This window comes from Giraffa tippelskirchi, chromosome 2 (genome assembly GCF_054371585.1).
Source record: "Giraffa tippelskirchi isolate mGirTip1 chromosome 2, T2T-mGirTip1v1.2.pri, whole genome shotgun sequence".
Classification (NCBI taxonomy): Eukaryota; Metazoa; Chordata; class Mammalia; order Artiodactyla; family Giraffidae; genus Giraffa; species Giraffa tippelskirchi.
This window is the reverse complement of record NC_137276.1, coordinates 111,769,801-111,906,559: the sequence shown is the minus strand read 5'-3', so window position 1 is coordinate 111,906,559 and position 136,759 is coordinate 111,769,801.

Sequence of the window (136,759 nt, the reverse complement as noted above, 5' to 3'; positions counted from 1 at the left end):
GGCCCTGACTCCTGAAAACTGACTTCCCTGGGAGCACTTCCAAGCGCAATGTGAATTTCCTCCTGAAGTCAGCCGTGCAGGATCTCTTCCTTGGAGGGAGGAAAGGCAGCCCTAGAGATGGGGTTTTCAGGCCTCCCTCGCACAGCAAGTGTGGGGCTCTGTAGACGCAAGTACAAGAGGCCTGCAAGCAGGGCCTCACTTCCCGAGTCAAGAAAGGCCTAGTCTCGCGAGCTCTCTCCTGCAGAGCAAACGTGACGGAAGAGTTGTGAGGAGGGAGCCTTGAAGTTTCCGGGTAATGTGGGAGCCCTAGGCGTACACATGCAGTCAGCGGCCATGGCCCCTGAAAACTGACTTCCCAGCTAGCACTTCCCAGCCCGATGTGACTTCAGCCGGAAGGCGGCCGGGCAGGCACTCTACCTTGCAAGGAGGAAAGGCAGCCCCAGAGAGTGGGTTTTCAGGCCTCCCTCGCACAGCAAGTGTGGGGCTCTGTAGACGCAAGTACCAGAGGCCTGCAAGCAGGGCCGCACTTCCCGAGTCAGGAAAGGCTTAGTTTCACGACCTCTCTCCTACAGAGCAAACGTGACAGAAGGGCTGTGTGGAGGGATCCTTGAAGTTCCCGGGCAGTGTGGGAGCCCTAGGCATACAGGTGCACCCAGTGGCAATTGCTCCTGAAATCTGCCTTCCCAACTAGCACTTCCCAGCACGATGTGACTTTTCAGCCAGAAGGCGTCCGTGGAGGCTCTCTTCCTTGGAAGAGGAAAGGCAGCCCTAGAGAGTAGGTTTTCAGGCCTCCTGCACACAGCAAGTATGGTGCTCTGCAGAAGCAAGGACAAGAGGCCTGCAAGCAGGGCCTCACTTCCCGAGTCAAGAAAGGCCTAGTTTCGCGAGCTCTCTGCTGAAAAGCAAACGTGACGGAAGGGCTGTGTGGAGGGAGCCTTGATGTTCCTGGGCAGTGTGGGAGCCCTAGGCATACACGTGAACCCAGCGGCCATTGCCCCTGAAATCTGTCTTCCCAACTAGCACTTCCCAGTAGGATGTGACTTTCAGCCAGAAGGCGTCCGTGCAGACTCTCTTCCTTGGAGGGAGGAAAGGCAGCCCTAGAGATTGGGTTTTCAGGCCTGCCGCCCACAGCAAGTATGCTGCTCTGGAGAGGCAAGTTCAAGAGGCCTGCAAGCACGGCCTCACTTCGCGAGTCAACAAAGGGCCTAGTATCGCGAGCTCTCTCCCGCAGAGCAAACGTGACGAAAGAGCTGTTTTGAGGGAGCCTTCATGTTCCCGCTCATTGTGAGAGCCCTAGCCGTAAACTTGCAGCCAGCGGCCAGGCCACTGAAAATTGTCTTCCCAACTAGCACTCCCCAGCCCAATGTGACTTTCAACCCGAAGGCGGCCGGGAAGGCTGTCTTCCTTGGAGGGAGGAAAGGCAGCCCCAGAGAGTGGGTTTTCAGGCCTCCCTCGCACAACAAGTGTGGGACTCTGTAGTCGCAAGTTTCAAGAGGCCTGAAAGCAGGGCCTCACTTCGCGAGTGAAGAAAGGCCTAGTATGACGAACTCTCTCCTGCAGAGCAAACGTGACGAAAGAGCTGTGTGGCGGGAGCTTTGTAGTTCCCGGGTTGTGTGGGAGCCCTAGGCGTACAGCTGCACTCAGCGGCCGTGACTCCTGAAAACTGACTTCCCGGGGAGCACTTCCAAGCGCAGTGTGAATTTCCTCCTGCAGTCAGCCGTGCAGGCTCTCTTCCTTGGAGGGAGGAAAGGCAGCCCTAGAGATGGGGTTTTCAGGCCTCCCTCGCACAGCAAGTGTGGGGCTCTGTAGACGCAAGTACAAGAGGCCTGCAAGCAGGGCCTCACTTCCCGAGTCGGGAAAGGCTTAGTTTCACGACCTCTCTCCTACAGAGCAAACGTGACAGAAGGGCTGTGTGGAGGGAGCCTTGAAGTTCCCGGGCAGTGTGGGAGCCCTAGGCATACAGGTGCACCCAGCGGCAAGTGCCCCTGAAATCTGCCTTCCCAACTAGCACTTCCCAGCACGATGTGACTTTCAGCCAGAAGGCGTCCGTGGAGGCTCTCTTCCTTGGAAGAGGAAAGGCAGCCCCAGAGAGTGGGTTTTCAGGACTCCCTCGCACAGCAAGTGTGGGGCTCTATAGACGCAAGGACAAGAGGCCTGCAAGCAGGGCCTCACTTCCCGAGTCAAGAAAGGCCTAGTTTCGCGAGCTCTCTGCTGAAAAGCAAACGTGACGGAAGGGCTGTGTGGAGGGAGCCTTGATGTTCCTGGGCAGTGTGGGAGCCCTAGGCATACACGTGAACCCAGCGGCCATTGCCCCTGAAATCTGTCTTCCCAACTAGCACTTCCCAGTAGGATGTGACTTTCAGCCAGAAGGCGTCCCTGCAGACTCTCTTCCTTGGAGGGAGGAAAGGCAGTCCTAGAGATTGGGTTTTCAGGCCTCCCGCCCACAGCAAGTATGCTGCTCTGGAGAGGCAAGTTCAAGAGGCCTGCAAGCACGGCCTCACTTCGCGAGTCAAGAAAGGGCCTAGTATCGCGAGCTCTCTCCCGCAGAGCAAACGTGACGAAAGAGCTGTTTTGAGGGAGCCTTCATGTTCCCGCTCATTGTGAGAGCCCTAGCCGTAAACTTGCAGCCAGCGGCCAGGCCACTGAAAATTGTCTTCCTAACTAGCACTCCCCAGCCCAATGTGACTTTCAACCCGAAGGCGGCCGGGAAGGCTGTCTTCCTTGGAGGGAGGAAAGGCAGCCCCAGAGAGTGGGTTTTCAGGCCTCCCTCGCACAACAAGTGTGGGACTCTGTAGTCGCAAGTTTCAAGAGGCCTGAAAGCAGGGCCTCACTTCGCGAGTGAAGAAAGGCCTAGTATGACGAACTCTCTCCTGCAGAGCAAACGTGACGAAAGAGCTGTGTGGCGGGAGCCTTGTAGTTCCCGGGTAGTGTGGGAGCCCTAGGCGTACAGCTGCACTCAGCGGCCGTGACTCCTGAAAACTGACTTCCCGGGGAGCACTTCCAAGCGCAGTGTGAATTTCCTCCTGAAGTCAGCCGTGCAGGCTCTCTTCCTTGGAGGGAGGAAAGGCAGCCCTAGAGATGGGGTTTTCAGGCCTCCCTCGCACAGCAAGTGTGGGGCTCTGTAGACGCAAGTACAAGAGGCCTGCAAGCAGGGCCTCACTTCCCGAGTCAGGAAAGGCTTAGTTTCACGACCTCTCTCCTACAGAGCAAACGTGACAGAAGGGCTGTGTGGAGGGATCCTTGAAGTTCCCGGGCAGTGTGGGAGCCCTAGGCATACAGGTGCACCCAGCGGCAATTGCCCCTGAAATCTGCCTTCCCAACTAGCACTTCCCAGCACGATGTGACTTTCAGCCAGAAGGCGTCCGTGGAGGCTCTCTTCCTTGGAAGAGGAAAGGCAGCCCCAGAGAGTGGGTTTTCAGGACTCCCTCGCACAGCAAGTGTGGGGCTCTATAGACGCAAGGACAAGAGGCCTGCAAGCAGGGCCTCACTTCCCGAGTCAAGAAAGGCCTAGTTTCGCGAGCTCTCTGCTGAAAAGCAAACGTGACGGAAGGGCTGTGTGGAGGGAGCCTTGATGTTCCTGGGCAGTGTGGGAGCCCTAGGCATACACGTGAACCCAGCGGCCATTGCCCCTGAAATCTGTCTTCCCAACTAGCACTTCCCAGTAGGATGTGACTTTCAGCCAGAAGGCGTCCCTGCAGACTCTCTTCCTTGGAGGGAGGAAAGGCAGTCCTAGAGATTGGGTTTTCAGGCCTCCCGCCCACAGCAAGTATGCTGCTCTGGAGAGGCAAGTTCAAGAGGCCTGCAAGCACGGCCTCACTTCGCGAGTCAAGAAAGGGCCTAGTATCGCGAGCTCTCTCCCGCAGAGCAAACGTGACGAAAGAGCTGTTTTGAGGGAGCCTTCATGTTCCCGCTCATTGTGAGAGCCCTAGCCGTAAACTTGCAGCCAGCGGCCAGGCCACTGAAAACTGTCTTCCCAACTAGCAATCCCCAGCCCAATGTGACTTTCAACCCGAAGGCGACCGGCAAGGCTGTCTTCCTTGGAAGGAGGAAAGGCAGCCCCAGAGAGTGGGTTTTCAGGCCTCCCTCGCACAACAAGTGTGGGACTCTGTAGTCGCAAGTTTCAAGAGGCCTGAAAGCAGGGCCTCACTTCGCGAGTGAAGAAAGGCCTAGTATGACGAACCCTCTCCTGCAGAGCAAACGTGACGAAAGAGCTGTGTGGCGGGAGCCTTGTAGTTCCCGGGTGGTGTGGGAGCCCTAGGCGTACAGCTGCACTCAGGGGCCATGACTCCTGAAAACTGACTTCCCGGGGAGCACTTCCAAGCGCAATGTGAATTTCCTCCTGAAGTCAGCCGTGCAGGCTCTCTTCCTTGGAGGGAGGAAAGGCAGCCCCAGAGAGTGGGTTTTCAGGCCTCCCTCGCACAACAAGTGTGGGACTCTGTAGTCGCAAGTTTCAAGAGGCCTGAAAGCAGGGCCTCACTTCGCGAGTGAAGAAAGGCCTAGTATGACGAACTCTCTCCTGCAGAGCAAACGTGACGAAAGAGCTGTGTGGCGGGAGCCTTGTAGTTCCCGGGTAGTGTGGGAGCCCTAGGCGTACAGCTGCACTCATCGGCCCTGACTCCTGAAAACTGACTTCCCTGGGAGCACTTCCAAGCGCAATGTGAATTTCCTCCTGAAGTCAGCCGTGCAGGATCTCTTCCTTGGAGGGAGGAAAGGCAGCCCTAGAGATGGGGTTTTCAGGCCTCCCTCGCACAGCAAGTGTGGGGCTCTGTAGACGCAAGTACAAGAGGCCTGCAAGCAGGGCCTCACTTCCCGAGTCAAGAAAGGCCTAGTCTCGCGAGCTCTCTCCTGCAGAGCAAACGTGACGGAAGAGTTGTGCGGAGGGAGCCTTGAAGTTTCCGGGTAATGTGGGAGCCCTAGGCGTACACATGCAGTCAGCGGCCATGGCCCCTGAAAACTGACTTCCCAGCTGGCACTTCCCAGCCCGATGTGACTTCAGCCGGAAGGCGGCCGGGCAGGCACTCTACCTTGCAAGGAGGAAAGGCAGCCCCAGAGAGTGGGTTTTCAGGCCTCCCTCGCACAGCAAGTGTGGGGCTCTGTAGACGCAAGTACCAGAGGCCTGCAAGCAGGGCCGCACTTCCCGAGTCAGGAAAGGCTTAGTTTCACGACCTCTCTCCTACAGAGCAAACGTGACAGAAGGGCTGTGTGGAGGGATCCTTGAAGTTCCCGGGCAGTGTGGGAGCCCTAGGCATACAGGTGCACCCAGTGGCAATTGCTCCTGAAATCTGCCTTCCCAACTAGCACTTCCCAGCACGATGTGACTTTCAGCCAGAAGGCGTCCGTGGAGGCTCTCTTCCTTGGAAGAGGAAAGGCAGCCCTAGAGAGTAGGTTTTCAGGCCTCCTGCACACAGCAAGTATGGTGCTCTGCAGAAGCAAGGACAAGAGGCCTGCAAGCAGGGCCTCACTTCCCGAGTCAAGAAAGGCCTAGTTTCGCGAGCTCTCTGCTGAAAAGCAAACGTGACGGAAGGGCTGTGTGGAGGGAGCCTTGATGTTCCTGGGCAGTGTGGGAGCCCTAGGCATACACGTGAACCCAGCGGCCATTGCCCCTGAAATCTGTCTTCCCAACTAGCACTTCCCAGTAGGATGTGACTTTCAGCCAGAAGGCGTCCGTGCAGACTCTCTTCCTTGGAGGGAGGAAAGGCAGCCCTAGAGATTGGGTTTTCAGGCCTGCCGCCCACAGCAAGTATGCTGCTCTGGAGAGGCAAGTTCAAGAGGCCTGCAAGCACGGCCTCACTTCGCGAGTCAAGAAAGGGCCTAGTATCGCGAGCTCTCTCCCGCAGAGCAAACGTGACGAAAGAGCTGTTTTGAGGGAGCCTTCATGTTCCCGCTCATTGTGAGAGCCCTAGCCGTAAACTTGCAGCCAGCGGCCAGGCCACTGAAAACTGTCTTCCCAACTAGCAATCCCCAGCCCAATGTGACTTTCAACCCGAAGGCGACCGGCAAGGCTGTCTTCCTTGGAAAGAGGAAAGGCAGCCCCAGAGAGTGGGTTTTCAGGCCTCCCTCGCACAACAAGTGTGGGACTCTGTAGTCGCAAGTTTCAAGAGGCCTGAAAGCAGGGCCTCACTTCGCGAGTGAAGAAAGGCCTAGTATGACGAACCCTCTCCTGCAGAGCAAACGTGACGAAAGAGCTGTGTGGCGGGAGCCTTGTAGTTCCCGGGTGGTGTGGGAGCCCTAGGCGTACAGCTGCACTCAGGGGCCATGACTCCTGAAAACTGACTTCCCGGGGAGCACTTCCAAGCGCAATGTGAATTTCCTCCTGAAGTCAGCCGTGCAGGCTCTCTTCCTTGGAGGGAGGAAAGGCAGCCCCAGAGAGTGGGTTTTCAGGCCTCCCTCGCACAACAAGTGTGGGACTCTGTAGTCGCAAGTTTCAAGAGGCCTGAAAGCAGGGCCTCACTTCGCGAGTGAAGAAAGGCCTAGTATGACGAACTCTCTCCTGCAGAGCAAACGTGACGAAAGAGCTGTGTGGCGGGAGCCTTGTAGTTCCCGGGTAGTGTGGGAGCCCTAGGCGTACAGCTGCACTCATCGGCCCTGACTCCTGAAAACTGACTTCCCTGGGAGCACTTCCAAGCGCAATGTGAATTTCCTCCTGAAGTCAGCCGTGCAGGATCTCTTCCTTGGAGGGAGGAAAGGCAGCCCTAGAGATGGGGTTTTCAGGCCTCCCTCGCACAGCAAGTGTGGGGCTCTGTAGACGCAAGTACAAGAGGCCTGCAAGCAGGGCCTCACTTCCCGAGTCAAGAAAGGCCTAGTCTCGCGAGCTCTCTCCTGCAGAGCAAACGTGACGGAAGAGTTGTGCGGAGGGAGCCTTGAAGTTTCCGGGTAATGTGGGAGCCCTAGGCGTTCACATGCAGTCAGCGGCCATGGCCCCTGAAAACTGACTTCCCAGCTGGCACTTCCCAGCCCGATGTGACTTCAGCCGGAAGGCGGCCGGGCAGGCACTCTACCTTGCAAGGAGGAAAGGCAGCCCCAGAGAGTGGGTTTTCAGGCCTCCCTCGCACAGCAAGTGTGGGGCTCTGTAGACGCAAGTACCAGAGGCCTGCAAGCAGGGCCGCACTTCCCGAGTCAGGAAAGGCTTAGTTTCACGACCTCTCTCCTACAGAGCAAACGTGACAGAAGGGCTGTGTGGAGGGATCCTTGAAGTTCCCGGGCAGTGTGGGAGCCCTAGGCATACAGGTGCACCCAGTGGCAATTGCTCCTGAAATCTGCCTTCCCAACTAGCACTTCCCAGCACGATGTGACTTTCAGCCAGAAGGCGTCCGTGGAGGCTCTCTTCCTTGGAAGAGGAAAGGCAGCCCTAGAGAGTAGGTTTTCAGGCCTCCTGCACACAGCAAGTATGGTGCTCTGCAGAAGCAAGGACAAGAGGCCTGCAAGCAGGGCCTCACTTCCCGAGTCAAGAAAGGCCTAGTTTCGCGAGCTCTCTGCTGAAAAGCAAACGTGACGGAAGGGCTGTGTGGAGGGAGCCTTGATGTTCCTGGGCAGTGTGGGAGCCCTAGGCATACACGTGAACCCAGCGGCCATTGCCCCTGAAATCTGTCTTCCCAACTAGCACTTCCCAGTAGGATGTGACTTTCAGCCAGAAGGCGTCCGTGCAGACTCTCTTCCTTGGAGGGAGGAAAGGCAGCCCTAGAGATTGGGTTTTCAGGCCTGCCGCCCACAGCAAGTATGCTGCTCTGGAGAGGCAAGTTCAAGAGGCCTGCAAGCACGGCCTCACTTCGCGAGTCAAGAAAGGGCCTAGTATCGCAAGCTCTCTCCCGCAGAGCAAACGTGACGAAAGAGCTGTTTTGAGGGAGCCTTCATGTTCCCGCTCATTGTGAGAGCCCTAGCCGTAAACTTGCAGCCAGCGGCCAGGCCACTGAAAATTGTCTTCCCAACTAGCACTCCCCAGCCCAATGTGACTTTCAACCCGAAGGCGGCCGGGAAGGCTGTCTTCCTTGGAGGGAGGAAAGGCAGCCCCAGAGAGTGGGTTTTCAGGCCTCCCTCGCACAACAAGTGTGGGACTCTGTAGTCGCAAGTTTCAAGAGGCCTGAAAGCAGGGCCTCACTTCGCGAGTGAAGAAAGGCCTAGTATGACGAACTCTCTCCTGCAGAGCAAACGTGACGAAAGAGCTGTGTGGCGGGAGCCTTGTAGTTCCCGGGTAGTGTGGGAGCCCTAGGCGTACAGCTGCACTCAGCGGCCGTGACTCCTGAAAACTGACTTCCCGGGGAGCACTTCCAAGCGCAGTGTGAATTTCCTCCTGAAGTCAGCCGTGCAGGCTCTCTTCCTTGGAGGGAGGAAAGGCAGCCCCAGAGAGTGGGTTTTCAGGCCTCCCTCGCACAACAAGTGTGGGACTCTGCAGTCGCAAGTTTCAAGAGGCCTGAAAGCAGGGCCTCACTTCGCGAGTGAAGAAAGGCCTAGTATGACGAACTCTCTCCTGCAGAGCAAACGTGACGAAAGAGCTGTGTGGCGGGAGCCTTGTAGTTCCCAGGTAGTGTGGGAGCCCTAGGCGTACAGCTGCACTCAGCAGCCGTGACTCCTGAAAACTGACTTCCCGGGGAGCACTGCAAGCAGGGCCTCACTTCCCGAGTCAAGAAAGGCCTAGTTTCGCGAGCTCTCTGCTGAAAAGCAAACGTGACGGAAGGGCTGTGTGGAGGGAGCCTTGATGTTCCTGGGCAGTGTGGGAGCCCTAGGCATACACGTGAACCCAGCGGCCATTGCCCCTGAAATCTGTCTTCCCAACTAGCACTTCCCAGTAGGATGTGACTTTCAGCCAGAAGGCGTCCCTGCAGACTCTCTTCCTTGGAGGGAGGAAAGGCAGTCCTAGAGATTGGGTTTTCAGGCCTCCCGCCCACAGCAAGTATGCTGCTCTGGAGAGGCAAGTTCAAGAGGCCTGCAAGCACGGCCTCACTTCGCGAGTCAAGAAAGGGCCTAGTATCGCGAGCTCTCTCCCGCAGAGCAAACGTGACGAAAGAGCTGTTTTGAGGGAGCCTTCATGTTCCCGCTCATTGTGAGAGCCCTAGCCGTAAACTTGCAGCCAGCGGCCAGGCCACTGAAAACTGTCTTCCCAACTAGCAATCCCCAGCCCAATGTGACTTTCAACCCGAAGGCGACCGGCAAGGCTGTCTTCCTTGGAAGGAGGAAAGGCAGCCCCAGAGAGTGGGTTTTCAGGCCTCCCTCGCACAACAAGTGTGGGACTCTGTAGTCGCAAGTTTCAAGAGGCCTGAAAGCAGGGCCTCACTTCGCGAGTGAAGAAAGGCCTAGTATGACGAACCCTCTCCTGCAGAGCAAACGTGACGAAAGAGCTGTGTGGCGGGAGCCTTGTAGTTCCCGGGTGGTGTGGGAGCCCTAGGCGTACAGCTGCACTCAGGGGCCATGACTCCTGAAAACTGACTTCCCGGGGAGCACTTCCAAGCGCAATGTGAATTTCCTCCTGAAGTCAGCCGTGCAGGCTCTCTTCCTTGGAGGGAGGAAAGGCAGCCCCAGAGAGTGGGTTTTCAGGCCTCCCTCGCACAACAAGTGTGGGACTCTGTAGTCGCAAGTTTCAAGAGGCCTGAAAGCAGGGCCTCACTTCGCGAGTGAAGAAAGGCCTAGTATGACGAACTCTCTCCTGCAGAGCAAACGTGACGAAAGAGCTGTGTGGCGGGAGCCTTGTAGTTCCCGGGTTATGTGGGAGCCCTAGGCGTACAGCTGCACTCATCGGCCCTGACTCCTGAAAACTGACTTCCCTGGGAGCACTTCCAAACGCAATGTGAATTTCCTCCTGAAGTCAGCCGTGCAGGATCTCTTCCTTGGAGGGAGGAAAGGCAGCCCTAGAGATGGGGTTTTCAGGCCTCCCTCGCACAGCAAGTGTGGGGCTCTGTAGACGCAAGTACAAGAGGCCTGCAAGCAGGGCCTCACTTCCCGAGTCAAGAAAGGCCTAGTCTCGCGAGCTCTCTCCTGCAGAGCAAACGTGACGGAAGAGTTGTGCGGAGGGAGCCTTGAAGTTTCCGGGTAATGTGGGAGCCCTAGGCGTACACATGCAGTCAGCGGCCATGGCCCCTGAAAACTGACTTCCCAGCTGGCACTTCCCAGCCCGATGTGACTTCAGCCGGAAGGCGGCCGGGCAGGCACTCTACCTTGCAAGGAGGAAAGGCAGCCCCAGAGAGTGGGTTTTCAGGCCTCCCTCGCACAGCAAGTGTGGGGCTCTGTAGACGCAAGTACCAGAGGCCTGCAAGCAGGGCCTCACTTCCCGAGTCAGGAAAGGCTTAGTTTCACGACCTCTCTCCTACAGAGCAAACGTGACAGAAGGGCTGTGTGGAGGGATCCTTGAAGTTCCCGGGCAGTGTGGGAGCCCTAGGCATACAGGTGCACCCAGTGGCAATTGCTCCTGAAATCTGCCTTCCCAACTAGCACTTCCCAGCACGATGTGACTTTCAGCCAGAAGGCGTCCGTGGAGGCTCTCTTCCTTGGAAGAGGAAAGGCAGCCCTAGAGAGTAGGTTTTCAGGCCTCCTGCACACAGCAAGTATGGTGCTCTGCAGAAGCAAGGACAAGAGGCCTGCAAGCAGGGCCTCACTTCCCGAGTCAAGAAAGGCCTAGTTTCGCGAGCTCTCTGCTGAAAAGCAAACGTGACGGAAGGGCTGTGTGGAGGGAGCCTTGATGTTCCTGGGCAGTGTGGGAGCCCTAGGCATACACGTGAACCCAGCGGCCATTGCCCCTGAAATCTGTCTTCCCAACTAGCACTTCCCAGTAGGATGTGACTTTCAGCCAGAAGGCGTCCGTGCAGACTCTCTTCCTTGGAGGGAGGAAAGGCAGCCCTAGAGATTGGGTTTTCAGGCCTGCCGCCCACAGCAAGTATGCTGCTCTGGAGAGGCAAGTTCAAGAGGCCTGCAAGCACGGCCTCACTTCGCGAGTCAAGAAAGGGCCTAGTATCGCGAGCTCTCTCCCGCAGAGCAAACGTGACGAAAGAGCTGTTTTGAGGGAGCCTTCATGTTCCCGCTCATTGTGAGAGCCCTAGCCGTAAACTTGCAGCCAGCGGCCAGGCCACTGAAAATTGTCTTCCCAACTAGCACTCCCCAGCCCAATGTGACTTTCAACCCGAAGGCGGCCGGGAAGGCTGTCTTCCTTGGAGGGAGGAAAGGCAGCCCCAGAGAGTGGGTTTTCAGGCCTCCCTCGCACAACAAGTGTGGGACTCTGTAGTCGCAAGTTTCAAGAGGCCTGAAAGCAGGGCCTCACTTCGCGAGTGAAGAAAGGCCTAGTATGACGAACTCTCTCCTGCAGAGCAAACGTGACGAAAGAGCTGTGTGGCGGGAGCCTTGTAGTTCCCGGGTAGTGTGGGAGCCCTAGGCGTACAGCTGCACTCAGCGGCCGTGACTCCTGAAAACTGACTTCCCGGGGAGCACTTCCAAGCGCAGTGTGAATTTCCTCCTGAAGTCAGCCGTGCAGGCTCTCTTCCTTGGAGGGAGGAAAGGCAGCCCTAGAGATGGGGTTTTCAGGCCTCCCTCGCACAGCAAGTGTGGGGCTCTGTAGACGCAAGAACAAGAGGCCTGCAAGCAGGGCCTCACTTCCCGAGTCAGGAAAGGCTTAGTTTCACGACCTCTCTCCTACAGAGCAAACGTGACAGAAGGGCTGTGTGGAGGGAGCCTTGAAGTTCCCGGGCAGTGTGGGAGCCCTAGGCATACAGGTGCACCCAGCGGCAAGTGCCCCTGAAATCTGCCTTCCCAACTAGCACTTCCCAGCACGATGTGACTTTCAGCCAGAAGGCGTCCGTGGAGTCTCTCTTCCTTGGAAGAGGAAAGGCAGCCCAGAGAGTGGGTTTTCAGGACTCCCTCGCACAGCAAGTGTGGGGCTCTATAGACGCAAGGACAAGGGGCCTGCAAGCAGGGCCTCACTTCCCGAGTCAAGAAAGGCCTAGTTTCGCGAGCTCTCTGCTGAAAAGCAAACGTGACGGAAGGGCTGTGTGGAGGGAGCCTTGATGTTCCTGGGCAGTGTGGGAGCCCTAGGCATACACGTGAACCCAGCGGCCATTGCCCCTGAAATCTGTCTTCCCAACTAGCACTTCCCAGTAGGATGTGACTTTCAGCCAGAAGGCGTCCCTGCAGACTCTCTTCCTTGGAGGGAGGAAAGGCAGTCCTAGAGATTGGGTTTTCAGGCCTCCCGCCCACAGCAAGTATGCTGCTCTGGAGAGGCAAGTTCAAGAGGCCTGCAAGCACGGCCTCACTTCGCGAGTCAAGAAAGGGCCTAGTATCGCGAGCTCTCTCCCGCAGAGCAAACGTGACGAAAGAGCTGTTTTGAGGGAGCCTTCATGTTCCCGCTCATTGTGAGAGCCCTAGCCGTAAACTTGCAGCCAGCGGCCAGGCCACTGAAAACTGTCTTCCCAACTAGCAATCCCCAGCCCAATGTGACTTTCAACCCGAAGGCGGCCGGCAAGGCTGTCTTCCTTGGAGGGAGGAAAGGCAGCCCCAGAGAGTGGGTTTTCAGGCCTCCCTCGCACAACAAGTGTGGGACTCTGTAGTCGCAAGTTTCAAGAGGCCTGAAAGCAGGGCCTCACTTCGCGAGTGAAGAAAGGCCTAGTATGACGAACCCTCTCCTGCAGAACAAACGTGACGAAAGAGCTGTGTGGCGGGAGCCTTGTAGTTCCCGGGTGGTGTGGGAGCCCTAGGCGTACAGCTGCACTCAGGGGCCATGACTCCTGAAAACTGACTTCCCGGGGAGCACTTCCAAGCGCAATGTGAATTTCCTCCTGAAGTCAGCCGTGCAGGCTCTCTTCCTTGGAGGGAGGAAAGGCAGCCCCAGACAGTGGGTTTTCAGGCCTCTCTCGCACAACAAGTGTGGGACTCTGTAGTCGCAAGTTTCAAGAGGCCTGCAAGCAGGGCCTCACTTCCCGAGTCAAGAAAGGCCTAGTCTCGCGAGCTCTCTCCTGCAGAGCAAACGTGACGGAAGAGTTGTGCGGAGGGAGCCTTGAAGTTTCCGGGTAATGTGGGAGCCCTAGGCGTACACATGCAGTCAGCGGCCATGGCCCCTGAAAACTGACTTCCCAGCTAGCACTTCCCAGCCCAATGTGACTTTCAGCCCGAAGGCGGCCGTGAAGGCTGTCTTCCTTGGAGGGAGGAAAGGCAGCCCCAGAGAGTGGGTTTTCAGGCCTCCCTCGCACAACAAGTGTGGGTCTCTGTAGACGCAAGTACTAGAGGCCTGCAAGCAGGGCCTCACTTCCCGAGTCAGGAAAGGCTTAGTTTCACGACCTCTCTCCTACAGAGCAAACGTGACAGAAGGGCTGTGTGGAGGGATCCTTGAAGTTCCCGGGCAGTGTGGGAGCCCTAGGCATACAGGTGCACCCAGTGGCAATTGCCCCTGAAATCTGCCTTCCCAACTAGCACTTCCCAGCACGATGTGACTTTCAGCCAGAAGGCGTCCGTGGAGGCTCTCTTCCTTGGAAGAGGAAAGGCAGCCCTAGAGAGTGGGTTTTCAGGCCTCCTGCACACAGCAAGTATGGTGCTCTGCAGAAGCAAGGACAAGAGGCCTGCAAGCAGGGCCTCACTTCCCGAGTCAAGAAAGGCCTAGTTTCGCGAGCTCTCTGCTGAAAAGCAAACGTGACGGAAGAGCTGTGTGGAGGGAGCCTTGATGTTCCCGGGCAGTGTGGGAGCCCTAGGCATACACGTGAACCCAGCGGCCATTGCCCCTGAAATCTGTCTTCCCAACTAGCACTTCCCAGTAGGATGTGACTTTCAGCCAGAAGGCGTCCGTGCAGACTCTCTTCCTTGGAGGGAAGAAAGGCAGCCCTAGAGATTGGGTTTTCAGGCCTGCCGCCCACAGCAAGTATGCTGCTCTGGAGAGGCAAGTTCAAGAGGCCTGCAAGCACGGCCTCACTTCGCGAGTCAAGAAAGGGCCTTGTATCGCGAGCTCTCTCCCGCAGAGCAAACGTGATGAAAGAGCTGTTTTGAGGGAGCCTTCATGTTCCCGCTCATTGTGAGAGCCCTAACCGTAAACTTGCAGCCAGCGGCCAGGCCACTGAAAACTGTCTTCCCAACTAGCACTCCCCAGCCCAATGTGACTTTCAACCCGAAGGCGGCCGGGAAGGCTGTCTTCCTTGGAGGGAGGAAAGGCAGCCCCAGAGAGTGGGTTTTCAGGCCTCCCTCGCACAACAAGTGCGGGACTCTGTAGTCGCAAGTTTCAAGAGGCCTGAAAGCAGGGCCTCACTTTGCGAGTGAAGAAAGGCCTAGTATGACGAACTCTCTCCTGCAGAGCAAACGTGACGAAAGAGCTGTGTGGCGGGAGCCTTGTAGTTCCCGGGTAGTGTGGGAGCCCTAGGCGTACAGCTGCACTCAGCGGCCGTGACTCCTGAAAACTGACTTCCCGGGGAGCACTTCCAAGCGCAGTGTGAATTTCCTCCTGAAGTCAGCCGTGCAGGCTCTCTTCCTTGGAGGGAGGAAAGGCAGCCCTAGAGATGGGGTTTTCAGGCCTCCCTCGCACAGCAAGTGTGGGGCTCTGTAGACGCAAGAACAAGAGGCCTGCAAGCAGGGCCTCACTTCCCGAGTCAGGAAAGGCTTAGTTTCACGACCTCTCTCCTACAGAGCAAACGTGACAGAAGGGCTGTGTGGAGGGAGCCTTGAAGTTCCCGGGCAGTGTGGGAGCCCTAGGCATACAGGTGCACCCAGCGGCAAGTGCCCCTGAAATCTGCCTTCCCAACTAGCACTTCCCAGCACGATGTGACTTTCAGCCAGAAGGCGTCCGTGGAGGCTCTCTTCCTTGGAAGAGGAAAGGCAGCCCAGAGAGTGGGTTTTCAGGACTCCCTCGCACAGCAAGTGTGGGGCTCTATAGACGCAAGGACAAGAGGCCTGCAAGCAGGGCCTCACTTCCCGAGTCAAGAAAGGCCTAGTTTCGCGAGCTCTCTGCTGAAAAGCAAACGTGACGGAAGGGCTGTGTGGAGGGAGCCTTGATGTTCCTGGGCAGTGTGGGAGCCCTAGGCATACACGTGAACCCAGCGGCCATTGCCCCTGAAATCTGTCTTCCCAACTAGCACTTCCCAGTAGGATGTGACTTTCAGCCAGAAGGCGTCCCTGCAGACTCTCTTCCTTGGAGGGAGGAAAGGCAGTCCTAGAGATTGGGTTTTCAGGCCTCCCGCCCACAGCAAGTATGCTGCTCTGGAGAGGCAAGTTCAAGAGGCCTGCAAGCACGGCCTCACTTCGCGAGTCAAGAAAGGGCCTAGTATCGCGAGCTCTCTCCCGCAGAGCAAACGTGACGAAAGAGCTGTTTTGAGGGAGCCTTCATGTTCCCGCTCATTGTGAGAGCCCTAGCCGTAAACTTGCAGCCAGCGGCCAGGCCACTGAAAACTGTCTTCCCAACTAGCAATCCCCAGCCCAATGTGACTTTCAACCCGAAGGCGGCCGGCAAGGCTGTCTTCCTTGGAGGGAGGAAAGGCAGCCCCAGAGAGTGGGTTTTCAGGCCTCCCTCGCACAACAAGTGTGGGACTCTGTAGTCGCAAGTTTCAAGAGGCCTGAAAGCAGGGCCTCACTTCGCGAGTGAAGAAAGGCCTAGTATGACGAACCCTCTCCTGCAGAACAAACGTGACGAAAGAGCTGTGTGGCGGGAGCCTTGTAGTTCCCGGGTGGTGTGGGAGCCCTAGGCGTACAGCTGCACTCAGGGGCCATGACTCCTGAAAACTGACTTCCCGGGGAGCACTTCCAAGCGCAATGTGAATTTCCTCCTGAAGTCAGCCGTGCAGGCTCTCTTCCTTGGAGGGAGGAAAGGCAGCCCCAGACAGTGGGTTTTCAGGCCTCTCTCGCACAACAAGTGTGGGACTCTGTAGTCGCAAGTTTCAAGAGGCCTGAAAGCAGGGCCTCACTTCGCGAGTGAAGAAAGGCCTAGTATGACGAACTCTCTCCTGCAGAGCAAACGTGACGAAAGAGCTGTGAGGCGGGAGCCTTGTAGTTCCCGGGTAGTGTGGGAGCCCTAGGCGTACAGCTGCACTCATCGGCCCTGACTCCTGAAAACTGACTTCCCTGGGAGCACTTCCAAGCGCAATGTGAATTTCGTCCTGAAGTCAGCCGTGCAGGATCTCTTCCTTGGAGGGAGGAAAGGCAGCCCTAGAGATGGGGTTTTCAGGCCTCCCTCGCACAGCAAGTGTGGGGCTCTGTAGACGCAAGTACAAGAGGCCTGCAAGCAGGGCCTCACTTCCCGAGTCAAGAAAGGCCTAGTCTCGCGAGCTCTCTCCTGCAGAGCAAACGTGACGGAAGAATTGTGCGGAGGGAGCCTTGAAGTTTCCGGGTAATGTGGGAGCCCTAGGCGTACACATGCAGTCAGCGGCCATGGCCCCTGAAAACTGACTTCCCAGCTAGCACTTCCCAGCCCAATGTGACTTTCAGCCCGAAGGCGGCCGTGAAGGCTGTCTTCCTTGGAGGGAGGAAAGGCAGCGCCAGAGAGTGGGTTTTCAGGCCTCCCTCGCACAACAAGTGTGGGGCTCTGTAGACGCAAGTACCAGAGGCCTGCAAGCAGGGCCTCACTTCCCGAGTCAGGAAAGGCTTAGTTTCACGACCTCTCTCCTACAGAGCAAACGTGACAGAAGGGCTGTGTGGAGGGATCCTTGAAGTTCCCGGGCAGTGTGGGAGCCCTAGGCATACAGGTGCACCCAGTGGCAATTGCCCCTGAAATCTGCCTTCCCAACTAGCACTTCCCAGCACGATGTGACTTTCAGCCAGAAGGCGTCCGTGGAGGCTCTCTTCCTTGGAAGAGGAAAGGCAGCCCTAGAGAGTGGGTTTTCAGGCCTCCTGCACACAGCAAGTATGGTGCTCTGGAGAAGCAAGGACAAGAGGCCTGCAAGCAGGGCCTCACTTCCCGAGTCAACAAAGGCCTAGTTTCGCGAGCTCTCTGCTGAAAAGCAAACGTGACGGAAGAGCTGTGTGGAGGGAGCCTTGATGTTCCCGGGCAGTGTGGGAGCCCTAGGCATACACGTGAACCCAGCGGCCATTGCCCCTGAAATCTGTCTTCTCAACTAGCACTTCCCAGTAGGATGTGACTTTCAGCCAGAAGGCGTCCGTGCAGACTCTCTTCCTTGGAGGGAAGAAAGGCAGCCCTAGAGATTGGGTTTTCAGGCCTGCCGCCCACAGCAAGTATGCTGCTCTGGAGAGGCAAGTTCAAGAGGCCTGCAAGCACGGCCTCACTTCGCGAGTCAAGAAAGGGCCTTGTATCGCGAGCTCTCTCCCGCAGAGCAAACGTGATGAAAGAGCTGTTTTGAGGGAGCCTTCATGTTCCCGCTCATTGTGAGAGCCCTAACCGTAAACTTGCAGCCAGCGGCCAGGCCACTGAAAACTGTCTTCCCAACTAGCACTCCCCAGCCCAATGTGACTTTCAACCCGAAGGCGGCCGGGAAGGCTGTCTTCCTTGGAGGGAGGAAAGGCAGCCCCAGAGAGTGGGTTTTCAGGCCTCCCTCGCACAACAAGTGCGGGACTCTGTAGTCGCAAGTTTCAAGAGGCCTGAAAGCAGGGCCTCACTTTGCGAGTGAAGAAAGGCCTAGTATGACGAACTCTCTCCTGCAGAGCAAACGTGACGAAAGAGCTGTGTGGCGGGAGCCTTGTAGTTCCCGGGTAGTGTGGGAGCCCTAGGCGTACAGCTGCACTCAGCGGCCGTGACTCCTGAAAACTGACTTCCCGGGGAGCACTTCCAAGCGCAGTGTGAATTTCCTCCTGAAGTCAGCCGTGCAGGCTCTCTTCCTTGGAGGGAGGAAAGGCAGCCCTAGAGATGGGGTTTTCAGGCCTCCCTCGCACAGCAAGTGTGGGGCTCTGTAGACGCAAGTACAAGAGGCCTGCAAGCAGGGCCTCACTTCCCGAGTCAGGAAAGGCTTAGTTTCACGACCTCTCTCCTACAGAGCAAACGTGACAGAAGGGCTGTGTGGAGGGAGCCTTGAAGTTCCCGGGCAGTGTGGGAGCCCTAGGCATACAGGTGCACCCAGCGGCAAGTGCCCCTGAAATCTGCCTTCCCAACTAGCACTTCCCAGCACGATGTGACTTTCAGCCAGAAGGCGTCCGTGGAGGCTCTCTTCCTTGGAAGAGGAAAGGCAGCCCAGAGAGTGGGTTTTCAGGACTCCCTCGCACAGCAAGTGTGGGGCTCTATAGACGCAAGGACAAGAGGCCTGCAAGCAGGGCCTCACTTCCCGAGTCAAGAAAGGCCTAGTTTCGCGAGCTCTCTGCTGAAAAGCAAACGTGAAGGAAGGGCTGTGTGGAGGGAGCCTTGATGTTCCTGGGCAGTGTGGGAGCCCTAGGCATACACGTGAACCCAGCGGCCATTGCCCCTGAAATCTGTCTTCCCAACTAGCACTTCCCAGTAGGATGTGACTTTCAGCCAGAAGGCGTCCCTGCAGACTCTCTTCCTTGGAGGGAGGAAAGGCAGTCCTAGAGATTGGGTTTTCAGGCCTCCCGCCCACAGCAAGTATGCTGCTCTGGAGAGGCAAGTTCAAGAGGCCTGCAAGCACGGCCTCACTTCGCGAGTCAAGAAAGGGCCTAGTATCGCGAGCTCTCTCCCGCAGAGCAAACGTGACGAAAGAGCTGTTTTGAGGGAGCCTTCATGTTCCCGCTCATTGTGAGAGCCCTAGCCGTAAACTTGCAGCCAGCGGCCAGGCCACTGAAAACTGTCTTCCCAACTAGCAATCCCCAGCCCAATGTGACTTTCAACCCGAAGGCGGCCGGGAAGGCTGTCTTCCTTGGAGGGAGGAAAGGCATCCCCAGAGAGTGGGTTTTCAGGCCTCCCTCGCACAACAAGTGTGGGACTCTGTAGTCGCAAGTTTCAAGAGGCCTGAAAGCAGGGCCTCACTTCGCGAGTGAAGAAAGGCCTAGTATGACGAACCCTCTCCTGCAGAGCAAACGTGACGAAAGAGCTGTGTGGCGGGAGCCTTGTAGTTCCCGGGTGGTGTGGGAGCCCTAGGCGTACAGCTGCACTCAGGGGCCATGACTCCTGAAAACTGACTTCCCGGGGAGCACTTCCAAGCGCAATGTGAATTTCCTCCTGAAGTCAGCCGTGCAGGCTCTCTTCCTTGGAGGGAGGAAAGGCAGCCCCAGAGAGTGGGTTTTCAGGCCTCCCTCGCACAACAAGTGTGGGACTCTGTAGTCGCAAGTTTCAAGAGGCCTGAAAGCAGGGCCTCACTTCGCGAGTGAAGAAAGGCCTAGTATGACGAACTCTCTCCTGCAGAGCAAACGTGACGAAAGAGCTGTGTGGCGGGAGCCTTGTAGTTCCCGGGTAGTGTGGGAGCCCTAGGCGTACAGCTGCACTCATCGGCCCTGACTCCTGAAAACTGACTTCCCGGGGAGCACTTCCAAGCGCAGTGTGAATTTCCTCCTGAAGTCAGCCGTGCAGGCTCTCTTCCTTGGAGGGAGGAAAGGCAGCCCTAGAGATGGGGTTTTCAGGCCTCCCTCGCACAGCAAGTGTGGGGCTCTGTAGACGCAAGTACAAGAGGCCTGCAAGCAGGGCCTCACTTCCCGAGTCAGGAAAGGCTTAGTTTCACGACCTCTCTCCTACAGAGCAAACGTGACAGAAGGGCTGTGTGGAGGGAGCCTTGAAGTTCCCGGGCAGTGTGTGAGCCCTAGGCATACAGGTGCACCCAGCGGCAAGTGCCCCTGAAATCTGCCTTCCCAACTAGCACTTCCCAGCCCGATGTGACTTTCAGCCGGAAGGCGTCCGTGGAGGCTCTCTTCCTTGGAAGAGGAAAGGCAGCCCCAGAGAGTGGGTTTTCAGGACTCCCTCGCACAGCACGTGTGGGGCTCTATAGACGCAAGGACAAGAGGCCTGCAAGCAGGGCCTCACTTCCCGAGTCAAGAAAGGCCTAGTTTCGAGAGCTCTCTGCTGAAAAGCAAACGTGACGGAAGGGCTGTGTGGAGGGAGCCTTGATGTTCCTGGGCAGTGTGGGAGCCCTAGGCATACACGTGAACCCAGCGGCCATTGCCCCTGAAATCTGTCTTCCCAACTAGCACTTCCCAGTAGGATGTGACTTTCAGCCAGAAGGCGTCCCTGCAGACTCTCTTCCTTGGAGGGAGGAAAGGCAGTCCTAGAGATTGGGTTTTCAGGCCTCCCGCCCACAGCAAGTATGCTGCTCTGGAGAGGCAAGTTCAAGAGTCCTGCAAGCACGGCCTCACTTCGCGAGTCAAGAAAGGGCCTAGTATCGCGAGCTCTCTCCCGCAGAGCAAACGTGACGAAAGAGCTGTTTTGAGGGAGCCTTCATGTTCCCGCTCATTGTGAGAGCCCTAGCCGTAAACTTGCAGCCAGCGGCCAGCCACTGAAAACTGTCTTCCCAACTAGCAATCCCCAGCCCAATGTGACTTTCAACCCGAAGGCGGCCGGGAAGGCTGTCTTCCTTGGAGGGAGGAAAGGCAGCCCCAGAGAGTGGGTTTTCAGGCCTCCCTCGCACAACAAGTGTGGGACTCTGTAGTCGCAAGTTTCAAGAGGCCTGAAAGTAGGGCCTCACTTCGCGAGTGAAGAAAGGCCTAGTATGACGAACCCTCTCCTGCAGAGCAAACGTGACGAAAGAGCTGTGTGGCGGGAGCCTTGTAGTTCCCGGGTGGTGTGGGAGCCCTAGGCGTACAGCTGCACTCAGGGGCCATGACTCCTGAAAACTGACTTCCCGGGGAGCACTTCCAAGCGCAATGTGAATTTCCTCCTGAAGTCAGCCGTGCAGGATCTCTTCCTTGGAGGGAGGAAAGGCAGCCCCAGAGAGTGGGTTTTCAGGCCTCCCTCGCACAGCAAGTGTGGGGCTCTGTAGACGCAAGTACAAGAGGCCTGCAAGCAGGGCCTCACTTCCCGAGTCAAGAAAGGCCTAGTCTCGCGAGCTCTCTCCTGCAGAGCAAACGTGACGGAAGAGTTGTGCGGAGGGAGCCTTGAAGTTTCCGGGTAATGTGGGAGCCCTAGGCGTACACATGCAGTCAGCGGTCATGGCCCCTGAAAACTGACTTCCCAGCTAGCACTTCCCAGCCCGATGTGACTTCAGTCGGAAGGCGGCCGGGCAGGCACTCTACCTTGCAAGGAGGAAAGGCAGCCCCAGAGAGTGGGTTTTCAGGCCTCCCTCGCACAGCAAGTGTGGGGCTCTGTAGACGCAAGTACCAGAGGCCTGCAAGCAGGGCCTCACTTCCCGAGTCAGGAAAGGCTTAGTTTCACGACCTCTCTCCTACAGAGCAAACGTGACAGAAGGGCTGTGTGGAGGGATCCTTGAAGTTCCCGGGCAGTGTGGGAGCCCTAGGCATACAGGTGCACCCAGTGGCAATTGCTCCTGAAATCTGCCTTCCCAACTAGCACTTCCCAGCACGATGTGACTTTCAGCCAGAAGGCGTCCGTGGAGGCTCTCTTCCTTGGAAGAGGAAAGGCAGCCCTAGAGAGTGGGTTTTCAGGCCTCCTGCACACAGCAAGTATGGTGCTCTGCAGAAGCAAGGACAAGAGGCCTGCAAGCAGGGCCTCACTTCCCGAGTCAAGAAAGGCCCAGTTTCGCGAGCTCTCTGCTGAAAAGCAAACGTGACGGAAGGGCTGTGTGGAGGGAGCCTTGATGTTCCTGGGCAGTGTGGGAGCCCTAGGCATACACGTGAACCCAGCGGCCATTGCCCCTGAAATCTGTCTTCCCAACTAGCACTTCCCAGTAGGATGTGACTTTCAGCCAGAAGGCGTCCGTGCAGACTCTCTTCCTTGGAGGGAGGAAAGGCAGCCCTAGAGATTGGGTTTTCAGGCCTGCCGCCCACAGCAAGTATGCTGCTCTGGAGAGGCAAGTTCAAGAGGCCTGCAAGCACGGCCTCACTTCGCGAGTCAAGAAAGGGCCTAGTATCGCGAGCTCTCTCCCGCAGAGCAAACGTGACGAAAGAGCTGTTTTGAGGGAGCCTTCATGTTCCCGCTCATTGTGAGAGCCCTAGCCGTAAACTTGCAGCCAGCGGCCAGGCCACTGAAAATTGTCTTCCCAACTAGCACTCCCCAGCCCAATGTGACTTTCAACCCGAAGGCGGCCGGGAACGCTGTCTTCCTTGGAGGGAGGAAAGGCAGCCCCAGAGAGTGGGTTTTCAGGCCTCCCTCGCACAACAAGTGTGGGACTCTGTAGTCGCAAGTTTCAAGAGGCCTGAAAGCAGGGCCTCACTTCGCGAGTGAAGAAAGGCCTAGTATGACGAACTCTCTCCTGCAGAGCAAACGTGACGAAAGAGCTGTGTGGCGGGAGCCTTGTAGTTCCCGGGTAGTGTGGGAGCCCTAGGCGTACAGCTGCACTCAGCGGCCGTGACTCCTGAAAACTGACTTCCCGGGGAGCACTTCCAAGCGCAGTGTGAATTTCCTCCTGAAGTCAGCCGTGCAGGCTCTCTTCCTTGGAGGGAGGAAAGGCAGCCCCAGAGAGTGGGTTTTCAGGCCTCCCTCGCACAACAAGTGTGGGACTCTGCAGTCGCAAGTTTCAAGAGGCCTGAAAGCAGGGCCTCACTTCGCGAGTGAAGAAAGGCCTAGTATGACGAACTCTCTCCTGCAGAGCAAACGTGACGAAAGAGCTGTGTGGCGGGAGCCTTGTAGTTCCCGGGTAGTGTGGGAGCCCTAGGCGTACAGCTGCACTCAGCGGCCGTGACTCCTGAAAACTGACTTCCCGGGGAGCACTTCCAAGCGCAGTGTGAATTTCCTCCTGAAGTCAGCCGTGCAGGCTCTCTTCCTTGGAGGGAGGAAAGGCAGCCCTAGAGATGGGGTTTTCAGGCCTCCCTCGCACAGCAAGTGTGGGGCTCTGTAGACGCAAGTACAAGAGGCCTGCAAGCAGGGCCTCACTTCCCGAGTCAGGAAAGGCTTAGTTTCACGACCTCTCTCCTACAGAGCAAACGTGACAGAAGGGCTGTGTGGAGGGAGCCTTGAAGTTCCCGGGCAGTGTGTGAGCCCTAGGCATACAGGTGCACCCAGCGGCAAGTGCCCCTGAAATCTGCCTTCCCAACTAGCACTTCCCAGCACGATGTGACTTTCAGCCAGAAGGCGTCCGTGGAGGCTCTCTTCCTTGGAAGAGGAAAGGCAGCCCCAGAGAGTGGGTTTTCAGGACTCCCTCGCACAGCACGTGTGGGGCTCTATAGACGCAAGGACAAGAGGCCTGCAAGCAGGGCCTCACTTCCCGAGTCAAGAAAGGCCTAGTTTCGCGAGCTCTCTGCTGAAAAGCAAACGTGACGGAAGGGCTGTGTGGAGGGAGCCTTGATGTTCCTGGGCAGTGTGGGAGCCCTAGGCATACACGTGAACCCAGCGGCCATTGCCCCTGAAATCTGTCTTCCCAACTAGCACTTCCCAGTAGGATGTGACTTTCAGCCAGAAGGCGTCCCTGCAGACTCTCTTCCTTGGAGGGAGGAAAGGCAGTCCTAGAGATTGGGTTTTCAGGCCTCCCGCCCACAGCAAGTATGCTGCTCTGGAGAGGCAAGTTCAAGAGTCCTGCAAGCACGGCCTCACTTCGCGAGTCAAGAAAGGGCCTAGTATCGCGAGCTCTCTCCCGCAGAGCAAACGTGACGAAAGAGCTGTTTTGAGGGAGCCTTCATGTTCCCGCTCATTGTGAGAGCCCTAGCCGTAAACTTGCAGCCAGCGGCCAGCCACTGAAAACTGTCTTCCCAACTAGCAATCCCCAGCCCAATGTGACTTTCAACCCGAAGGCGGCCGGGAAGGCTGTCTTCCTTGGAGGGAGGAAAGGCAGCCCCAGAGAGTGGGTTTTCAGGCCTCCCTCGCACAACAAGTGTGGGACTCTGTAGTCGCAAGTTTCAAGAGGCCTGAAAGTAGGGCCTCACTTCGCGAGTGAAGAAAGGCCTAGTATGACGAACCCTCTCCTGCAGAGCAAACGTGACGAAAGAGCTGTGTGGCGGGAGCCTTGTAGTTCCCGGGTGGTGTGGGAGCCCTAGGCGTACAGCTGCACTCAGGGGCCATGACTCCTGAAAACTGACTTCCCGGGGAGCACTTCCAAGCGCAATGTGAATTTCCTCCTGAAGTCAGCCGTGCAGGATCTCTTCCTTGGAGGGAGGAAAGGCAGCCCCAGAGAGTGGGTTTTCAGGCCTCCCTCGCACAGCAAGTGTGGGGCTCTGTAGACGCAAGTACAAGAGGCCTGCAAGCAGGGCCTCACTTCCCGAGTCAAGAAAGGCCTAGTCTCGCGAGCTCTCTCCTGCAGAGCAAACGTGACGGAAGAGTTTTGCGGAGGGAGCCTTGAAGTTTCCGGGTAATGTGGGAGCCCTAGGCGTACACATGCAGTCAGCGGTCATGGCCCCTGAAAACTGACTTCCCAGCTAGCACTTCCCAGCCCGATGTGACTTCAGCCGGAAGGCGGCCGGGCAGGCACTCTACCTTGCAAGGAGGAAAGGCAGCCCCAGAGAGTGGGTTTTCAGGCCTCCCTCGCACAGCAAGTGTGGGGCTCTGTAGACGCAAGTACCAGAGGCCTGCAAGCAGGGCCTCACTTCGCGAGTGAAGAAAGGCCTTGTATGACGAACTCTCTCCTGCAGAGCAAACGTGACGAAAGGGCTGTGTGGCGGGAGCCTTGTAGTTCCCGGGTAGTGTGGGAGCCCTAGGCGTACAGCTGCACTCAGCGGCCGTGACTCCTGAAAACTGACTTCCCGGGGAGCACTTCCAGGGGCAGTGTGAATTTCCTCCTGAGGTCAGCCGTGCAGGCTCTCTTCCTTGGAGGGAGGAAAGGCAGCCCTAGAGATGGGGTTTTCAGGCCTCCCTCGCACAGCAAGTGTGGGGCTCTGTAGACGCAAGTACAAGAGGCCTGCAAGCAGGGCCTCACTTCCCGAGTCAGGAAAGGCTTAGTTTCACGACCTCTCTCCTACAGAGCAAACGTGACAGAAGGGCTGTGTGGAGGGAGCCTTGAAGTTCCCGGGCAGTGTGGGAGCCCTAGGCATACAGGTGCACCCAGCGGCAATTGCCCCTGAAATCTGCCTTCCCAACCAGCACTTCCCAGCACGATGTGACTTTCAGCCAGAAGGCGTCCGTGGAGGCTCTCTTCCTTGGAAGAGGAAAGGCAGCCCCAGAGAGTGGGTTTTCAGGACTCCCTCGCACAGCAAGTGTGGGGCTCTATAGACGCAAGGACAAGAGGCCTGCAAGCCGGGCCTCACTTCCCGAGTCAAGAAAGGCCTAGTTTCGCGAGCTCTCTGCTGAAAAGCAAACGTGACGGAAGGGCTGTGTGGAGGGAGCCTTGATGTTCCTGGGCAGTGTGGGAGCCCTAGGCATACACGTGAACCCAGCGGCCATTGCCCCTGAAATCTGTCTTCCCAACTAGCACTTCCCAGTAGGATGTGACTTTCAGCCAGAAGGCGTCCGTGCAGACTCTCTTCCTTGGAGGGAGGAAAGGCAGCCCTAGAGATTGGGTTTTCAGGCCTGCCGCCCACAGCAAGTATGCTGCTCTGGAGAGGCAAGTTCAAGAGGCCTGCAAGCACGGCCTCACTTCGCGAGTCAAGAAAGGGCCTAGTATCGCGAGCTCTCTCCCGCAGAGCAAACGTGACGAAAGAGCTGTTTTGAGGGAGCCTTCATGTTCCCGCTCATTGTGAGAGCCCTAGCCGTAAACTTGCAGCCAGCGGCCAGGCCACTGAAAATTGTCTTCCCAACTAGCACTCCCCAGCCCAATGTGACTTTCAACCCGAAGGCGGCCGGGAAGGCTGTCTTCCTTGGAGGGAGGAAAGGCAGCCCCAGAGAGTGGGTTTTCAGGCCTCCCTCGCACAACAAGTGTGGGACTCTGTAGTCGCAAGTTTCAAGAGGCCTGAAAGCAGGGCCTCACTTCGCGAGTGAAGAAAGGCCTAGTATGACGAACTCTCTCCTGCAGAGCAAACGTGACGAAAGAGCTGTGTGGCGGGAGCCTTGTAGTTCCCGGGTAGTGTGGGAGCCCTAGGCGTACAGCTGCACTCAGCGGCCGTGACTCCTGAAAACTGACTTCCCGGGGAGCACTTCCAAGCGCAGTGTGAATTTCCTCCTGAAGTCAGCCGTGCAGGCTCTCTTCCTTGGAGGGAGGAAAGGCAGCCCCAGAGAGTGGGTTTTCAGGCCTCCCTCGCACAACAAGTGTGGGACTCTGCAGTCGCAAGTTTCAAGAGGCCTGAAAGCAGGGCCTCACTTCGCGAGTGAAGAAAGGCCTAGTATGACGAACTCTCTCCTGCAGAGCAAACGTGACGAAAGAGCTGTGTGGCGGGAGCCTTGTAGTTCCCGGGTAGTGTGGGAGCCCTAGGCGTACAGCTGCACTCAGCGGCCGTGACTCCTGAAAACTGACTTCCCGGGGAGCACTTCCAAGCGCAGTGTGAATTTCCTCCTGAAGTCAGCCGTGCACTCTCTCTTCCTTGGAGGGAGGAAAGGCAGCCCTAGAGATGGGGTTTTCAGGCCTCCCTCGCACAGCAAGTGTGGGGCTCTGTAGACGCAAATACAAGAGGCCTGCAAGCAGGGCCTCACTTCCCGAGTCAGGAAAGGCTTAGTTTCACGACCTCTCTCCTACAGAGCAAACGTGACAGAAGGGCTGTGTGGAGGGAGCCTTGAAGTTCCCGGGCAGTGTGTGAGCCCTAGGCATACAGGTGCACCCAGCGGCAAGTGCCCCTGAAATCTGCCTTCCCAACTAGCACTTCCCAGCACGATGTGACTTTCAGCCAGAAGGCGTCCGTGGAGGCTCTCTTCCTTGGAAGAGGAAAGGCAGCCCCAGAGAGTGGGTTTTCAGGACTCCCTCGCACAGCACGTGTGGGGCTCTATAGACGCAAGGACAAGAGGCCTGCAAGCAGGGCCTCACTTCCCGAGTCAAGAAAGGCCTAGTTTCGCGAGCTCTCTGCTGAAAAGCAAACGTGACGGAAGGGCTGTGTGGAGGGAGCCTTGATGTTCCTGGGCAGTGTGGGAGCCCTAGGCATACACGTGAACCCAGCGGCCATTGCCCCTGAAATCTGTCTTCCCAACTAGCACTTCCCAGTAGGATGTGACTTTCAGCCAGAAGGCGTCCCTGCAGACTCTCTTCCTTGGAGGGAGGAAAGGCAGTCCTAGAGATTGGGTTTTCAGGCCTCCCGCCCACAGCAAGTATGCTGCTCTGGAGAGGCAAGTTCAAGAGTCCTGCAAGCACGGCCTCACTTCGCGAGTCAAGAAAGGGCCTAGTATCGCGAGCTCTCTCCCGCAGAGCAAACGTGACGAAAGAGCTGTTTTGAGGGAGCCTTCATGTTCCCGCTCATTGTGAGAGCCCTAGCCGTAAACTTGCAGCCAGCGGCCAGCCACTGAAAACTGTCTTCCCAACTAGCAATCCCCAGCCCAATGTGACTTTCAACCCGAAGGCGGCCGGGAAGGCTGTCTTCCTTGGAGGGAGGAAAGGCAGCCCCAGAGAGTGGGTTTTCAGGCCTCCCTCGCACAACAAGTGTGGGACTCTGTAGTCGCAAGTTTCAAGAGGCCTGAAAGTAGGGCCTCACTTCGCGAGTGAAGAAAGGCCTAGTATGACGAACCCTCTCCTGCAGAGCAAACGTGACGAAAGAGCTGTGTGGCGGGAGCCTTGTAGTTCCCGGGTGGTGTGGGAGCCCTAGGCGTACAGCTGCACTCAGGGGCCATGACTCCTGAAAACTGACTTCCCGGGGAGCACTTCCAAGCGCAATGTGAATTTCCTCCTGAAGTCAGCCGTGCAGGATCTCTTCCTTGGAGGGAGGAAAGGCAGCCCCAGAGAGTGGGTTTTCAGGCCTCCCTCGCACAGCAAGTGTGGGGCTCTGTAGACGCAAGTACAAGAGGCCTGCAAGCAGGGCCTCACTTCCCGAGTCAAGAAAGGCCTAGTCTCGCGAGCTCTCTCCTGCAGAGCAAACGTGACGGAAGAGTTGTGCGGAGGGAGCCTTGAAGTTTCCGGGTAATGTGGGAGCCCTAGGCGTACACATGCAGTCAGCGGTCATGGCCCCTGAAAACTGACTTCCCAGCTAGCACTTCCCAGCCCGATGTGACTTCAGCCGGAAGGCGGCCGGGCAGGCACTCTACCTTGCAAGGAGGAAAGGCAGCCCCAGAGAGTGGGTTTTCAGGCCTCCCTCGCACAGCAAGTGTGGGGCTCTGTAGACGCAAGTACCAGAGGCCTGCAAGCAGGGCCTCACTTCCCGAGTCAGGAAAGGCTTAGTTTCACGACCTCTCTCCTACAGAGCAAACGTGACAGAAGGGCTGTGTGGAGGGATCCTTGAAGTTCCCGGGCAGTGTGGGAGCCCTAGGCATACAGGTGCACCCAGTGGCAATTGCTCCTGAAATCTGCCTTCCCAACTAGCACTTCCCAGCACGATGTGACTTTTCAGCCAGAAGGCGTCCGTGGAGGCTCTCTTCCTTGGAAGAGGAAAGGCAGCCCTAGAGAGTGGGTTTTCAGGCCTCCTGCACACAGCAAGTATGGTGCTCTGCAGAAGCAAGGACAAGAGGCCTGCAAGCAGGGCCTCACTTCCCGAGTCAAGAAAGGCCCAGTTTCGCGAGCTCTCTGCTGAAAAGCAAACGTGACGGAAGGGCTGTGTGGAGGGAGCCTTGATGTTCCTGGGCAGTGTGGGAGCCCTAGGCATACACGTGAACCCAGCGGCCATTGCCCCTGAAATCTGTCTTCCCAACTAGCACTTCCCAGTAGGATATGACTTTCAGCCAGAAGGCGTCCGTGCAGACTCTCTTCCTTGGAGGGAGGAAAGGCAGCCCTAGAGATTGGGTTTTCAGGCCTGCCGCCCACAGCAAGTATGCTGCTCTGGAGAGGCAAGTTCAAGAGGCCTGCAAGCACGGCCTCACTTCCCGAGTCAAGAAAGGGCCTAGTATCGCGAGCTCTCTCCCGCAGAGCAAACGTGACGAAAGAGCTGTTTTGAGGGAGCCTTCATGTTCCCGCTCATTGTGAGAGCCCTAGCCGTAAACTTGCAGCCAGCGGAAAGGGCACTGAAAATTGTCTTCCCAACTAGCACTCCCCAGCCCAATGTGACTTTCAACCCGAAGGCGGCCGGGAAGGCTGTCTTCCTTGGAGGGAGGAAAGGCAGCCCCAGAGAGTGGGTTTTCAGGCCTCCCTCGCACAACAAGTGTGGGACTCTGTAGTCGCAAGTTTCAAGAGGCCTGAAAGCAGGGCCTCACTTCGCGAGTGAAGAAAGGCCTAGTATGACGAACTCTCTCCTGCAGAGCAAACGTGACGAAAGAGCTGTGTGGCGGGAGCCTTGTAGTTCCCGGGTAGTGTGGGAGCCCTAGGCGTACAGCTGCACTCAGCGGCCGTGACTCCTGAAAACTGACTTCCCGGGGAGCACTTCCAAGCGCAGTGTGAATTTCCTCCTGAAGTCAGCCATGCAGGCTCTCTTCCTTGGAGGGAGGAAAGGCAGCCCTAGAGATGGGGTTTTCAGGCCTCCCTCGCACAGCAAGTGTGGGGCTCTGTAGACGCAAGTACAAGAGGCCTGCAAGCAGGGCCTCACTTCCCGAGTCAGGAAAGGCTTAGTTTCACGACCTCTCTCCTACAGAGCAAACGTGACAGAAGGGCTGTGTGGAGGGAGCCTTGAAGTTCCCGGGCAGTGTGTGAGCCCTAGGCATACAGGTGCACCCAGCGGCAAGTGCCCCTGAAATCTGCCTTCCCAACTAGCACTTCCCAGCACGATGTGACTTTCAGCCAGAAGGCGTCCGTGGAGGCTCTCTTCCTTGGAAGAGGAAAGGCAGCCCCAGAGAGTGGGTTTTCAGGACTCCCTCGCACAGCACGTGTGGGGCTCTATAGACGCAAGGACAAGAGGCCTGCAAGCAGGGCCTCACTTCCCGAGTCAAGAAAGGCCTAGTTTCGCGAGCTCTCTGCTGAAAAGCAAACGTGACGGAAGGGCTGTGTGGAGGGAGCCTTGATGTTCCTGAGCAGTGTGGGAGCCCTAGGCATACACGTGAACCCAGCGGCCATTGCCCCTGAAATCTGTCTTCCCAACTAGCACTTCCCAGTAGGATGTGACTTTCAGCCAGAAGGCGTCCCTGCAGACTCTCTTCCTTGGAGGGAGGAAAGGCAGTCCTAGAGATTGGGTTTTCAGGCCTCCCGCCCACAGCAAGTATGCTGCTCTGGAGAGGCAAGTTCAAGAGGCCTGCAAGCACGGCCTCACTTCGCGAGTCAAGAAAGGGCCTAGTATCGCGAGCTCTCTCCCGCAGAGCAAACGTGACGAAAGAGCTGTTTTGAGGGAGCCTTCATGTTCCCGCTCATTGTGAGAGCCCTAGCCGTAAACTTGCAGCCAGCGGCCAGCCACTGAAAACTGTCTTCCCAACTAGCAATCCCCAGCCCAATGTGACTTTCAACCCGAAGGCGGCCGGGAAGGCTGTCTTCCTTGGAGGGAGGAAAGGCAGCCCCAGAGAGTGGGTTTTCAGGCCTCCCTCGCACAACAAGTGTGGGACTCTGTAGTCGCAAGTTTCAAGAGGCCTGAAAGCAGGGCCTCACTTCGCGAGTGAAGAAAGGCCTAGTATAACGAACCCTCTCCTGCAGAGCAAACGTGACGAAAGAGCTGTGTGGCGGGAGCCTTGTAGTTCCCGGGTGGTGTGGGAGCCCTAGGCGTACAGCTGCACTCAGGGGCCATGACTCCTGAAAACTGACTTCCCGGGGAGCACTTCCAAGCGCAATGTGAATTTCCTCCTGAAGTCAGCCGTGCAGGATCTCTTCCTTGGAGGGAGGAAAGGCAGCCCCAGAGAGTGGGTTTTCAGGCCTCCCTCGCACAGCAAGTGTGGGGCTCTTTAGACGCAAGTACAAGAGGCCTGCTAGCAGGGCCTCACTTCCCGAGTCAAGAAAGGCCTAGTCTCGCGAGCTCTCTCCTGCAGAGCAAACGTGACGGAAGAGTTGTGCGGAGGGAGCCTTGAAGTTTCCGGGTAATGTGGGAGCCCTAGGCGTACACATGCAGTCAGCGGCCATGGCCCCTGAAAACTGACTTCCCAGCTAGCACTTCCCAGCCCGATGTGACTTCAGCCGGAAGGCGGCCGGGCAGGCACTCTACCTTGCAAGGAGGAAAGGCAGCCCCAGAGAGTGGGTTTTCAGGCCTCCCTCGCACAGCAAGTGTGGGGCTCTGTAGACGCAAGTACCAGAGGCCTGCAAGCAGGGCCTCACTTCCCGAGTCAGGAAAGGCTTAGTTTCACGACCTCTCTCCTACAGAGCAAACGTGACAGAAGGGCTGTGTGGAGGGATCCTTGAAGTTCCCGGGCAGTGTGGGAGCCCTAGGCATACAGGTGCACCCAGTGGCAATTGCTCCTGAAATCTGCCTTCCCAACTAGCACTTCCCAGCACGATGTGACTTTCAGCCAGAAGGCGTCCGTGGAGGCTCTCTTCCTTGGAAGAGGAAAGGCAGCCCTAGAGAGTGGGTTTTCAGGCCTCCTGCACACAGCAAGTATGGTGCTCTGCAGAAGCAAGGACAAGACGCCTGCAAGCAGGGCCTCACTTCCCGAGTCAAGAAAGGCCTAGTTTCGCGAGCTCTCTGCTGAAAAGCAAACGTGACGGAAGGGCTGTGTGGAGGGAGCCTTGATGTTCCTGGGCAGTGTGGGAGCCCTAGGCATACACGTGAACCCAGCGGCCATTGCCCCTGAAATCTGTCTTCCCAACTAGCACTTCCCAGTAGGATGTGACTTTCAGCCAGAAGGCGTCCGTGCAGACTCTCTTCCTTGGAGGGAGGAAAGGCAGCCCTAGAGATTGGGTTTTCAGGCCTGCCGCCCACAGCAAGTATGCTGCTCTGGAGAGGCAAGTTCAAGAGGCCTGCAAGCACGGCCTCACTTCGCGAGTCAAGAAAGGGCCTAGTATCGCGAGCTCTCTCCCGCAGAGCAAACGTGACGAAAGAGCTGTTTTGAGGGAGCCTTCATGTTCCCGCTCATTTTGAGAGCCCTAGCCGTAAACTTGCAGCCAGCGGCCAGGCCACTGAAAATTGTCTTCCCAACTAGCACTCCCCAGCCCAATGTGACTTTCAACCCGAAGGCGGCCGGGAAGGCTGTCTTCCTTGGAGGGAGGAAAGGCAGCCCCAGAGAGTGGGTTTTCAGGCCTCCCTCGCACAACAAGTGTGGGACTCTGTAGTCGCAAGTTTCAAGAGGCCTGAAAGCAGGGCCTCACTTCGCGAGTGAAGAAAGGCCTTGTATGACGAACTCTCTCCTGCAGGGCAAACGTGACGAAAGGGCTGTGTGGCGGGAGCCTTGTAGTTCCCTGGTAGTGTGGGAGCCCTAGGCGTACAGCTGCACTCAGCGGCCGTGACTCCTGAAAACTGACTTCCCGGGGAGCACTTCCAGGGGCAGTGTGAATTTCCTCCTGCGGTCAGCCGTGCAGGCTCTCTTCCTTGGAGGGAGGAAAGGCAGCCCTAGAGATGGGGTTTTCAGGCCTCCCTCGCACAGCAAGTGTGGGGCTCTGTAGACGCAAGTACAAGAGGCCTGCAAGCAGGGCCTCACTTCCCGAGTCAGGAAAGGCTTAGTTTCACGACCTCTCTCCTACAGAGCAAACGTGACAGAAGGGCTGTGTGGAGGGAGCCTTGAAGTTCCCGGGCAGTGTGGGAGCCCTAGGCATACAGGTGCACCCAGCGGCAATTGCCCCTGAAATCTGCCTTCCCAACCAGCACTTCCCAGCACGATGTGACTTTCAGCCAGAAGGCGTCCGTGGAGGCTCTCTTCCTTGGAAGAGGAAAGGCAGCCCCAGAGAGTGGGTTTTCAGGACTCCCTCGCACAGCAAGTGTGGGGCTCTATAGACGCAAGGACAAGAGGCCTGCAAGCAGGGCCTCACTTCCCGAGTCAAGAAAGGCCTAGTTTTGCGAGCTCTCTGCTGAAAAGCAAACGTGACGGAAGGGCTGTGTGGAGGGAGCCTTGATGTTCCTGGGCAGTGTGGGAGCCCTAGGCATACACGTGAACCCAGCGGCCATTGCCCCTGAAATCTGTCTTCCAAACTAGCACTTCCCAGTAGGATGTGACTTTCAGCCAGAAGGCGTCCGTGCAGACTCTCTTCCTTGGAGGGAGGAAAGGCAGCCCTAGAGATTGGGTTTTCAGGCCTCCCGCCCACAGCAAGTATGCTGCTCTGGAGAGGCAAGTTCAAGAGGCCTGCAAGCACGGCCTCACTTCGCGAGTCAACAAAGGGCCTAGTATCGCGAGCTCTCTCCCGCAGAGCAAACGTGACGAAAGAGCTGTTTTGAGGGAGCCTTCATGTTCCCGCTCATTGTGAGAGCCCTAGCCGTAAACTTGCAGCCAGCGGCCAGGCCACTGAAAACTGTCTTCCCAACTAGCAATCCCCAGCCCAATGTGACTTTCAACCCGAAGGCGGCCGGGAAGGCTGTCTTCCTTGGAGGGAGGAAAGGCATCCCCAGAGAGTGGGTTTTCAGGCCTCCCTCGCACAACAAGTGTGGGACTCTGTAGTCGCAAGTTTCAAGAGGCCTGAAAGCAGGGCCTCACTTCGCGAGTGAAGAAAGGCCTAGTATGACGAACCCTCTCCTGCAGAACAAACGTGACGAAAGAGCTGTGTGGCGGGAGCCTTGTAGTTCCCGGGTGGTGTGGGAGCCCTAGGCGTACAGCTGCACTCAGGGGCCATGACTCCTGAAAACTGACTTCCCGGGGAGCACTTCCAAGCGCAATGTGAATTTCCTCCTGAAGTCAGCCGTGCAGGCTCTCTTCCTTGGAGGGAGGAAAGGCAGCCCCAGAGAGTGGGTTTTCAGGCCTCTCTCGCACAACAAGTGTGGGACTCTGTAGTCGCAAGTTTCAAGAGGCCTGAAAGCAGGGCCTCACTTCGCGAGTGAAGAAAGGCCTAGTATGACGAACTCTCTCCTGCAGAGCAAACGTGACAAAGAGCTGTGTGGCGGGAGCCTTGTAGTTCCCGGGTAGTGTGGGAGCCCTAGGCGTACAGCTGCACTCATCGGCCCTGACTCCTGAAAACTGACTTCCCTGGGAGCACTTCCAAGCGCAATGTGAATTTCCTCCTGAATTCAGCCGTGCAGGATCTCTTCCTTGGAGGGAGGAAAGGCAGCCCTAGAGATGGGGTTTTCAGGCCTCCCTCGCACAGCAAGTGTGGGGCTCTGTAGACGCAAGTACAAGAGGCCTGCAAGCAGGGCCTCACTTCCCGAGTCAAGAAAGGCCTAGTCTCGCGAGCTCTCTCCTGCAGAGCAAACGTGACGGAAGAGTTGTGCGGAGGGAGCCTTGAAGTTTCCGGGTAATGTGGGAGCCCTAGGCGTACACATGCAGTCAGCGGCCATGGCCCCTGAAAACTGACTTCCCAGCTAGCACTTCCCAGCCCAATGTGACTTTCAGCCCAAAGGCGGCCGTGAAGGCTGTCTTCCTTGGAGGGAGGAAAGGCAGCCCCAGAGAGTGGGTTTTCAGGCCTCCCTCGCACAACAAGTGTGGGTCTCTGTAGACGCAAGTACCAGAGGCCTGCAAGCAGGGCCTCACTTCCCGAGTCAGGAAAGGCTTAGTTTCACGACCTCTCTCCTACAGAGCAAACGTGACAGAAGGGCTGTGTGGAGGGATCCTTGAAGTTCCCGGGCAGTGTGGGAGCCCTAGGCATACAGGTGCACCCAGTGGCAATTGCCCCTGAAATCTGCCTTCCCAACTAGCACTTCCCAGCACGATGTGACTTTCAGCCAGAAGGCGTCCGTGGAGGCTCTCTTCCTTGGAAGAGGAAAGGCAGCCCTAGAGAGTGGGTTTTCAGGCCTCCTGCACACAGCAAGTATGGTGCTCTGCAGAAGCAAGGACAAGAGGCCTGCAAGCAGGGCCTCACTTCCCGAGTCAAGAAAGGCCTAGTTTCGCGAGCTCTCTGCTGAAAAGCAAACGTGACGGAAGAGCTGTGTGGAGGGAGCCTTGATGTTCCCGGGCAGTGTGGGAGCCCTAGGCGTACAGCTGCACTCAGCGGCCGTGACTCCTGAAAACTGACTTCCCGGGGAGCACTTCCAAGCGCAGTGTGAATTTCCTCCTGAAGTCAGCCGTGCAGGCTCTCTTCCTTGGAGGGAGGAAAGGCAGCCCCAGAGAGTGGGTTTTCAGGCCTCCCTCGCACAACAAGTGTGGGACTCTGCAGTCGCAAGTTTCAAGAGGCCTGAAAGCAGGGCCTCACTTCGCGAGTGAAGAAAGGCCTAGTATGACGAACTCTCTCCTGCAGAGCAAACGTGACGAAAGAGCTGTGTGGCGGGAGCCTTGTAGTTCCCGGGTAGTGTGGGAGCCCTAGGCGTACAGCTGCACTCATCGGCCCTGACTCCTGAAAACTGACTTCCCTGGGAGCACTTCCAAGCGCAATGTGAATTTCCTCCTGAATTCAGCCGTGCAGGATCTCTTCCTTGGAGGGAGGAAAGGCAGCCCTAGAGATGGGGTTTTCAGGCCTCCCTCGCACAGCAAGTGTGGGGCTCTGTAGACGCAAGTACAAGAGGCCTGCAAGCAGGGCCTCACTTCCCGAGTCAAGAAAGGCCTAGTCTCGCGAGCTCTCTCCTGCAGAGCAAACGTGACGGAAGAGTTGTGCGGAGGGAGCCTTGAAGTTTCCGGGTAATGTGGGAGCCCTAGGCGTACACATGCAGTCAGCGGCCATGGCCCCTGAAAACTGACTTCCCAGCTAGCACTTCCCAGCCCAATGTGACTTTCAGCCCAAAGGCGGCCGTGAAGGCTGTCTTCCTTGGAGGGAGGAAAGGCAGCCCCAGAGAGTGGGTTTTCAGGCCTCCCTCGCACAACAAGTGTGGGTCTCTGTAGACGCAAGTACCAGAGGCCTGCAAGCAGGGCCTCACTTCCCGAGTCAGGAAAGGCTTAGTTTCACGACCTCTCTCCTACAGAGCAAACGTGACAGAAGGGCTGTGTGGAGGGATCCTTGAAGTTCCCGGGCAGTGTGGGGGCCCTAGGCATACAGGTGCACCCAGTGGCAATTGCCCCTGAAATCTGCCTTCCCAACTAGCACTTCCCAGCACGATGTGACTTTCAGCCAGAAGGCGTCCGTGGAGGCTCTCTTCCTTGGAAGAGGAAAGGCAGCCCTAGAGAGTGGGTTTTCAGGCCTCCTGCACACAGCAAGTATGGTGCTCTGCAGAAGCAAGGACAAGAGGCCTGCAAGCAGGGCCTCACTTCCCGAGTCAAGAAAGGCCTAGTTTCGCGAGCTCTCTGCTGAAAAGCAAACGTGACGGAAGAGCTGTGTGGAGGGAGCCTTGATGTTCCCGGGCAGTGTGGGAGCCCTAGGCGTACAGCTGCACTCAGCGGCCGTGACTCCTGAAAACTGACTTCCCGGGGAGCACTTCCAAGCGCAGTGTGAATTTCCTCCTGAAGTCAGCCGTGCAGGCTCTCTTCCTTGGAGGGAGGAAAGGCAGCCCCAGAGAGTGGGTTTTCAGGCCTCCCTCGCACAACAAGTGTGGGACTCTGCAGTCGCAAGTTTCAAGAGGCCTGAAAGCAGGGCCTCACTTCGCGAGTGAAGAAAGGCCTAGTATGACGAACTCTCTCCTGCAGAGCAAACGTGACGAAAGAGCTGTGTGGCGGGAGCCTTGTAGTTCCCGGGTAGTGTGGGAGCCCTAGGCGTACAGCTGCACTCAGCGGCCGTGACTCCTGAAAACTGACTTCCCGGGGAGCACTTCCAAGCGCAGTGTGAATTTCCTCCTGAAGTCAGCCGTGCAGGCTCTCTTCCTTGGAGGGAGGAAAGGCAGCCCTAGAGATGGGGTTTTCAGGCCTCCCTCGCACAGCAAGTGTGGGGCTCTGTAGACGCAAGTACAAGAGGCCTGCAAGCAGGGCCTCACTTCCCGAGTCAGGAAAGGCTTAGTTTCACGACCTCTCTCCTACAGAGCAAACGTGACAGAAGGGCTGTGTGGAGGGAGCCTTGAAGTTCCCGGGCAGTGTGGGAGCCCTAGGCATACAGGTGCACCCAGCGGCAAGTGCCCCTGAAATCTGCCTTCCCAACTAGCACTTCCCAGCACGATGTGACTTTCAGCCAGAAGGCGTCCGTGGAGGCTCTCTTCCTTGGAAGAGGAAAGGCAGCCCCAGAGACTGGGTTTTCAGGACTCCCTTGCACAGCACGTGTGGGGCTCTATAGACGCAAGGACAAGAGGCCTGCAAGCAGGGCCTCACTTCCCGAGTCAAGAAAGGCCTAGTTTCGCGAGCTCTCTGCTGAAAAGCAAACGTGACGGAAGGGCTGTGTGGAGGGAGCCTTGATGTTCCTGGGCAGTGTGGGAGCCCTAGGCATACACGTGAACCCAGCGGCCATTGCCCCTGAAATCTGTCTTCCCAACTAGCACTTCCCAGTAGGATGTGACTTTCAGCCAGAAGGCGTCCCTGCAGACTCTCTTCCTTGGAGGGAGGAAAGGCAGTCCTAGAGATTGGGTTTTCAGGCCTCCCGCCCACAGCAAGTATGCTGCTCTGGAGAGGCAAGTTCAAGAGTCCTGCAAGCACGGCCTCACTTCGCGAGTCAAGAAAGGGCCTAGTATCGCGAGCTCTCTCCCGCAGAGCAAACGTGACGAAAGGACTGTTTTGAGGGAGCCTTCATGTTCCCGCTCATTGTGAGAGCCCTAGCCGTAAACTTGCAGCCAGCGGCCAGCCACTGAAAACTGTCTTCCCAACTAGCAATCCCCAGCCCAATGTGACTTTCAACCCGAAGGCGGCCGGCAAGGCTGTCTTCCTTGGAGGGAGGAAAGGCAGCCCCAGAGAGTGGGTTTTCAGGCCTCCCTCGCACAACAAGTGTGGGACTCTGTAGTCGCAAGTTTCAAGAGGCCTGAAAGTAGGGCCTCACTTCGCGAGTGAAGAAAGGCCTAGTATGACGAACCCTCTCCTGCAGAGCAAACGTGACGAAAGAGCTGTGTGGCGGGAGCCTTGTAGTTCCCGGGTGGTGTGGGAGCCCTAGGCGTACAGCTGCACTCAGGGGCCATGACTCCTGAAAACTGACTTCCCGGGGAGCACTTCCAAGCGCAATGTGAATTTCCTCCTGAAGTCAGCCGTGCAGGATCTCTTCCTTGGAGGGAGGAAAGGCAGCCCCAGAGAGTGGGTTTTCAGGCCTCCCTCGCACAGCAAGTTTGGGGCTCTGTAGACGCAAGTACAAGAGGCCTGCAAGCAGGGCCTCACTTCCCGAGTCAAGAAAGGCCTAGTCTCGCGAGCTCTCTCCTGCAGAGCAAACGTGACGGAAGAGTTGTGCGGAGGGAGCCTTGAAGTTTCCGGGTAATGTGGGAGCCCTAGGCGTACACATGCAGTCAGCGGTCATGGCCCCTGAAAACTGACTTCCCAGCTAGCACTTCCCAGCCCGATGTGACTTCAGCCGGAAGGCGGCCGGGCAGGCACTCTACCTTGCAAGGAGGAAAGGCAGCCCCAGAGAGTGGGTTTTCAGGCCTCCCTCGCACAGCAAGTGTGGGGCTCTGTAGACGCAAGTACCAGAGGCCTGCAAGCAGGGCCTCACTTCCCGAGTCAGGAAAGGCTTAGTTTCACGACCTCTCTCCTACAGAGCAAACGTGACAGAAGGGCTGTGTGGAGGGATCCTTGAAGTTCCCGGGCAGTGTGGGAGCCCTAGGCATACAGGTGCACCCAGTGGCAATTGCTCCTGAAATCTGCCTTCCCAACTAGCACTTCCCAGCACGATGTGACTTTCAGCCAGAAGGCGTCCGTGGAGGCTCTCTTCCTTGGAAGAGGAAAGGCAGCCCTAGAGAGTGGGTTTTCAGGCCTCCTGCACACAGCAAGTATGGTGCTCTGCAGAAGCAAGGACAAGACGCCTGCAAGCAGGGCCTCACTTCCCGAGTCAAGAAAGGCCTAGTTTCGCGAGCTCTCTGCTGAAAAGCAAACGTGACGGAAGGGCTGTGTGGAGGGAGCCTTGATGTTCCTGGGCAGTGTGGGAGCCCTAGGCATACACGTGAACCCAGCGGCCATTGCCCCTGAAATCTGTCTTCCCAACTAGCACTTCCCAGTAGGATGTGACTTTCAGCCAGAAGGCGTCCGTGCAGACTCTCTTCCTTGGAGGGAGGAAAGGCAGCCCTAGAGATTGGGTTTTCAGGCCTGCCGCCCACAGCAAGTATGCTGCTCTGGAGAGGCAAGTTCAAGAGGCCTGCAAGCACGGCCTCACTTCGCGAGTCAAGAAAGGGCCTAGTATCGCGAGCTCTCTCCCGCAGAGCAAACGTGACGAAAGAGCTGTTTTGAGGGAGCCTTCATGTTCCCGCTCATTTTGAGAGCCCTAGCCGTAAACTTGCAGCCAGCGGCCAGGCCACTGAAAATTGTCTTCCCAACTAGCACTCCCCAGCCCAATGTGACTTTCAACCCGAAGGCGGCCGGGAAGGCTGTCTTCCTTGGAGGGAGGAAAGGCAGCCCCAGAGAGTGGGTTTTCAGGCCTCCCTCGCACAACAAGTGTGGGACTCTGTAGTCGCAAGTTTCAAGAGGCCTGAAAGCAGGGCCTCACTTCGCGAGTGAAGAAAGGCCTTGTATGACGAACTCTCTCCTGCAGGGCAAACGTGACGAAAGGGCTGTGTGGCGGGAGCCTTGTAGTTCCCTGGTAGTGTGGGAGCCCTAGGCGTACAGCTGCACTCAGCGGCCGTGACTCCTGAAAACTGACTTCCCGGGGAGCACTTCCAGGGGCAGTGTGAATTTCCTCCTGCGGTCAGCCGTGCAGGCTCTCTTCCTTGGAGGGAGGAAAGGCAGCCCTAGAGATGGGGTTTTCAGGCCTCCCTCGCACAGCAAGTGTGGGGCTCTGTAGACGCAAGTACAAGAGGCCTGCAAGCAGGGCCTCACTTCCCGAGTCAGGAAAGGCTTAGTTTCACGACCTCTCTCCTACAGAGCAAACGTGACAGAAGGGCTGTGTGGAGGGAGCCTTGAAGTTCCCGGGCAGTGTGGGAGCCCTAGGCATACAGGTGCACCCAGCGGCAATTGCCCCTGAAATCTGCCTTCCCAACCAGCACTTCCCAGCACGATGTGACTTTCAGCCAGAAGGCGTCCGTGGAGGCTCTCTTCCTTGGAAGAGGAAAGGCAGCCCCAGAGAGTGGGTTTTCAGGACTCCCTCGCACAGCAAGTGTGGGGCTCTATAGACGCAAGGACAAGAGGCCTGCAAGCAGGGCCTCACTTCCCGAGTCAAGAAAGGCCTAGTTTTGCGAGCTCTCTGCTGAAAAGCAAACGTGACGGAAGGGCTGTGTGGAGGGAGCCTTGATGTTCCTGGGCAGTGTGGGAGCCCTAGGCATACACGTGAACCCAGCGGCCATTGCCCCTGAAATCTGTCTTCCAAACTAGCACTTCCCAGTAGGATGTGACTTTCAGCCAGAAGGCGTCCGTGCAGACTCTCTTCCTTGGAGGGAGGAAAGGCAGCCCTAGAGATTGGGTTTTCAGGCCTCCCGCCCACAGCAAGTATGCTGCTCTGGAGAGGCAAGTTCAAGAGGCCTGCAAGCACGGCCTCACTTCGCGAGTCAACAAAGGGCCTAGTATCGCGAGCTCTCTCCCGCAGAGCAAACGTGACGAAAGAGCTGTTTTGAGGGAGCCTTCATGTTCCCGCTCATTGTGAGAGCCCTAGCCGTAAACTTGCAGCCAGCGGCCAGGCCACTGAAAACTGTCTTCCCAACTAGCAATCCCCAGCCCAATGTGACTTTCAACCCGAAGGCGGCCGGGAAGGCTGTCTTCCTTGGAGGGAGGAAAGGCATCCCCAGAGAGTGGGTTTTCAGGCCTCCCTCGCACAACAAGTGTGGGACTCTGTAGTCGCAAGTTTCAAGAGGCCTGAAAGCAGGGCCTCACTTCGCGAGTGAAGAAAGGCCTAGTATGACGAACCCTCTCCTGCAGAACAAACGTGACGAAAGAGCTGTGTGGCGGGAGCCTTGTAGTTCCCGGGTGGTGTGGGAGCCCTAGGCGTACAGCTGCACTCAGGGGCCATGACTCCTGAAAACTGACTTCCCGGGGAGCACTTCCAAGCGCAATGTGAATTTCCTCCTGAAGTCAGCCGTGCAGGCTCTCTTCCTTGGAGGGAGGAAAGGCAGCCCCAGAGAGTGGGTTTTCAGGCCTCTCTCGCACAACAAGTGTGGGACTCTGTAGTCGCAAGTTTCAAGAGGCCTGAAAGCAGGGCCTCACTTCGCGAGTGAAGAAAGGCCTAGTATGACGAACTCTCTCCTGCAGAGCAAACGTGACAAAGAGCTGTGTGGCGGGAGCCTTGTAGTTCCCGGGTAGTGTGGGAGCCCTAGGCGTACAGCTGCACTCATCGGCCCTGACTCCTGAAAACTGACTTCCCTGGGAGCACTTCCAAGCGCAATGTGAATTTCCTCCTGAATTCAGCCGTGCAGGATCTCTTCCTTGGAGGGAGGAAAGGCAGCCCTAGAGATGGGGTTTTCAGGCCTCCCTCGCACAGCAAGTGTGGGGCTCTGTAGACGCAAGTACAAGAGGCCTGCAAGCAGGGCCTCACTTCCCGAGTCAAGAAAGGCCTAGTCTCGCGAGCTCTCTCCTGCAGAGCAAACGTGACGGAAGAGTTGTGCGGAGGGAGCCTTGAAGTTTCCGGGTAATGTGGGAGCCCTAGGCGTACACATGCAGTCAGCGGCCATGGCCCCTGAAAACTGACTTCCCAGCTAGCACTTCCCAGCCCAATGTGACTTTCAGCCCAAAGGCGGCCGTGAAGGCTGTCTTCCTTGGAGGGAGGAAAGGCAGCCCCAGAGAGTGGGTTTTCAGGCCTCCCTCGCACAACAAGTGTGGGTCTCTGTAGACGCAAGTACCAGAGGCCTGCAAGCAGGGCCTCACTTCCCGAGTCAGGAAAGGCTTAGTTTCACGACCTCTCTCCTACAGAGCAAACGTGACAGAAGGGCTGTGTGGAGGGATCCTTGAAGTTCCCGGGCAGTGTGGGAGCCCTAGGCATACAGGTGCACCCAGTGGCAATTGCCCCTGAAATCTGCCTTCCCAACTAGCACTTCCCAGCACGATGTGACTTTCAGCCAGAAGGCGTCCGTGGAGGCTCTCTTCCTTGGAAGAGGAAAGGCAGCCCTAGAGAGTGGGTTTTCAGGCCTCCTGCACACAGCAAGTATGGTGCTCTGCAGAAGCAAGGACAAGAGGCCTGCAAGCAGGGCCTCACTTCCCGAGTCAAGAAAGGCCTAGTTTCGCGAGCTCTCTGCTGAAAAGCAAACGTGACGGAAGAGCTGTGTGGAGGGAGCCTTGATGTTCCCGGGCAGTGTGGGAGCCCTAGGCGTACAGCTGCACTCAGCGGCCGTGACTCCTGAAAACTGACTTCCCGGGGAGCACTTCCAAGCGCAGTGTGAATTTCCTCCTGAAGTCAGCCGTGCAGGCTCTCTTCCTTGGAGGGAGGAAAGGCAGCCCCAGAGAGTGGGTTTTCAGGCCTCCCTCGCACAACAAGTGTGGGACTCTGCAGTCGCAAGTTTCAAGAGGCCTGAAAGCAGGGCCTCACTTCGCGAGTGAAGAAAGGCCTAGTATGACGAACTCTCTCCTGCAGAGCAAACGTGACGAAAGAGCTGTGTGGCGGGAGCCTTGTAGTTCCCGGGTAGTGTGGGAGCCCTAGGCGTACAGCTGCACTCATCGGCCCTGACTCCTGAAAACTGACTTCCCTGGGAGCACTTCCAAGCGCAATGTGAATTTCCTCCTGAATTCAGCCGTGCAGGATCTCTTCCTTGGAGGGAGGAAAGGCAGCCCTAGAGATGGGGTTTTCAGGCCTCCCTCGCACAGCAAGTGTGGGGCTCTGTAGACGCAAGTACAAGAGGCCTGCAAGCAGGGCCTCACTTCCCGAGTCAAGAAAGGCCTAGTCTCGCGAGCTCTCTCCTGCAGAGCAAACGTGACGGAAGAGTTGTGCGGAGGGAGCCTTGAAGTTTCCGGGTAATGTGGGAGCCCTAGGCGTACACATGCAGTCAGCGGCCATGGCCCCTGAAAACTGACTTCCCAGCTAGCACTTCCCAGCCCAATGTGACTTTCAGCCCAAAGGCGGCCGTGAAGGCTGTCTTCCTTGGAGGGAGGAAAGGCAGCCCCAGAGAGTGGGTTTTCAGGCCTCCCTCGCACAACAAGTGTGGGTCTCTGTAGACGCAAGTACCAGAGGCCTGCAAGCAGGGCCTCACTTCCCGAGTCAGGAAAGGCTTAGTTTCACGACCTCTCTCCTACAGAGCAAACGTGACAGAAGGGCTGTGTGGAGGGATCCTTGAAGTTCCCGGGCAGTGTGGGGGCCCTAGGCATACAGGTGCACCCAGTGGCAATTGCCCCTGAAATCTGCCTTCCCAACTAGCACTTCCCAGCACGATGTGACTTTCAGCCAGAAGGCGTCCGTGGAGGCTCTCTTCCTTGGAAGAGGAAAGGCAGCCCTAGAGAGTGGGTTTTCAGGCCTCCTGCACACAGCAAGTATGGTGCTCTGCAGAAGCAAGGACAAGAGGCCTGCAAGCAGGGCCTCACTTCCCGAGTCAAGAAAGGCCTAGTTTCGCGAGCTCTCTGCTGAAAAGCAAACGTGACGGAAGAGCTGTGTGGAGGGAGCCTTGATGTTCCCGGGCAGTGTGGGAGCCCTAGGCGTACAGCTGCACTCAGCGGCCGTGACTCCTGAAAACTGACTTCCCGGGGAGCACTTCCAAGCGCAGTGTGAATTTCCTCCTGAAGTCAGCCGTGCAGGCTCTCTTCCTTGGAGGGAGGAAAGGCAGCCCCAGAGAGTGGGTTTTCAGGCCTCCCTCGCACAACAAGTGTGGGACTCTGCAGTCGCAAGTTTCAAGAGGCCTGAAAGCAGGGCCTCACTTCGCGAGTGAAGAAAGGCCTAGTATGACGAACTCTCTCCTGCAGAGCAAACGTGACGAAAGAGCTGTGTGGCGGGAGCCTTGTAGTTCCCGGGTAGTGTGGGAGCCCTAGGCGTACAGCTGCACTCAGCGGCCGTGACTCCTGAAAACTGACTTCCCGGGGAGCACTTCCAAGCGCAGTGTGAATTTCCTCCTGAAGTCAGCCGTGCAGGCTCTCTTCCTTGGAGGGAGGAAAGGCAGCCCTAGAGATGGGGTTTTCAGGCCTCCCTCGCACAGCAAGTGTGGGGCTCTGTAGACGCAAGTACAAGAGGCCTGCAAGCAGGGCCTCACTTCCCGAGTCAGGAAAGGCTTAGTTTCACGACCTCTCTCCTACAGAGCAAACGTGACAGAAGGGCTGTGTGGAGGGAGCCTTGAAGTTCCCGGGCAGTGTGGGAGCCCTAGGCATACAGGTGCACCCAGCGGCAAGTGCCCCTGAAATCTGCCTTCCCAACTAGCACTTCCCAGCACGATGTGACTTTCAGCCAGAAGGCGTCCGTGGAGGCTCTCTTCCTTGGAAGAGGAAAGGCAGCCCCAGAGACTGGGTTTTCAGGACTCCCTTGCACAGCACGTGTGGGGCTCTATAGACGCAAGGACAAGAGGCCTGCAAGCAGGGCCTCACTTCCCGAGTCAAGAAAGGCCTAGTTTCGCGAGCTCTCTGCTGAAAAGCAAACGTGACGGAAGGGCTGTGTGGAGGGAGCCTTGATGTTCCTGGGCAGTGTGGGAGCCCTAGGCATACACGTGAACCCAGCGGCCATTGCCCCTGAAATCTGTCTTCCCAACTAGCACTTCCCAGTAGGATGTGACTTTCAGCCAGAAGGCGTCCCTGCAGACTCTCTTCCTTGGAGGGAGGAAAGGCAGTCCTAGAGATTGGGTTTTCAGGCCTCCCGCCCACAGCAAGTATGCTGCTCTGGAGAGGCAAGTTCAAGAGTCCTGCAAGCACGGCCTCACTTCGCGAGTCAAGAAAGGGCCTAGTATCGCGAGCTCTCTCCCGCAGAGCAAACGTGACGAAAGGACTGTTTTGAGGGAGCCTTCATGTTCCCGCTCATTGTGAGAGCCCTAGCCGTAAACTTGCAGCCAGCGGCCAGCCACTGAAAACTGTCTTCCCAACTAGCAATCCCCAGCCCAATGTGACTTTCAACCCGAAGGCGGCCGGCAAGGCTGTCTTCCTTGGAGGGAGGAAAGGCAGCCCCAGAGAGTGGGTTTTCAGGCCTCCCTCGCACAACAAGTGTGGGACTCTGTAGTCGCAAGTTTCAAGAGGCCTGAAAGTAGGGCCTCACTTCGCGAGTGAAGAAAGGCCTAGTATGACGAACCCTCTCCTGCAGAGCAAACGTGACGAAAGAGCTGTGTGGCGGGAGCCTTGTAGTTCCCGGGTGGTGTGGGAGCCCTAGGCGTACAGCTGCACTCAGGGGCCATGACTCCTGAAAACTGACTTCCCGGGGAGCACTTCCAAGCGCAATGTGAATTTCCTCCTGAAGTCAGCCGTGCAGGATCTCTTCCTTGGAGGGAGGAAAGGCAGCCCCAGAGAGTGGGTTTTCAGGCCTCCCTCGCACAGCAAGTTTGGGGCTCTGTAGACGCAAGTACAAGAGGCCTGCAAGCAGGGCCTCACTTCCCGAGTCAAGAAAGGCCTAGTCTCGCGAGCTCTCTCCTGCAGAGCAAACGTGACGGAAGAGTTGTGCGGAGGGAGCCTTGAAGTTTCCGGGTAATGTGGGAGCCCTAGGCGTACACATGCAGTCAGCGGTCATGGCCCCTGAAAACTGACTTCCCAGCTAGCACTTCCCAGCCCGATGTGACTTCAGCCGGAAGGCGGCCGGGCAGGCACTCTACCTTGCAAGGAGGAAAGGCAGCCCCAGAGAGTGGGTTTTCAGGCCTCCCTCGCACAACAAGTGTGGGTCTCTGTAGACGCAAGTACCAGAGGCCTGCAAGCAGGGCCTCACTTCCCGAGTCAGGAAAGGCTTAGTTTCACGACCTCTCTCCTACAGAGCAAACGTGACAGAAGGGCTGTGTGGAGGGATCCTTGAAGTTCCCGGGCAGTGTGGGAGCCCTAGGCATACAGGTGCACCCAGTGGCAATTGCCCCTGAAATCTGCCTTCCCAACTAGCACTTCCCAGCACGATGTGACTTTCAGCCAGAAGGCGTCCGTGGAGGCTCTCTTCCTTGGAAGAGGAAAGGCAGCCCTAGAGAGTGGGTTTTCAGGCCTCCTGCACACAGCAAGTATGGTGCTCTGCAGAAGCAAGGACAAGAGGCCTGCAAGCAGGGCCTCACTTCCCGAGTAAAGAAAGGCCTAGTTTCGCGAGCTCTCTGCTGTAAAGCAAACGTGACGGAAGAGCTGTGTGGAGGGAGCCTTGATGTTCCCGGGCAGTGTGGGAGCCCTAGGCATACACGTGAACCCAGCGGCCATTGCCCCTGAAATCTGTCTTCCCAACTAGCACTTCCCAGTAGGATGTGACTTTCAGCCAGAAGGCGTCCGTGCAGACTCTCTTCCTTGGAGGGAAGAAAGGCAGCCCTAGAGATTGGGTTTTCAGGCCTGCCGCCCACAGCAAGTATGCTGCTCTGGAGAGGCAAGTTCAAGAGGCCTGCAAGCACGGCCTCACTTCGCGAGTCAAGAAAGGGCCTTGTATCGCGAGCTCTCTCCCGCAGAGCAAACGTGATGAAAGAGCTGTTTTGAGGGAGCCTTCATGTTCCCGCTCATTGTGAGAGCCCTAACCGTAAACTTGCAGCCAGCGGCCAGGCCACTGAAAACTGTCTTCCCAACTAGCACTCCCCAGCCCAATGTGACTTTCAACCCGAAGGCGGCCGGGAAGGCTGTCTTCCTTGGAGGGAGGAAAGGCAGCCCCAGAGAGTGGGTTTTCAGGCCTCCCTCGCACAACAAGTGCGGGACTCTGTAGTCGCAAGTTTCAAGAGGCCTGAAAGCAGGGCCTCACTTTGCGAGTGAAGAAAGGCCTAGTATGACGAATTCTCTCCTGCAGAGCAAACGTGACGAAAGAGCTGTGTGGCGGGAGCCTTGTAGTTCCCGGGTAGTGTGGGAGCCCTAGGCGTACAGCTGCACTCAGCGGCCGTGACTCCTGAAAACTGACTTCCCGGGGAGCACTTCCAAGCGCACTGTGAATTTCCTCCTGAAGTCAGCCGTGCAGGCTCTCTTCCTTGGAGGGAGGAAAGGCAGCCCTAGAGATGGGGTTTTCAGGCCTCCCTCGCACAGCAAGTGTGGGGCTCTGTAGACGCAAGTACAAGAGGCCTGCAAGCAGGGCCTCACTTCCCGAGTCAGGAAAGGCTTAGTTTCACGACCTCTCTCCTACAGAGCAAACGTGACAGAAGGGCTGTGTGGAGGGAGCCTTGAAGTTCCCGGGCAGTGTGGGAGCCCTAGGCATACAGGTGCACCCAGCGGCAAGTGCCCCTGAAATCTGCCTTCCCAACTAGCACTTCCCAGCACGATGTGACTTTCAGCCAGAAGGCGTCCGTGGAGGCTCTCTTCCTTGGAAGAGGAAAGGCAGCCCAGAGAGTGGGTTTTCAGGACTCCCTCGCACAGCAAGTGTGGGGCTCTATAGACGCAAGGACAAGAGGCCTGCAAGCAGGGCCTCACTTCCCGAGTCAAGAAAGGCCTAGTTTCGCGAGCTCTCTGCTGAAAAGCAAACGTGACGGAAGGGCTGTGTGGAGGGAGCCTTGATGTTCCTGGGCAGTGTGGGAGCCCTAGGCATACACGTGAACCCAGCGGCCATTGCCCCTGAAATCTGTCTTCCCAACTAGCACTTCCCAGTAGGATGTGACTTTCAGCCAGAAGGCGTCCGTGCAGACTCTCTTCCTTGGAGGGAGGAAAGGCAGTCCTAGAGATTGGGTTTTCAGGCCTCCCGCCCACAGCAAGTATGCTGCTCTGGAGAGGCAAGTTCAAGAGGCCTGCAAGCACGGCCTCACTTCGCGAGTCAAGAAAGGGCCTAGTATCGCGAGCTCTCTCCCGCAGAGCAAACGTGACGAAAGAGCTGTTTTGAGGGAGCCTTCATGTTCCCGCTCATTGTGAGAGCCCTAGCCGTAAACTTGCAGCCAGCGGCCAGCCACTGAAAACTGTCTTCCCAACTAGCAATCCCCAGCCCAATGTGACTTTCAACCCGAAGGCGGCCGGCAAGGCTGTCTTCCTTGGAGGGAGGAAAGGCAGCCCCAGAGAGTGGGTTTTCAGGCCTCCCTCGCACAACAAGTGTGGGACTCTGTAGTCGCAAGTTTCAAGAGGCCTGAAAGTAGGGCCTCACTTCGCGAGTGAAGAAAGGCCTAGTATGACGAACCCTCTCCTGCAGAGCAAACGTGACGAAAGAGCTGTGTGGCGGGAGCCTTGTAGTTCCCGGGTGGTGTGGGAGCCCTAGGCGTACAGCTGCACTCAGGGGCCATGACTCCTGAAAACTGACTTCCCGGGGAGCACTTCCAAGCGCAATGTGAATTTCCTCCTGAAGTCAGCCGTGCAGGATCTCTTCCTTGGAGGGAGGAAAGGCAGCCCCAGAGAGTGGGTTTTCAGGCCTCCCTCGCACAGCAAGTGTGGGGCTCTGTAGACGCAAGTACAAGAGGCCTGCAAGCAGGGCCTCACTTCCCGAGTCAAGAAAGGCCTAGTCTCGCGAGCTCTCTCCTGCAGAGCAAACGTGACGGAAGAGTTGTGCGGAGGGAGCCTTGAAGTTTCCGGGTAATGTGGGAGCCCTAGGCGTACACATGCAGTCAGCGGTCATGGCCCCTGAAAACTGACTTCCCAGCTAGCACTTCCCAGCACGATGTGACTTTCAGCCAGAAGGCGTCCGTGGAGGCTCTCTTCCTTGGAAGAGGAAAGGCAGCCCTAGAGAGTGGGTTTTCAGGCCTCCTGCACACAGCAAGTATGGTGCTCTGCAGAAGCAAGGACAAGAGGCCTGCAAGCAGGGCCTCACTTCCCGAGTAAAGAAAGGCCTAGTTTCGCGAGCTCTCTGCTGTAAAGCAAACGTGACGGAAGAGCTGTGTGGAGGGAGCCTTGATGTTCCCGGGCAGTGTGGGAGCCCTAGGCATACACGTGAACCCAGCGGCCATTGCCCCTGAAATCTGTCTTCCCAACTAGCACTTCCCAGTAGGATGTGACTTTCAGCCAGAAGGCGTCCGTGCAGACTCTCTTCCTTGGAGGGAAGAAAGGCAGCCCTAGAGATTGTGTTTTCAGGCCTCCCGCCCACAGCAAGTATGCTGCTCTGGAGAGGCAAGTTCAAGAGGCCTGCAAGCACGGCCTCACTTCGCGAGTCAAGAAAGGGCCTTGTATCGCGAGCTCTCTCCCGCAGAGCAAACGTGATGAAAGAGCTGTTTTGAGGGAGCCTTCATGTTCCCGCTCATTGTGAGAGCCCTAACCGTAAACTTGCAGCCAGCGGCCAGGCCACTGAAAACTGTCTTCCCAACTAGCACTCCCCAGCCCAATGTGACTTTCAACCCGAAGGCGGCCGGGAAGGCTGTCTTCCTTGGAGGGAGGAAAGGCAGCCCCAGAGAGTGGGTTTTCAGGCCTCCCTCGCACAACAAGTGCGGGACTCTGTAGTCGCAAGTTTCAAGAGGCCTGAAAGCAGGGCCTCACTTTGCGAGTGAAGAAAGGCCTAGTATGACGAATTCTCTCCTGCAGAGCAAACGTGACGAAAGAGCTGTGTGGCGGGAGCCTTGTAGTTCCCGGGTAGTGTGGGAGCCCTAGGCGTACAGCTGCACTCAGCGGCCGTGACTCCTGAAAACTGACTTCCCGGGGAGCACTTCCAAGCGCAGTGTGAATTTCCTCCTGAAGTCAGCCGTGCAGGCTCTCTTCCTTGGAGGGAGGAAAGGCAGCCCTAGAGATGGGGTTTTCAGGCCTCCCTCGCACAGCAAGTGTGGGGCTCTGTAGACGCAAGTACAAGAGGCCTGCAAGCAGGGCCTCACTTCCCGAGTCAGGAAAGGCTTAGTTTCACGACCTCTCTCCTACAGAGCAAACGTGACAGAAGGGCTGTGTGGAGGGAGCCTTGAAGTTCCCGGGCAGTGTGGGAGCCCTAGGCATACAGGTGCACCCAGCGGCAAGTGCCCCTGAAATCTGCCTTCCCAACTAGCACTTCCCAGCACGATGTGACTTTCAGCCAGAAGGCGTCCGTGGAGGCTCTCTTCCTTGGAAGAGGAAAGGCAGCCCAGAGAGTGGGTTTTCAGGACTCCCTCGCACAGCAAGTGTGGGGCTCTATAGACGCAAGGACAAGAGGCCTGCAAGCAGGGCCTCACTTCCCGAGTCAAGAAAGGCCTAGTTTCGCGAGCTCTCTGCTGAAAAGCAAACGTGACGGAAGGGCTGTGTGGAGGGAGCCTTGATGTTCCTGGGCAGTGTGGGAGCCCTAGGCATACACGTGAACCCAGCGGCCATTGCCCCTGAAATCTGTCTTCCCAACTAGCACTTCCCAGTAGGATGTGACTTTCAGCCAGAAGGCGTCCCTGCAGACTCTCTTCCTTGGAGGGAGGAAAGGCAGTCCTAGAGATTGGGTTTTCAGGCCTCCCGCCCACAGCAAGTATGCTGCTCTGGAGAGGCAAGTTCAAGAGGCCTGCAAGCACGGCCTCACTTCGCGAGTCAAGAAAGGGCCTAGTATCGCGAGCTCTCTCCCGCAGAGCAAACGTGACGAAAGAGCTGTTTTGAGGGAGCCTTCATGTTCCCGCTCATTGTGAGAGCCCCAGCCGTAAACTTGCAGCCAGCGGCCAGGCCACTGAAAACTGTCTTCCCAACTAGCAATCCCCAGCCCAATGTGACTTTCAACCCGAAGGCGGCCGGCAAGGCTGTCTTCCTTGGAGGGAGGAAAGGCAGCCCCAGAGAGTGGGTTTTCAGGCCTCCCTCGCACAACAAGTGTGGGACTCTGTAGTCGCAAGTTTCAAGAGGCCTGAAAGCAGGGCCTCACTTCGCGAGTGAAGAAAGGCCTAGTATGACGAACCCTCTCCTGCAGAGCAAACGTGACGAAAGAGCTGTGTGGCGGGAGCCTTGTAGTTCCCGGGTGGTGTTGGAGTCCTAGGCGTACAGCTGCACTCAGGGGCCATGACTCCTGAAAACTGACTTCCCGGGGAGCACTTCCAAGCGCAATGTGAATTTCCTCCTGAAGTCAGCCGTGCAGGCTCTCTTTCTTGGAGGGAGGAAAGGCAGCCCCAGAGAGTGGGTTTTCAGGCCTCCCTCGCACAACAAGTGTGGGACTCTAGTCGCAAGTTTCAAGAGGCCTGAAAGCAGGGCCTCACTTCGCGAGTGAAGAAAGGCCTAGTATGACGAACTCTCTCCTGCAGAGCAAACGTGACGAAAGAGCTGTGTGGCGGGAGCCTTGTAGTTCCCGGGTAGTGTGGGAGCCCTAGGCGTACAGCTGCACTCATCGGCCCTGACTCCTGAAAACTGACTTCCCTGGGAGCACTTCCAAGCGCAATGTGAATTTCCTCCTGAAGTCAGCCGTGCAGGATCTCTTCCTTGGAGGGAGGAAAGGCAGCCCTAGAGATGGGGTTTTCAGGCCTCCCTCGCACAGCAAGTGTGGGGCTCTGTAGACGCAAGTACAAGAGGCCTGCAAGCAGGGCCTCACTTCCCGAGTCAAGAAAGGCCTAGTCTCGCGAGCTCTCTCCTGCAGAGCAAACGTGACGGAAGAGTTGTGCGGAGGGAGCCTTGAAGTTTCCGGGTAATGTGGGAGCCCTAGGCGTACACATGCAGTCAGCGACCATGGCCCCTGAAAACTGACTTCCCAGCTAGCACTTCCCAGCCCGATGTGACTTCAGCCGGAAGGCGGCCGGGCAGGCACTCTACCTTGCAAGGAGGAAAGGCAGCCCCAGAGAGTGGGTTTTCAGGCCTCCCTCGCACAGCAAGTGTGGGGCTCTGTAGACGCAAGTACCAGAGGCCTGCAAGCAGGGCCGCACTTCCCGAGTCAGGAAAGGCTTAGTTTCACGACCTCTCTCCTACAGAGCAAACGTGACAGAAGGGCTGTGTGGAGGGATCCTTGAAGTTCCCGGGCAGTGTGGGAGCCCTAGGCATACAGGTGCACCCAGTGGCAATTGCTCCTGAAATCTGCCTTCCCAACTAGCACTTCCCAGCACGATGTGACTTTCAGCCAGAAGGCGTCCGTGGAGGCTCTCTTCCTTGGAAGAGGAAAGGCAGCCCTAGAGAGTAGGTTTTCAGGCCTCCTGCACACAGCAAGTATGGTGCTCTGCAGAAGCAAGGACAAGAGGCCTGCAAGCAGGGCCTCACTTCCCGATTCAAGAAAGGCCTAGTTTCGCGAGCTCTCTGCTGAAAAGCAAACGTGACGGAAGGGCTGTGTGGAGGGAGCCTTGATGTTCCTGGGCATTGTGGGAGCCCTAGGCATACACGTGAACCCAGCGGCCATTGCCCCTGAAATCTGTCTTCCCAACTAGCACTTCCCAGTAGGATGTGACTTTCAGCCAGAAGGCGTCCGTGCAGACTCTCTTCCTTGGAGGGAGGAAAGGCAGCCCTAGAGATTGGGTTTTCAGGCCTGCCGCCCACAGCAAGTATGCTGCTCTGGAGAGGCAAGTTCAAGAGGCCTGCAAGCACGGCCTCACTTCGCGAGTCAAGAAAGGGCCTAGTATCGCGAGCTCTCTCCCGCAGAGCAAACGTGACGAAAGAGCTGTTTTGAGGGAGCCTTCATGTTCCCGCTCATTGTGAGAGCCCTAGCCGTAAACTTGAAGCCAGCGGCCAGGCCACTGAAAATTGTCTTCCCAACTAGCACTCCCCAGCCCAATGTGACTTTCAACCCGAAGGCGGCCGGGAAGGCTGTCTTCCTTGGAGGGAGGAAAGGCAGCCCCAGAGAGTGGGTTTTCAGGCCTCCCTCGCACAACAAGTGTGGGACTCTGTAGTCGCAAGTTTCAAGAGGCCTGAAAGCAGGGCCTCACTTCGCGAGTGAAGAAAGGCCTAGTATGACGAACTCTCTCCTGCAGAGCAAACGTGACGAAAGAGCTGTGTGGCGGGAGCCTTGTAGTTCCCGGGTAGTGTGGGAGCCCTAGGCGTACAGCTGCACTCAGCGGCCGTGACTCCTGAAAACTGACTTCCCGGGGAGCACTTCCAGGGGCAGTGTGAATTTCCTCCTGAGGTTAGCCGTGCAGGCTCTCTTCCTTGGAGGGAGGAAAGGCAGCCCTAGAGATGGGGTTTTCAGGCCTCCCTCGCACAGCAAGTGTGGGGCTCTGTAGACGCAAGTACAAGAGGCCTGCAAGCAGGGCCTCACTTCCCGAGTCAGGAAAGGCTTAGTTTCACGACCTCTCTCCTACAGAGCAAACGTGACAGAAGGGCTGTGTGGAGGGAGCCTTGAAGTTCCCGGGCAGTGTGGGAGCCCTAGGCATACAGGTGCACCCAGCGGCAATTGCCCCTGAAATCTGCCTTCCCAACTAGCACTTCCCAGCACGATGTGACTTTCAGCCAGAAGGCGTCCGTGGAGGCTCTCTTCCTTGGAAGAGGAAAGGCAGCCCCAGAGAGTGGGTTTTCAGGACTCCCTCGCACAACAAGTGTGGGGCTCTATAGACGCAAGGACAAGAGGCCTGCAAGCAGGGCCTCACTTCCCGAGTCAAGAAAGGCCTAGTTTTGCGAGCTCTCTGCTGAAAAGCAAACGTGACGGAAGGGCTGTGTGGAGGGAGCCTTGATGTTCCTGGGCAGTGTGGGATCCCTAGGCATACACGTGAACCCAGCGGCCATTGCCCCTGAAATCTGTCTTGCCAACTAGCACTTCCCAGTAGGATGTGACTTTCAGCCAGAAGGCGTCCGTGCAGACTCTCTTCCTTGGAGGGAGGAAAGGCAGCCCTAGAGATTGGGTTTTCAGGCCTGCCGCCCACAGCAAGTATGCTGCTCTGGAGAGGCAAGTTCAAGAGGCCTGCAAGCACGGCCTCACTTCGCGAGTCAAGAAAGGGCCTAGTATCGCGAGCTCTCTCCCGCAGAGCAAACGTGATGAAAGAGCTGTTTTGAGGGAGCCTTCATGTTCCCGCTCATTGTGAGAGCCCTAGCCGTAAACTTGCAGCCAGCGGCCAGGCCACTGAAAATTGTCTTCCCAACTAGCACTCCCCAGCCCAATGTGACTTTCAACCCGAAGGCGGCCGGGAAGGCTGTCTTCCTTGGAGGGAGGAAAGGCAGCCCCAGAGAGTGGGTTTTCAGGCCTCCCTCGCACAACAAGTGTGGGACTCTGCAGTCGCAAGTTTCAAGAGGCCTGAAAGCAGGGCCTCACTTCGCGAGTGAAGAAAGGCCTAGTATGACGAACTCTCTCCTGCAGAGCAAACGTGACGAAAGAGCTGTGTGGCGGGAGCCTTGTAGTTCCCGGGTAGTGTGGGAGCCCTAGGCGTACAGCTGCACTCAGCGGCCGTGACTCCTGAAAACTGACTTCCCGGGGAGCACTTCCGAGCGCAGTGTGAATTTCCTCCTGAAGTCAGCCGTGCAGGCTCTCTTCCTTGGAGGGAGGAAAGGCAGCCCTAGAGATGGGGTTTTCAGGCCTCCCTCGCACAGCAAGTGTGGGGCTCTGTAGACGCAAGTACAAGAGGCCTGCAAGCAGGGCCTCACTTCCCGAGTCAGGAAAGGCTTAGTTTCACGACCTCTCTCCTACAGAGCAAACGTGACAGAAGGGCTGTGTGGAGGGAGCCTTGAAGTTCCCGGGCAGTGTGGGAGCCCTAGGCATACAGGTGCACCCAGCGGCAAGTGCCCCTGAAATCTGCCTTCCCAACTAGCACTTCCCAGCACGATGTGACTTTCAGCCAGAAGGCGTCCGTGGAGGCTCTCTTCCTTGGAAGAGGAAAGGCAGCCCCAGAGAGTGGGTTTTCAGGACTCCCTCGCACAGCAAGTGTGGGGCTCTATAGACGCAAGGACAAGAGGCCTGCAAGCAGGGCCTCACTTCCCGAGTCAAGAAAGGCCTAGTTTCGCGAGCTCTCTGCTGAAAAGCAAACGTGACGGAAGGGCTGTGTGGAGGGAGCCTTGATGTTCCTGGGCAGTGTGGGAGCCCTAGGCATACACGTGAACCCAGCGGCCATTGCCCCTGAAATCTGTCTTCCCAACTAGCACTTCCCAGTAGGATGTGACTTTCAGCCAGAAGGCGTCCCTGCAGACTCTCTTCCTTGGAGGGAGGAAAGGCAGTCCTAGAGATTGGGTTTTCAGGCCTCCCGCCCACAGCAAGTATGCTGCTCTGGAGAGGCAAGTTCAAGAGGCCTGCAAGCACGGCCTCACTTCGCAAGTCAAGAAAGGGGCTAGTATCGCGAGCTCTCTCCCGCAGAGCAAACGTGACGAAAGAGCTGTTTTGAGGGAGCCTTCATGTTCCCGCTCATTGTGAGAGCCCTAGCCGTAAACTTGCAGCCAGCGGCCAGCCACTGAAAACTGTCTTCCCAACTAGCAATCCCCAGCCCAATGTGACTTTCAACCCGAAGGCGGCCGGCAAGGCTGTCTTCCTTGGAGGGAGGAAAGGCAGCCCCAGAGAGTGGGTTTTCAGGCCTCCCTCGCACAACAAGTGTGGGACTCTGTAGTCGCAAGTTTCAAGAGGCCTGAAAGCAGGGCCTCACTTCGCGAGTGAAGAAAGGCCTAGTATGACGAACCCTCTCCTGCAGAGCAAACGTGACGAAAGAGCTGTGTGGCGGGAGCCTTGTAGTTCCCGGGTGGTGTGGGAGCCCTAGGCGTACAGCTGCACTCAGGGGCCATGACTCCTGAAAACTGACTTCCCGGGGAGCACTTCCAAGCGCAATGTGAATTTCCTCCTGAAGTCAGCCGTGCAGGCTCTCTTCCTTGGAGGGAGGAAAGGCAGCCCCAGAGAGTGGGTTTTCAGGCCTCCCTCGCACAACAAGTGTGGGACTCTGTAGTCGCAAGTTTCAAGAGGCCTGAAAGCAGGGCCTCACTTCGCAAGTGAAGAAAGGCCTAGTATGACGAACTCTCTCCTGCAGAGCAAACGTGACGAAAGTGTGTGTGGCGGGAGCCTTGTAGTTCCCGGGTAGTGTGGGAGCCCTAGGCGTACAGCTGCACTCATCGGCCCTGACTCCTGAAAACTGACTTCCCTGGGAGCACTTCCAAGCGCAATGTGAATTTCCTCCTGAAGTCAGCCGTGCAGGATCTCTTCCTTGGAGGGAGGAAAGGCAGCCCTAGAGATGGGGTTTTCAGGCCTCCCTCGCACAGCAAGTGTGGGGCTCTCTAGACGCAAGTACAAGAGGCCTGCAAGCAGGGCCTCACTTCCCGAGTCAAGAAAGGCCTAGGCTCGCGAGCTCTCTCCTGCAGAGCAAACGTGACGGAAGAGTTGTGCGGAGGGAGCCTTGAAGTTTCCGGGTAATGTGGGAGCCCTAGGCGTACACATGCAGTCAGCGGCCATGGCCCCTGAAAACTGACTTCCCAGCTAGCACTTCCCAGCCCGATGTGACTTCAGCCGGAAGGCGGCCGGGCAGGCACTCTACCTTGCAAGGAGGAAAGGCAGCCCCAGAGAGTGGGTTTTCAGGCCTCCCTCGCACAGCAAGTGTGGGGCTCTGTAGACGCAAGTACCAGAGGCCTGCAAGCAGGGCCTCACTTCCCGAGTCAGGAAAGGCTTAGTTTCACGACCTCTCTCCTACAGAGCAAACGTGACAGAAGGGCTGTGTGGAGGGATCCTTGAAGTTCCCGGGCAGTGTGGGAGCCCTAGGCATACAGGTGCACCCAGTGGCAATTGCTCCTGAAATCTGCCTTCCCAACTAGCACTTCCCAGCACGATGTGACTTTCAGCCAGAAGGCGTCCGTGGAGGCTCTCTTCCTTGGAAGAGGAAAGGCAGCCCTGGAGAGTGGGTTTTCAGGCCTCCTGCACACAGCAAGTATGGTGCTCTGCAGAAGCAAGGACAAGAGGCCTGCAAGCAGGGCCTCACTTCCCGAGTCAAGAAAGGCCTAGTTTCGCGAGCTCTCTGCTGAAAAGCAAACGTGACGGAAGGGCTGTGTGGAGGGAGCCTTGATGTTCCTGGGCAGTGTGGGAGCCCTAGGCATACACGTGAACCCAGCGGCCATTGCCCCTGAAATCTGTCTTCCCAACTAGCACTTCCCAGTAGGATGTGACTTTCAGCCAGAAGGCGTCCGTGCAGACTCTCTTCCTTGGAGGGAGGAAAGGCAGCCCTAGAGATTGGGTTTTCAGGCCTGCCGCCCACAGCAAGTATGCTGCTCTGGAGAGGCAAGTTCAAGAGGCCTGCAAGCACGGCCTCACTTCGCGAGTCAAGAAAGGGCCTAGTATCGCGAGCTCTCTCCCGCAGAGCAAACGTGACGAAAGAGCTGTTTTGAGGGAGCCTTCATGTTCCCGCTCATTGTGAGAGCCCTAGCCGTAAACTTGCAGCCAGCGGCCAGGCCACTGAAAACTGTCTTCCCAACTAGCACTCCCCAGCCCAATGTGACTTTCAACCCGAAGGCGGCTGGGAAGGCTGTCTTCCTTGGAGGGAGGAAAGGCAGCCCCAGAGAGTGGGTTTTCAGGCCTCCCTCGCACAACAAGTGCGGGACTCTTTAGTCGCAAGTTTCAAGAGGCCTGAAAGCAGGGCCTCACTTTGCGAGTGAAGAAAGGCCTAGTATGACGAACTCTCTCCTGCAGAGCAAACGTGACGAAAGAGCTGTGTGGCGGGAGCCTTGTAGTTCCCGGGTGGTGTGGGAGCCCTAGGCGTACAGCTGTACTCAGCGGCCGTGACTCCTGAAAACTGACTTCCCGGGGAGCACTTCCAAGCGCAGTGTGAATTTCCTCCTGAAGTCAGCCGTGCAGGCTCTCTTCCTTGGAGGGAGGAAAGGCAGCCCTAGAGATGGGGTTTTCAGGCCTCCCTCGCACAGCAAGTGTGGGGCTCTGTAGACGCAAGTACAAGAGGCCTGCAAGCAGGGCCTCACTTCCCGAGTCAGGAAAGGCTTAGTTTCACGACCTCTCTCCTACAGAGCAAACGTGACAGAAGGGCTGTGTGGAGGGAGCCTTGAAGTTCCCGGGCAGTGTGGGAGCCCTAGGCATACAGGTGCACCCAGCGGCAAGTGCCCCTGAAATCTGCCTTCCCAACTAGCACTTCCCAGCACGATGTGACTTTCAGCCAGAAGGCGTCCGTGGAGGCTCTCTTCCTTGGAAGAGGAAAGGCAGCCCAGAGAGTGGGTTTTCAGGACTCCCTCGCACAGCAAGTGTGGGGCTCGATAGACGCAAGGACAAGAGGCCTGCAAGCAGGGCCTCACTTCCCGAGTCAAGAAAGGCCTAGTTTCGCGAGCTCTCTGCTGAAAAGCAAACGTGAAGGAAGGGCTGTGTGGAGGGAGCCTTGATGTTCCTGGGCAGTGTGGGAGCCCTAGGCATACACGTGAACCCAGCGGCCATTGCCCCTGAAATCTGTCTTCCCATCTAGCACTTCCCAGTAGGATGTGACTTTCAGCCAGAAGGCGTCCGTGCAGACTCTCTTCCTTGGAGGGAGGAAAGGCAGCCCTAGAGATTGGGTTTTCAGGCCTCCCGCCCACAGCAAGTATGCTGCTCTGGAGAGGCAAGTTCAAGAGGCCTGCAAGCACGGCCTCACTTCGCGAGTCAAGAAAGGGCCTAGTATCGCGAGCTCTCTCCCGCAGAGCAAACGTGACGAAAGAGCTGTTTTGAGGGAGCCTTCATGTTCCCGCTCATTGTGAGAGCCCTAGCCGTAAACTTGCAGCCAGCGGCCAGGCCACTGAAAACTGTCTTCCCAACTAGCAATCCCCAGCCCAATGTGACTTTCAACCCGAAGGCGGCCGGCAAGGCTGTCTTCCTTGGAGGGAGGAAAGGCAGCCCCAGAGAGTGGGTTTTCAGGCCTCCCTCGCACAACAAGTGTGGGACTCTGTAGTCGCAAGTTTCAAGAGGCCTGAAAGCAGGGCCTCACTTCGCGAGTGAAGAAAGGCCTAGTATGACGAACCCTCTCCTGCAGAACAAACGTGACGAAAGAGCTGTGTGGCGGGAGCCTTGTAGTTCCCGGGTGGTGTGGGAGCCCTAGGCGTACAGCTGCACTCAGGGGCCATGACTCCTGAAAACTGACTTCCCGGGGAGCACTTCCAAGCGCAATGTGAAATTCCTCCTGAAGTCAGCCGTGCAGGCTCTCTTCCTTGGAGGGAGGAAAGGCAGCCCCAGAGAGTGGGTTTTCAGGCCTCTCTCGCACAACAAGTGTGGGACTCTGTAGTCGCAAGTTTCAAGAGGCCTGAAAGCAGGGCCTCACTTCGCGAGTGAAGAAAGGCCTAGTATGACGAACTCTCTCCTGCAGAGCAAACGTGACGAAAGAGCTGTGTGGCGGGAGCCTTGTAGTTCCCGGGTAGTGTGGGAGCCCTAGGCGTACAGCTGCACTCATCGGCCCTGACTCCTGAAAACTGACTTCCCTGGGAGCACTTCCAAGCGCAATGTGAATTTCCTCCTGAATTCAGCCGTGCAGGATCTCTTCCTTGGAGGGAGGAAAGCAAGCCCTAGAGATGGGGTTTTCAGGCCTCCCTCGCACAGCAAGTGTGGGGCTCTGTAGACGCAAGTACAAGAGGCCTGCAAGCAGGGCCTCACTTCCCGAGTCAAGAAAGGCCTAGTCTCGCGAGCTCTCTCCTGCAGAGCAAACGTGACGGAAGAGTTGTGCGGAGGGAGCCTTGAAGTTTCCGGGTAATGTGGGAGCCCTAGGCGTACACATGCAGTCAGCGGCCATGGCCCCTGAAAACTGACTTCCCAGCTAGCACTTCCCAGCCCAATGTGACTTTCAGCCCGAAGGCGGCCGTGAAGGCTGTCTTCCTTGGAGGGAGGAAAGGCAGCCCCAGAGAGTGGGTTTTCAGGCCTCCCTCGCACAACAAGTGTGGGTCTCTGTAGACGCAAGTACCAGAGGCCTGCAAGCAGGGCCTCACTTCCCGAGTCAGGAAAGGCTTAGTTTCACGACCTCTCTCCTACAGAGCAAACGTGACAGAAGGGCTGTGTGGAGGGATCCTTGAAGTTCCCGGGCAGTGTGGGAGCCCTAGGCATACAGGTGCACCCAGTGGCAATTGCCCCTGAAATCTGCCTTCCCAACTAGCACTTCCCAGCACGATGTGAATTTCAGCCAGAAGGCGTCCGTGGAGGCTCTCTTCCTTGGAAGAGGAAAGGCAGCCCTAGAGAGTGGGTTTTCAGGCCTCCTGCACACAGCAAGTATGGTGCTCTGCAGAAGCAAGGACAAGAGGCCTGCAAGCAGGGCCTCACTTCCCGAGTCAAGAAAGGCCTAGTTTCGCGAGCTCTCTGCTGAAAAGCAAACGTGACGGAAGGGCTGTGTGGAGGGAGCCTTGATGTTCCTGGGCATTGTGGGAACCCTAGGCATACACGTGAACCCAGCGGCCATTGCCCCTGAAATCTGTCTTCCCAACTAGCACTTCCCAGTAGGATGTGACTTTCAGCCAGAAGGCGTCCGTGCAGACTCTCTTCCTTGGAGGGAGGAAAGGCAGCCCTAGAGATTGGGTTTTCAGGCCTGCCGCCCACAGCAAGTATGCTGCTCTGGAGAGGCAAGTTCAAGAGGCCTGCAAGCACGGCCTCACTTCGCGAGTCAAGAAAGGGCCTAGTATCGCGAGCTCTCTCCCGCAGAGCAAACGTGATGAAAGAGCTGTTTTGAGGGAGCCTTCATGTTCCCGCTCATTGTGAGAGCCCTAGCCGTAAACTTGCAGCCAGCGGCCAGGCCACTGAAAATTGTCTTCCCAACTAGCACTCCCCAGCCCAATGTGACTTTCAACCCGAAGGCGGCCGGGAAGGCTGTCTTCCTTGGAGGGAGGAAAGGCAGCCCCAGAGAGTGGGTTTTCAGGCCTCCCTCGCACAACAAGTGTGGGACTCTGTAGTCGCAAGTTTCAAGAGGCCTGAAAGCAGGGCCTCACTTCGCGAGTGAAGAAAGGCCTAGTATGACGAACTCTCTCCTGCAGAGCAAACGTGACGAAAGAGCTGTGTGGCGGGAGCCTTGTAGTTCCCGGGTAGTGTGGGAGCCCTAGGCGTACAGCTGCACTCAGCGGCCGTGACTCCTGAAAACTGACTTCCCGGGGAGCACTTCCAAGCGCAGTGTGAATTTCCTCCTGAAGTCAGCCGTGCAGGCTCTCTTCCTTGGAGGGAGGAAAGGCAGCCCCAGAGAGTGGGTTTTCAGGCCTCCCTCGCACAACAAGTGTGGGACTCTGCAGTCGCAAGTTTCAAGAGGCCTGAAAGCAGGGCCTCACTTCGCGAGTGAAGAAAGGCCTAGTATGACGAACTCTCTCCTGCAGAGCAAACGTGACGAAAGAGCTGTGTGGCGGGAGCCTTGTAGTTCCCGGGTAGTGTGGGAGCCCTAGGCGTACAGCTGCACTCAGCGGCCGTGACTCCTGAAAACTGACTTCCCGGGGAGCACTTCCGAGCGCAGTGTGAATTTCCTCCTGAAGTCAGCCGTGCAGGCTCTCTTCCTTGGAGGGAGGAAAGGCAGCCCTAGAGATGGGGTTTTCAGGCCTCCCTCGCACAGCAAGTGTGGGGCTCTGTAGACGCAAGTACAAGAGGCCTGCAAGCAGGGCCTCACTTCCCGAGTCAGGAAAGGCTTAGTTTCACGACCTCTCTCCTACAGAGCAAACGTGACAGAAGGGCTGTGTGGAGGGAGCCTTGAAGTTCCCGGGCAGTGTGGGAGCCCTAGGCATACAGGTGCACCCAGCGGCAAGTGCCCCTGAAATCTGCCTTCCCAACTAGCACTTCCCAGCACGATGTGACTTTCAGCCAGAAGGCGTCCGTGGAGGCTCTCTTCCTTGGAAGAGGAAAGGCAGCCCCAGAGAGTGGGTTTTCAGGACTCCCTCGCACAGCAAGTGTGGGGCTCTATAGACGCAAGGACAAGAGGCCTGCAAGCAGGGCCTCACTTCCCGAGTCAAGAAAGGCCTAGTTTCGCGAGCTCTCTGCTGAAAAGCAAACGTGACGGAAGGGCTGTGTGGAGGGAGCCTTGATGTTCCTGGGCAGTGTGGGAGCCCTAGGCATACACGTGAACCCAGCGGCCATTGCCCCTGAAATCTGTCTTCCCAACTAGCACTTCCCAGTAGGATGTGACTTTCAGCCAGAAGGCGTCCCTGCAGACTCTCTTCCTTGGAGGGAGGAAAGGCAGTCCTAGAGATTGGGTTTTCAGGCCTCCCGCCCACAGCAAGTATGCTGCTCTGGAGAGGCAAGTTCAAGAGGCCTGCAAGCACGGCCTCACTTCGCAAGTCAAGAAAGGGGCTAGTATCGCGAGCTCTCTCCCGCAGAGCAAACGTGACGAAAGAGCTGTTTTGAGGGAGCCTTCATGTTCCCGCTCATTGTGAGAGCCCTAGCCGTAAACTTGCAGCCAGCGGCCAGCCACTGAAAACTGTCTTCCCAACTAGCAATCCCCAGCCCAATGTGACTTTCAACCCGAAGGCGGCCGGCAAGGCTGTCTTCCTTGGAGGGAGGAAAGGCAGCCCCAGAGAGTGGGTTTTCAGGCCTCCCTCGCACAACAAGTGTGGGACTCTGTAGTCGCAAGTTTCAAGAGGCCTGAAAGCAGGGCCTCACTTCGCGAGTGAAGAAAGGCCTAGTATGACGAACCCTCTCCTGCAGAGCAAACGTGACGAAAGAGCTGTGTGGCGGGAGCCTTGTAGTTCCCGGGTGGTGTGGGAGCCCTAGGCGTACAGCTGCACTCAGGGGCCATGACTCCTGAAAACTGACTTCCCGGGGAGCACTTCCAAGCGCAATGTGAATTTCCTCCTGAAGTCAGCCGTGCAGGCTCTCTTCCTTGGAGGGAGGAAAGGCAGCCCCAGAGAGTGGGTTTTCAGGCCTCCCTCGCACAACAAGTGTGGGACTCTGTAGTCGCAAGTTTCAAGAGGCCTGAAAGCAGGGCCTCACTTCGCAAGTGAAGAAAGGCCTAGTATGACGAACTCTCTCCTGCAGAGCAAACGTGACGAAAGTGTGTGTGGCGGGAGCCTTGTAGTTCCCGGGTAGTGTGGGAGCCCTAGGCGTACAGCTGCACTCATCGGCCCTGACTCCTGAAAACTGACTTCCCTGGGAGCACTTCCAAGCGCAATGTGAATTTCCTCCTGAAGTCAGCCGTGCAGGATCTCTTCCTTGGAGGGAGGAAAGGCAGCCCTAGAGATGGGGTTTTCAGGCCTCCCTCGCACAGCAAGTGTGGGGCTCTCTAGACGCAAGTACAAGAGGCCTGCAAGCAGGGCCTCACTTCCCGAGTCAAGAAAGGCCTAGGCTCGCGAGCTCTCTCCTGCAGAGCAAACGTGACGGAAGAGTTGTGCGGAGGGAGCCTTGAAGTTTCCGGGTAATGTGGGAGCCCTAGGCGTACACATGCAGTCAGCGGCCATGGCCCCTGAAAACTGACTTCCCAGCTAGCACTTCCCAGCCCGATGTGACTTCAGCCGGAAGGCGGCCGGGCAGGCACTCTACCTTGCAAGGAGGAAAGGCAGCCCCAGAGAGTGGGTTTTCAGGCCTCCCTCGCACAGCAAGTGTGGGGCTCTGTAGACGCAAGTACCAGAGGCCTGCAAGCAGGGCCTCACTTCCCGAGTCAGGAAAGGCTTAGTTTCACGACCTCTCTCCTACAGAGCAAACGTGACAGAAGGGCTGTGTGGAGGGATCCTTGAAGTTCCCGGGCAGTGTGGGAGCCCTAGGCATACAGGTGCACCCAGTGGCAATTGCTCCTGAAATCTGCCTTCCCAACTAGCACTTCCCAGCACGATGTGACTTTCAGCCAGAAGGCGTCCGTGGAGGCTCTCTTCCTTGGAAGAGGAAAGGCAGCCCTGGAGAGTGGGTTTTCAGGCCTCCTGCACACAGCAAGTATGGTGCTCTGCAGAAGCAAGGACAAGAGGCCTGCAAGCAGGGCCTCACTTCCCGAGTCAAGAAAGGCCTAGTTTCGCGAGCTCTCTGCTGAAAAGCAAACGTGACGGAAGGGCTGTGTGGAGGGAGCCTTGATGTTCCTGGGCAGTGTGGGAGCCCTAGGCATACACGTGAACCCAGCGGCCATTGCCCCTGAAATCTGTCTTCCCAACTAGCACTTCCCAGTAGGATGTGACTTTCAGCCAGAAGGCGTCCGTGCAGACTCTCTTCCTTGGAGGGAGGAAAGGCAGCCCTAGAGATTGGGTTTTCAGGCCTGCCGCCCACAGCAAGTATGCTGCTCTGGAGAGGCAAGTTCAAGAGGCCTGCAAGCACGGCCTCACTTCGCGAGTCAAGAAAGGGCCTAGTATCGCGAGCTCTCTCCCGCAGAGCAAACGTGACGAAAGAGCTGTTTTGAGGGAGCCTTCATGTTCCCGCTCATTGTGAGAGCCCTAGCCGTAAACTTGCAGCCAGCGGCCAGGCCACTGAAAACTGTCTTCCCAACTAGCACTCCCCAGCCCAATGTGACTTTCAACCCGAAGGCGGCTGGGAAGGCTGTCTTCCTTGGAGGGAGGAAAGGCAGCCCCAGAGAGTGGGTTTTCAGGCCTCCCTCGCACAACAAGTGCGGGACTCTTTAGTCGCAAGTTTCAAGAGGCCTGAAAGCAGGGCCTCACTTTGCGAGTGAAGAAAGGCCTAGTATGACGAACTCTCTCCTGCAGAGCAAACGTGACGAAAGAGCTGTGTGGCGGGAGCCTTGTAGTTCCCGGGTGGTGTGGGAGCCCTAGGCGTACAGCTGTACTCAGCGGCCGTGACTCCTGAAAACTGACTTCCCGGGGAGCACTTCCAAGCGCAGTGTGAATTTCCTCCTGAAGTCAGCCGTGCAGGCTCTCTTCCTTGGAGGGAGGAAAGGCAGCCCTAGAGATGGGGTTTTCAGGCCTCCCTCGCACAGCAAGTGTGGGGCTCTGTAGACGCAAGTACAAGAGGCCTGCAAGCAGGGCCTCACTTCCCGAGTCAGGAAAGGCTTAGTTTCACGACCTCTCTCCTACAGAGCAAACGTGACAGAAGGGCTGTGTGGAGGGAGCCTTGAAGTTCCCGGGCAGTGTGGGAGCCCTAGGCATACAGGTGCACCCAGCGGCAAGTGCCCCTGAAATCTGCCTTCCCAACTAGCACTTCCCAGCACGATGTGACTTTCAGCCAGAAGGCGTCCGTGGAGGCTCTCTTCCTTGGAAGAGGAAAGGCAGCCCAGAGAGTGGGTTTTCAGGACTCCCTCGCACAGCAAGTGTGGGGCTCGATAGACGCAAGGACAAGAGGCCTGCAAGCAGGGCCTCACTTCCCGAGTCAAGAAAGGCCTAGTTTCGCGAGCTCTCTGCTGAAAAGCAAACGTGAAGGAAGGGCTGTGTGGAGGGAGCCTTGATGTTCCTGGGCAGTGTGGGAGCCCTAGGCATACACGTGAACCCAGCGGCCATTGCCCCTGAAATCTGTCTTCCCATCTAGCACTTCCCAGTAGGATGTGACTTTCAGCCAGAAGGCGTCCGTGCAGACTCTCTTCCTTGGAGGGAGGAAAGGCAGCCCTAGAGATTGGGTTTTCAGGCCTCCCGCCCACAGCAAGTATGCTGCTCTGGAGAGGCAAGTTCAAGAGGCCTGCAAGCACGGCCTCACTTCGCGAGTCAAGAAAGGGCCTAGTATCGCGAGCTCTCTCCCGCAGAGCAAACGTGACGAAAGAGCTGTTTTGAGGGAGCCTTCATGTTCCCGCTCATTGTGAGAGCCCTAGCCGTAAACTTGCAGCCAGCGGCCAGGCCACTGAAAACTGTCTTCCCAACTAGCAATCCCCAGCCCAATGTGACTTTCAACCCGAAGGCGGCCGGCAAGGCTGTCTTCCTTGGAGGGAGGAAAGGCAGCCCCAGAGAGTGGGTTTTCAGGCCTCCCTCGCACAACAAGTGTGGGACTCTGTAGTCGCAAGTTTCAAGAGGCCTGAAAGCAGGGCCTCACTTCGCGAGTGAAGAAAGGCCTAGTATGACGAACCCTCTCCTGCAGAACAAACGTGACGAAAGAGCTGTGTGGCGGGAGCCTTGTAGTTCCCGGGTGGTGTGGGAGCCCTAGGCGTACAGCTGCACTCAGGGGCCATGACTCCTGAAAACTGACTTCCCGGGGAGCACTTCCAAGCGCAATGTGAAATTCCTCCTGAAGTCAGCCGTGCAGGCTCTCTTCCTTGGAGGGAGGAAAGGCAGCCCCAGAGAGTGGGTTTTCAGGCCTCTCTCGCACAACAAGTGTGGGACTCTGTAGTCGCAAGTTTCAAGAGGCCTGAAAGCAGGGCCTCACTTCGCGAGTGAAGAAAGGCCTAGTATGACGAACTCTCTCCTGCAGAGCAAACGTGACGAAAGAGCTGTGTGGCGGGAGCCTTGTAGTTCCCGGGTAGTGTGGGAGCCCTAGGCGTACAGCTGCACTCATCGGCCCTGACTCCTGAAAACTGACTTCCCTGGGAGCACTTCCAAGCGCAATGTGAATTTCCTCCTGAATTCAGCCGTGCAGGATCTCTTCCTTGGAGGGAGGAAAGCAAGCCCTAGAGATGGGGTTTTCAGGCCTCCCTCGCACAGCAAGTGTGGGGCTCTGTAGACGCAAGTACAAGAGGCCTGCAAGCAGGGCCTCACTTCCCGAGTCAAGAAAGGCCTAGTCTCGCGAGCTCTCTCCTGCAGAGCAAACGTGACGGAAGAGTTGTGCGGAGGGAGCCTTGAAGTTTCCGGGTAATGTGGGAGCCCTAGGCGTACACATGCAGTCAGCGGCCATGGCCCCTGAAAACTGACTTCCCAGCTAGCACTTCCCAGCCCAATGTGACTTTCAGCCCGAAGGCGGCCGTGAAGGCTGTCTTCCTTGGAGGGAGGAAAGGCAGCCCCAGAGAGTGGGTTTTCAGGCCTCCCTCGCACAACAAGTGTGGGTCTCTGTAGACGCAAGTACCAGAGGCCTGCAAGCAGGGCCTCACTTCCCGAGTCAGGAAAGGCTTAGTTTCACGACCTCTCTCCTACAGAGCAAACGTGACAGAAGGGCTGTGTGGAGGGATCCTTGAAGTTCCCGGGCAGTGTGGGAGCCCTAGGCATACAGGTGCACCCAGTGGCAATTGCCCCTGAAATCTGCCTTCCCAACTAGCACTTCCCAGCACGATGTGAATTTCAGCCAGAAGGCGTCCGTGGAGGCTCTCTTCCTTGGAAGAGGAAAGGCAGCCCTAGAGAGTGGGTTTTCAGGCCTCCTGCACACAGCAAGTATGGTGCTCTGCAGAAGCAAGGACAAGAGGCCTGCAAGCAGGGCCTCACTTCCCGAGTCAAGAAAGGCCTAGTTTCGCGAGCTCTCTGCTGAAAAGCAAACGTGACGGAAGGGCTGTGTGGAGGGAGCCTTGATGTTCCTGGGCATTGTGGGAACCCTAGGCATACACGTGAACCCAGCGGCCATTGCCCCTGAAATCTGTCTTCCCAACTAGCACTTCCCAGTAGGATGTGACTTTCAGCCAGAAGGCGTCCGTGCAGACTCTCTTCCTTGGAGGGAGGAAAGGCAGCCCTAGAGATTGGGTTTTCAGGCCTGCCGCCCACAGCAAGTATGCTGCTCTGGAGAGGCAAGTTCAAGAGGCCTGCAAGCACGGCCTCACTTCGCGAGTCAAGAAAGGGCCTAGTATCGCGAGCTCTCTCCCGCAGAGCAAACGTGATGAAAGAGCTGTTTTGAGGGAGCCTTCATGTTCCCGCTCATTGTGAGAGCCCTAGCCGTAAACTTGCAGCCAGCGGCCAGGCCACTGAAAATTGTCTTCCCAACTAGCACTCCCCAGCCCAATGTGACTTTCAACCCGAAGGCGGCCGGGAAGGCTGTCTTCCTTGGAGGGAGGAAAGGCAGCCCCAGAGAGTGGGTTTTCAGGCCTCCCTCGCACAACAAGTGTGGGACTCTGTAGTCGCAAGTTTCAAGAGGCCTGAAAGCAGGGCCTCACTTCGCGAGTGAAGAAAGGCCTAGTATGACGAACTCTCTCCTGCAGAGCAAACGTGACGAAAGAGCTGTGTGGCGGGAGCCTTGTAGTTCCCGGGTAGTGTGGGAGCCCTAGGCGTACAGCTGCACTCAGCGGCCGTGACTCCTGAAAACTGACTTCCCGGGGAGCACTTCCAAGCGCAGTGTGAATTTCCTCCTGAAGTCAGCCGTGCAGGCTCTCTTCCTTGGAGGGAGGAAAGGCAGCCCCAGAGAGTGGGTTTTCAGGCCTCCCTCGCACAACAAGTGTGGGACTCTGCAGTCGCAAGTTTCAAGAGGCCTGAAAGCAGGGCCTCACTTCGCGAGTGAAGAAAGGCCTAGTATGACGAACTCTCTCCTGCAGAGCAAACGTGACGAAAGAGCTGTGTGGCGGGAGCCTTGTAGTTCCCGGGTAGTGTGGGAGCCCTAGGCGTACAGCTGCACTCAGCGGCCGTGACTCCTGAAAACTGACTTCCCGGGGAGCACTTCCGAGCGCAGTGTGAATTTCCTCCTGAAGTCAGCCGTGCAGGCTCTCTTCCTTGGAGGGAGGAAAGGCAGCCCTAGAGATGGGGTTTTCAGGCCTCCCTCGCACAGCAAGTGTGGGGCTCTGTAGACGCAAGTACAAGAGGCCTGCAAGCAGGGCCTCACTTCCCGAGTCAGGAAAGGCTTAGTTTCACGACCTCTCTCCTACAGAGCAAACGTGACAGAAGGGCTGTGTGGAGGGAGCCTTGAAGTTCCCGGGCAGTGTGGGAGCCCTAGGCATACAGGTGCACCCAGCGGCAAGTGCCCCTGAAATCTGCCTTCCCAACTAGCACTTCCCAGCACGATGTGACTTTCAGCCAGAAGGCGTCCGTGGAGGCTCTCTTCCTTGGAAGAGGAAAGGCAGCCCCAGAGAGTGGGTTTTCAGGACTCCCTCGCACAGCAAGTGTGGGGCTCTATAGACGCAAGGACAAGAGGCCTGCAAGCAGGGCCTCACTTCCCGAGTCAAGAAAGGCCTAGTTTCGCGAGCTCTCTGCTGAAAAGCAAACGTGACGGAAGGGCTGTGTGGAGGGAGCCTTGATGTTCCTGGGCAGTGTGGGAGCCCTAGGCATACACGTGAACCCAGCGGCCATTGCCCCTGAAATCTGTCTTCCCAACTAGCACTTCCCAGTAGGATGTGACTTTCAGCCAGAAGGCGTCCCTGCAGACTCTCTTCCTTGGAGGGAGGAAAGGCAGTCCTAGAGATTGGGTTTTCAGGCCTCCCGCCCACAGCAAGTATGCTGCTCTGGAGAGGCAAGTTCAAGAGGCCTGCAAGCACGGCCTCACTTCGCAAGTCAAGAAAGGGGCTAGTATCGCGAGCTCTCTCCCGCAGAGCAAACGTGACGAAAGAGCTGTTTTGAGGGAGCCTTCATGTTCCCGCTCATTGTGAGAGCCCTAGCCGTAAACTTGCAGCCAGCGGCCAGCCACTGAAAACTGTCTTCCCAACTAGCAATCCCCAGCCCAATGTGACTTTCAACCCGAAGGCGGCCGGCAAGGCTGTCTTCCTTGGAGGGAGGAAAGGCAGCCCCAGAGAGTGGGTTTTCAGGCCTCCCTCGCACAACAAGTGTGGGACTCTGTAGTCGCAAGTTTCAAGAGGCCTGAAAGCAGGGCCTCACTTCGCGAGTGAAGAAAGGCCTAGTATGACGAACCCTCTCCTGCAGAGCAAACGTGACGAAAGAGCTGTGTGGCGGGAGCCTTGTAGTTCCCGGGTGGTGTGGGAGCCCTAGGCGTACAGCTGCACTCAGGGGCCATGACTCCTGAAAACTGACTTCCCGGGGAGCACTTCCAAGCGCAATGTGAATTTCCTCCTGAAGTCAGCCGTGCAGGCTCTCTTCCTTGGAGGGAGGAAAGGCAGCCCCAGAGAGTGGGTTTTCAGGCCTCCCTCGCACAACAAGTGTGGGACTCTGTAGTCGCAAGTTTCAAGAGGCCTGAAAGCAGGGCCTCACTTCGCAAGTGAAGAAAGGCCTAGTATGACGAACTCTCTCCTGCAGAGCAAACGTGACGAAAGTGTGTGTGGCGGGAGCCTTGTAGTTCCCGGGTAGTGTGGGAGCCCTAGGCGTACAGCTGCACTCATCGGCCCTGACTCCTGAAAACTGACTTCCCTGGGAGCACTTCCAAGCGCAATGTGAATTTCCTCCTGAAGTCAGCCGTGCAGGATCTCTTCCTTGGAGGGAGGAAAGGCAGCCCTAGAGATGGGGTTTTCAGGCCTCCCTCGCACAGCAAGTGTGGGGCTCTCTAGACGCAAGTACAAGAGGCCTGCAAGCAGGGCCTCACTTCCCGAGTCAAGAAAGGCCTAGGCTCGCGAGCTCTCTCCTGCAGAGCAAACGTGACGGAAGAGTTGTGCGGAGGGAGCCTTGAAGTTTCCGGGTAATGTGGGAGCCCTAGGCGTACACATGCAGTCAGCGGCCATGGCCCCTGAAAACTGACTTCCCAGCTAGCACTTCCCAGCCCGATGTGACTTCAGCCGGAAGGCGGCCGGGCAGGCACTCTACCTTGCAAGGAGGAAAGGCAGCCCCAGAGAGTGGGTTTTCAGGCCTCCCTCGCACAGCAAGTGTGGGGCTCTGTAGACGCAAGTACCAGAGGCCTGCAAGCAGGGCCTCACTTCCCGAGTCAGGAAAGGCTTAGTTTCACGACCTCTCTCCTACAGAGCAAACGTGACAGAAGGGCTGTGTGGAGGGATCCTTGAAGTTCCCGGGCAGTGTGGGAGCCCTAGGCATACAGGTGCACCCAGTGGCAATTGCTCCTGAAATCTGCCTTCCCAACTAGCACTTCCCAGCACGATGTGACTTTCAGCCAGAAGGCGTCCGTGGAGGCTCTCTTCCTTGGAAGAGGAAAGGCAGCCCTGGAGAGTGGGTTTTCAGGCCTCCTGCACACAGCAAGTATGGTGCTCTGCAGAAGCAAGGACAAGAGGCCTGCAAGCAGGGCCTCACTTCCCGAGTCAAGAAAGGCCTAGTTTCGCGAGCTCTCTGCTGAAAAGCAAACGTGACGGAAGGGCTGTGTGGAGGGAGCCTTGATGTTCCTGGGCAGTGTGGGAGCCCTAGGCATACACGTGAACCCAGCGGCCATTGCCCCTGAAATCTGTCTTCCCAACTAGCACTTCCCAGTAGGATGTGACTTTCAGCCAGAAGGCGTCCGTGCAGACTCTCTTCCTTGGAGGGAGGAAAGGCAGCCCTAGAGATTGGGTTTTCAGGCCTGCCGCCCACAGCAAGTATGCTGCTCTGGAGAGGCAAGTTCAAGAGGCCTGCAAGCACGGCCTCACTTCGCGAGTCAAGAAAGGGCCTAGTATCGCGAGCTCTCTCCCGCAGAGCAAACGTGACGAAAGAGCTGTTTTGAGGGAGCCTTCATGTTCCCGCTCATTGTGAGAGCCCTAGCCGTAAACTTGCAGCCAGCGGCCAGGCCACTGAAAACTGTCTTCCCAACTAGCACTCCCCAGCCCAATGTGACTTTCAACCCGAAGGCGGCTGGGAAGGCTGTCTTCCTTGGAGGGAGGAAAGGCAGCCCCAGAGAGTGGGTTTTCAGGCCTCCCTCGCACAACAAGTGCGGGACTCTTTAGTCGCAAGTTTCAAGAGGCCTGAAAGCAGGGCCTCACTTTGCGAGTGAAGAAAGGCCTAGTATGACGAACTCTCTCCTGCAGAGCAAACGTGACGAAAGAGCTGTGTGGCGGGAGCCTTGTAGTTCCCGGGTGGTGTGGGAGCCCTAGGCGTACAGCTGTACTCAGCGGCCGTGACTCCTGAAAACTGACTTCCCGGGGAGCACTTCCAAGCGCAGTGTGAATTTCCTCCTGAAGTCAGCCGTGCAGGCTCTCTTCCTTGGAGGGAGGAAAGGCAGCCCTAGAGATGGGGTTTTCAGGCCTCCCTCGCACAGCAAGTGTGGGGCTCTGTAGACGCAAGTACAAGAGGCCTGCAAGCAGGGCCTCACTTCCCGAGTCAGGAAAGGCTTAGTTTCACGACCTCTCTCCTACAGAGCAAACGTGACAGAAGGGCTGTGTGGAGGGAGCCTTGAAGTTCCCGGGCAGTGTGGGAGCCCTAGGCATACAGGTGCACCCAGCGGCAAGTGCCCCTGAAATCTGCCTTCCCAACTAGCACTTCCCAGCACGATGTGACTTTCAGCCAGAAGGCGTCCGTGGAGGCTCTCTTCCTTGGAAGAGGAAAGGCAGCCCAGAGAGTGGGTTTTCAGGACTCCCTCGCACAGCAAGTGTGGGGCTCGATAGACGCAAGGACAAGAGGCCTGCAAGCAGGGCCTCACTTCCCGAGTCAAGAAAGGCCTAGTTTCGCGAGCTCTCTGCTGAAAAGCAAACGTGAAGGAAGGGCTGTGTGGAGGGAGCCTTGATGTTCCTGGGCAGTGTGGGAGCCCTAGGCATACACGTGAACCCAGCGGCCATTGCCCCTGAAATCTGTCTTCCCATCTAGCACTTCCCAGTAGGATGTGACTTTCAGCCAGAAGGCGTCCGTGCAGACTCTCTTCCTTGGAGGGAGGAAAGGCAGCCCTAGAGATTGGGTTTTCAGGCCTCCCGCCCACAGCAAGTATGCTGCTCTGGAGAGGCAAGTTCAAGAGGCCTGCAAGCACGGCCTCACTTCGCGAGTCAAGAAAGGGCCTAGTATCGCGAGCTCTCTCCCGCAGAGCAAACGTGACGAAAGAGCTGTTTTGAGGGAGCCTTCATGTTCCCGCTCATTGTGAGAGCCCTAGCCGTAAACTTGCAGCCAGCGGCCAGGCCACTGAAAACTGTCTTCCCAACTAGCAATCCCCAGCCCAATGTGACTTTCAACCCGAAGGCGGCCGGCAAGGCTGTCTTCCTTGGAGGGAGGAAAGGCAGCCCCAGAGAGTGGGTTTTCAGGCCTCCCTCGCACAACAAGTGTGGGACTCTGTAGTCGCAAGTTTCAAGAGGCCTGAAAGCAGGGCCTCACTTCGCGAGTGAAGAAAGGCCTAGTATGACGAACCCTCTCCTGCAGAACAAACGTGACGAAAGAGCTGTGTGGCGGGAGCCTTGTAGTTCCCGGGTGGTGTGGGAGCCCTAGGCGTACAGCTGCACTCAGGGGCCATGACTCCTGAAAACTGACTTCCCGGGGAGCACTTCCAAGCGCAATGTGAAATTCCTCCTGAAGTCAGCCGTGCAGGCTCTCTTCCTTGGAGGGAGGAAAGGCAGCCCCAGAGAGTGGGTTTTCAGGCCTCTCTCGCACAACAAGTGTGGGACTCTGTAGTCGCAAGTTTCAAGAGGCCTGAAAGCAGGGCCTCACTTCGCGAGTGAAGAAAGGCCTAGTATGACGAACTCTCTCCTGCAGAGCAAACGTGACGAAAGAGCTGTGTGGCGGGAGCCTTGTAGTTCCCGGGTAGTGTGGGAGCCCTAGGCGTACAGCTGCACTCATCGGCCCTGACTCCTGAAAACTGACTTCCCTGGGAGCACTTCCAAGCGCAATGTGAATTTCCTCCTGAATTCAGCCGTGCAGGATCTCTTCCTTGGAGGGAGGAAAGCAAGCCCTAGAGATGGGGTTTTCAGGCCTCCCTCGCACAGCAAGTGTGGGGCTCTGTAGACGCAAGTACAAGAGGCCTGCAAGCAGGGCCTCACTTCCCGAGTCAAGAAAGGCCTAGTCTCGCGAGCTCTCTCCTGCAGAGCAAACGTGACGGAAGAGTTGTGCGGAGGGAGCCTTGAAGTTTCCGGGTAATGTGGGAGCCCTAGGCGTACACATGCAGTCAGCGGCCATGGCCCCTGAAAACTGACTTCCCAGCTAGCACTTCCCAGCCCAATGTGACTTTCAGCCCGAAGGCGGCCGTGAAGGCTGTCTTCCTTGGAGGGAGGAAAGGCAGCCCCAGAGAGTGGGTTTTCAGGCCTCCCTCGCACAACAAGTGTGGGTCTCTGTAGACGCAAGTACCAGAGGCCTGCAAGCAGGGCCTCACTTCCCGAGTCAGGAAAGGCTTAGTTTCACGACCTCTCTCCTACAGAGCAAACGTGACAGAAGGGCTGTGTGGAGGGATCCTTGAAGTTCCCGGGCAGTGTGGGAGCCCTAGGCATACAGGTGCACCCAGTGGCAATTGCCCCTGAAATCTGCCTTCCCAACTAGCACTTCCCAGCACGATGTGAATTTCAGCCAGAAGGCGTCCGTGGAGGCTCTCTTCCTTGGAAGAGGAAAGGCAGCCCTAGAGAGTGGGTTTTCAGGCCTCCTGCACACAGCAAGTATGGTGCTCTGCAGAAGCAAGGACAAGAGGCCTGCAAGCAGGGCCTCACTTCCCGAGTCAAGAAAGGCCTAGTTTCGCGAGCTCTCTGCTGAAAAGCAAACGTGACGGAAGGGCTGTGTGGAGGGAGCCTTGATGTTCCTGGGCATTGTGGGAACCCTAGGCATACACGTGAACCCAGCGGCCATTGCCCCTGAAATCTGTCTTCCCAACTAGCACTTCCCAGTAGGATGTGACTTTCAGCCAGAAGGCGTCCGTGCAGACTCTCTTCCTTGGAGGGAGGAAAGGCAGCCCTAGAGATTGGGTTTTCAGGCCTGCCGCCCACAGCAAGTATGCTGCTCTGGAGAGGCAAGTTCAAGAGGCCTGCAAGCACGGCCTCACTTCGCGAGTCAAGAAAGGGCCTAGTATCGCGAGCTCTCTCCCGCAGAGCAAACGTGATGAAAGAGCTGTTTTGAGGGAGCCTTCATGTTCCCGCTCATTGTGAGAGCCCTAGCCGTAAACTTGCAGCCAGCGGCCAGGCCACTGAAAATTGTCTTCCCAACTAGCACTCCCCAGCCCAATGTGACTTTCAACCCGAAGGCGGCCGGGAAGGCTGTCTTCCTTGGAGGGAGGAAAGGCAGCCCCAGAGAGTGGGTTTTCAGGCCTCCCTCGCACAACAAGTGTGGGACTCTGTAGTCGCAAGTTTCAAGAGGCCTGAAAGCAGGGCCTCACTTCGCGAGTGAAGAAAGGCCTAGTATGACGAACTCTCTCCTGCAGAGCAAACGTGACGAAAGAGCTGTGTGGCGGGAGCCTTGTAGTTCCCGGGTAGTGTGGGAGCCCTAGGCGTACAGCTGCACTCAGCGGCCGTGACTCCTGAAAACTGACTTCCCGGGGAGCACTTCCAAGCGCAGTGTGAATTTCCTCCTGAAGTCAGCCGTGCAGGCTCTCTTCCTTGGAGGGAGGAAAGGCAGCCCCAGAGAGTGGGTTTTCAGGCCTCCCTCGCACAACAAGTGTGGGACTCTGCAGTCGCAAGTTTCAAGAGGCCTGAAAGCAGGGCCTCACTTCGCGAGTGAAGAAAGGCCTAGTATGACGAACTCTCTCCTGCAGAGCAAACGTGACGAAAGAGCTGTGTGGCGGGAGCCTTGTAGTTCCCGGGTAGTGTGGGAGCCCTAGGCGTACAGCTGCACTCAGCGGCCGTGACTCCTGAAAACTGACTTCCCGGGGAGCACTTCCGAGCGCAGTGTGAATTTCCTCCTGAAGTCAGCCGTGCAGGCTCTCTTCCTTGGAGGGAGGAAAGGCAGCCCTAGAGATGGGGTTTTCAGGCCTCCCTCGCACAGCAAGTGTGGGGCTCTGTAGACGCAAGTACAAGAGGCCTGCAAGCAGGGCCTCACTTCCCGAGTCAGGAAAGGCTTAGTTTCACGACCTCTCTCCTACAGAGCAAACGTGACAGAAGGGCTGTGTGGAGGGAGCCTTGAAGTTCCCGGGCAGTGTGGGAGCCCTAGGCATACAGGTGCACCCAGCGGCAAGTGCCCCTGAAATCTGCCTTCCCAACTAGCACTTCCCAGCACGATGTGACTTTCAGCCAGAAGGCGTCCGTGGAGGCTCTCTTCCTTGGAAGAGGAAAGGCAGCCCCAGAGAGTGGGTTTTCAGGACTCCCTCGCACAGCAAGTGTGGGGCTCTATAGACGCAAGGACAAGAGGCCTGCAAGCAGGGCCTCACTTCCCGAGTCAAGAAAGGCCTAGTTTTGCGAGCTCTCTGCTGAAAAGCAAACGTGACGGAAGGGCTGTGTGGAGGGAGCCTTGATGTTCCTGAGCAGTGTGGGAGCCCTAGGCATACACGTGAACCCAGCGGCCATTGCCCCTGAAATCTGTCTTCCCAACTAGCACTTCCCAGTAGGATGTGACTTTCAGCCAGAAGGTGTCCGTGCAGACTCTCTTCCTTGGAGGGAGGAAAGGCAGCCCTAGAGATTGGGTTTTCAGGCCTCCCGCCCACAGCAAGTATGCTGCTCTGGAGAGGCAAGTTCAAGAGGCCTGCAAGCACGGCCTCACTTCGCGAGTCAAGAAAGGGCCTAGTATCGCGAGCTCTCTCCCGCAGAGCAAACATGAGGAAAGAGCTGTTTTGAGGGAGCCTTCATGTTCCCGCTCATTGTGAGAGCCCTAGCCGTAAACTTGCAGCCAGCGGCCAGGCCACTGAAAACTGTCTTCCCAACTAGCAATCCCCAGCCCAATGTGACTTTCAACCCGAAGGCGGCCGGCAAGGCTGTCTTCCTTGGAGGGAGGAAAGGCAGCCCCAGAGAGTGGGTTTTCAGGCCTCCCTCGCACAACAAGTGTGGGACTCTGTAGTCGCAAGTTTCAAGAGGCCTGAAAGCAGGGCCTCACTTCGCGAGTGAAGAAAGGCCTAGTATGACGAACTCTCTCCTGCAGAACAAACGTGACGAAAGAGCTGTGTGGCGGGAGCCTTGTAGTTCCCGGGTGGTGTGGGAGCCCTAGGCGTACAGCTGCACTCAGGGGCCATGACTCCTGAAAACTGACTTCCCGGGGAGCACTTCCAAGCGCAATGTGAATTTCCTCCTGAAGTCAGCCGTGCAGGCTCTCTTCCTTGGAGGGAGGAAAGGCAGCCCCAGAGAGTGGGTTTTCAGGCCTCTCTCGCACAACAAGTGTGGGACTCTGTAGTCGCAAGTTTCAAGAGGCCTGAAAGCAGGGCCTCACTTCGCGAGTGAAGAAAGGCCTAGTATGACGAACTCTCTCCTGCAGAGCAAACGTGACGAAAGAGCTGTGTGGCGGGAGCCTTGTAGTTCCCGGGTAGTGTGGGAGCCCTAGGCGTACAGCTGCACTCATCGGCCCTGACTCCTGAAAACTGACTTCCCTGGGAGCACTTCCAAGCGCAATGTGAATTTCCTCCTGAATTCAGCCGTGCAGGATCTCTTCCTTGGAGGGAGGAAAGGCAGCCCTAGAGATGGGGTTTTCAGGCCTCCCTCGCACAGCAAGTGTGGGGCTCTGTAGACGCAAGTACAAGAGGCCTGCAAGCAGGGCCTCACTTCCCGAGTCAAGAAAGGCCTAGGCTCGCGAGCTCTCTCCTGAAGAGCAAACGTGACGGAAGAGTTGTGCGGAGGGAGCCTTGAAGTTTCCGGGTAATGTGGGAGCCCTAGGCGTACACATGCAGTCAGCGGCCATGGCCCCTGAAAACTGACTTCCCAGCTAGCACTTCCCAGCCCGATGTGACTTCAGCCGGAAGGCGGCCGGGCAGGCACTCTACCTTGCAAGGAGGAAAGGCAGCCCCAGAGAGTGGGTTTTCAGGCCTCCCTCGCACAGCAAGTGTGGGGCTCTGTAGACGCAAGTACCAGAGGCCTGCAAGCAGGGCCGCACTTCCCGAGTCAGGAAAGGCTTAGTTTCACGACCTCTCTCCTACAGAGCAAACGTGACAGAAGGGCTGTGTGGAGGGATCCTTGAAGTTCCCGGGCAGTGTGGGAGCCCTAGGCATACAGGTGCACCCAGTGGCAATTGCTCCTGAAATCTGCCTTCCCAACTAGCACTTCCCAGCACGATGTGACTTTCAGCCAGAAGGCGTCCGTGGAGGCTCTCTTCCTTGGAAGAGGAAAGGCAGCCCTAGAGAGTAGGTTTTCAGGCCTCCTGCACACAGCAAGTATGGTGCTCTGCAGAAGCAAGGACAAGAGGCCTGCAAGCAGGGCCTCACTTCCCGAGTCAAGAAAGGCCTAGTTTCGCGAGCTCTCTGCTGAAAAGCAAACGTGACGGAAGGGCTGTGTGGAGGGAGCCTTGATGTTCCTGGGCATTGTGGGAACCCTAGGCATACACGTGAACCCAGCGGCCATTGCCCCTGAAATCTGTCTTCCCAACTAGCACTTCCCAGTAGGATGTGACTTTCAGCCAGAAGGCGTCCGTGCAGACTCTCTTCCTTGGAGGGAGGAAAGGCAGCCCTAGAGATTGGGTTTTCAGGCCTGCCGCCCACAGCAAGTATGCTGCTCTGGAGAGGCAAGTTCAAGAGGCCTGCAAGCACGGCCTCACTTCGCGAGTCAAGAAAGGGCCTAGTATCGCGAGCTCTCTCCCGCAGAGCAAACGTGATGAAAGAGCTGTTTTGAGGGAGCCTTCATGTTCCCGCTCATTGTGAGAGCCCTAGCCGTAAACTTGCAGCCAGCGGCCAGGACACTGAAAATTGTCTTCCCAACTAGCACTCCCCAGCCCAATGTGACTTTCAACCCGAAGGCGGCCGGGAAGGCTGTCTTCCTTGGAGGGAGGAAAGGCAGCCCCAGAGAGTGGGTTTTCAGGCCTCCCTCGCACAACAAGTGTGGGACTCTGTAGTCGCAAGTTTCAAGAGGCCTGAAAGCAGGGCCTCACTTCGCGAGTGAAGAAAGGCCTAGTATGACGAACTCTCTCCTGCAGAGCAAACGTGACGAAAGAGCTGTGTGGCGGGAGCCTTGTAGTTCCCGGGTAGTGTGGGAGCCCTAGGCGTACAGCTGCACTCAGCGGCCGTGACTCCTGAAAACTGACTTCCCGGGGAGCACTTCCAAGCGCAGTGTGAATTTCCTCCTGAAGTCAGCCGTGCAGGCTCTCTTCCTTGGAGGGAGGAAAGGCAGCCCCAGAGAGTGGGTTTTCAGGCCTCCCTCGCACAACAAGTGTGGGACTCTGCAGTCGCAAGTTTCAAGAGGCCTGAAAGCAGGGCCTCACTTCGCGAGTGAAGAAAGGCCTAGTATGACGAACTCTCTCCTGCAGAGCAAACGTGACGAAAGAGCTGTGTGGCGGGAGCCTTGTAGTTCCCGGGTAGTGTGGGAGCCCTAGGCGTACAGCTGCACTCATCGGCCCTGACTCCTGAAAACTGACTTCCCTGGGAGCACTTCCAAGCGCAATGTGAATTTCCTCCTGAAGTCAGCCGTGCAGGATCTCTTCCTTGGAGGGAGGAAAGGCAGCCCTAGAGATGGGGTTTTCAGGCCTCCCTCGCACAGCAAGTGTGGGGCTCTGTAGACGCAAGTACAAGAGGCCTGCAAGCAGGGCCTCACTTCCCGAGTCAAGAAAGGCCTAGTCTCGCGAGCTCTCTCCTGCAGAGCAAACGTGACGGAAGAGTTGTGCGGAGGGAGCCTTGAAGTTTCCGGGTAATGTGGGAGCCCTAGGCGTACACATGCAGTCAGCGGCCATGGCCCCTGAAAACTGACTTCCCAGCTAGCACTTCCCAGCCCGATGTGACTTCAGCCGGAAGGCGGCCGGGCAGGCACTCTACCTTGCAAGGAGGAAAGGCAGCCCCAGAGAGTGGGTTTTCAGGCCTCCCTCGCACAGCAAGTGTGGGGCTCTGTAGACGCAAGTACCAGAGGCCTGCAAGCAGGGCCGCACTTCCCGAGTCAGGAAAGGCTTAGTTTCACGACCTCTCTCCTACAGAGCAAACGTGACAGAAGGGCTGTGTGGAGGGATCCTTGAAGTTCCCGGGCAGTGTGGGAGCCCTAGGCATACAGGTGCACCCAGTGGCAATTGCTCCTGAAATCTGCCTTCCCAACTAGCACTTCCCAGCACGATGTGACTTTCAGCCAGAAGGCGTCCGTGGAGGCTCTCTTCCTTGGAAGAGGAAAGGCAGCCCTAGAGAGTAGGTTTTCAGGCCTCCTGCACACAGCAAGTATGGTGCTCTGCAGAAGCAAGGACAAGAGGCCTGCAAGCAGGGCCTCACTTCCCGAGTCAAGAAAGGCCTAGTTTCGCGAGCTCTCTGCTGAAAAGCAAACGTGACGGAAGGGCTGTGTGGAGGGAGCCTTGATGTTCCTGGGCATTGTGGGAGCCCTAGGCATACACGTGAACCCAGCGGCCATTGCCCCTGAAATCTGTCTTCCCAACTAGCACTTCCCAGTAGGATGTGACTTTCAGCCAGAAGGCGTCCGTGCAGACTCTCTTCCTTGGAGGGAGGAAAGGCAGCCCTAGAGATTGGGTTTTCAGGCCTGCCGCCCACAGCAAGTATGCTGCTCTGGAGAGGCAAGTTCAAGAGGCCTGCAAGCACGGCCTCACTTCGCGAGTCAAGAAAGGGCCTAGTATCGCGAGCTCTCTCCCGCAGAGCAAACGTGACGAAAGAGCTGTTTTGAGGGAGCCTTCATGTTCCCGCTCATTGTGAGAGCCCTAGCCGTAAACTTGCAGCCAGCGGCCAGGCCACTGAAAATTGTCTTCCCAACTAGCACTCCCCAGCCCAATGTGACTTTCAACCCGAAGGCGGCCGGGAAGGCTGTCTTCCTTGGAGGGAGGAAAGGCAGCCCCAGAGAGTGGGTTTTCAGGCCTCCCTCGCACAACAAGTGTGGGACTCTGTAGTCGCAAGTTTCAAGAGGCCTGAAAGCAGGGCCTCACTTCGCGAGTGAAGAAAGGCCTAGTATGACGAACTCTCTCCTGCAGAGCAAACGTGACGAAAGAGCTGTGTGGCGGGAGCCTTGTAGTTCCCGGGTAGTGTGGGAGCCCTAGGCGTACAGCTGCACTCAGCGGCCGTGACTCCTGAAAACTGACTTCCCGGGGAGCACTTCCAGGGGCAGTGTGAATTTCCTCCTGAGGTCAGCCGTGCAGGCTCTCTTCCTTGGAGGGAGGAAAGGCAGCCCTAGAGATGGGGTTTTCAGGCCTCCCTCGCACAGCAAGTGTGGGGCTCTGTAGACGCAAGTACAAGAGGCCTGCAAGCAGGGCCTCACTTCCCGAGTCAGGAAAGGCTTAGTTTCACGACCTCTCTCCTACAGAGCAAACGTGACAGAAGGGCTGTGTGGAGGGAGCCTTGAAGTTCCCGGGCAGTGTGGGAGCCCTAGGCATACAGGTGCACCCAGCGGCAAGTGCCCCTGAAATCTGCCTTCCCAACTAGCACTTCCCAGCACGATGTGACTTTCAGCCAGAAGGCGTCCGTGGAGGCTCTCTTCCTTGGAAGAGGAAAGGCAGCCCCAGAGAGTGGGTTTTCAGGACTCCCTCGCACAGCAAGTGTGGGGCTCTATAGACGCAAGGACAAGAGGCCTGCAAGCAGGGCCTCACTTCCCGAGTCAAGAAAGGCCTAGTTTTGCGAGCTCTCTGCTGAAAAGCAAACGTGACGGAAGGGCTGTGTGGAGGGAGCCTTGATGTTCCTGGGCAGTGTGGGAGCCCTAGGCATACACGTGAACCCAGCGGCCATTGCCCCTGAAATCTGTCTTCCCAACTAGCACTTCCCAGTAGGATGTGACTTTCAGCCAGAAGGCGTCCGTGCAGACTCTCTTCCTTGGAGGGAGGAAAGGCAGCCCTAGAGATTGGGTTTTCAGGCCTCCCGCCCACAGCAAGTATGCTGCTCTGGAGAGGCAAGTTCAAGAGGCCTGCAAGCACGGCCTCACTTCGCGAGTCAAGAAAGGGCCTAGTATCGCGAGCTCTCTCCCGCAGAGCAAACCTGACGAAAGAGCTGTTTTGAGGGAGCCTTCATGTTCCCGCTCATTGTGAGAGCCCTAGCCGTAAACTTGCAGCCAGCGGCCAGGCCACTGAAAACTGTCTTCCCAACTAGCAATCCCCAGCCCAATGTGACTTTCAACCCGAAGGCGGCCGGGAAGGCTGTCTTCCTTGGAGGGAGGAAAGGCATCCCCAGAGAGTGGGTTTTCAGGCCTCCCTCGCACAACAAGTGTGGGACTCTGTAGTCGCAAGTTTCAAGAGGCCTGAAAGCAGGGCCTCACTTCGCGAGTGAAGAAAGGCCTAGTATGACGAACCCTCTCCTGCAGAACAAACGTGACGAAAGAGCTGTGTGGCGGGAGCCTTGTAGTTCCCGGGTGGTGTGGGAGCCCTAGGCGTACAGCTGCACTCAGGGGCCATGACTCCTGAAAACTGACTTCCCGGGGAGCACTTCCAAGCGCAATGTGAAATTCCTCCTGAAGTCAGCCGTGCAGGCTCTCTTCCTTGGAGGGAGGAAAGGCAGCCCCAGAGAGTGGGTTTTCAGGCCTCTCTCGCACAACAAGTGTGGGACTCTGTAGTCGCAAGTTTCAAGAGGCCTGAAAGCAGGGCCTCACTTCGCGAGTGAAGAAAGGCCTAGTATGACGAACTCTCTCCTGCAGAGCAAACGTGACGAAAGAGCTGTGTGGCGGGAGCCTTGTAGTTCCCGGGTAGTGTGGGAGCCCTAGGCGTACAGCTGCACTCATCGGCCCTGACTCCTGAAAACTGACTTCCCTGGGAGCACTTCCAAGCGCAATGAGAATTTCCTCCTGAATTCAGCCGTGCAGGATCTCTTCCTTGGAGGGAGGAAAGGCAGCCCTAGAGATGGGGTTTTCAGGCCTCCCTCGCACAGCAAGTGTGGGGCTCTGTAGACGCAAGTACAAGAGGCCTGCAAGCAGGGCCTCACTTCCCGAGTCAAGAAAGGCCTAGGCTCGCGAGCTCTCTCCTGAAGAGCAAACGTGACGGAAGAGTTGTGCGGAGGGAGCCTTGAAGTTTCCGGGTAATGTGGGAGCCCTAGGCGTACACATGCAGTCAGCGGCCATGGCCCCTGAAAACTGACTTCCCAGCTAGCACTTCCCAGCCCGATGTGACTTCAGCCGGAAGGCGGCCGGGCAGGCACTCTACCTTGCAAGGAGGAAAGGCAGCCCCAGAGAGTGGGTTTTCAGGCCTCCCTCGCACAGCAAGTGTGGGGCTCTGTAGACGCAAGTACCAGAGGCCTGCAAGCAGGGCCGCACTTCCCGAGTCAGGAAAGGCTTAGTTTCACGACCTCTCTCCTACAGAGCAAACGTGACAGAAGGGCTGTGTGGAGGGATCCTTGAAGTTCCCGGGCAGTGTGGGAGCCCTAGGCATACAGGTGCACCCAGTGGCAATTGCTCCTGAAATCTGCCTTCCCAACTAGCACTTCCCAGCACGATGTGACTTTCAGCCAGAAGGCGTCCGTGGAGGCTCTCTTCCTTGGAAGAGGAAAGGCAGCCCTAGAGAGTAGGTTTTCAGGCCTCCTGCACACAGCAAGTATGGTGCTCTGCAGAAGCAAGGACAAGAGGCCTGCAAGCAGGGCCTCACTTCCCGAGTCAAGAAAGGCCTAGTTTCGCGAGCTCTCTGCTGAAAAGCAAACGTGACGGAAGGGCTGTGTGGAGGGAGCCTTGATGTTCCTGGGCATTGTGGGAACCCTAGGCATACACGTGAACCCAGCGGCCATTGCCCCTGAAATCTGTCTTCCCAACTAGCACTTCCCAGTAGGATGTGACTTTCAGCCAGAAGGCGTCCGTGCAGACTCTCTTCCTTGGAGGGAGGAAAGGCAGCCCTAGAGATTGGGTTTTCAGGCCTGCCGCCCACAGCAAGTATGCTGCTCTGGAGAGGCAAGTTCAAGAGGCCTGCAAGCACGGCCTCACTTCGCGAGTCAAGAAAGGGCCTAGTATGGCGAGCTCTCTCCCGCAGAGCAAACGTGATGAAAGAGCTGTTTTGAGGGAGCCTTCATGTTCCCGCTCATTGTGAGAGCCCTAGCCGTAAACTTGCAGCCAGCGGCCAGGCCACTGAAAATTGTCTTCCCAACTAGCACTCCCCAGCCCAATGTGACTTTCAACCCGAAGGCGGCCGGGAAGGCTGTCTTCCTTGGAGGGAGGAAAGGCAGCCCCAGAGAGTGGGTTTTCAGGCCTCCCTCGCACAACAAGTGTGGGACTCTGTAGTCGCAAGTTTCAAGAGGCCTGAAAGCAGGGCCTCACTTCGCGAGTGAAGAAAGGCCTAGTATGACGAACTCTCTCCTGCAGAGCAAACGTGACGAAAGAGCTGTGTGGCGGGAGCCTTGTAGTTCCCGGGTAGTGTGGGAGCCCTAGGCGTACAGCTGCACTCAGCGGCCGTGACTCCTGAAAACTGACTTCCCGGGGAGCACTTCCAAGCGCAGTGTGAATTTCCTCCTGAAGTCAGCCGTGCAGGCTCTCTTCCTTGGAGGGAGGAAAGGCAGCCCCAGAGAGTGGGTTTTCAGGCCTCCCTCGCACAACAAGTGTGGGACTCTGCAGTCGCAAGTTTCAAGAGGCCTGAAAGCAGGGCCTCACTTCGCGAGTGAAGAAAGGCCTAGTATGACGAACTCTCTCCTGCAGAGCAAACGTGACGAAAGAGCTGTGTGGCGGGAGCCTTGTAGTTCCCGGGTAGTGTGGGAGCCCTAGGCGTACAGCTGCACTCATCGGCCCTGACTCCTGAAAACTGACTTCCCTGGGAGCACTTCCAAGCGCAATGTGAATTTCCTCCTGAAGTCAGCCGTGCAGGATCTCTTCCTTGGAGGGAGGAAAGGCAGCCCTAGAGATGGGGTTTTCAGGCCTCCCTCGCACAGCAAGTGTGGGGCTCTGTAGACGCAAGTACAAGAGGCCTGCAAGCAGGGCCTCACTTCCCGAGTCAAGAAAGGCCTAGTCTCGCGAGCTCTCTCCTGCAGAGCAAACGTGACGGAAGAGTTGTGCGGAGGGAGCCTTGAAGTTTCCGGGTAATGTGGGAGCCCTAGGCGTACACATGCAGTCAGCGGCCATGGCCCCTGAAAACTGACTTCCCAGCTAGCACTTCCCAGCCCGATGTGACTTCAGCCGGAAGGCGGCCGGGCAGGCACTCTACCTTGCAAGGAGGAAAGGCAGCCCCAGAGAGTGGGTTTTCAGGCCTCCCTCGCACAGCAAGTGTGGGGCTCTGTAGACGCAAGTACCAGAGGCCTGCAAGCAGGGCCGCACTTCCCGAGTCAGGAAAGGCTTAGTTTCACGACCTCTCTCCTACAGAGCAAACGTGACAGAAGGGCTGTGTGGAGGGATCCTTGAAGTTCCCGGGCAGTGTGGGAGCCCTAGGCATACAGGTGCACCCAGTGGCAATTGCTCCTGAAATCTGCCTTCCCAACTAGCACTTCCCAGCACGATGTGACTTTCAGCCAGAAGGCGTCCGTGGAGGCTCTCTTCCTTGGAAGAGGAAAGGCAGCCCTAGAGAGTAGGTTTTCAGGCCTCCTGCACACAGCAAGTATGGTGCTCTGCAGAAGCAAGGACAAGAGGCCTGCAAGCAGGGCCTCACTTCCCGAGTCAAGAAAGGCCTAGTTTCGCGAGCTCTCTGCTGAAAAGCAAACGTGACGGAAGGGCTGTGTGGAGGGAGCCTTGATGTTCCTGGGCATTGTGGGAGCCCTAGGCATACACGTGAACCCAGCGGCCATTGCCCCTGAAATCTGTCTTCCCAACTAGCACTTCCCAGTAGGATGTGACTTTCAGCCAGAAGGCGTCCGTGCAGACTCTCTTCCTTGGAGGGAGGAAAGGCAGCCCTAGAGATTGGGTTTTCAGGCCTGCCGCCCACAGCAAGTATGCTGCTCTGGAGAGGCAAGTTCAAGAGGCCTGCAAGCACGGCCTCACTTCGCGAGTCAAGAAAGGGCCTAGTATCGCGAGCTCTCTCCCGCAGAGCAAACGTGACGAAAGAGCTGTTTTGAGGGAGCCTTCATGTTCCCGCTCATTGTGAGAGCCCTAGCCGTAAACTTGCAGCCAGCGGCCAGGCCACTGAAAATTGTCTTCCCAACTAGCACTCCCCAGCCCAATGTGACTTTCAACCCGAAGGCGGCCGGGAAGGCTGTCTTCCTTGGAGGGAGGAAAGGCAGCCCCAGAGAGTGGGTTTTCAGGCCTCCCTCGCACAACAAGTGTGGGACTCTGTAGTCGCAAGTTTCAAGAGGCCTGAAAGCAGGGCCTCACTTCGCGAGTGAAGAAAGGCCTAGTATGACGAACTCTCTCCTGCAGAGCAAACGTGACGAAAGAGCTGTGTGGCGGGAGCCTTGTAGTTCCCGGGTAGTGTGGGAGCCCTAGGCGTACAGCTGCACTCAGCGGCCGTGACTCCTGAAAACTGACTTCCCGGGGAGCACTTCCAGGGGCAGTGTGAATTTCCTCCTGAGGTCAGCCGTGCAGGCTCTCTTCCTTGGAGGGAGGAAAGGCAGCCCTAGAGATGGGGTTTTCAGGCCTCCCTCGCACAGCAAGTGTGGGGCTCTGTAGACGCAAGTACAAGAGGCCTGCAAGCAGGGCCTCACTTCCCGAGTCAGGAAAGGCTTAGTTTCACGACCTCTCTCCTACAGAGCAAACGTGACAGAAGGGCTGTGTGGAGGGAGCCTTGAAGTTCCCGGGCAGTGTGGGAGCCCTAGGCATACAGGTGCACCCAGCGGCAAGTGCCCCTGAAATCTGCCTTCCCAACTAGCACTTCCCAGCACGATGTGACTTTCAGCCAGAAGGCGTCCGTGGAGGCTCTCTTCCTTGGAAGAGGAAAGGCAGCCCCAGAGAGTGGGTTTTCAGGACTCCCTCGCACAGCAAGTGTGGGGCTCTATAGACGCAAGGACAAGAGGCCTGCAAGCAGGGCCTCACTTCCCGAGTCAAGAAAGGCCTAGTTTTGCGAGCTCTCTGCTGAAAAGCAAACGTGACGGAAGGGCTGTGTGGAGGGAGCCTTGATGTTCCTGGGCAGTGTGGGAGCCCTAGGCATACACGTGAACCCAGCGGCCATTGCCCCTGAAATCTGTCTTCCCAACTAGCACTTCCCAGTAGGATGTGACTTTCAGCCAGAAGGCGTCCGTGCAGACTCTCTTCCTTGGAGGGAGGAAAGGCAGCCCTAGAGATTGGGTTTTCAGGCCTCCCGCCCACAGCAAGTATGCTGCTCTGGAGAGGCAAGTTCAAGAGGCCTGCAAGCACGGCCTCACTTCGCGAGTCAAGAAAGGGCCTAGTATCGCGAGCTCTCTCCCGCAGAGCAAACCTGACGAAAGAGCTGTTTTGAGGGAGCCTTCATGTTCCCGCTCATTGTGAGAGCCCTAGCCGTAAACTTGCAGCCAGCGGCCAGGCCACTGAAAACTGTCTTCCCAACTAGCAATCCCCAGCCCAATGTGACTTTCAACCCGAAGGCGGCCGGGAAGGCTGTCTTCCTTGGAGGGAGGAAAGGCATCCCCAGAGAGTGGGTTTTCAGGCCTCCCTCGCACAACAAGTGTGGGACTCTGTAGTCGCAAGTTTCAAGAGGCCTGAAAGCAGGGCCTCACTTCGCGAGTGAAGAAAGGCCTAGTATGACGAACCCTCTCCTGCAGAACAAACGTGACGAAAGAGCTGTGTGGCGGGAGCCTTGTAGTTCCCGGGTGGTGTGGGAGCCCTAGGCGTACAGCTGCACTCAGGGGCCATGACTCCTGAAAACTGACTTCCCGGGGAGCACTTCCAAGCGCAATGTGAAATTCCTCCTGAAGTCAGCCGTGCAGGCTCTCTTCCTTGGAGGGAGGAAAGGCAGCCCCAGAGAGTGGGTTTTCAGGCCTCTCTCGCACAACAAGTGTGGGACTCTGTAGTCGCAAGTTTCAAGAGGCCTGAAAGCAGGGCCTCACTTCGCGAGTGAAGAAAGGCCTAGTATGACGAACTCTCTCCTGCAGAGCAAACGTGACGAAAGAGCTGTGTGGCGGGAGCCTTGTAGTTCCCGGGTAGTGTGGGAGCCCTAGGCGTACAGCTGCACTCATCGGCCCTGACTCCTGAAAACTGACTTCCCTGGGAGCACTTCCAAGCGCAATGTGAATTTCCTCCTGAATTCAGCCGTGCAGGATCTCTTCCTTGGAGGGAGGAAAGGCAGCCCTAGAGATGGGGTTTTCAGGCCTCCCTCGCACAGCAAGTGTGGGGCTCTGTAGACGCAAGTACAAGAGGCCTGCAAGCAGGGCCTCACTTCCCGAGTCAAGAAAGGCCTAGTCTCGCGAGCTCTCTCCTGCAGAGCAAACGTGACGGAAGAGTTGTGCGGAGGGAGCCTTGAAGTTTCCGGGTAATGTGGGAGCCCTAGGCGTACACATGCAGTCAGCGGCCATGGCCCCTGAAAACTGACTTCCCAGCTAGCACTTCCCAGCCCAATGTGACTTTCAGCCCGAAGGCGGCCGTGAAGGCTGTCTTCCTTGGAGGGAGGAAAGGCAGCCCCAGAGAGTGGGTTTTCAGGCCTCCCTCGCACAACAAGTGTGGGTCTCTGTAGACGCAAGTACCAGAGGCCTGCAAGCAGGGCCTCACTTCCCGAGTCAGGAAAGGCTTAGTTTCACGACCTCTCTCCTACAGAGCAAACGTGACAGAAGGGCTGTGTGGAGGGATCCTTGAAGTTCCCGGGCAGTGTGGGAGCCCTAGGCATACAGGTGCACCCAGTGGCAATTGCCCCTGAAATCTGCCTTCCCAACTAGCACTTCCCAGCACGATGTGACTTTCAGCCAGAAGGCGTCCGTGGAGGCTCTCTTCCTTGGAAGAGGAAAGGCAGCCCTAGAGAGTGGGTTTTCAGGCCTCCTGCACACAGCAAGTATGGTGCTCTGCAGAAGCAAGGACAAGAGGCCTGCAAGCAGGGCCTCACTTCCCGAGTCAAGAAAGGCCTAGTTTCACGAGCTCTCTGCTGAAAAGCAAACGTGACGGAAGAGCTGTGTGGAGGGAGCCTTGATGTTCCCGGGCAGTGTGGGAGCCCTAGGCATACACGTGAACCCAGCGGCCATTGCCCCTGAAATCTGTCTTCCCAACTAGCACTTCCCAGTAGGATGTGACTTTCAGCCAGAAGGCGTCCGTGCAGACTCTCTTCCTTGGAGGGAAGAAAGGCAGCCCTAGAGATTGGGTTTTCAGGCCTCCCGCCCACAGCAAGTATGCTGCTCTGGAGAGGCAAGTTCAAGAGGCCTGCAAGCACGGCCTCACTTCGCGAGTCAAGAAAGGGCCTTGTATCGCGAGCTCTCTCCCGCAGAGCAAACGTGATGAAAGAGCTGTTTTGAGGGAGCCTTCATGTTCCCGCTCATTGTGAGAGCCCTAACCGTAAACTTGCAGCCAGCGGCCAGGCCACTGAAAACTGTCTTCCCAACTAGCACTCCCCAGCCCAATGTGACTTTCAACCCGAAGGCGGCTGGGAAGGCTGTCTTCCTTGGAGGGAGGAAAGGCAGCCCCAGAGAGTGGGTTTTCAGGCCTCCCTCGCACAACAAGTGCGGGACTCTGTAGTCGCAAGTTTCAAGAGGCCTGAAAGCAGGGCCTCACTTCGCGAGTGAAGAAAGGCCTAGTATGACGAACTCTCTCCTGCAGAGCAAACGTGACGAAAGATCTGTGTGGCGGGAGCCTTGTAGTTCCCGGGTGGTGTGGGAGCCCTAGGCGTACAGCTGCACTCAGCGGCCGTGACTCCTGAAAACTGACTTCCCGGGGAGCACTTCCAAGCGCAATGTGAATTTCCTCCTGAAGTCAGCCGTGCAGGATCTCTTCCTTGGAGGGAGGAAAGGCAGCCCTAGAGATGGGGTTTTCAGGCCTCCCTCGCACAGCAAGTGTGGGGCTCTGTAGACGCAAGTACAAGAGGCCTGCAAGCAGGGCCTCACTTCCCGAGTCAAGAAAGGCCTAGGCTCGCGAGCTCTCTCCTGAAGAGCAAACGTGACGGAAGAGTTGTGCGGAGGGAGCCTTGAAGTTTCCGGGTAATGTGGGAGCCCTAGGCGTACACATGCAGTCAGCGGCCATGGCCCCTGAAAACTGACTTCCCAGCTAGCACTTCCCAGCCCGATGTGACTTCAGCCGGAAGGCGGCCGGGCAGGCACTCTACCTTGCAAGGAGGAAAGGCAGCCCCAGAGAGTGGGTTTTCAGGCCTCCCTCGCACAGCAAGTGTGGGGCTCTGTAGACGCAAGTACCAGAGGCCTGCAAGCAGGGCCGCACTTCCCGAGTCAGGAAAGGCTTAGTTTCACGACCTCTCTCCTACAGAGCAAACGTGACAGAAGGGCTGTGTGGAGGGATCCTTGAAGTTCCCGGGCAGTGTGGGAGCCCTAGGCATACAGGTGCACCCAGTGGCAATTGCTCCTGAAATCTGCCTTCCCAACTAGCACTTCCCAGCACGATGTGACTTTCAGCCAGAAGGCGTCCGTGGAGGCTCTCCTCCTTGGAAGAGGAAAGGCAGCCCTAGAGAGTAGGTTTTCAGGCCTCCTGCACACAGCAAGTATGGTGCTCTGCAGAAGCAAGGACAAGAGGCCTGCAAGCAGGGCCTCACTTCCCGAGTCAAGAAAGGCCTAGTTTCGCGAGCTCTCTGCTGAAAAGCAAACGTGACGGAAGGGCTGTGTGGAGGGAGCCTTTCTGTTCCTGGGCATTGTGGGAACCCTAGGCATACACGTGAACCCAGCGGCCATTGCCCCTGAAATCTGTCTTCCCAACTAGCACTTCCCAGTAGGATGTGACTTTCAGCCAGAAGGCGTCCGTGCAGACTCTCTTCCTTGGAGGGAGGAAAGGCAGCCCTAGAGATTGGGTTTTCAGGCCTGCCGCCCACAGCAAGTATGCTGCTCTGGAGAGGCAAGTTCAAGAGGCCTGCAAGCACGGCCTCACTTCGCGAGTCAAGAAAGGGCCTAGTATCGCGAGCTCTCTCCCGCAGAGCAAACGTGATGAAAGAGCTGTTTTGAGGGAGCCTTCATGTTCCCGCTCATTGTGAGAGCCCTAGCCGTAAACTTGCAGCCAGCGGCCAGGACACTGAAAATTGTCTTCCCAACTAGCACTCCCCAGCCCAATGTGACTTTCAACCCGAAGGCGGCCGGGAAGGCTGTCTTCCTTGGAGGGAGGAAAGGCAGCCCCAGAGAGTGGGTTTTCAGGCCTCCCTCGCACAACAAGTGTGGGACTCTGTAGTCGCAAGTTTCAAGAGGCCTGAAAGCAGGGCCTCACTTCGCGAGTGAAGAAAGGCCTAGTATGACGAACTCTCTCCTGCAGAGCAAACGTGACGAAAGAGCTGTGTGGCGGGAGCCTTGTAGTTCCCGGGTAGTGTGGGAGCCCTAGGCGTACAGCTGCACTCAGCGGCCGTGACTCCTGAAAACTGACTTCCCGGGGAGCACTTCCAAGCGCAGTGTGAATTTCCTCCTGAAGTCAGCCGTGCAGGCTCTCTTCCTTGGAGGGAGGAAAGGCAGCCCCAGAGAGTGGGTTTTCAGGCCTCCCTCGCACAACAAGTGTGGGACTCTGCAGTCGCAAGTTTCAAGAGGCCTGAAAGCAGGGCCTCACTTCGCGAGTGAAGAAAGGCCTAGTATGACGAACTCTCTCCTGCAGAGCAAACGTGACGAAAGAGCTGTGTGGCGGGAGCCTTGTAGTTCCCGGGTAGTGTGGAGCCCTAGGCGTACAGCTGCACTCAGCGGCCGTGACTCCTGAAAACTGACTTCCCGGGGAGCACTTCCAAGCGCAGTGTGAATTTCCTCCTGAAGTCAGCCGTGCAGGCTCTCTTCCTTGGAGGGAGGAAAGGCAGCCCTAGAGATGGGGTTTTCAGGCCTCCCTCGCACAGCAAGTGTGGGGCTCTGTAGACGCAAGTACAAGAGGCCTGCAAGCAGGGCCTCACTTCCCGAGTCAGGAAAGGCTTAGTTTCACGACCTCTCTCCTACAGAGCAAACGTGACAGAAGGGCTGTGTGGAGGGAGCCTTGAAGTTCCCGGGCAGTGTGGGAGCCCTAGGCATACAGGTGCACCCAGCGGCAAGTGCCCCTGAAATCTGCCTTCCCAACTAGCACTTCCCAGCACGATGTGACTTTCAGCCAGAAGGCGTCCGTGGAGGCTCTCTTCCTTGGAAGAGGAAAGGCAGCCCCAGAGAGTGGGTTTTCAGGACTCCCTCGCACAGCAAGTGTGGGGCTCTATAGACGCAAGGACAAGAGGCCTGCAAGCAGGGCCTCACTTCCCGAGTCAAGAAAGGCCTAGTTTTGCGAGCTCTCTGCTGAAAAGCAAACGTGACGGAAGGGCTGTGTGGAGGGAGCCTTGATGTTCCTGAGCAGTGTGGGAGCCCTAGGCATACACGTGAACCCAGCGGCCATTGCCCCTGAAATCTGTCTTCCCAACTAGCACTTCCCAGTAGGATGTGACTTTCAGCCAGAAGGCGTCCGTGCAGACTCTCTTCCTTGGAGGGAGGAAAGGCAGCCCTAGAGATTGGGTTTTCAGGCCTCCCGCCCACAGCAAGTATGCTGCTCTGGAGAGGCAAGTTCAAGAGGCCTGCAAGCACGGCCTCACTTCGCGAGTCAAGAAAGGGCCTAGTATCGCGAGCTCTCTCCCGCAGAGCAAACGTGACGAAAGAGCTGTTTTGAGGGAGCCTTCATGTTCCCGCTCATTGTGAGAGCCCTAGCCGTAAACTTGCAGCCAGCGGCCAGGCCACTGAAAACTGTCTTCCCAACTAGCAATCCCCAGCCCAATGTGACTTTCAACCCGAAGGCGGCCGGCAAGGCTGTCTTCCTTGGAGGGAGGAAAGGCAGCCCCAGAGAGTGGGTTTTCAGGCCTCCCTCGCACAACAAGTGTGGGACTCTGTAGTCGCAAGTTTCAAGAGGCCTGAAAGCAGGGCCTCACTTCGCGAGTGAAGAAAGGCCTAGTATGACGAACTCTCTCCTGCAGAACAAACGTGACGAAAGAGCTGTGTGGCGGGAGCCTTGTAGTTCCCGGGTGGTGTGGGAGCCCTAGGCGTACAGCTGCACTCAGGGGCCATGACTCCTGAAAACTGACTTCCCGGGGAGCACTTCCAAGCGCAATGTGAATTTCCTCCTGAAGTCAGCCGTGCAGGCTCTCTTGCTTGGAGGGAGGAAAGGCAGCCCCAGAGAGTGGGTTTTCAGGCCTCTCTCGCACAACAAGTGTGGGACTCTGTAGTCGCAAGTTTCAAGAGGCCTGAAAGCAGGGCCTCACTTCGCGAGTGAAGAAAGGCCTAGTATGACGAACTCTCTCCTGCAGAGCAAACGTGACGAAAGAGCTGTGTGGCGGGAGCCTTGTAGTTCCCGGGTAGTGTGGGAGCCCTAGGCGTACAGCTGCACTCATCGGCCCTGACTCCTGAAAACTGACTTCCCTGGGAGCACTTCCAAGCGCAATGTGAATTTCCTCCTGAATTCAGCCGTGCAGGATCTCTTCCTTGGAGGGAGGAAAGGCAGCCCTAGAGATGGGGTTTTCAGGCCTCCCTCGCACAGCAAGTGTGGGGCTCTGTAGACGCAAGTACAAGAGGCCTGCAAGCAGGGCCTCACTTCCCGAGTCAAGAAAGGCCTAGTCTCGCGAGCTCTCTCCTGCAGAGCAAACGTGACGGAAGAGTTGTGCGGAGGGAGCCTTGAAGTTTCCGGGTAATGTGGGAGCCCTAGGCGTACACATGCAGTCAGCGGCCATGGCCCCTGAAAACTGACTTCCCAGCTAGCACTTCCCAGCCCAATGTGACTTTCAGCCCGAAGGCGGCCGTGAAGGCTGTCTTCCTTGGAGGGAGGAAAGGCAGCCCCAGAGAGTGGGTTTTCAGGCCTCCCTCGCACAACAAGTGTGGGTCTCTGTAGACGCAAGTACCAGAGGCCTGCAAGCAGGGCCTCACTTCCCGAGTCAGGAAAGGCTTAGTTTCACGACCTCTCTCCTACAGAGCAAACGTGACAGAAGGGCTGTGTGGAGGGATCCTTGAAGTTCCCGGGCAGTGTGGGAGCCCTAGGCATACAGGTGCACCCAGTGGCAATTGCCCCTGAAATCTGCCTTCCCAACTAGCACTTCCCAGCACGATGTGAATTTCAGCCAGAAGGCGTCCGTGGAGGCTCTCTTCCTTGGAAGAGGAAAGGCAGCCCTAGAGAGTGGGTTTTCAGGCCTCCTGCACACAGCAAGTATGGTGCTCTGCAGAAGCAAGGACAAGAGGCCTGCAAGCAGGGCCTCACTTCCCGAGTCAAGAAAGGCCTAGTTTCACGAGCTCTCTGCTGAAAAGCAAACGTGACGGAAGAGCTGTGTGGAGGGAGCCTTGATGTTCCCGGGCAGTGTGGGAGCCCTAGGCATACACGTGAACCCAGCGGCCATTGCCCCTGAAATCTGTCTTCCCAACTAGCACTTCCCAGTAGGATGTGACTTTCAGCCAGAAGGCGTCCGTGCAGACTCTCTTCCTTGGAGGGAAGAAAGGCAGCCCTAGAGATTGGGTTTTCAGGCCTCCCGCCCACAGCAAGTATGCTGCTCTGGAGAGGCAAGTTCAAGAGGCCTGCAAGCACGGCCTCACTTCGCGAGTCAAGAAAGGGCCTTGTATCGCGAGCTCTCTCCCGCAGAGCAAACGTGATGAAAGAGCTGTTTTGAGGGAGCCTTCATGTTCCCGCTCATTGTGAGAGCCCTAACCGTAAACTTGCAGCCAGCGGCCAGGCCACTGAAAACTGTCTTCCCAACTAGCACTCCCCAGCCCAATGTGACTTTCACCCCGAAGGCGGCTGGGAAGGCTGTCTTCCTTGGAGGGAGGAAAGGCAGCCCCAGAGAGTGGGTTTTCAGGCCTCCCTCGCACAACAAGTGCGGGACTCTGTAGTCGCAAGTTTCAAGAGGCCTGAAAGCAGGGCCTCACTTTGCGAGTGAAGAAAGGCCTAGTATGACGAACTCTCTCCTGCAGAGCAAACGTGACGAAAGAGCTGTGTGGAGGGAGCCTTGTAGTTCCCGGGTGGTGTGGGAGCCCTAGGCGTACAGCTGCACTCAGCGGCCGTGACTCCTGAAAACTGACTTCCCGGGGAGCACTTCCAAGCGCAGTGTGAATTTCCTCCTGAAGTCAGCCGTGCAGGCTCTCTTCCTTGGAGGGAGGAAAGGCAGCCCTAGAGATGGGGTTTTCAGGCCTCCCTCGCACAGCAAGTGTGGGGCTCTGTAGACGCAAGTACAAGAGGCCTGCAAGCAGGGCCTCACTTCCCGAGTCAGGAAAGGCTTAGTTTCACGACCTCTCTCCTACAGAGCAAACGTGACAGAAGGGCTGTGTGGAGGGAGCCTTGAAGTTCCCGGGCAGTGTGGGAGCCCTAGGCATACAGGTGCACCCAGCGGCAAGTGCCCCTGAAATCTGCCTTCCCAACTAGCACTTCCCAGCACGATGTGACTTTCAGCCAGAAGGCGTCCGTGGAGGCTCTCTTCCTTGGAAGAGGAAAGGCAGCCCAGAGAGTGGGTTTTCAGGACTCCCTCGCACAGCAAGTGTGGGGCTCTATAGACGCAAGGACAAGAGGCCTGCAAGCAGGGCCTCACTTCCCGAGTCAAGAAAGGCCTAGTTTCGCGAGCTCTCTGCTGAAAAGCAAACGTGAAGGAAGGGCTGTGTGGAGGGAGCCTTGATGTTCCTGGGCAGTGTGGGAGCCCTAGGCATACACGTGAACCCAGCGGCCATTGCCCCTGAAATCTGTCTTCCCATCTAGCACTTCCCAGTAGGATGTGACTTTCAGCCAGAAGGCGTCCGTGCAGACTCTCTTCCTTGGAGGGAGGAAAGGCAGCCCTAGAGATTGGGTTTTCAGGCCTCCCGCCCACAGCAAGTATGCTGCTCCGGAGAGGCAAGTTCAAGAGGCCTGCAAGCACGGCCTCACTTCGCGAGTCAAGAAAGGGCCTAGTATCGCGAGCTCTCTCCCGCAGAGCAAACGTGACGAAAGAGCTGTTTTGAGGGAGCCTTCATGTTCCCGCTCATTGTGAGAGCCCTAGCCGTAAACTTGCAGCCAGCGGCCAGGCCACTGAAAACTGTCTTCCCAACTAGCAATCCCCAGCCCAATGTGACTTTCAACCCGAAGGCGGCCGGCAAGGCTGTCTTCCTTGGAGGGAGGAAAGGCAGCCCCAGAGAGTGGGTTTTCAGGCCTCCCTCGCACAACAAGTGTGGGACTCTGTAGTCGCAAGTTTCAAGAGGCCTGAAAGCAGGGCCTCACTTCGCGAGTGAAGAAAGGCCTAGTATGACGAACCCTCTCCTGCAGAGCAAACGTGACGAAAGAGCTGTGTGGCGGGAGCCTTGTAGTTCCCGGGTGGTGTTGGAGCCCTAGGCGTACAGCTGCACTCAGGGGCCATGACTCCTGAAAACTGACTTCCCGGGGAGCACTTCCAAGCGCACTGTGAATTTCCTCCTGAAGTCAGCCGTGCAGGCTCTCTTCCTTGGAGGGAGGAAAGGCAGCCCCAGAGAGTGGGTTTTCAGGCCTCCCTCGCACAACAAGTGTGGGACTCTGTAGTCGCAAGTTTCAAGAGGCCTGAAAGCAGGGCCTCACTTCGCGAGTGAAGAAAGGCCTAGTATGACGAACTCTCTCCTGCAGAGCAAACGTGACGAAAGAGCTGTGTGGCGGGAGCCTTGTAGTTCCCGGGTAGTGTGGGAGCCCTAGGCGTACAGCTGCACTCATCGGCCCTGACTCCTGAAAACTGACTTCCCTGGGAGCACTTCCAAGCGCAATGTGAATTTCCTCCTGAAGTCAGCCGTGCAGGATCTCTTCCTTGGAGGGAGGAAAGGCAGCCCTAGAGATGGGGTTTTCAGGCCTCCCTCGCACAGCAAGTGTGGGGCTCTGTAGACGCAAGTACAAGAGGCCTGCAAGCAGGGCCTCACTTCCCGAGTCAAGAAAGGCCTAGTCTCGCGAGCTCTCTCCTGCAGAGCAAACGTGACGGAAGAGTTGTGCGGAGGGAGCCTTGAAGTTTCCGGGTAATGTGGGAGCCCTAGGCGTACACATGCAGTCAGCGGCCATGGCCCCTGAAAACTGACTTCCCAGCTAGCACTTCCCAGCCCAATGTGACTTTCAGCCCGAAGGCGGCCGTGAAGGCTGTCTTCCTTGGAGGGAGGAAAGGCAGCCCCAGAGAGTGGGTTTTCAGGCCTCCCTCGCACAACAAGTGTGGGTCTCTGTAGACGCAAGTACCAGAGGCCTGCAAGCAGGGCCTCACTTCCCGAGTCAGGAAAGGCTTAGTTTCACGACCTCTCTCCTACAGAGCAAACGTGACAGAAGGGCTGTGTGGAGGGATCCTTGAAGTTCCCGGGCAGTGTGGGAGCCCTAGGCATACAGGTGCACCCAGTGGCAATTGCCCCTGAAATCTGCCTTCCCAACTAGCACTTCCCAGCACGATGTGACTTTCAGCCAGAAGGCGTCCGTGGAGGCTCTCTTCCTTGGAAGAGGAAAGGCAGCCCTAGAGAGTGGGTTTTCAGGCCTCCTGCACACAGCAAGTATGGTGCTCTGCAGAAGCAAGGACAAGAGGCCTGCAAGCAGGGCCTCACTTCCCGAGTCAAGAAAGGCCTAGTTTCACGAGCTCTCTGCTGAAAAGCAAACGTGACGGAAGAGCTGTGTGGAGGGAGCCTTGATGTTCCCGGGCAGTGTGGGAGCCCTAGGCATACACGTGAACCCAGCGGCCATTGCCCCTGAAATCTGTCTTCCCAACTAGCACTTCCCAGTAGGATGTGACTTTCAGCCAGAAGGCGTCCGTGCAGACTCTCTTCCTTGGAGGGAAGAAAGGCAGCCCTAGAGATTGGGTTTTCAGGCCTCCCGCCCACAGCAAGTATGCTGCTCTGGAGAGGCAAGTTCAAGAGGCCTGCAAGCACGGCCTCACTTCGCGAGTCAAGAAAGGGCCTTGTATCGCGAGCTCTCTCCCGCAGAGCAAACGTGATGAAAGAGCTGTTTTGAGGGAGCCTTCATGTTCCCGCTCATTGTGAGAGCCCTAACCGTAAACTTGCAGCCAGCGGCCAGGCCACTGAAAACTGTCTTCCCAACTAGCACTCCCCAGCCCAATGTGACTTTCAACCCGAAGGCGGCTGGGAAGGCTGTCTTCCTTGGAGGGAGGAAAGGCAGCCCCAGAGAGTGGGTTTTCAGGCCTCCCTCGCACAACAAGTGCGGGACTCTGTAGTCGCAAGTTTCAAGAGGCCTGAAAGCAGGGCCTCACTTCGCGAGTGAAGAAAGGCCTAGTATGACGAACTCTCTCCTGCAGAGCAAACGTGACGAAAGATCTGTGTGGCGGGAGCCTTGTAGTTCCCGGGTGGTGTGGGAGCCCTAGGCGTACAGCTGCACTCAGCGGCCGTGACTCCTGAAAACTGACTTCCCGGGGAGCACTTCCAAGCGCAATGTGAATTTCCTCCTGAAGTCAGCCGTGCAGGATCTCTTCCTTGGAGGGAGGAAAGGCAGCCCTAGAGATGGGGTTTTCAGGCCTCCCTCGCACAGCAAGTGTGGGGCTCTGTAGACGCAAGTACAAGAGGCCTGCAAGCAGGGCCTCACTTCCCGAGTCAAGAAAGGCCTAGGCTCGCGAGCTCTCTCCTGAAGAGCAAACGTGACGGAAGAGTTGTGCGGAGGGAGCCTTGAAGTTTCCGGGTAATGTGGGAGCCCTAGGCGTACACATGCAGTCAGCGGCCATGGCCCCTGAAAACTGACTTCCCAGCTAGCACTTCCCAGCCCGATGTGACTTCAGCCGGAAGGCGGCCGGGCAGGCACTCTACCTTGCAAGGAGGAAAGGCAGCCCCAGAGAGTGGGTTTTCAGGCCTCCCTCGCACAGCAAGTGTGGGGCTCTGTAGACGCAAGTACCAGAGGCCTGCAAGCAGGGCCGCACTTCCCGAGTCAGGAAAGGCTTAGTTTCACGACCTCTCTCCTACAGAGCAAACGTGACAGAAGGGCTGTGTGGAGGGATCCTTGAAGTTCCCGGGCAGTGTGGGAGCCCTAGGCATACAGGTGCACCCAGTGGCAATTGCTCCTGAAATCTGCCTTCCCAACTAGCACTTCCCAGCACGATGTGACTTTCAGCCAGAAGGCGTCCGTGGAGGCTCTCCTCCTTGGAAGAGGAAAGGCAGCCCTAGAGAGTAGGTTTTCAGGCCTCCTGCACACAGCAAGTATGGTGCTCTGCAGAAGCAAGGACAAGAGGCCTGCAAGCAGGGCCTCACTTCCCGAGTCAAGAAAGGCCTAGTTTCGCGAGCTCTCTGCTGAAAAGCAAACGTGACGGAAGGGCTGTGTGGAGGGAGCCTTTCTGTTCCTGGGCATTGTGGGAACCCTAGGCATACACGTGAACCCAGCGGCCATTGCCCCTGAAATCTGTCTTCCCAACTAGCACTTCCCAGTAGGATGTGACTTTCAGCCAGAAGGCGTCCGTGCAGACTCTCTTCCTTGGAGGGAGGAAAGGCAGCCCTAGAGATTGGGTTTTCAGGCCTGCCGCCCACAGCAAGTATGCTGCTCTGGAGAGGCAAGTTCAAGAGGCCTGCAAGCACGGCCTCACTTCGCGAGTCAAGAAAGGGCCTAGTATCGCGAGCTCTCTCCCGCAGAGCAAACGTGATGAAAGAGCTGTTTTGAGGGAGCCTTCATGTTCCCGCTCATTGTGAGAGCCCTAGCCGTAAACTTGCAGCCAGCGGCCAGGACACTGAAAATTGTCTTCCCAACTAGCACTCCCCAGCCCAATGTGACTTTCAACCCGAAGGCGGCCGGGAAGGCTGTCTTCCTTGGAGGGAGGAAAGGCAGCCCCAGAGAGTGGGTTTTCAGGCCTCCCTCGCACAACAAGTGTGGGACTCTGTAGTCGCAAGTTTCAAGAGGCCTGAAAGCAGGGCCTCACTTCGCGAGTGAAGAAAGGCCTAGTATGACGAACTCTCTCCTGCAGAGCAAACGTGACGAAAGAGCTGTGTGGCGGGAGCCTTGTAGTTCCCGGGTAGTGTGGGAGCCCTAGGCGTACAGCTGCACTCAGCGGCCGTGACTCCTGAAAACTGACTTCCCGGGGAGCACTTCCAAGCGCAGTGTGAATTTCCTCCTGAAGTCAGCCGTGCAGGCTCTCTTCCTTGGAGGGAGGAAAGGCAGCCCCAGAGAGTGGGTTTTCAGGCCTCCCTCGCACAACAAGTGTGGGACTCTGCAGTCGCAAGTTTCAAGAGGCCTGAAAGCAGGGCCTCACTTCGCGAGTGAAGAAAGGCCTAGTATGACGAACTCTCTCCTGCAGAGCAAACGTGACGAAAGAGCTGTGTGGCGGGAGCCTTGTAGTTCCCGGGTAGTGTGGAGCCCTAGGCGTACAGCTGCACTCAGCGGCCGTGACTCCTGAAAACTGACTTCCCGGGGAGCACTTCCAAGCGCAGTGTGAATTTCCTCCTGAAGTCAGCCGTGCAGGCTCTCTTCCTTGGAGGGAGGAAAGGCAGCCCTAGAGATGGGGTTTTCAGGCCTCCCTCGCACAGCAAGTGTGGGGCTCTGTAGACGCAAGTACAAGAGGCCTGCAAGCAGGGCCTCACTTCCCGAGTCAGGAAAGGCTTAGTTTCACGACCTCTCTCCTACAGAGCAAACGTGACAGAAGGGCTGTGTGGAGGGAGCCTTGAAGTTCCCGGGCAGTGTGGGAGCCCTAGGCATACAGGTGCACCCAGCGGCAAGTGCCCCTGAAATCTGCCTTCCCAACTAGCACTTCCCAGCACGATGTGACTTTCAGCCAGAAGGCGTCCGTGGAGGCTCTCTTCCTTGGAAGAGGAAAGGCAGCCCCAGAGAGTGGGTTTTCAGGACTCCCTCGCACAGCAAGTGTGGGGCTCTATAGACGCAAGGACAAGAGGCCTGCAAGCAGGGCCTCACTTCCCGAGTCAAGAAAGGCCTAGTTTTGCGAGCTCTCTGCTGAAAAGCAAACGTGACGGAAGGGCTGTGTGGAGGGAGCCTTGATGTTCCTGAGCAGTGTGGGAGCCCTAGGCATACACGTGAACCCAGCGGCCATTGCCCCTGAAATCTGTCTTCCCAACTAGCACTTCCCAGTAGGATGTGACTTTCAGCCAGAAGGCGTCCGTGCAGACTCTCTTCCTTGGAGGGAGGAAAGGCAGCCCTAGAGATTGGGTTTTCAGGCCTCCCGCCCACAGCAAGTATGCTGCTCTGGAGAGGCAAGTTCAAGAGGCCTGCAAGCACGGCCTCACTTCGCGAGTCAAGAAAGGGCCTAGTATCGCGAGCTCTCTCCCGCAGAGCAAACGTGACGAAAGAGCTGTTTTGAGGGAGCCTTCATGTTCCCGCTCATTGTGAGAGCCCTAGCCGTAAACTTGCAGCCAGCGGCCAGGCCACTGAAAACTGTCTTCCCAACTAGCAATCCCCAGCCCAATGTGACTTTCAACCCGAAGGCGGCCGGCAAGGCTGTCTTCCTTGGAGGGAGGAAAGGCAGCCCCAGAGAGTGGGTTTTCAGGCCTCCCTCGCACAACAAGTGTGGGACTCTGTAGTCGCAAGTTTCAAGAGGCCTGAAAGCAGGGCCTCACTTCGCGAGTGAAGAAAGGCCTAGTATGACGAACTCTCTCCTGCAGAACAAACGTGACGAAAGAGCTGTGTGGCGGGAGCCTTGTAGTTCCCGGGTGGTGTGGGAGCCCTAGGCGTACAGCTGCACTCAGGGGCCATGACTCCTGAAAACTGACTTCCCGGGGAGCACTTCCAAGCGCAATGTGAATTTCCTCCTGAAGTCAGCCGTGCAGGCTCTCTTCCTTGGAGGGAGGAAAGGCAGCCCCAGAGAGTGGGTTTTCAGGCCTCTCTCGCACAACAAGTGTGGGACTCTGTAGTCGCAAGTTTCAAGAGGCCTGAAAGCAGGGCCTCACTTCGCGAGTGAAGAAAGGCCTAGTATGACGAACTCTCTCCTGCAGAGCAAACGTGACGAAAGAGCTGTGTGGCGGGAGCCTTGTAGTTCCCGGGTAGTGTGGGAGCCCTAGGCGTACAGCTGCACTCATCGGCCCTGACTCCTGAAAACTGACTTCCCTGGGAGCACTTCCAAGCGCAATGTGAATTTCCTCCTGAATTCAGCCGTGCAGGATCTCTTCCTTGGAGGGAGGAAAGGCAGCCCTAGAGATGGGGTTTTCAGGCCTCCCTCGCACAGCAAGTGTGGGGCTCTGTAGACGCAAGTACAAGAGGCCTGCAAGCAGGGCCTCACTTCCCGAGTCAAGAAAGGCCTAGTCTCGCGAGCTCTCTCCTGCAGAGCAAACGTGACGGAAGAGTTGTGCGGAGGGAGCCTTGAAGTTTCCGGGTAATGTGGGAGCCCTAGGCGTACACATGCAGTCAGCGGCCATGGCCCCTGAAAACTGACTTCCCAGCTAGCACTTCCCAGCCCAATGTGACTTTCAGCCCGAAGGCGGCCGTGAAGGCTGTCTTCCTTGGAGGGAGGAAAGGCAGCCCCAGAGAGTGGGTTTTCAGGCCTCCCTCGCACAACAAGTGTGGGTCTCTGTAGACGCAAGTACCAGAGGCCTGCAAGCAGGGCCTCACTTCCCGAGTCAGGAAAGGCTTAGTTTCACGACCTCTCTCCTACAGAGCAAACGTGACAGAAGGGCTGTGTGGAGGGATCCTTGAAGTTCCCGGGCAGTGTGGGAGCCCTAGGCATACAGGTGCACCCAGTGGCAATTGCCCCTGAAATCTGCCTTCCCAACTAGCACTTCCCAGCACGATGTGAATTTCAGCCAGAAGGCGTCCGTGGAGGCTCTCTTCCTTGGAAGAGGAAAGGCAGCCCTAGAGAGTGGGTTTTCAGGCCTCCTGCACACAGCAAGTATGGTGCTCTGCAGAAGCAAGGACAAGAGGCCTGCAAGCAGGGCCTCACTTCCCGAGTCAAGAAAGGCCTAGTTTCACGAGCTCTCTGCTGAAAAGCAAACGTGACGGAAGAGCTGTGTGGAGGGAGCCTTGATGTTCCCGGGCAGTGTGGGAGCCCTAGGCATACACGTGAACCCAGCGGCCATTGCCCCTGAAATCTGTCTTCCCAACTAGCACTTCCCAGTAGGATGTGACTTTCAGCCAGAAGGCGTCCGTGCAGACTCTCTTCCTTGGAGGGAAGAAAGGCAGCCCTAGAGATTGGGTTTTCAGGCCTCCCGCCCACAGCAAGTATGCTGCTCTGGAGAGGCAAGTTCAAGAGGCCTGCAAGCACGGCCTCACTTCGCGAGTCAAGAAAGGGCCTTGTATCGCGAGCTCTCTCCCGCAGAGCAAACGTGATGAAAGAGCTGTTTTGAGGGAGCCTTCATGTTCCCGCTCATTGTGAGAGCCCTAACCGTAAACTTGCAGCCAGCGGCCAGGCCACTGAAAACTGTCTTCCCAACTAGCACTCCCCAGCCCAATGTGACTTTCACCCCGAAGGCGGCTGGGAAGGCTGTCTTCCTTGGAGGGAGGAAAGGCAGCCCCAGAGAGTGGGTTTTCAGGCCTCCCTCGCACAACAAGTGCGGGACTCTGTAGTCGCAAGTTTCAAGAGGCCTGAAAGCAGGGCCTCACTTTGCGAGTGAAGAAAGGCCTAGTATGACGAACTCTCTCCTGCAGAGCAAACGTGACGAAAGAGCTGTGTGGAGGGAGCCTTGTAGTTCCCGGGTGGTGTGGGAGCCCTAGGCGTACAGCTGCACTCAGCGGCCGTGACTCCTGAAAACTGACTTCCCGGGGAGCACTTCCAAGCGCAGTGTGAATTTCCTCCTGAAGTCAGCCGTGCAGGCTCTCTTCCTTGGAGGGAGGAAAGGCAGCCCTAGAGATGGGGTTTTCAGGCCTCCCTCGCACAGCAAGTGTGGGGCTCTGTAGACGCAAGTACAAGAGGCCTGCAAGCAGGGCCTCACTTCCCGAGTCAGGAAAGGCTTAGTTTCACGACCTCTCTCCTACAGAGCAAACGTGACAGAAGGGCTGTGTGGAGGGAGCCTTGAAGTTCCCGGGCAGTGTGGGAGCCCTAGGCATACAGGTGCACCCAGCGGCAAGTGCCCCTGAAATCTGCCTTCCCAACTAGCACTTCCCAGCACGATGTGACTTTCAGCCAGAAGGCGTCCGTGGAGGCTCTCTTCCTTGGAAGAGGAAAGGCAGCCCAGAGAGTGGGTTTTCAGGACTCCCTCGCACAGCAAGTGTGGGGCTCTATAGACGCAAGGACAAGAGGCCTGCAAGCAGGGCCTCACTTCCCGAGTCAAGAAAGGCCTAGTTTCGCGAGCTCTCTGCTGAAAAGCAAACGTGAAGGAAGGGCTGTGTGGAGGGAGCCTTGATGTTCCTGGGCAGTGTGGGAGCCCTAGGCATACACGTGAACCCAGCGGCCATTGCCCCTGAAATCTGTCTTCCCATCTAGCACTTCCCAGTAGGATGTGACTTTCAGCCAGAAGGCGTCCGTGCAGACTCTCTTCCTTGGAGGGAGGAAAGGCAGCCCTAGAGATTGGGTTTTCAGGCCTCCCGCCCACAGCAAGTATGCTGCTCCGGAGAGGCAAGTTCAAGAGGCCTGCAAGCACGGCCTCACTTCGCGAGTCAAGAAAGGGCCTAGTATCGCGAGCTCTCTCCCGCAGAGCAAACGTGACGAAAGAGCTGTTTTGAGGGAGCCTTCATGTTCCCGCTCATTGTGAGAGCCCTAGCCGTAAACTTGCAGCCAGCGGCCAGGCCACTGAAAACTGTCTTCCCAACTAGCAATCCCCAGCCCAATGTGACTTTCAACCCGAAGGCGGCCGGCAAGGCTGTCTTCCTTGGAGGGAGGAAAGGCAGCCCCAGAGAGTGGGTTTTCAGGCCTCCCTCGCACAACAAGTGTGGGACTCTGTAGTCGCAAGTTTCAAGAGGCCTGAAAGCAGGGCCTCACTTCGCGAGTGAAGAAAGGCCTAGTATGACGAACCCTCTCCTGCAGAGCAAACGTGACGAAAGAGCTGTGTGGCGGGAGCCTTGTAGTTCCCGGGTGGTGTTGGAGCCCTAGGCGTACAGCTGCACTCAGGGGCCATGACTCCTGAAAACTGACTTCCCGGGGAGCACTTCCAAGCGCACTGTGAATTTCCTCCTGAAGTCAGCCGTGCAGGCTCTCTTCCTTGGAGGGAGGAAAGGCAGCCCCAGAGAGTGGGTTTTCAGGCCTCCCTCGCACAACAAGTGTGGGACTCTGTAGTCGCAAGTTTCAAGAGGCCTGAAAGCAGGGCCTCACTTCGCGAGTGAAGAAAGGCCTAGTATGACGAACTCTCTCCTGCAGAGCAAACGTGACGAAAGAGCTGTGTGGCGGGAGCCTTGTAGTTCCCGGGTAGTGTGGGAGCCCTAGGCGTACAGCTGCACTCATCGGCCCTGACTCCTGAAAACTGACTTCCCTGGGAGCACTTCCAAGCGCAATGTGAATTTCCTCCTGAAGTCAGCCGTGCAGGATCTCTTCCTTGGAGGGAGGAAAGGCAGCCCTAGAGATGGGGTTTTCAGGCCTCCCTCGCACAGCAAGTGTGGGGCTCTGTAGACGCAAGTACAAGAGGCCTGCAAGCAGGGCCTCACTTCCCGAGTCAAGAAAGGCCTAGTCTCGCGAGCTCTCTCCTGCAGAGCAAACGTGACGGAAGAGTTGTGCGGAGGGAGCCTTGAAGTTTCCGGGTAATGTGGGAGCCCTAGGCGTACACATGCAGTCAGCGGCCATGGCCCCTGAAAACTGACTTCCCAGCTAGCACTTCCCAGCCCGATGTGACTTCAGCCGGAAGGCGGCCGGGCAGGCACTCTACCTTGCAAGGAGGAAAGGCAGCCCCAGAGAGTGGGTTTTCAGGCCTCCCTCGCACAGCAAGTGTGGGGCTCTGTAGACGCAAGTACCAGAGGCCTGCAAGCAGGGCCGCACTTCCCGAGTCAGGAAAGGCTTAGTTTCACGACCTCTCTCCTACAGAGCAAACGTGACAGAAGGGCTGTGTGGAGGGAGCCTTGAAGTTCCCGGGCAGTGTGGGAGCCCTAGGCATACAGGTGCACCCAGCGGCAAGTGCCCCTGAAATCTGCCTTCCCAACTAGCACTTCCCAGCACGATGTGACTTTCAGCCAGAAGGCGTCCGTGGAGGCTCTCTTCCTTGGAAGAGGAAAGGCAGCCCTAGAGAGTGGGTTTTCAGGCCTCCTGCACACAGCAAGTATGGTGCTCTGCAGAAGCAAGGACAAGAGGCCTGCAAGCAGGGCCTCACTTCCCGAGTCAAGAAAGGCCTAGTTTCACGAGCTCTCTGCTGAAAAGCAAACGTGACGGAAGAGCTGTGTGGAGGGAGCCTTGATGTTCCCGGGCAGTGTGGGAGCCCTAGGCATACACGTGAACCCAGCGGCCATTGCCCCTGAAATCTGTCTTCCCAACTAGCACTTCCCAGTAGGATGTGACTTTCAGCCAGAAGGCGTCCGTGCAGACTCTCTTCCTTGGAGGGAAGAAAGGCAGCCCTAGAGATTGGGTTTTCAGGCCTCCCGCCCACAGCAAGTATGCTGCTCTGGAGAGGCAAGTTCAAGAGGCCTGCAAGCACGGCCTCACTTCGCGAGTCAAGAAAGGGCCTTGTATCGCGAGCTCTCTCCCGCAGAGCAAACGTGATGAAAGAGCTGTTTTGAGGGAGCCTTCATGTTCCCGCTCATTGTGAGAGCCCTAACCGTAAACTTGCAGCCAGCGGCCAGGCCACTGAAAACTGTCTTCCCAACTAGCACTCCCCAGCCCAATGTGACTTTCACCCCGAAGGCGGCTGGGAAGGCTGTCTTCCTTGGAGGGAGGAAAGGCAGCCCCAGAGAGTGGGTTTTCAGGCCTCCCTCGCACAACAAGTGCGGGACTCTGTAGTCGCAAGTTTCAAGAGGCCTGAAAGCAGGGCCTCACTTTGCGAGTGAAGAAAGGCCTAGTATGACGAACTCTCTCCTGCAGAGCAAACGTGACGAAAGAGCTGTGTGGAGGGAGCCTTGTAGTTCCCGGGTGGTGTGGGAGCCCTAGGCGTACAGCTGCACTCAGCGGCCGTGACTCCTGAAAACTGACTTCCCGGGGAGCACTTCCAAGCGCAGTGTGAATTTCCTCCTGAAGTCAGCCGTGCAGGCTCTCTTCCTTGGAGGGAGGAAAGGCAGCCCTAGAGATGGGGTTTTCAGGCCTCCCTCGCACAGCAAGTGTGGGGCTCTGTAGACGCAAGTACAAGAGGCCTGCAAGCAGGGCCTCACTTCCCGAGTCAGGAAAGGCTTAGTTTCACGACCTCTCTCCTACAGAGCAAACGTGACAGAAGGGCTGTGTGGAGGGAGCCTTGAAGTTCCCGGGCAGTGTGGGAGCCCTAGGCATACAGGTGCACCCAGCGGCAAGTGCCCCTGAAATCTGCCTTCCCAACTAGCACTTCCCAGCACGATGTGACTTTCAGCCAGAAGGCGTCCGTGGAGGCTCTCTTCCTTGGAAGAGGAAAGGCAGCCCAGAGAGTGGGTTTTCAGGACTCCCTCGCACAGCAAGTGTGGGGCTCTATAGACGCAAGGACAAGAGGCCTGCAAGCAGGGCCTCACTTCCCGAGTCAAGAAAGGCCTAGTTTCGCGAGCTCTCTGCTGAAAAGCAAACGTGAAGGAAGGGCTGTGTGGAGGGAGCCTTGATGTTCCTGGGCAGTGTGGGAGCCCTAGGCATACACGTGAACCCAGCGGCCATTGCCCCTGAAATCTGTCTTCCCATCTAGCACTTCCCAGTAGGATGTGACTTTCAGCCAGAAGGCGTCCGTGCAGACTCTCTTCCTTGGAGGGAGGAAAGGCAGCCCTAGAGATTGGGTTTTCAGGCCTCCCGCCCACAGCAAGTATGCTGCTCCGGAGAGGCAAGTTCAAGAGGCCTGCAAGCACGGCCTCACTTCGCGAGTCAAGAAAGGGCCTAGTATCGCGAGCTCTCTCCCGCAGAGCAAACGTGACGAAAGAGCTGTTTTGAGGGAGCCTTCATGTTCCCGCTCATTGTGAGAGCCCTAGCCGTAAACTTGCAGCCAGCGGCCAGGCCACTGAAAACTGTCTTCCCAACTAGCAATCCCCAGCCCAATGTGACTTTCAACCCGAAGGCGGCCGGCAAGGCTGTCTTCCTTGGAGGGAGGAAAGGCAGCCCCAGAGAGTGGGTTTTCAGGCCTCCCTCGCACAACAAGTGTGGGACTCTGTAGTCGCAAGTTTCAAGAGGCCTGAAAGCAGGGCCTCACTTCGCGAGTGAAGAAAGGCCTAGTATGACGAACCCTCTCCTGCAGAGCAAACGTGACGAAAGAGCTGTGTGGCGGGAGCCTTGTAGTTCCCGGGTGGTGTTGGAGCCCTAGGCGTACAGCTGCACTCAGGGGCCATGACTCCTGAAAACTGACTTCCCGGGGAGCACTTCCAAGCGCAATGTGAATTTCCTCCTGAAGTCAGCCGTGCAGGCTCTCTTCCTTGGAGGGAGGAAAGGCAGCCCCAGAGAGTGGGTTTTCAGGCCTCCCTCGCACAACAAGTGTGGGACTCTGTAGTCGCAAGTTTCAAGAGGCCTGAAAGCAGGGCCTCACTTCGCGAGTGAAGAAAGGCCTAGTATGACGAACTCTCTCCTGCAGAGCAAACGTGACGAAAGAGCTGTGTGGCGGGAGCCTTGTAGTTCCCGGGTAGTGTGGGAGCCCTAGGCGTACAGCTGCACTCATCGGCCCTGACTCCTGAAAACTGACTTCCCTGGGAGCACTTCCAAGCGCAATGTGAATTTCCTCCTGAAGTCAGCCGTGCAGGATCTCTTCCTTGGAGGGAGGAAAGGCAGCCCTAGAGATGGGGTTTTCAGGCCTCCCTCGCACAGCAAGTGTGGGGCTCTGTAGACGCAAGTACAAGAGGCCTGCAAGCAGGGCCTCACTTCCCGAGTCAAGAAAGGCCTAGTCTCGCGAGCTCTCTCCTGCAGAGCAAACGTGACGGAAGAGTTGTGCGGAGGGAGCCTTGAAGTTTCCGGGTAATGTGGGAGCCCTAGGCGTACACATGCAGTCAGCGGCCATGGCCCCTGAAAACTGACTTCCCAGCTAGCACTTCCCAGCCCGATGTGACTTCAGCCGGAAGGCGGCCGGGCAGGCACTCTACCTTGCAAGGAGGAAAGGCAGCCCCAGAGAGTGGGTTTTCAGGCCTCCCTCGCACAGCAAGTGTGGGGCTCTGTAGACGCAAGTACCAGAGGCCTGCAAGCAGGGCCGCACTTCCCGAGTCAGGAAAGGCTTAGTTTCACGACCTCTCTCCTACAGAGCAAACGTGACAGAAGGGCTGTGTGGAGGGAGCCTTGAAGTTCCCGGGCAGTGTGGGAGCCCTAGGCATACAGGTGCACCCAGCGGCAAGTGCCCCTGAAATCTGCCTTCCCAACTAGCACTTCCCAGCACGATGTGACTTTCAGCCAGAAGGCGTCCGTGGAGGCTCTCTTCCTTGGAAGAGGAAAGGCAGCCCCAGAGAGTGGGTTTTCAGGACTCCCTCGCACAGCAAGTGTGGGGCTCTATAGACGCAAGGACAAGAGGCCTGCAAGCAGGGCCTCACTTCCCGAGTCAAGAAAGGCCTAGTTTTGCGAGCTCTCTGCTGAAAAGCAAACGTGACGGAAGGGCTGTGTGGAGGGAGCCTTGATGTTCCTGAGCAGTGTGGGAGCCCTAGGCATACACGTGAACCCAGCGGCCATTGCCCCTGAAATCTGTCTTCCCAACTAGCACTTCCCAGTAGGATGTGACTTTCAGCCAGAAGGCGTCCGTGCAGACTCTCTTCCTTGGAGGGAGGAAAGGCAGCCCTAGAGATTGGGTTTTCAGGCCTCCCGCCCACAGCAAGTATGCTGCTCTGGAGAGGCAAGTTCAAGAGGCCTGCAAGCACGGCCTCACTTCCCGAGTCAAGAAAGGCCTAGTTTCGCGAGCTCTCTGCTGAAAAGCAAACGTGACGGAAGAGCTGTGTGGAGGGAGCCTTGATGTTCCCGGGCAGTGTGGGAGCCCTAGGCCTACACGTGAACCCAGCGGCCATTGCCCCTGAAATCTGTCTTCCCAACTAGCACTTCCCAGTAGGATGTGACTTTCAGCCAGAAGGCGTCCGTGCAGACTCTCTTCCTTGGAGGGAAGAAAGGCAGCCCTAGAGATTGGGTTTTCAGGCCTCCCGCCCACAGCAAGTATGCTGCTCTGGAGAGGCAAGTTCAAGAGGCCTGCAAGCACGGCCTCACTTCGCGAGTCAAGAAAGGGCCTAGTATCGCGAGCTCTCTCCCGCAGAGCAAACGTGATGAAAGAGCTGTTTTGAGGGAGCCTTCATGTTCCCGCTCATTGTGAGAGCCCTAACCGTAAACTTGCAGCCAGCGGCCAGGCCACTGAAAACTGTCTTCCCAACTAGCACTCCCCAGCCCAATGTGACTTTCAACCCGAAGGCGGCCGGGAAGGCTCTCTTCCTTGGAGGGAGGAAAGGCAGCCCTAGAGATGGGGTTTTCAGGCCTCCCTCGCACAGCAAGTGTGGGGCTCTGTAGACGCAAGTACAAGAGGCCTGCAAGCAGGGCCTCACTTCCCGAGTCAGGAAAGGCTTAGTTTCACGACCTCTCTCCTACAGAGCAAACGTGACAGAAGGGCTGTGTGGAGGGAGCCTTGAAGTTCCCGGGCAGTGTGGGAGCCCTAGGCATACAGGTGCACCCAGCGGCAATTGCCCCTGAAATCTGCCTTCCCAACTAGCACTTCCCAGCACGATGTGACTTTCAGCCAGAAGGCGTCCGTGGAGGCTCTCTTCCTTGGAAGAGGAAAGGCAGCCCCAGAGAGTGGGTTTTCAGGACTCCCTCGCACAGCAAGTGTGGGGCTCTATAGACGCAAGGACAAGAGGCCTGCAAGCAGGGCCTCACTTCCCGAGTCAAGAAAGGCCTAGTTTTGCGAGCTCTCTGCTGAAAAGCAAACGTGACGGAAGGGCTGTGTGGAGGGAGCCTTGATGTTCCTGGGCAGTGTGGGAGCCCTAGGCATACACGTGAACCCAGCGGCCATTGCCCCTGAAATCTGTCTTCCCAACTAGCACTTCCCAGTAGGATGTGACTTTCAGCCAGAAGGCGTCCGTGCAGACTCTCTTCCTTGGAGGGAGGAAAGGCAGCCCTAGAGATTGGGTTTTCAGGCCTCCCGCCCACAGCAAGTATGCTGCTCTGGAGAGGCAAGTTCAAGAGGCCTGCAAGCACGGCCTCACTTCGCGAGTCAAGAAAGGGCCTAGTATCGCGAGCTCTCTCCCGCAGAGCAAACGTGACGAAAGAGCTGTTTTGAGGGAGCCTTCATGTTCCCGCTCATTGTGAGAGCCCTAGCCGTAAACTTGCAGCCAGCGGCCAGGCCACTGAAAACTGTCTTCCCAACTAGCAATCCCCAGCCCAATGTGACTTTCAACCCGAAGGCGGCCGGGAAGGCTGTCTTCCTTGGAGGGAGGAAAGGCATCCCCAGAGAGTGGGTTTTCAGGCCTCCCTCGCACAACAAGTGTGGGACTCTGTAGTCGCAAGTTTCAAGAGGCCTGAAAGCAGGGCCTCACTTCGCGAGTGAAGAAAGGCCTAGTATGACGAACCCTCTCCTGCAGAACAAACGTGACGAAAGAGCTGTGTGGCGGGAGCCTTGTAGTTCCCGGGTGGTGTGGGAGCCCTAGGCGTACAGCTGCACTCAGGGGCCATGACTCCTGAAAACTGACTTCCCGGGGAGCACTTCCAAGCGCAATGTGAAATTCCTCCTGAAGTCAGCCGTGCAGGCTCTCTTCCTTGGAGGGAGGAAAGGCAGCCCCAGAGAGTGGGTTTTCAGGCCTCTCTCGCACAACAAGTGTGGGACTCTGTAGTCGCAAGTTTCAAGAGGCCTGAAAGCAGGGCCTCACTTCGCGAGTGAAGAAAGGCCTAGTATGACGAACTCTCTCCTGCAGAGCAAACGTGACGAAAGAGCTGTGTGGCGGGAGCCTTGTAGTTCCCGGGTAGTGTGGGAGCCCTAGGCGTACAGCTGCACTCATCGGCCCTGACTCCTGAAAACTGACTTCCCTGGGAGCACTTCCAAGCGCAATGTGAATTTCCTCCTGAATTCAGCCGTGCAGGATCTCTTCCTTGGAGGGAGGAAAGCAAGCCCTAGAGATGGGGTTTTCAGGCCTCCCTCGCACAGCAAGTGTGGGGCTCTGTAGACGCAAGTACAAGAGGCCTGCAAGCAGGGCCTCACTTCCCGAGTCAAGAAAGGCCTAGTCTCGCGAGCTCTCTCCTGCAGAGCAAACGTGACGGAAGAGTTGTGCGGAGGGAGCCTTGAAGTTTCCGGGTAATGTGGGAGCCCTAGGCGTACACATGCAGTCAGCGGCCATGGCCCCTGAAAACTGACTTCCCAGCTAGCACTTCCCAGCCCAATGTGACTTTCAGCCCGAAGGCGGCCGTGAAGGCTGTCTTCCTTGGAGGGAGGAAAGGCAGCCCCAGAGAGTGGGTTTTCAGGCCTCCCTCGCACAACAAGTGTGGGTCTCTGTAGACGCAAGTACCAGAGGCCTGCAAGCAGGGCCTCACTTCCCGAGTCAGGAAAGGCTTAGTTTCACGACCTCTCTCCTACAGAGCAAACGTGACAGAAGGGCTGTGTGGAGGGATCCTTGAAGTTCCCGGGCAGTGTGGGAGCCCTAGGCATACAGGTGCACCCAGTGGCAATTGCCCCTGAAATCTGCCTTCCCAACTAGCACTTCCCAGCACGATGTGACTTTCAGCCAGAAGGCGTCCGTGGAGGCTCTCTTCCTTGGAAGAGGAAAGGCAGCCCTAGAGAGTGGGTTTTCAGGCCTCCTGCACACAGCAAGTATGGTGCTCTGCAGAAGCAAGGACAAGAGGCCTGCAAGCAGGGCCTCACTTCCCGAGTCAAGAAAGGCCTAGTTTCGCGAGCTCTCTGCTGAAAAGCAAACGTGACGGAAGGGCTGTGTGGAGGGAGCCTTGATGTTCCTGGGCATTGTGGGAACCCTAGGCATACACGTGAACCCAGCGGCCATTGCCCCTGAAATCTGTCTTCCCAACTAGCACTTCCCAGTAGGATGTGACTTTCAGCCAGAAGGCGTCCGTGCAGACTCTCTTCCTTGGAGGGAGGAAAGGCAGCCCTAGAGATTGGGTTTTCAGGCCTGCCGCCCACAGCAAGTATGCTGCTCTGGAGAGGCAAGTTCAAGAGGCCTGCAAGCACGGCCTCACTTCGCGAGTCAAGAAAGGGCCTAGTATCGCGAGCTCTCTCCCGCAGAGCAAACGTGATGAAAGAGCTGTTTTGAGGGAGCCTTCATGTTCCCGCTCATTGTGAGAGCCCTAGCCGTAAACTTGCAGCCAGCGGCCAGGCCACTGAAAATTGTCTTCCCAACTAGCACTCCCCAGCCCAATGTGACTTTCAACCCGAAGGCGGCCGGGAAGGCTGTCTTCCTTGGAGGGAGGAAAGGCAGCCCCAGAGAGTGGGTTTTCAGGCCTCCCTCGCACAACAAGTGTGGGACTCTGTAGTCGCAAGTTTCAAGAGGCCTGAAAGCAGGGCCTCACTTCGCGAGTGAAGAAAGGCCTAGTATGACGAACTCTCTCCTGCAGAGCAAACGTGACGAAAGAGCTGTGTGGCGGGAGCCTTGTAGTTCCCGGGTAGTGTGGGAGCCCTAGGCGTACAGCTGCACTCAGCGGCCGTGACTCCTGAAAACTGACTTCCCGGGGAGCACTTCCAAGCGCAGTGTGAATTTCCTCCTGAAGTCAGCAGTGCAGGCTCTCTTCCTTGGAGGGAGGAAAGGCAGCCCCAGAGAGTGGGTTTTCAGGCCTCCCTCGCACAACAAGTGTGGGACTCTGCAGTCGCAAGTTTCAAGAGGCCTGAAAGCAGGGCCTCACTTCGCGAGTGAAGAAAGGCCTAGTATGACGAACTCTCTCCTGCAGAGCAAACGTGACGAAAGAGCTGTGTGGCGGGAGCCTTGTAGTTCCCGGGTAGTGTGGGAGCCCTAGGCGTACAGCTGCACTCAGCGGCCGTGACTCCTGAAAACTGACTTCCCGGGGAGCACTTCCGAGCGCAGTGTGAATTTCCTCCTGAAGTCAGCCGTGCAGGCTCTCTTCCTTGGAGGGAGGAAAGGCAGCCCTAGAGATGGGGTTTTCAGGCCTCCCTCGCACAGCAAGTGTGGGGCTCTGTAGACGCAAGTACAAGAGGCCTGCAAGCAGGGCCTCACTTCCCGAGTCAGGAAAGGCTTAGTTTCACGACCTCTCTCCTACAGAGCAAACGTGACAGAAGGGCTGTGTGGAGGGAGCCTTGAAGTTCCCGGGCAGTGTGGGAGCCCTAGGCATACAGGTGCACCCAGCGGCAAGTGCCCCTGAAATCTGCCTTCCCAACTAGCACTTCCCAGCACGATGTGACTTTCAGCCAGAAGGCGTCCGTGGAGGCTCTCTTCCTTGGAAGAGGAAAGGCAGCCCCAGAGAGTGGGTTTTCAGGACTCCCTCGCACAGCAAGTGTGGGGCTCTATAGACGCAAGGACAAGAGGCCTGCAAGCAGGGCCTCACTTCCCGAGTCAAGAAAGGCCTAGTTTTGCGAGCTCTCTGCTGAAAAGCAAACGTGACGGAAGGGCTGTGTGGAGGGAGCCTTGATGTTCCTGGGCAGTGTGGGAGCCCTAGGCATACACGTGAACCCAGCGGCCATTGCCCCTGAAATCTGTCTTCCCAACTAGCACTTCCCAGTAGGATGTGACTTTCAGCCAGAAGGCGTCCGTGCAGACTCTCTTCCTTGGAGGGAGGAAAGGCAGCCCTAGAGATTGGGTTTTCAGGCCTCCCGCCCACAGCAAGTATGCTGCTCTGGAGAGGCAAGTTCAAGAGGCCTGCAAGCACGGCCTCACTTCGCGAGTCAAGAAAGGGCCTAGTATCGCGAGCTCTCTCCCGCAGAGCAAACGTGACGAAAGAGCTGTTTTGAGGGAGCCTTCATGTTCCCGCTCATTGTGAGAGCCCTAGCCGTAAACTTGCAGCCAGCGGCCAGGCCACTGAAAACTGTCTTCCCAACTAGCAATCCCCAGCCCAATGTGACTTTCAACCCGAAGGCGGCCGGGAAGGCTGTCTTCCTTGGAGGGAGGAAAGGCATCCCCAGAGAGTGGGTTTTCAGGCCTCCCTCGCACAACAAGTGTGGGACTCTGTAGTCGCAAGTTTCAAGAGGCCTGAAAGCAGGGCCTCACTTCGCGAGTGAAGAAAGGCCTAGTATGACGAACCCTCTCCTGCAGAACAAACGTGACGAAAGAGCTGTGTGGCGGGAGCCTTGTAGTTCCCGGGTGGTGTGGGAGCCCTAGGCGTACAGCTGCACTCAGGGGCCATGACTCCTGAAAACTGACTTCCCGGGGAGCACTTCCAAGCGCAATGTGAAATTCCTCCTGAAGTCAGCCGTGCAGGCTCTCTTCCTTGGAGGGAGGAAAGGCAGCCCCAGAGAGTGGGTTTTCAGGCCTCTCTCGCACAACAAGTGTGGGACTCTGTAGTCGCAAGTTTCAAGAGGCCTGAAAGCAGGGCCTCACTTCGCGAGTGAAGAAAGGCCTAGTATGACGAACTCTCTCCTGCAGAGCAAACGTGAAGAAAGAGCTGTGTGGCGGGAGCCTTGTAGTTCCCGGGTAGTGTGGGAGCCCTAGGCGTACAGCTGCACTCATCGGCCCTGACTCCTGAAAACTGACTTCCCTGGGAGCACTTCCAAGCGCAATGTGAATTTCCTCCTGAAGTCAGCCGTGCAGGATCTCTTCCTTGGAGGGAGGAAAGGCAGCCCTAGAGATGGGGTTTTCAGGCCTCCCTCGCACAGCAAGTGTGGGGCTCTGTAGACGCAAGTACAAGAGGCCTGCAAGCAGGGCCTCACTTCCCGAGTCAAGAAAGGCCTAGTCTCGCGAGCTCTCTCCTGCAGAGCAAACGTGACGGAAGAGTTGTGCGGAGGGAGCCTTGAAGTTTCCGGGTAATGTGGGAGCCCTAGGCGTACACATGCAGTCAGCGGCCATGGCCCCTGAAAACTGACTTCCCAGCTAGCACTTCCCAGCCCAATGTGACTTTCAGCCCGAAGGCGGCCGTGAAGGCTGTCTTCCTTGGAGGGAGGAAAGGCAGCCCCAGAGAGTGGGTTTTCAGGCCTCCCTCGCACAACAAGTGTGGGTCTCTGTAGACGCAAGTACCAGAGGCCTGCAAGCAGGGCCTCACTTCCCGAGTCAGGAAAGGCTTAGTTTCACGACCTCTCTCCTACAGAGCAAACGTGACAGAAGGGCTGTGTGGAGGGATCCTTGAAGTTCCCGGGCAGTGTGGGAGCCCTAGGCATACAGGTGCACCCAGTGGCAATTGCCCCTGAAATCTGCCTTCCCAACTAGCACTTCCCAGCACGATGTGACTTTCAGCCAGAAGGCGTCCGTGGAGGCTCTCTTCCTTGGAAGAGGAAAGGCAGCCCTAGAGAGTGGGTTTTCAGGCCTCCTGCACACAGCAAGTATGGTGCTCTGCAGAAGCAAGGACAAGAGGCCTGCAAGCAGGGCCTCACTTCCCGAGTCAAGAAAGGCCTAGTTTCGCGAGCTCTCTGCTGAAAAGCAAACGTGACGGAAGGGCTGTGTGGAGGGAGCCTTGATGTTCCTGGGCATTGTGGGAACCCTAGGCATACACGTGAACCCAGCGGCCATTGCCCCTGAAATCTGTCTTCCCAACTAGCACTTCCCAGTAGGATGTGACTTTCAGCCAGAAGGCGTCCGTGCAGACTCTCTTCCTTGGAGGGAGGAAAGGCAGCCCTAGAGATTGGGTTTTCAGGCCTGCCGCCCACAGCAAGTATGCTGCTCTGGAGAGGCAAGTTCAAGAGGCCTGCAAGCACGGCCTCACTTCGCGAGTCAAGAAAGGGCCTAGTATCGCGAGCTCTCTCCCGCAGAGCAAACGTGATGAAAGAGCTGTTTTGAGGGAGCCTTCATGTTCCCGCTCAGTGTGAGAGCCCTAGCCGTAAACTTGCAGCCAGCGGCCAGGCCGCTGAAAATTGTCTTCCCAACTAGCACTCCCCAGCCCAATGTGACTTTCAACCCGAAGGCGGCCGGGAAGGCTGTCTTCCTTGGAGGGAGGAAAGGCAGCCCCAGAGAGTGGGTTTTCAGGCCTCCCTCGCACAACAAGTGTGGGACTCTGTAGTCGCAAGTTTCAAGAGGCCTGAAAGCAGGGCCTCACTTCGCGAGTGAAGAAAGGCCTAGTATGACGAACTCTCTCCTGCAGAGCAAACGTGACGAAAGAGCTGTGTGGCGGGAGCCTTGTAGTTCCCGGGTAGTGTGGGAGCCCTAGGCGTACAGCTGCACTCAGCGGCCGTGACTCCTGAAAACTGACTTCCCGGGGAGCACTTCCAAGCGCAGTGTGAATTTCCTCCTGAAGTCAGCCGTGCAGGCTCTCTTCCTTGGAGGGAGGAAAGGCAGCCCCAGAGAGTGGGTTTTCAGGCCTCCCTCGCACAACAAGTGTGGGACTCTGCAGTCGCAAGTTTCAAGAGGCCTGAAAGCAGGGCCTCACTTCGCGAGTGAAGAAAGGCCTAGTATGACGAACTCTCTCCTGCAGAGCAAACCTGACGAAAGAGCTGTGTGGCGGGAGCCTTGTAGTTCCCGGGTAGTGTGGGAGCCCTAGGCGTACAGCTGCACTCAGCGGCCGTGACTCCTGAAAACTGACTTCCCGGGGAGCACTTCCGAGCGCAGTGTGAATTTCCTCCTGAAGTCAGCCGTGCAGGCTCTCTTCCTTGGAGGGAGGAAAGGCAGCCCTAGAGATGGGGTTTTCAGGCCTCCCTCGCACAGCAAGTGTGGGGCTCTGTAGACGCAAGTACAAGAGGCCTGCAAGCAGGGCCTCACTTCCCGAGTCAGGAAAGGCTTAGTTTCACGACCTCTCTCCTACAGAGCAAACGTGACAGAAGGGCTGTGTGGAGGGAGCCTTGAAGTTCCCGGGCAGTGTGGGAGCCCTAGGCATACAGGTGCACCCAGCGGCAAGTGCCCCTGAAATCTGCCTTCCCAACTAGCACTTCCCAGCACGATGTGACTTTCAGCCAGAAGGCGTCCGTGGAGGCTCTCTTCCTTGGAAGAGGAAAGGCAGCCCCAGAGAGTGGGTTTTCAGGACTCCCTCGCACAGCAAGTGTGGGGCTCTATAGACGCAAGGACAAGAGGCCTGCAAGCAGGGCCTCACTTCCCGAGTCAAGAAAGGCCTAGTTTTGCGAGCTCTCTGCTGAAAAGCAAACGTGACGGAAGGGCTGTGTGGAGGGAGCCTTGATGTTCCTGAGCAGTGTGGGAGCCCTAGGCATACACGTGAACCCAGCGGCCATTGCCCCTGAAATCTGTCTTCCCAACTAGCACTTCCCAGTAGGATGTGACTTTCAGCCAGAAGGCGTCCGTGCAGACTCTCTTCCTTGGAGGGAGGAAAGGCAGCCCTAGAGATTGGGTTTTCAGGCCTCCCGCCCACAGCAAGTATGCTGCTCTGGAGAGGCAAGTTCAAGAGGCCTGCAAGCACGGCCTCACTTCCCGAGTCAAGAAAGGCCTAGTTTCGCGAGCTCTCTGCTGAAAAGCAAACGTGACGGAAGAGCTGTGTGGAGGGAGCCTTGATGTTCCCGGGCAGTGTGGGAGCCCTAGGCCTACACGTGAACCCAGCGGCCATTGCCCCTGAAATCTGTCTTCCCAACTAGCACTTCCCAGTAGGATGTGACTTTCAGCCAGAAGGCGTCCGTGCAGACTCTCTTCCTTGGAGGGAAGAAAGGCAGCCCTAGAGATTGGGTTTTCAGGCCTCCCGCCCACAGCAAGTATGCTGCTCTGGAGAGGCAAGTTCAAGAGGCCTGCAAGCACGGCCTCACTTCGCGAGTCAAGAAAGGGCCTAGTATCGCGAGCTCTCTCCCGCAGAGCAAACGTGATGAAAGAGCTGTTTTGAGGGAGCCTTCATGTTCCCGCTCATTGTGAGAGCCCTAACCGTAAACTTGCAGCCAGCGGCCAGGCCACTGAAAACTGTCTTCCCAACTAGCACTCCCCAGCCCAATGTGACTTTCAACCCGAAGGAGGCCGGGAAGGCTGTCTTCCTTGGAGGGAGGAAAGGCAGCCCCAGAGAGTGGGTTTTCAGGCCTCCCTCGCACAACAAGTGTGGGACTCTGTAGTCGCAAGTTTCAAGAGGCCTGAAAGCAGGGCCTCACTTCGCGAGTGAAGAAAGGCCTAGTATGACGAACTCTCTCCTGCAGAGCAAACGTGACGAAAGAGCTGTGTGGCGGGAGCCTTGTAGTTGCCGGGTAGTGTGGGAGCCCTAGGCGTACAGCTGCACTCAGCGGCCGTGACTCCTGAAAACTGACTTCCCGGGGAGCACTTCCAAGCGCAGTGTGAATTTCCTCCTGAAGTCAGCCGTGCAGGCTCTCTTCCTTGGAGGGAGGAAAGGCAGCCCCAGAGAGTGGGTTTTCAGGCCTCCCTCGCACAACAAGTGTGGGACTCTGTAGTCGCAAGTTTCAAGAGGCCTGAAAGCAGGGCCTCACTTCGCGAGTGAAGAAAGGCCTAGTATGACGAACTCTCTCCTGCAGAGCAAACGTGACGAAAGAGCTGTGTGGCGGGAGCCTTGTAGTTCCCGGGTAGTGTGGGAGCCCTAGGCGTACAGCTGCACTCAGCGGCCGTGACTCCTGAAAACTGACTTCCCGGGGAGCACTTCCAAGCGCAGTGTGAATTTCCTCCTGAAGTCAGCCGTGCAGCCTCTCTTCCTTGGAGGGAGGAAAGGCAGCCCTAGAGATGGGGTTTTCAGGCCTCCCTCGCACAGCAAGTGTGGGGCTCTGTAGACGCAAGTACAAGAGGCCTGCAAGCAGGGCCTCACTTCCCGAGTCAAGAAAGGCCTAGTCTCGCGAGCTCTCTCCTGCAGAGCAAACGTGACGGAAGAGTTGTGCGGAGGGAGCCTTGAAGTTTCCGGGTAATGTGGGAGCCCTAGGCGTACACATGCAGTCAGCGGCCATGGCCCCTGAAAACTGACTTCCCAGCTGGCACTTCCCAGCCCGATGTGACTTCAGCCGGAAGGCGGCCGGGCAGGCACTCTACCTTGCAAGGAGGAAAGGCAGCCCCAGAGAGTGGGTTTTCAGGCCTCCCTCGCACAGCAAGTGTGGGGCTCTGTAGACGCAAGTACCAGAGGCCTGCAAGCAGGGCCGCACTTCCAGAGTCAGGAAAGGCTTAGTTTCACGACCTCTCTCCTACAGAGCAAACGTGACAGAAGGGCTGTGTGGAGGGATCCTTGAAGTTCCCGGGCAGTGTGGGAGCCCTAGGCATACAGGTGCACCCAGTGGCAATTGCTCCTGAAATCTGCCTTCCCAACTAGCACTTCCCAGCACGATGTGACTTTCAGCCAGAAGGCGTCCGTGGAGGCTCTCTTCCTTGGAAGAGGAAAGGCAGCCCTAGAGAGTAGGTTTTCAGGCCTCCTGCACACAGCAAGTGTGGTGCTCTGCAGAAGCAAGGACAAGAGGCCTGCAAGCAGGGCCTCACTTCCCGAGTCAAGAAAGGCCTAGTTTCGCGAGCTCTCTGCTGAAAAGCAAACGTGACGGAAGGGCTGTGTGGAGGGAGCCTTGATGTTCCTGGGCAGTGTGGGAGCCCTAGGCATACACGTGAACCCAGCGGCCATTGCCCCTGAAATCTGTCTTCCCAACTAGCACTTCCCAGTAGGATGTGACTTTCAGCCAGAAGGCGTCCGTGCAGACTCTCTTCCTTGGAGGGAGGAAAGGCAGCCCTAGAGATTGGGTTTTCAGGCCTGCCGCCCACAGCAAGTATGCTGCTCTGGAGAGGCAAGTTCAAGAGGCCTGCAAGCACGGCCTCACTTCGCGAGTCAAGAAAGGGCCTAGTATCGCGAGCTCTCTCCCGCAGAGCAAACGTGACGAAAGAGCTGTTTTGAGGGAGCCTTCATGTTCCCGCTCATTGTGAGAGCCCTAGCCGTAAACTTGCAGCCAGCGGCCAGGCCACTGAAAATTGTCTTCCCAACTAGCACTCCCCAGCCCAATGTGACTTTCAACCCGAAGGCGGCCGGGAAGGCTGTCTTCCTTGGAGGGAGGAAAGGCAGCCCCAGAGAGTGGGTTTTCAGGCCTCCCTCGCACAACAAGTGTGGGACTCTGTAGTCGCAAGTTTCAAGAGGCCTGAAAGCAGGGCCTCACTTCGCGAGTGAAGAAAGGCCTAGTATGACGAACTCTCTCCTGCAGAACAAACGTGACGAAAGAGCTGTGTGGCGGGAGCCTTGTAGTTCCCGGGTGGTGTGGGAGCCCTAGGCGTACAGCTGCACTCAGGGGCCATGACTCCTGAAAACTGACTTCCCGGGGAGCACTTCCAAGCGCAATGTGAATTTCCTCCTGAAGTCAGCCGTGCAGGCTCTCTTCCTTGGAGGGAGGAAAGGCAGCCCCAGAGAGTGGGTTTTCAGGCCTCTCTCGCACAACAAGTGTGGGACTCTGTAGTCGCAAGTTTCAAGAGGCCTGAAAGCAGGGCCTCACTTCGCGAGTGAAGAAAGGCCTAGTATGACGAACTCTCTCCTGCAGAGCAAACGTGACGAAAGAGCTGTGTGGCGGGAGCCTTGTAGTTCCCGGGTAGTGTGGGAGCCCTAGGCGTACAGCTGCACTCATCGGCCCTGACTCCTGAAAACTGACTTCCCTGGGAGCACTTCCAAGCGCAATGTGAATTTCCTCCTGAATTCAGCCGTGCAGGATCTCTTCCTTGGAGGGAGGAAAGGCAGCCCTAGAGATGGGGTTTTCAGGCCTCCCTCGCACAGCAAGTGTGGGGCTCTGTAGACGCAAGTACAAGAGGCCTGCAAGCAGGGCCTCACTTCCCGAGTCAAGAAAGGCCTAGTCTCGCGAGCTCTCTCCTGCAGAGCAAACGTGACGGAAGAGTTGTGCGGAGGGAGCCTTGAAGTTTCCGGGTAATGTGGGAGCCCTAGGCGTACACATGCAGTCAGCGGCCATGGCCCCTGAAAACTGACTTCCCAGCTAGCACTTCCCAGCCCAATGTGACTTTCAGCCCGAAGGCGGCCGTGAAGGCTGTCTTCCTTGGAGGGAGGAAAGGCAGCCCCAGAGAGTGGGTTTTCAGGCCTCCCTCGCACAACAAGTGTGGGTCTCTGTAGACGCAAGTACCAGAGGCCTGCAAGCAGGGCCTCACTTCCCGAGTCAGGAAAGGCTTAGTTTCACGACCTCTCTCCTACAGAGCAAACGTGACAGAAGGGCTGTGTGGAGGGATCCTTGAAGTTCCCGGGCAGTGTGGGAGCCCTAGGCATACAGGTGCACCCAGTGGCAATTGCCCCTGAAATCTGCCTTCCCAACTAGCACTTCCCAGCACGATGTGACTTTCAGCCAGAAGGCGTCCGTGGAGGCTCTCTTCCTTGGAAGAGGAAAGGCAGCCCTAGAGAGTGGGTTTTCAGGCCTCCTGCACACAGCAAGTATGGTGCTCTGCAGAAGCAAGGACAAGAGGCCTGCAAGCAGGGCCTCACTTCCCGAGTCAAGAAAGGCGTAGTTTCACGAGCTCTCTGCTGAAAAGCAAACGTGACGGAAGAGCTGTGTGGAGGGAGCCTTGATGTTCCCGGGCAGTGTGGGAGCCCTAGGCATACACGTGAACCCAGCGGCCATTGCCCCTGAAATCTGTCTTCCCAACTAGCACTTCCCAGTAGGATGTGACTTTCAGCCAGAAGGCGTCCGTGCAGACTCTCTTCCTTGGAGGGAAGAAAGGCAGCCCTAGAGATTGGGTTTTCAGGCCTCCCGCCCACAGCAAGTATGCTGCTCTGGAGAGGCAAGTTCAAGAGGCCTGCAAGCACGGCCTCACTTCGCGAGTCAAGAAAGGGCCTTGTATCGCGAGCTCTCTCCCGCAGAGCAAACGTGATGAAAGAGCTGTTTTGAGGGAGCCTTCATGTTCCCGCTCATTGTGAGAGCCCTAACCGTAAACTTGCAGCCAGCGGCCAGGCCACTGAAAACTGTCTTCCCAACTAGCACTCCCCAGCCCAATGTGACTTTCAACCCGAAGGCGGCTGGGAAGGCTGTCTTCCTTGGAGGGAGGAAAGGCAGCCCCAGAGAGTGGGTTTTCAGGCCTCCCTCGCACAACAAGTGCGGGACTCTGTAGTCGCAAGTTTCAAGAGGCCTGAAAGCAGGGCCTCACTTCGCGAGTGAAGAAAGGCCTAGTATGACGAACTCTCTCCTGCAGAGCAAACGTGACGAAAGATCTGTGTGGCGGGAGCCTTGTAGTTCCCGGGTGGTGTGGGAGCCCTAGGCGTACAGCTGCACTCAGCGGCCGTGACTCCTGAAAACTGACTTCCCGGGGAGCACTTCCAAGCGCAATGTGAATTTCCTCCTGAAGTCAGCCGTGCAGGATCTCTTCCTTGGAGGGAGGAAAGGCAGCCCTAGAGATGGGGTTTTCAGGCCTCCCTCGCACAGCAAGTGTGGGGCTCTGTAGACGCAAGTACAAGAGGCCTGCAAGCAGGGCCTCACTTCCCGAGTCAAGAAAGGCCTAGGCTCGCGAGCTCTCTCCTGAAGAGCAAACGTGACGGAAGAGTTGTGCGGAGGGAGCCTTGAAGTTTCCGGGTAATGTGGGAGCCCTAGGCGTACACATGCAGTCAGCGGCCATGGCCCCTGAAAACTGACTTCCCAGCTAGCACTTCCCAGCCCGATGTGACTTCAGCCGGAAGGCGGCCGGGCAGGCACTCTACCTTGCAAGGAGGAAAGGCAGCCCCAGAGAGTGGGTTTTCAGGCCTCCCTCGCACAGCAAGTGTGGGGCTCTGTAGACGCAAGTACCAGAGGCCTGCAAGCAGGGCCGCACTTCCCGAGTCAGGAAAGGCTTAGTTTCACGACCTCTCTCCTACAGAGCAAACGTGACAGAAGGGCTGTGTGGAGGGATCCTTGAAGTTCCCGGGCAGTGTGGGAGCCCTAGGCATACAGGTGCACCCAGTGGCAATTGCTCCTGAAATCTGCCTTCCCAACTAGCACTTCCCAGCACGATGTGACTTTCAGCCAGAAGGCGTCCGTGGAGGCTCTCCTCCTTGGAAGAGGAAAGGCAGCCCTAGAGAGTAGGTTTTCAGGCCTCCTGCACACAGCAAGTATGGTGCTCTGCAGAAGCAAGGACAAGAGGCCTGCAAGCAGGGCCTCACTTCCCGAGTCAAGAAAGGCCTAGTTTCGCGAGCTCTCTGCTGAAAAGCAAACGTGACGGAAGGGCTGTGTGGAGGGAGCCTTTCTGTTCCTGGGCATTGTGGGAACCCTAGGCATACACGTGAACCCAGCGGCCATTGCCCCTGAAATCTGTCTTCCCAACTAGCACTTCCCAGTAGGATGTGACTTTCAGCCAGAAGGCGTCCGTGCAGACTCTCTTCCTTGGAGGGAGGAAAGGCAGCCCTAGAGATTGGGTTTTCAGGCCTCCCGCCCACAGCAAGTATGCTGCTCTGGAGAGGCAAGTTCAAGAGGCCTGCAAGCACGGCCTCACTTCGCGAGTCAAGAAAGGGCCTAGTATCGCGAGCTCTCTCCCGCAGAGCAAACGTGACGAAAGAGCTGTTTTGAGGGAGCCTTCATGTTCCCGCTCATTGTGAGAGCCCTAGCCGTAAACTTGCAGCCAGCGGCCAGGCCACTGAAAACTGTCTTCCCAACTAGCAATCCCCAGCCCAATGTGACTTTCAACCCGAAGGCGGCCGGGAAGGCTGTCTTCCTTGGAGGGAGGAAAGGCATCCCCAGAGAGTGGGTTTTCAGGCCTCCCTCGCACAACAAGTGTGGGACTCTGTAGTCGCAAGTTTCAAGAGGCCTGAAAGCAGGGCCTCACTTCGCGAGTGAAGAAAGGCCTAGTATGACGAACCCTCTCCTGCAGAACAAACGTGACGAAAGAGCTGTGTGGCGGGAGCCTTGTAGTTCCCGGGTGGTGTGGGAGCCCTAGGCGTACAGCTGCACTCAGGGGCCATGACTCCTGAAAACTGACTTCCCGGGGAGCACTTCCAAGCGCAATGTGAAATTCCTCCTGAAGTCAGCCGTGCAGGCTCTCTTCCTTGGAGGGAGGAAAGGCAGCCCCAGAGAGTGGGTTTTCAGGCCTCTCTCGCACAACAAGTGTGGGACTCTGTAGTCGCAAGTTTCAAGAGGCCTGAAAGCAGGGCCTCACTTCGCGAGTGAAGAAAGGCCTAGTATGACGAACTCTCTCCTGCAGAGCAAACGTGACGAAAGAGCTGTGTGGCGGGAGCCTTGTAGTTCCCGGGTAGTGTGGGAGCCCTAGGCGTACAGCTGCACTCATCGGCCCTGACTCCTGAAAACTGACTTCCCTGGGAGCACTTCCAAGCGCAATGTGAATTTCCTCCTGAATTCAGCCGTGCAGGATCTCTTCCTTGGAGGGAGGAAAGCAAGCCCTAGAGATGGGGTTTTCAGGCCTCCCTCGCACAGCAAGTGTGGGGCTCTGTAGACGCAAGTACAAGAGGCCTGCAAGCAGGGCCTCACTTCCCGAGTCAAGAAAGGCCTAGTCTCGCGAGCTCTCTCCTGCAGAGCAAACGTGACGGAAGAGTTGTGCGGAGGGAGCCTTGAAGTTTCCGGGTAATGTGGGAGCCCTAGGCGTACACATGCAGTCAGCGGCCATGGCCCCTGAAAACTGACTTCCCAGCTAGCACTTCCCAGCCCAATGTGACTTTCAGCCCGAAGGCGGCCGTGAAGGCTGTCTTCCTTGGAGGGAGGAAAGGCAGCCCCAGAGAGTGGGTTTTCAGGCCTCCCTCGCACAACAAGTGTGGGTCTCTGTAGACGCAAGTACCAGAGGCCTGCAAGCAGGGCCTCACTTCCCGAGTCAGGAAAGGCTTAGTTTCACGACCTCTCTCCTACAGAGCAAACGTGACAGAAGGGCTGTGTGGAGGGATCCTTGAAGTTCCCGGGCAGTGTGGGAGCCCTAGGCATACAGGTGCACCCAGTGGCAATTGCCCCTGAAATCTGCCTTCCCAACTAGCACTTCCCAGCACGATGTGACTTTCAGCCAGAAGGCGTCCGTGGAGGCTCTCTTCCTTGGAAGAGGAAAGGCAGCCCTAGAGAGTGGGTTTTCAGGCCTCCTGCACACAGCAAGTATGGTGCTCTGCAGAAGCAAGGACAAGAGGCCTGCAAGCAGGGCCTCACTTCCCGAGTCAAGAAAGGCCTAGTTTCGCGAGCTCTCTGCTGAAAAGCAAACGTGACGGAAGGGCTGTGTGGAGGGAGCCTTGATGTTCCTGGGCATTGTGGGAACCCTAGGCATACACGTGAACCCAGCGGCCATTGCCCCTGAAATCTGTCTTCCCAACTAGCACTTCCCAGTAGGATGTGACTTTCAGCCAGAAGGCGTCCGTGCAGACTCTCTTCCTTGGAGGGAGGAAAGGCAGCCCTAGAGATTGGGTTTTCAGGCCTGCCGCCCACAGCAAGTATGCTGCTCTGGAGAGGCAAGTTCAAGAGGCCTGCAAGCACGGCCTCACTTCGCGAGTCAAGAAAGGGCCTAGTATCGCGAGCTCTCTCCCGCAGAGCAAACGTGATGAAAGAGCTGTTTTGAGGGAGCCTTCATGTTCCCGCTCATTGTGAGAGCCCTAGCCGTAAACTTGCAGCCAGCGGCCAGGCCACTGAAAATTGTCTTCCCAACTAGCACTCCCCAGCCCAATGTGACTTTCAACCCGAAGGCGGCCGGGAAGGCTGTCTTCCTTGGAGGGAGGAAAGGCAGCCCCAGAGAGTGGGTTTTCAGGCCTCCCTCGCACAACAAGTGTGGGACTCTGTAGTCGCAAGTTTCAAGAGGCCTGAAAGCAGGGCCTCACTTCGCGAGTGAAGAAAGGCCTAGTATGACGAACTCTCTCCTGCAGAGCAAACGTGACGAAAGAGCTGTGTGGCGGGAGCCTTGTAGTTCCCGGGTAGTGTGGGAGCCCTAGGCGTACAGCTGCACTCAGCGGCCGTGACTCCTGAAAACTGACTTCCCGGGGAGCACTTCCAAGCGCAGTGTGAATTTCCTCCTGAAGTCAGCCGTGCAGGCTCTCTTCCTTGGAGGGAGGAAAGGCAGCCCCAGAGAGTGGGTTTTCAGGCCTCCCTCGCACAACAAGTGTGGGACTCTGCAGTCGCAAGTTTCAAGAGGCCTGAAAGCAGGGCCTCACTTCGCGAGTGAAGAAAGGCCTAGTATGACGAACTCTCTCCTGCAGAGCAAACGTGACGAAAGAGCTGTGTGGCGGGAGCCTTGTAGTTCCCGGGTAGTGTGGGAGCCCTAGGCGTACAGCTGCACTCAGCGGCCGTGACTCCTGAAAACTGACTTCCCGGGGAGCACTTCCGAGCGCAGTGTGAATTTCCTCCTGAAGTCAGCCGTGCAGGCTCTCTTCCTTGGAGGGAGGAAAGGCAGCCCTAGAGATGGGGTTTTCAGGCCTCCCTCGCACAGCAAGTGTGGGGCTCTGTAGACGCAAGTACAAGAGGCCTGCAAGCAGGGCCTCACTTCCCGAGTCAGGAAAGGCTTAGTTTCACGACCTCTCTCCTACAGAGCAAACGTGACAGAAGGGCTGTGTGGAGGGAGCCTTGAAGTTCCCGGGCAGTGTGGGAGCCCTAGGCATACAGGTGCACCCAGCGGCAAGTGCCCCTGAAATCTGCCTTCCCAACTAGCACTTCCCAGCACGATGTGACTTTCAGCCAGAAGGCGTCCGTGGAGGCTCTCTTCCTTGGAAGAGGAAAGGCAGCCCCAGAGAGTGGGTTTTCAGGACTCCCTCGCACAGCAAGTGTGGGGCTCTATAGACGCAAGGACAAGAGGCCTGCAAGCAGGGCCTCACTTCCCGAGTCAAGAAAGGCCTAGTTTTGCGAGCTCTCTGCTGAAAAGCAAACGTGACGGAAGGGCTGTGTGGAGGGAGCCTTGATGTTCCTGGGCAGTGTGGGAGCCCTAGGCATACACGTGAACCCAGCGGCCATTGCCCCTGAAATCTGTCTTCCCAACTAGCACTTCCCAGTAGGATGTGACTTTCAGCCAGAAGGCGTCCGTGCAGACTCTCTTCCTTGGAGGGAGGAAAGGCAGCCCTAGAGATTGGGTTTTCAGGCCTCCCGCCCACAGCAAGTATGCTGCTCTGGAGAGGCAAGTTCAAGAGGCCTGCAAGCACGGCCTCACTTCGCGAGTCAAGAAAGGGCCTAGTATCGCGAGCTCTCTCCCGCAGAGCAAACGTGACGAAAGAGCTGTTTTGAGGGAGCCTTCATGTTCCCGCTCATTGTGAGAGCCCTAGCCGTAAACTTGCAGCCAGCGGCCAGGCCACTGAAAACTGTCTTCCCAACTAGCAATCCCCAGCCCAATGTGACTTTCAACCCGAAGGCGGCCGGGAAGGCTGTCTTCCTTGGAGGGAGGAAAGGCATCCCCAGAGAGTGGGTTTTCAGGCCTCCCTCGCACAACAAGTGTGGGACTCTGTAGTCGCAAGTTTCAAGAGGCCTGAAAGCAGGGCCTCACTTCGCGAGTGAAGAAAGGCCTAGTATGACGAACCCTCTCCTGCAGAACAAACGTGACGAAAGAGCTGTGTGGCGGGAGCCTTGTAGTTCCCGGGTGGTGTGGGAGCCCTAGGCGTACAGCTGCACTCAGGGGCCATGACTCCTGAAAACTGACTTCCCGGGGAGCACTTCCAAGCGCAATGTGAAATTCCTCCTGAAGTCAGCCGTGCAGGCTCTCTTCCTTGGAGGGAGGAAAGGCAGCCCCAGAGAGTGGGTTTTCAGGCCTCTCTCGCACAACAAGTGTGGGACTCTGTAGTCGCAAGTTTCAAGAGGCCTGAAAGCAGGGCCTCACTTCGCGAGTGAAGAAAGGCCTAGTATGACGAACTCTCTCCTGCAGAGCAAACGTGAAGAAAGAGCTGTGTGGCGGGAGCCTTGTAGTTCCCGGGTAGTGTGGGAGCCCTAGGCGTACAGCTGCACTCATCGGCCCTGACTCCTGAAAACTGACTTCCCTGGGAGCACTTCCAAGCGCAATGTGAATTTCCTCCTGAAGTCAGCCGTGCAGGATCTCTTCCTTGGAGGGAGGAAAGGCAGCCCTAGAGATGGGGTTTTCAGGCCTCCCTCGCACAGCAAGTGTGGGGCTCTGTAGACGCAAGTACAAGAGGCCTGCAAGCAGGGCCTCACTTCCCGAGTCAAGAAAGGCCTAGTCTCGCGAGCTCTCTCCTGCAGAGCAAACGTGACGGAAGAGTTGTGCGGAGGGAGCCTTGAAGTTTCCGGGTAATGTGGGAGCCCTAGGCGTACACATGCAGTCAGCGGCCATGGCCCCTGAAAACTGACTTCCCAGCTAGCACTTCCCAGCCCAATGTGACTTTCAGCCCGAAGGCGGCCGTGAAGGCTGTCTTCCTTGGAGGGAGGAAAGGCAGCCCCAGAGAGTGGGTTTTCAGGCCTCCCTCGCACAACAAGTGTGGGTCTCTGTAGACGCAAGTACCAGAGGCCTGCAAGCAGGGCCTCACTTCCCGAGTCAGGAAAGGCTTAGTTTCACGACCTCTCTCCTACAGAGCAAACGTGACAGAAGGGCTGTGTGGAGGGATCCTTGAAGTTCCCGGGCAGTGTGGGAGCCCTAGGCATACAGGTGCACCCAGTGGCAATTGCCCCTGAAATCTGCCTTCCCAACTAGCACTTCCCAGCACGATGTGACTTTCAGCCAGAAGGCGTCCGTGGAGGCTCTCTTCCTTGGAAGAGGAAAGGCAGCCCTAGAGAGTGGGTTTTCAGGCCTCCTGCACACAGCAAGTATGGTGCTCTGCAGAAGCAAGGACAAGAGGCCTGCAAGCAGGGCCTCACTTCCCGAGTCAAGAAAGGCCTAGTTTCGCGAGCTCTCTGCTGAAAAGCAAACGTGACGGAAGGGCTGTGTGGAGGGAGCCTTGATGTTCCTGGGCATTGTGGGAACCCTAGGCATACACGTGAACCCAGCGGCCATTGCCCCTGAAATCTGTCTTCCCAACTAGCACTTCCCAGTAGGATGTGACTTTCAGCCAGAAGGCGTCCGTGCAGACTCTCTTCCTTGGAGGGAGGAAAGGCAGCCCTAGAGATTGGGTTTTCAGGCCTGCCGCCCACAGCAAGTATGCTGCTCTGGAGAGGCAAGTTCAAGAGGCCTGCAAGCACGGCCTCACTTCGCGAGTCAAGAAAGGGCCTAGTATCGCGAGCTCTCTCCCGCAGAGCAAACGTGATGAAAGAGCTGTTTTGAGGGAGCCTTCATGTTCCCGCTCATTGTGAGAGCCCTAGCCGTAAACTTGCAGCCAGCGGCCAGGCCACTGAAAATTGTCTTCCCAACTAGCACTCCCCAGCCCAATGTGACTTTCAACCCGAAGGCGGCCGGGAAGGCTGTCTTCCTTGGAGGGAGGAAAGGCAGCCCCAGAGAGTGGGTTTTCAGGCCTCCCTCGCACAACAAGTGTGGGACTCTGTAGTCGCAAGTTTCAAGAGGCCTGAAAGCAGGGCCTCACTTCGCGAGTGAAGAAAGGCCTAGTATGACGAACTCTCTCCTGCAGAGCAAACGTGACGAAAGAGCTGTGTGGCGGGAGCCTTGTAGTTCCCGGGTAGTGTGGGAGCCCTAGGCGTACAGCTGCACTCAGCGGCCGTGACTCCTGAAAACTGACTTCCCGGGGAGCACTTCCAAGCGCAGTGTGAATTTCCTCCTGAAGTCAGCCGTGCAGGCTCTCTTCCTTGGAGGGAGGAAAGGCAGCCCCAGAGAGTGGGTTTTCAGGCCTCCCTCGCACAACAAGTGTGGGACTCTGCAGTCGCAAGTTTCAAGAGGCCTGAAAGCAGGGCCTCACTTCGCGAGTGAAGAAAGGCCTAGTATGACGAACTCTCTCCTGCAGAGCAAACGTGACGAAAGAGCTGTGTGGCGGGAGCCTTGTAGTTCCCGGGTAGTGTGGGAGCCCTAGGCGTACAGCTGCACTCAGCGGCCGTGACTCCTGAAAACTGACTTCCCGGGGAGCACTTCCGAGCGCAGTGTGAATTTCCTCCTGAAGTCAGCCGTGCAGGCTCTCTTCCTTGGAGGGAGGAAAGGCAGCCCTAGAGATGGGGTTTTCAGGCCTCCCTCGCACAGCAAGTGTGGGGCTCTGTAGACGCAAGTACAAGAGGCCTGCAAGCAGGGCCTCACTTCCCGAGTCAGGAAAGGCTTAGTTTCACGACCTCTCTCCTACAGAGCAAACGTGACAGAAGGGCTGTGTGGAGGGAGCCTTGAAGTTCCCGGGCAGTGTGGGAGCCCTAGGCATACAGGTGCACCCAGCGGCAAGTGCCCCTGAAATCTGCCTTCCCAACTAGCACTTCCCAGCACGATGTGACTTTCAGCCAGAAGGCGTCCGTGGAGGCTCTCTTCCTTGGAAGAGGAAAGGCAGCCCCAGAGAGTGGGTTTTCAGGACTCCCTCGCACAGCAAGTGTGGGGCTCTATAGACGCAAGGACAAGAGGCCTGCAAGCAGGGCCTCACTTCCCGAGTCAAGAAAGGCCTAGTTTTGCGAGCTCTCTGCTGAAAAGCAAACGTGACGGAAGGGCTGTGTGGAGGGAGCCTTGATGTTCCTGAGCAGTGTGGGAGCCCTAGGCATACACGTGAACCCAGCGGCCATTGCCCCTGAAATCTGTCTTCCCAACTAGCACTTCCCAGTAGGATGTGACTTTCAGCCAGAAGGCGTCCGTGCAGACTCTCTTCCTTGGAGGGAGGAAAGGCAGCCCTAGAGATTGGGTTTTCAGGCCTCCCGCCCACAGCAAGTATGCTGCTCTGGAGAGGCAAGTTCAAGAGGCCTGCAAGCACGGCCTCACTTCCCGAGTCAAGAAAGGCCTAGTTTCGCGAGCTCTCTGCTGAAAAGCAAACGTGACGGAAGAGCTGTGTGGAGGGAGCCTTGATGTTCCCGGGCAGTGTGGGAGCCCTAGGCCTACACGTGAACCCAGCGGCCATTGCCCCTGAAATCTGTCTTCCCAACTAGCACTTCCCAGTAGGATGTGACTTTCAGCCAGAAGGCGTCCGTGCAGACTCTCTTCCTTGGAGGGAAGAAAGGCAGCCCTAGAGATTGGGTTTTCAGGCCTCCCGCCCACAGCAAGTATGCTGCTCTGGAGAGGCAAGTTCAAGAGGCCTGCAAGCACGGCCTCACTTCGCGAGTCAAGAAAGGGCCTAGTATCGCGAGCTCTCTCCCGCAGAGCAAACGTGATGAAAGAGCTGTTTTGAGGGAGCCTTCATGTTCCCGCTCATTGTGAGAGCCCTAACCGTAAACTTGCAGCCAGCGGCCAGGCCACTGAAAACTGTCTTCCCAACTAGCACTCCCCAGCCCAATGTGACTTTCAACCCGAAGGAGGCCGGGAAGGCTGTCTTCCTTGGAGGGAGGAAAGGCAGCCCCAGAGAGTGGGTTTTCAGGCCTCCCTCGCACAACAAGTGTGGGACTCTGTAGTCGCAAGTTTCAAGAGGCCTGAAAGCAGGGCCTCACTTCGCGAGTGAAGAAAGGCCTAGTATGACGAACTCTCTCCTGCAGAGCAAACGTGACGAAAGAGCTGTGTGGCGGGAGCCTTGTAGTTCCCGGGTAGTGTGGGAGCCCTAGGCGTACAGCTGCACTCAGCGGCCGTGACTCCTGAAAACTGACTTCCCGGGGAGCACTTCCAAGCGCAGTGTGAATTTCCTCCTGAAGTCAGCCGTGCAGGCTCTCTTCCTTGGAGGGAGGAAAGGCAGCCCCAGAGAGTGGGTTTTCAGGCCTCCCTCGCACAACAAGTGTGGGACTCTGTAGTCGCAAGTTTCAAGAGGCCTGAAAGCAGGGCCTCACTTCGCGAGTGAAGAAAGGCCTAGTATGACGAACTCTCTCCTGCAGAGCAAACGTGACGAAAGAGCTGTGTGGCGGGAGCCTTGTAGTTCCCGGGTAGTGTGGGAGCCCTAGGCGTACAGCTGCACTCAGCGGCCGTGACTCCTGAAAACTGACTTCCCGGGGAGCACTTCCAAGCGCAGTGTGAATTTCCTCCTGAAGTCAGCCGTGCAGCCTCTCTTCCTTGGAGGGAGGAAAGGCAGCCCTAGAGATGGGGTTTTCAGGCCTCCCTCGCACAGCAAGTGTGGGGCTCTGTAGACGCAAGTACAAGAGGCCTGCAAGCAGGGCCTCACTTCCCGAGTCAAGAAAGGCCTAGTCTCGCGAGCTCTCTCCTGCAGAGCAAACGTGACGGAAGAGTTGTGCGGAGGGAGCCTTGAAGTTTCCGGGTAATGTGGGAGCCCTAGGCGTACACATGCAGTCAGCGGCCATGGCCCCTGAAAACTGACTTCCCAGCTGGCACTTCCCAGCCCGATGTGACTTCAGCCGGAAGGCGGCCGGGCAGGCACTCTACCTTGCAAGGAGGAAAGGCAGCCCCAGAGAGTGGGTTTTCAGGCCTCCCTCGCACAGCAAGTGTGGGGCTCTGTAGACGCAAGTACCAGAGGCCTGCAAGCAGGGCCGCACTTCCAGAGTCAGGAAAGGCTTAGTTTCACGACCTCTCTCCTACAGAGCAAACGTGACAGAAGGGCTGTGTGGAGGGATCCTTGAAGTTCCCGGGCAGTGTGGGAGCCCTAGGCATACAGGTGCACCCAGTGGCAATTGCTCCTGAAATCTGCCTTCCCAACTAGCACTTCCCAGCACGATGTGACTTTCAGCCAGAAGGCGTCCGTGGAGGCTCTCTTCCTTGGAAGAGGAAAGGCAGCCCTAGAGAGTAGGTTTTCAGGCCTCCTGCACACAGCAAGTGTGGTGCTCTGCAGAAGCAAGGACAAGAGGCCTGCAAGCAGGGCCTCACTTCCCGAGTCAAGAAAGGCCTAGTTTCGCGAGCTCTCTGCTGAAAAGCAAACGTGACGGAAGGGCTGTGTGGAGGGAGCCTTGATGTTCCTGGGCAGTGTGGGAGCCCTAGGCATACACGTGAACCCAGCGGCCATTGCCCCTGAAATCTGTCTTCCCAACTAGCACTTCCCAGTAGGATGTGACTTTCAGCCAGAAGGCGTCCGTGCAGACTCTCTTCCTTGGAGGGAGGAAAGGCAGCCCTAGAGATTGGGTTTTCAGGCCTGCCGCCCACAGCAAGTATGCTGCTCTGGAGAGGCAAGTTCAAGAGGCCTGCAAGCACGGCCTCACTTCGCGAGTCAAGAAAGGGCCTAGTATCGCGAGCTCTCTCCCGCAGAGCAAACGTGACGAAAGAGCTGTTTTGAGGGAGCCTTCATGTTCCCGCTCATTGTGAGAGCCCTAGCCGTAAACTTGCAGCCAGCGGCCAGGCCACTGAAAATTGTCTTCCCAACTAGCACTCCCCAGCCCAATGTGACTTTCAACCCGAAGGCGGCCGGGAAGGCTGTCTTCCTTGGAGGGAGGAAAGGCAGCCCCAGAGAGTGGGTTTTCAGGCCTCCCTCGCACAACAAGTGTGGGACTCTGTAGTCGCAAGTTTCAAGAGGCCTGAAAGCAGGGCCTCACTTCGCGAGTGAAGAAAGGCCTAGTATGACGAACTCTCTCCTGCAGAACAAACGTGACGAAAGAGCTGTGTGGCGGGAGCCTTGTAGTTCCCGGGTGGTGTGGGAGCCCTAGGCGTACAGCTGCACTCAGGGGCCATGACTCCTGAAAACTGACTTCCCGGGGAGCACTTCCAAGCGCAATGTGAATTTCCTCCTGAAGTCAGCCGTGCAGGCTCTCTTCCTTGGAGGGAGGAAAGGCAGCCCCAGAGAGTGGGTTTTCAGGCCTCTCTCGCACAACAAGTGTGGGACTCTGTAGTCGCAAGTTTCAAGAGGCCTGAAAGCAGGGCCTCACTTCGCGAGTGAAGAAAGGCCTAGTATGACGAACTCTCTCCTGCAGAGCAAACGTGACGAAAGAGCTGTGTGGCGGGAGCCTTGTAGTTCCCGGGTAGTGTGGGAGCCCTAGGCGTACAGCTGCACTCATCGGCCCTGACTCCTGAAAACTGACTTCCCTGGGAGCACTTCCAAGCGCAATGTGAATTTCCTCCTGAATTCAGCCGTGCAGGATCTCTTCCTTGGAGGGAGGAAAGGCAGCCCTAGAGATGGGGTTTTCAGGCCTCCCTCGCACAGCAAGTGTGGGGCTCTGTAGACGCAAGTACAAGAGGCCTGCAAGCAGGGCCTCACTTCCCGAGTCAAGAAAGGCCTAGTCTCGCGAGCTCTCTCCTGCAGAGCAAACGTGACGGAAGAGTTGTGCGGAGGGAGCCTTGAAGTTTCCGGGTAATGTGGGAGCCCTAGGCGTACACATGCAGTCAGCGGCCATGGCCCCTGAAAACTGACTTCCCAGCTAGCACTTCCCAGCCCAATGTGACTTTCAGCCCGAAGGCGGCCGTGAAGGCTGTCTTCCTTGGAGGGAGGAAAGGCAGCCCCAGAGAGTGGGTTTTCAGGCCTCCCTCGCACAACAAGTGTGGGTCTCTGTAGACGCAAGTACCAGAGGCCTGCAAGCAGGGCCTCACTTCCCGAGTCAGGAAAGGCTTAGTTTCACGACCTCTCTCCTACAGAGCAAACGTGACAGAAGGGCTGTGTGGAGGGATCCTTGAAGTTCCCGGGCAGTGTGGGAGCCCTAGGCATACAGGTGCACCCAGTGGCAATTGCCCCTGAAATCTGCCTTCCCAACTAGCACTTCCCAGCACGATGTGACTTTCAGCCAGAAGGCGTCCGTGGAGGCTCTCTTCCTTGGAAGAGGAAAGGCAGCCCTAGAGAGTGGGTTTTCAGGCCTCCTGCACACAGCAAGTATGGTGCTCTGCAGAAGCAAGGACAAGAGGCCTGCAAGCAGGGCCTCACTTCCCGAGTCAAGAAAGGCGTAGTTTCACGAGCTCTCTGCTGAAAAGCAAACGTGACGGAAGAGCTGTGTGGAGGGAGCCTTGATGTTCCCGGGCAGTGTGGGAGCCCTAGGCATACACGTGAACCCAGCGGCCATTGCCCCTGAAATCTGTCTTCCCAACTAGCACTTCCCAGTAGGATGTGACTTTCAGCCAGAAGGCGTCCGTGCAGACTCTCTTCCTTGGAGGGAAGAAAGGCAGCCCTAGAGATTGGGTTTTCAGGCCTCCCGCCCACAGCAAGTATGCTGCTCTGGAGAGGCAAGTTCAAGAGGCCTGCAAGCACGGCCTCACTTCGCGAGTCAAGAAAGGGCCTTGTATCGCGAGCTCTCTCCCGCAGAGCAAACGTGATGAAAGAGCTGTTTTGAGGGAGCCTTCATGTTCCCGCTCATTGTGAGAGCCCTAACCGTAAACTTGCAGCCAGCGGCCAGGCCACTGAAAACTGTCTTCCCAACTAGCACTCCCCAGCCCAATGTGACTTTCAACCCGAAGGCGGCTGGGAAGGCTGTCTTCCTTGGAGGGAGGAAAGGCAGCCCCAGAGAGTGGGTTTTCAGGCCTCCCTCGCACAACAAGTGCGGGACTCTGTAGTCGCAAGTTTCAAGAGGCCTGAAAGCAGGGCCTCACTTCGCGAGTGAAGAAAGGCCTAGTATGACGAACTCTCTCCTGCAGAGCAAACGTGACGAAAGATCTGTGTGGCGGGAGCCTTGTAGTTCCCGGGTGGTGTGGGAGCCCTAGGCGTACAGCTGCACTCAGCGGCCGTGACTCCTGAAAACTGACTTCCCGGGGAGCACTTCCAAGCGCAATGTGAATTTCCTCCTGAAGTCAGCCGTGCAGGATCTCTTCCTTGGAGGGAGGAAAGGCAGCCCTAGAGATGGGGTTTTCAGGCCTCCCTCGCACAGCAAGTGTGGGGCTCTGTAGACGCAAGTACAAGAGGCCTGCAAGCAGGGCCTCACTTCCCGAGTCAAGAAAGGCCTAGGCTCGCGAGCTCTCTCCTGAAGAGCAAACGTGACGGAAGAGTTGTGCGGAGGGAGCCTTGAAGTTTCCGGGTAATGTGGGAGCCCTAGGCGTACACATGCAGTCAGCGGCCATGGCCCCTGAAAACTGACTTCCCAGCTAGCACTTCCCAGCCCGATGTGACTTCAGCCGGAAGGCGGCCGGGCAGGCACTCTACCTTGCAAGGAGGAAAGGCAGCCCCAGAGAGTGGGTTTTCAGGCCTCCCTCGCACAGCAAGTGTGGGGCTCTGTAGACGCAAGTACCAGAGGCCTGCAAGCAGGGCCGCACTTCCCGAGTCAGGAAAGGCTTAGTTTCACGACCTCTCTCCTACAGAGCAAACGTGACAGAAGGGCTGTGTGGAGGGATCCTTGAAGTTCCCGGGCAGTGTGGGAGCCCTAGGCATACAGGTGCACCCAGTGGCAATTGCTCCTGAAATCTTCCTTCCCAACTAGCACTTCCCAGCACGATGTGACTTTCAGCCAGAAGGCGTCCGTGGAGGCTCTCCTCCTTGGAAGAGGAAAGGCAGCCCTAGAGAGTAGGTTTTCAGGCCTCCTGCACACAGCAAGTATGGTGCTCTGCAGAAGCAAGGACAAGAGGCCTGCAAGCAGGGCCTCACTTCCCGAGTCAAGAAAGGCCTAGTTTCGCGAGCTCTCTGCTGAAAAGCAAACGTGACGGAAGGGCTGTGTGGAGGGAGCCTTTCTGTTCCTGGGCATTGTGGGAACCCTAGGCATACACGTGAACCCAGCGGCCATTGCCCCTGAAATCTGTCTTCCCAACTAGCACTTCCCAGTAGGATGTGACTTTCAGCCAGAAGGCGTCCGTGCAGACTCTCTTCCTTGGAGGGAGGAAAGGCAGCCCTAGAGATTGGGTTTTCAGGCCTGCCGCCCACAGCAAGTATGCTGCTCTGGAGAGGCAAGTTCAAGAGGCCTGCAAGCACGGCCTCACTTCGCGAGTCAAGAAAGGGCCTAGTATCGCGAGCTCTCTCCCGCAGAGCAAACGTGATGAAAGAGCTGTTTTGAGGGAGCCTTCATGTTCCCGCTCATTGTGAGAGCCCTAGCCGTAAACTTGCAGCCAGCGGCCAGGACACTGAAAATTGTCTTCCCAACTAGCACTCCCCAGCCCAATGTGACTTTCAACCCGAAGGCGGCCGGGAAGGCTGTCTTCCTTGGAGGGAGGAAAGGCAGCCCCAGAGAGTGGGTTTTCAGGCCTCCCTCGCACAACAAGTGTGGGACTCTGTAGTCGCAAGTTTCAAGAGGCCTGAAAGCAGGGCCTCACTTCGCGAGTGAAGAAAGGCCTAGTATGACGAACTCTCTCCTGCAGAGCAAACGTGACGAAAGAGCTGTGTGGCGGGAGCCTTGTAGTTCCCGGGTAGTGTGGGAGCCCTAGGCGTACAGCTGCACTCAGCGGCCGTGACTCCTGAAAACTGACTTCCCGGGGAGCACTTCCAAGCGCAGTGTGAATTTCCTCCTGAAGTCAGCCGTGCAGGCTCTCTTCCTTGGAGGGAGGAAAGGCAGCCCCAGAGAGTGGGTTTTCAGGCCTCCCTCGCACAACAAGTGTGGGACTCTGCAGTCGCAAGTTTCAAGAGGCCTGAAAGCAGGGCCTCACTTCGCGAGTGAAGAAAGGCCTAGTATGACGAACTCTCTCCTGCAGAGCAAACGTGACGAAAGAGCTGTGTGGCGGGAGCCTTGTAGTTCCCGGGTAGTGTGGGAGCCCTAGGCGTACAGCTGCACTCAGCGGCCGTGACTCCTGAAAACTGACTTCCCGGGGAGCACTTCCGAGCGCA